This window comes from Mixophyes fleayi, chromosome 4 (assembly GCF_038048845.1).
Source record: "Mixophyes fleayi isolate aMixFle1 chromosome 4, aMixFle1.hap1, whole genome shotgun sequence".
NCBI classification, from domain to species: domain Eukaryota; kingdom Metazoa; phylum Chordata; class Amphibia; order Anura; family Limnodynastidae; genus Mixophyes; species Mixophyes fleayi.
Window position 1 is genome coordinate 24,119,004 of NC_134405.1, and position 144,179 is coordinate 24,263,182.

The 144,179-nt window shown below is 39.4% G+C and overlaps 2 protein-coding genes across 5 annotated transcripts; both read right to left on the reverse strand.

Annotated features, from left to right (window-relative positions):
• Positions 1-38,097: 38,097 nt before the first annotated feature.
• Positions 38,098-83,772, reverse strand: LOC142151117 (sialic acid-binding Ig-like lectin 12). Of its 3 annotated transcripts, none has more exons than XM_075206448.1 (10): positions 83,254-83,772; positions 66,199-66,594; positions 65,293-65,643; positions 55,961-56,314; positions 54,621-54,725; positions 44,794-44,892; positions 40,245-40,272; positions 40,064-40,125; positions 39,934-39,980; positions 38,098-38,291 (listed from the first exon to the last, which is right to left on the reverse strand). In XM_075206448.1, the coding sequence occupies exons 1-10, from the start codon at positions 83,294-83,296 to the stop codon at positions 38,163-38,165; spliced, it is 1,614 nt and encodes a 537-aa protein (XP_075062549.1). In that variant the 5' UTR covers positions 83,297-83,772; the 3' UTR covers positions 38,098-38,162. The 3 variants fall into 3 exon arrangements, with proteins under 3 accessions (XP_075062549.1, XP_075062550.1, XP_075062551.1); XM_075206449.1 differs by lacking the exon at positions 83,254-83,772 and adding an exon at positions 82,562-82,661; XM_075206450.1 differs by lacking the exon at positions 83,254-83,772 and adding an exon at positions 69,295-69,315.
• A 15,144-nt stretch (positions 83,773-98,916) lies between these two features.
• LOC142151116 (sialic acid-binding Ig-like lectin 12) lies at positions 98,917-136,610 on the reverse strand. Of its 2 annotated transcripts, XM_075206447.1 has the most exons (8): positions 136,533-136,610; positions 116,393-116,788; positions 115,288-115,632; positions 107,064-107,162; positions 103,093-103,120; positions 101,974-102,029; positions 101,844-101,890; positions 98,917-99,416 (listed from the first exon to the last, which is right to left on the reverse strand). In XM_075206447.1, the coding sequence occupies exons 1-8, from the start codon at positions 136,573-136,575 to the stop codon at positions 99,285-99,287; spliced, it is 1,146 nt and encodes a 381-aa protein (XP_075062548.1). In that variant the 5' UTR covers positions 136,576-136,610; the 3' UTR covers positions 98,917-99,284. The 2 variants fall into 2 exon arrangements, 1 of the variants encoding a protein (XP_075062548.1); XR_012691147.1 differs by lacking the exon at positions 103,093-103,120 and having other exon boundaries at positions 99,375-99,416.
• Between the last annotated feature and the right edge of the window lie 7,569 nt (positions 136,611-144,179).

Sequence of the window (144,179 nt, forward strand, 5' to 3'; positions counted from 1 at the left end):
AGAAAGTTCTTCTAGTTCCTAAAGGGAAATCCTCTCCTTGTTGAAAGAAAAAATGATCCCGCTCAAATAGCGTGTGCACGCTGCGGGATATCTTCGTGTTGAGATTAAATGTATGGATATCAAAATGCCTCCAATAATGGACAGGTACCCAGCAGAATATAGGTGGTGATGATCCAAATGTAGTCCTCCTAATCCCCAACGTAGTCTCTCTCTTTCTCATAAAGTTGAGGCTAAACAGGGGAAGCGGTAGTGCCGCTACGGATGAGCGCATACACGCTACAGGCTGGTCTCCGATGTGGATGTCTGTATATGGTAATGTAAGATGCTAGCATGCTAGTAAGTTGAATAAAACTGAGTTGAGGGACAGTCTCCAACGCGTTTCGCCCGGTGGCAATGGCCAGTGGGCTTCCTCAGGGATAGTAATTGCATTATAGACAGCCAGACATCCCTGCTTCATGTGAGTAACGGCTACCAATTTCATTTTTGCTTGCATTTTTCATCATCACCAACATTTTTATTTTACAACTCTGGACATTATATTTCCTTACATTCCCTTTTTGCGGTTCATACCAATTGTCATTTCATATTTTAGTAGCTTGCAAGTGCACTCTAACCATATTTTCAATCACACTGAGTTTATAGTGTTTTTTACCATTATCATTGTTTTCGGCAGTGTCAATTGATGCATGTTAATTGTTTAACACATCTAAGCTGTCTCGTTCCGGCCGGAGCGTATTGTGGACCTATCCATATTAAATTGATATATCTTTCCTTTACAAGCGCCCAGAACCTGACTATTTTTATACGTATCTAACATTGTTGGGAGTTTAGGGGTCCCCCACACACTCTCAGGTTCGCATTTGGCTGCTTCATATATTTGGAGGAAGCGCAGCCTATCCCTCTTTTTCAACCATACTGGCTCTGCACCACCAAGTTTATTGTGTGAGCAAAACAGGGAATGTGAGGGAATTCACCCAGCTGTGATGCTCTCACAATATTGTTTGCGTTATCAGAAATGACATATCCTGACGAAAGTCCAAGCGGGATACGCCATGTTGCAATGACATCCCTTAGTTTTTCTAACAGATTGTCAGCCGTATGCCTCTAAGTGAAGCTGGTGATACACAGAGTAGCCTGACTCTGACAAGTGTGACATACTTGAGTACATGCTGCCGCTGTTCCTGCTGGTGAAGAAGAATCACCAACCCAGTGGGCTGTTACAGTCATATAATCTTTAGTTTGTCCGCTTCTGCTTGTCTTCATATCTGTGGTTAAGTGTACAGTGGGTAGAATGGCATTTTGTAGCCTAATAATTACATTTTTACGAACCTTCTGGTAGAGTTGAGGAATAGCTTTTCTAGTGAAATGGTGTTGTGAATTTTGTAATGGGGACACCAGACCTCAAGTAACTGTCTAAAACCAGCTGCATTAATAGTGGATATTGGTTGCAGATCTAATATGACCATAGTCACCATGGAGTCTGTGATTTGTTTTGCGACTGGGTGACAGCTTTCATGCTTGTTTCCTCTTGCAAAGGATTGTTTATCAGTCAATTGTTGTAAACTACTAGTAGTCTAATTCTTGGTCTGCTTCTGGGAGGAAGATTCACCTCTAGCAGCAGTAGCTTCGGGACTAACGCTCAAGAATTCTTCTGAGGAATCCAGGACAGTGGAGGAGTCATCTAGCCTTACCAACTTGGATGGAGAACTAAGTCCGATCGCTCCTGAGGATATAGATGAGGATGGTGTTGTGGGTGTAGATTGCAGGTGCTGGGATCTAGGTGAGAAAAGGGACCTAGCTGATGATGGACTGCTTGTTGTTATTTTTTTAGCATAAGTTTCTGATTTTTCCAACAGTTTGCAATGAGCTCGCTTCAAATGGCGCAACATGGATGAGGTTCCTAGATGGTTAAGGTGCCTACCTCTACTGACTGTGGCTTTACAAATGCTACAAATGGCTAGTCAACAGTTGTCAGGATTTGGGTAAAAATAATTATATACCTAAGAGGTGGATTTTTTGGTCTTATACCCAGGGATGGTAATGGCCTTCTTCTTATCACGTGCAAGAACTGCTTCCACCGGTGCAGGACTTACACAAACAACATCATCCTCATCAACATCCTCATTAGCGCCCTCGTTGGCTAATGGAGCAGTGGAGCTCTCCTTTTTGTGTATAACCTATATAACACAGCACAATTTGACTGCAAATTCAGAAGACCAAGCCTGCCAGCCCTAGGATTTGTATTTCAGCAATGACAGTAGCAATGGAGCAATGGAGCTCTCCTGAATGTCACTGTAGACTTTGAAGAACACTGCTACCCCCTCCTCTATTTATTCTACCTATGATGCTGCTTAAGTGCTCTACAGACTGTGCTACCCCTTCTGTGTCCCTCTGTGAGATGGTGCTGGATCGCCGGGGACGGTGGTACTTATAGAATCCAAAACTCGCGAGATCCGAAGATGTAAAGATGACGTTTTGCCATGTTTTCAATTCGGAGAGCCAGCTCGGTACTTGGATCTGCTAAGTTCGAGTGTGTGTTCGTTTCTCGGGGTACCGAGCCTGAGCATGTCTAGTAATTATGTGCTTTTCGTAACTATCTGTGTATAGTATATTAGTGCAAGTGTCTATTTTAAGTAAAAAATAATAATATTATTAATAATAAGAATAATAATGATTATAATTATTATTATTAATAATACTTTAAGATAGAAATGTTAACACAAGCCTGGAGAAAGAATGATGGATGATGGACATCAGAAGTTCTAAACACAGAGCATAAATGGAAAGTGAAAAGGCTCAATTGTGAAAGTTGGTCTCATAGTCTGTGTAGAAGGAATTCATTTGGTCACCCCAATATAAATCCAAAGTGCTTTAGGTATTACCTACTGGTAATACCTAAAGTAATACCTAGGTATTACCTACTGGTAATACCTAAAAAAATTGGATTGAAAGATTATCTATAAGTATTTATATAATTGTCCACTTCTGGTCAACCCTTTCTATTTCATTAAGACATGTACAATGGAATGAAACCATTATAATTATTTAATAAGCTTGGATGTTGTGCAGGTTAGTATGGGCTGTAGGAGTGGAAGGGCAAAGCGCTCCTGCTGAGCCATAGCTTGCCTTTGCTTCTCCAAAAAGGGCACACCACAGTGTAGATAGCAAAAGTCCACATTAGTGTTGTGCCTTCTCTAACTTTGGGTTTGGGTCAGTATGGGGTACGCTGAGTATCCTGTACTCTTCCGCATCCATCCTGGTAAAAATTCTGTTGTCTAGACCATCGTCTCTACAAAATGTCCCTGCTGTCTCCCATTACTGTGGGCACGCATACCTGCTAGTTTGGGATACCTTACTCACAGCTGGACAACGCTGAGCTCTATCATCGCTTCCCTCATAGTGCCTATACTGTGGTGACTACGGAGGAGTCTCTGTCTAGCCCTGACTGACACAGCATAGCTTTTGTTATACCGACACATACAATGTTCACTGTGGTTAGAACACCTACGTTATATGATAACTGTCATCCTATATGCAGCTGCTGCAAGTGAATGATGTGCCTAATGGCCATTTTTATTCCTCCGTCACTTCCACCATCCTGACTACTGAATAAACTGTTGGGACAGGAAAACAGTCCCTCTCTTTCTCTCATAATGGCCTAATTTACCGCCCGTCATACAGTCACTTGTTGTACTGATGACTATACTTCAACAGGGGAGAATCAACCTCAACTGCTCCTCTAAGTCTCCCTAGTCCCTTCTGATTCATTCTGAGGTGATCTGTCTAATACCTCTCCTGTGATGGTCTTACCCTAACATTGTTTACGGAGGCCAAGACATGGTGCCATCAGCATTGGGCTCAATATTGTGCTATAAAAATACCTCCTTCATTTTAGTCACTCCTTTTGACACCATTAATAAACATTTTGTAATTATCTGCCTTAGTGCTCTGCATTGTCATTTATATCCCATATTTCCTGCTGAATTGTCCTCCAAATGATATTCTGGTTTACCATATTTCTGAACTGTTATGGGTATTGTGAGTACTGTCTGCCTTGCTATATTTACAACTTTCATGTGTTCAATATTCATTATACATAGTGGTTTTCTGCATAAACTGCCACCTAGTGCATCTGGATATCAGTGCATTTACATCTTGATGCTTTCTTATATTCCTGACTAAAGGCAAACATTTTTGATATTTTTGGTGCTGTAATTGATATCTCTTTCTGATTCTTTCATCTGGTGCACTTGTAACCTGCAACTTAGAAAGATTTGCCAGATCTTCCTCAGTACCTAATTCTAACTCTAATTCTACTGACCTCTAACATTCTTTAAAAAACCTGCTTGGTCATAGGCAAACCGAGGGGATGGGGGGCGGGGGTGGGGGGTTCCTAGTGCCTGGAAACCCCCCTCCAAGCCGGGGGCACTGTATAATTTTGGTTTCTGGACCCTGCCCCGCTTGACACGGCTTGCTTGAAAAGGTAGATCTGCGTGCACCTAACAACAGTCCACACATTCATTGCCCATGTATATTATGGGGATAAGAAGAGTTGGAGAGCAACCAAGCAGTGTCTAAAATTATAGTCACGCCCCCATGCATGCTTGTCACGCCCACTGGCGGCATGGTGTGGAAACCCACCTCTACAAATACTGTGTTTGCCCCTGTTGGTGATGACCGAAACCACCATCTTCTGTAGTTGAAGAAGTACCCTGTCTGTAGCTAGTCCTTCTTGCCATTACCTGGTCAGAAATGAGGGTGATGGACAAGATTAGTGATGTACTAAAAAACAGATAACAGCGCTCCAGGTTCATATTCAATCAAAAGCAAAGAAGGCAGAAAAATCCCAATATTAATTTAATAAGGTTCACATAATCATTTTATAGAACACACTAAACAAACATATTAATAAAATAAAAACAGATAAAGAACTACTTCATCAAATACACAAATATCTCATAATAAAAATCAATGTGATCATACAGTCAAAAGAAACAGGAGCATCCTCCTGCACAGAATAAAAATCAATGTGATAACAATCAGATTCGTCTCTCATCCGCCAGGATTTACAGAAAATTAGAGAGAGGGTTAATGAAACAGAACACCAGGGGGTAAATGTATCAAAGTCCATTTTTTTCAACTGGCGGGAGATCGGCGAGTTGACAGCTAAAATTTAAAGCGGCGCTGGCTTGTAAAGGCAAGTTTGCCTTTTGCCTTTTGCCTTTACCCCAGATCTCTTCGCTTGAAGATATTACACATACTAGTTATCAGACATAACTAAAATGTTAATTCATTGATTCGATTAGCAACAGCTTGTTAACATAACATATGTTAGGTTTTTATTGTTTTGTTTTTAAGGTTTTCTTATGTAATAAAAATAGTCTAATAAAAAACTCAAGACTAAAAAACCCCAAAAAAACTAGTGGTTGACAGGGAGGGCAATGTGCTCTGAAAACCAGAATTGGAATGAGGAGAAGACAAGGAGATAATATTGGTTATTAGAATGCCGTTCTAAAGTCTACTTTCACATACAAATAAAAAGATGTATTTTGTAAATATAAGTGCATTTGTTAGGAAACTTTTGTACATTAGGCTTTACGTGCATCTGTGAATGCACTATAGTGTCAAACAATGTTCTTTAAGGGCACATCCTTGTAAAAGTTGGATTTGTGTCTTATCATTCCCGATTAAAAGAAAATGGTCCTGTAGCTTTACATATGCATGTCAACCCATTCACATCTGCCTCAAAGTCTTAAATAAAGCCCGAATTTAAGCTAAATCTCCAATTGTTGATGTTTGTGTGAAAGGGCAGAGAGGGAATAAAAAAGGAAGGAAGAGCAGCAAGCTAGATACAAACCGAAGAAAAGGAGAAGAAAGTGGAAATAATACAAGTAAAGAGTCAGCAACTCTGTAAAGATGATAGAGACTTGCCAACTCTCCCAGAATGTCCGGGAGACTCCCGAAATTCGGGTCGGTCTCACGGACTCCCTGGAGAGCAGGCAAGTCTCTATCATCCGACAATTACCTTCCCGAAATGAAGCGATTTGTGGTGAATCACTTCATTTTGGCCCCGACCCCCGCAACAAAATGGCATTCCTGTCGTGGGGGTGGGGCCAAAATGATGCTTTTGCCGTGCCCCACCCCCTCCTGCCCTCCAGTCACGCCCCTCTCCCGGAAAACACTTGCCAAAAGTTGGTAAGTATGTGATAGAGAGAGTCAAGGGAGAAAGACAAGTAAGCATAGAGTCAAAAAGGAGCTGGGCTGATCTCACACAATGTAAGGATCTGGGACGGCAGGATAAGAAAATCAGGACAGAACTCTCCTGCAGTATAACTATTGTGGTACTGCTAACGTGCTGCAGGAATTCGCTCTATGAGAAACAAATTGTTTTATTTGCTGATATTTAAAAGTTGCTGAAAACTTTGTCACATTGATGTTAACTGTGTAATGTAACCTTAAAGTTTGTACCTGTCCTTATCTATTACAGGTTTATGTTCACTGGTCTGTGTTCCACATTGCATCTTTAACATTTATTTGTGTATTAACCTACATTTATATAACACCTACTTATTATGTTGAGTTTCACAAAGAATGTCTAATGGTTCACATGAGTCCCTGCACCAGTGGAGCTTACAATCTTTATTCCCCACCACTGGAACACGCACAAACACACACTAAGGTTCATTTTTTTCATATGCCAAATAACCTACCAGTATGTTTTCTGAGTGTGAGAGAATACTGGGAAATTCTTTATGAGAATTAATGACCTGACTTGCCGGCTCACCTATAAGAAGTGGATTGTTGAATTCCATATTTGTGTTTCCCATTATGCTACTATTAAAGAACAAAGTTAAATAAAAGCATTTAGCCTAAAAACAACCTTAAAAATCTCTAACATTTTTTTTTCATAAATATACAGTGGTATATCCTGTGTGTATAAGCTCTACAGTAAGTAGATTGCCATTATAATGGAATCCAGATTCATTTTGAGGTACATGATTGAAATTCCATGTTTTTACTACTGAAGAGGGGCATAGTTTGCGGAGATTAGACAGAAAATAACTGGAAGAATTAAATAAATATAGGTTCCATTCCAGGGGGTAAATGTATCAAGCTGAGAGTTTTCCAGCGGGTTTGAAAAGCCAATCAGATTCTAGCTATCATTTATTTAGTACATTCTACAAAATGATAGCTAGAATCTGATTGGTTGCTATAGGCAACATCTCCACTTTTCAAACCCGCCGGAAAAATCTCAGCTTGATAAATTTACCCCCAGGTGTGATTTTTCCACTGATGCACTCTCAGAAAAGGGCTTTACATAAAACTGAAATGCTTGTAACTGCTCTGAGATGAGACAATGAAGAAATAGATAATCAATTATTTAATGTTTATAATCGAAAGAAGACCGAATAGGCAACTTTAGGGTTCATCTGCCAGAATTATTTGGATTATATGTTCCTTTTGTGAAATCATATTTTTTTTATAACTGTAAATGTTATTTCCCCTAAGAATTGAATTTAAAACAGTTAAACAATTATGTATAAAATACTTATGGAAATTATTTAATTCAAAGCTGTACGAGCTATATATTTTATAGCAAAAAGGGAATCTTTGAGATCTCCACCTTGGAGTACAAACTATACTAATAGTACTATTGGCTCCATTTAAAAGTTGCCAGCAATTGTCAGAAATCAACATAGATCTGCTTGATTAATAAATATGCACCTAGTTCTCTGATATCTCTATATTCTACTGTCTGTTTCAGCTACTTCAATGGATAATTCAAACACACAAATATATCTGCAAATATTAACTATTGCCCTGATTAATGGCTGCATCGTTTTTTTCATCGTCCTTGTCCTTTTTTTCATCTGCGTGAATAAAAAAAAAGGTGAGAACAAGGAACTTTAAAACGCTCAAAGACCATTAGTCTGTGACCCATAAAATGCACCGGTTTCATTCATTAATGTCTTGTCATATATTTATCATAGTGAGTTCAATTCCCGACCATGGCCTTATCTGTGTGGAGTTTGTATGTTCTCCCCGTGTTTGCGTGGGTTTCCTCCGGGTGCTCCGGTTTCCTCCCACACTCCAAAAACATACTAGTAGGTTAATTGGCTGCTATCAAAAATGACCCTAGTCTCTCTCCCCCTCTCTCTCTGTCTGTCTGTGTGTATATTAGGGAATTTAGACTGTAAGCTCCAATGGGCAGGGACTGATGTGAGTGAGTTCTCTGTACAGCGCTGCGGAATCAGTGGCGCTATATAAATAAATGGTGATGATGATGATAGGTGTTCATTGGTATTATTTACGTATCCTGTCTTTTCAAGTAAAGAAGCAGTAGCAACGTACTTCCTCTTGGTAGTGTACAATATACATTAGCTCTACATATATGTAAAGTAATATATAATGCATAAAAATATCTAAACATTTATGCAGCAATCATATTTGCAAATCCAAAGCTATTGGTTTACAAAAAATGTTTCACCACACTTTTGTGGACGTGGCTTAGTGGTTAGGAGCACCAATCCAGGTATTGACACTAAGACAACTTATATTTCAGAAGTCACAATTTAAAAGTTTGATTTAAACACTTTAATTTGTAGCCCAACATACAAGTGCTTTATATATAATAGTTTTAATAAATTGATATAACTATTAACTATGAATAACTTTTAGAGCTATTATTATGATATTTCTCTGCCTAACTATGTTTTTTTTCTATATGCAGATCACAATCAGACCAATGGGTATGTATGCCTGTCTATATATATCTATCTATCTATCTGTGGCTGAATCAATTACAAATAACTTATTTGTGGCTGGATCATATAGAAATTATTTATTGTGGAAATGTATTTCAATTAGTGTTACAGGCACCAATGTATATAATTGCAAATGCACTTATCGTGTTACATTGGGATGTGTTTTGTATGAAAATGTCTTGTTTGGGGATGTAACTTTTCTTTGGGAATTCCCAAGTTAGCAATAGAATGGAGGGGATGTGTTTTTGAAACTGTCTACAGACCGGTAAATTCATGCTAATTATCCCTGTTCATCACTTAGTGAGCAACACGTTTGTTTAGCCTGTATACGCAACAGGGGGCCGCTGCCTTCCTGTCTGGTGTGGCTGCATCTTTGAAAATGCAAGCAGCAAGTTTTAATATATAACGGAGTAATGTAAATATTGTTAACTTCGCATTGCATGCAAATCTATGTTTTGGAAAACATATTGTATCCTGATGCTAAAAATAACTTAGACGTGTTAGGGCCGGGGAGGATCAGGGGGCGGCGTTACCCTGTGCCAGGAGTTATGTCAGAACTGTAAAAAAAGTGGACTGTTTGATCATATAATACCATACCATACATTTGTACTTTTCTGGATGTCACTAGTACCTTCAGCTAGTGACTGAGAACTGTCCTTGTTAGGACAACGTAAGCTAATAAAACATCATTTTGCTTCAAGAACCTGCTTTGACGACTACTTACCCTGCTGTAAATTCCTGTGACCTACAGATTAGACCCAAATCTAATCTGTTCTCTGGTTGTTCTAAGGTGGACCCAAAATTCCAGTACCAACACTTTGCCTGCTACTTGCAGCTCTGGCCAGGGTGATAGGCCAGGGGGGAACCATCCACAGAAACCCTGATCTGAAGGCAAGAGGTCAGGTATACCAGACCAGGTGTACCAGCAAGGGGGTACCCTAGCAGACAGTTATCCAGAAGGAAGCGGTTCTAAGTGCCTAGCAGGAGTAGGAGCCCAGTGGTGGCAACAGGCTCCTCCTATTACGACAGGAGGGGCGGAATTGTTATAAAGAAAGGGGATGGTGGCAAAGTAAGCTCAGCCAGTCCCCAGCGACAACAGACAGAGTGGCATAGGCAGTCCAATCTGTCACTCTATCTATCTATCTATCTATCTATCTATCTATCTATCTATCTATCTATCTATTTATCTAACTCTCTATCTATAGACCTATCTATCTATCTAAAATATTTACCTTCAATATTCTTTATGTTCCTCAGAGAGACTGCTGTCAAAACCTTAGACACTTTGGAATACAAAAATGCAGGTAACAAACTTACAACTCTTTGTCTTGACCCCCCATAGAAATAATCTGTACAGTCAGCATTTCAAGACAATCAAAGATGTTAATAGCTGAGCAGCTATCCTTCATGCTGAACAACTAATGTTAGAGTAATTTTAAAAAAGTGTAGGGGGTAAATGTATCATACTCCGGTTTCTTCAACACGCGGAAGTTCGGCGAGATGACAGCTAAAATTTAAAGCGGCGCTGCCTTGTAAAGGGAAACTTGCCTTTACAAGGCAGCGCCGCTTTAAATTTTAGCTGTCATCTCGCCGAACTCCCGCGAGTTGAAGAAACCGGAGTATGATACATTTACCCCTAGGTGTTCTTCTGTTAGGTTTGATCTTATAGCTAGCTCATAATGCATACATTTTCCTATTCACATTGTTATCATGTATAATGTATTGTAGTTGCAAATGTACTAAACAAAAAAGTTCATATACAAAAGTTTTGTTTATCTTTTTTGTGTGTAAAATGCTTTAACTGCATTACATTATTTTAACTTTAAAAATGAGCTTTGCATCTTAGGAACAACACTAATACTTATATGTTATGAAGGGGTTAGATGACATTTTAAAATGTCATATCTGATGGTTTCACACCTTAGACTGATATTTGCAAAAAATATTTTTAAGACAGCAGAGTATTTGATGATGGAATTCTCAGTGATATCGTTATGTGATATAAGCAGGGTCTTCCTCCTCATAGGTAGCCCTGGGAGCTTGCATGAATTACTTATTCCGTGTAATGCATTACTAATAAATGCATGATAACCTGGATTTAATAATCACTGCTATTGTTGTTTCTAATCAATCTAAATTTTAATTGTATCTATAATTAATGCAAACATTTTAGTCTCGAATGATTTCTAAATAGCATATTTAGATAATAAAACTGAAAATAAACATGTAAAAAATACCCTAGTCTCTGCAACTATAACTCCTTTAGAATTTAATTTAAAGTACAGGTTTGGTATTCCTACAAAATTATGTAAATCAGTTTCCATTTATTTTTCTTGAATTATTAGCACAGTATGTACAAGTTATCTCAGATAGCATTATGAAACAGTTTTGTCTGTTTTTCTATAGCTAGAACAACTTAAAATGTGCTTGGGTAGATAAAGAAATTAAAAAATTATGTTCAGCAAAATAGACACAGTACTAATCCACGCAAATGCTTCTCGTCATAACGGTGTAAACTCTCATTTGACCCTGCGCAACCAAATCCTCTGAAAATTTTGTCACACACATAGAAGACCAGATGGTGTTCACCCCCCAACTTAATTAGTGAAAACCAGATCAGGTACAAGCACTGGTGCTTATATCTCTTGGGTGGGGGTCACACCTTTTAAAACTTATTTATCAATCGTTACACTAAAACTCGAGTCATCAACATCAAGTTTATGATGCTGACTGCTGTCCCTACTGCATCATGATACACTTAAAACATGTTACATAATTTAATAATTCATACATTTAACATACTATACCACAAGATGTATGCAACTCAGAATAAACATCTAATTGTGTTGTTTTTTGATCGCATTTTATGTCTATGTTTTGGATGCCTCAGGCTCAGTGTAACTGAGCTACGCTTGTGCAAGTCCGAAACCATTCTCTGTATTTTCACAATTATACGTATGACGTTTGAAGAAAATAAATAAATACTATGCACAGACAGTGTTCTGTATCTCATAGCAGTTAGTAAATATCACTCTCTCTTTTTCTCTCTCTTTCTGACTTTACAACATTGATTAACTATACTACCTTGTAATATTTCAGATACTGAAAACCAAAAAACGTTTGAAAAACAAGAAATGGTAATTTCATTTGTTTTTACTATTTTTTCCAGTGTATTGCAAAGAAATATACTTAAGCATTTCATATGTCTTATTCCAGCTCCTATCCTATGAGACTTCAATTTCTGCAATTCTTTGTCTATTAACACTTAGTAAAACATTTTTCCTTATTCTACTTTTATTAAAATTATAACTTCACAGTGATGACATGTATCCAGAAACATTTGTTCATATACTTTATTTGAACAATACCAACTGCTTCTCTCCTTCATTCCTATTTTATACCTTTATTGACATCATCCAGACATTACTAGAAATTACTTAATTAAACAAAAAATAGCATACCAGCTTATAAATTAATAAAAATAGTAATTAAAAATCAAAGCTTTGACTCATGTATAATACAGAACTTTCACCCCCTGTTGTGAGTTATAAGGGTTATAATGGTATTAAAGTAACCTCAGACTTCTACGATCTGTGTAAAAGCACTTGGCGTGCATCCTTGTAATTTTATATGGTAACGGAATAACTTGGCGACTTCTAATATCCTTATATGCATTATTCATTATTATTATCCCTTTTTATTATTATTAGTATTATTAATTGTACACTATGGTTGAAAAAGAGGGATAGGCTGCGCTTCCTCCAAATATATGAAGCAGCCAAATGCGAACCTGAGAGTGTATGGGGGACCCCTAAACTCCCAACAATGTTAGATACATTTTCTTTTTGCGGTTCATATCAATTGTCATTTCATATTTTAGTAGCTTGCAAGTGCACTCTAACCATATTAGCAATCACACTGAGTTTGTAGTGGTTTTTTTTTACCATTATCAATGTTTTCGGCAGTGTCAATTGATGCATGTTAATTGTTTAACACATCTAAGCTGTCTCGTTCCGGCCGGAGCGTATTGTGGACCTATCCATATTAAATTGATATATCTTTCCTTTACAAGCGCCCAGAACCTGACTATTTTTAATTGTACACTATTACTGAATAGGATGGTAGTTTGTAAATGAAGTTTAATATATGGGATAGTGTACCCTTACTGTAAATTATATGTCTGACAATACAGTCACGAGGCCACAGGCCAAGTCATGGAAATCTGTGGTGTCTTTTAATATTTACAGCAGGGGTGCATTATTCCATATCATGTACAAGCTTTTCTAAGGAAAACCTAAGCAATGTCAACAGAACTTACACAGATATTTTACAATATGATACATATATTAGCATAATTTGTGCATTAAACTGATATTACTTTATTGTCTATATTTTACTGTTCTGAGCATTTTCTTAGCTCTATGCTAAGGACATGTTTAACACTTGTACTACTTTCAAGAAGTCAGGCCATGTACTATTACCTACATAATTAGTATAATGTACTAACTACACAAAAATTTCCTAAAAGTTTTTCTTTTATTGCAAAGCCGTAACTTAAATTTTTAGCACCTGGGATGTGAAACAAAAATGCTGTCCCAACTAGCCCTCAATTTTAACCAAACAAACCTAAAATGTTCATAAATTGTGCCCCCCCTTTAGCGTTACATCCTGGGTGGTCGCCCCTAGTGCACAGCCCTAGTTGAGGCCATGTTTTTTTGTGCCCTAAGTTTGGCTTTTTGAATGCTCTTAAGCCCTCTCCTCTGGCATGCTAAGTGACAGTGCCAGCACTTTTACTGGTCATTTTGATTGACAGTCCCAGCACTTTTACCAGTCATGCTGATAGTCCTAGCACGTTTACTGCTCATTTTGATTGACAATCTCAGTATTTTTAACTTACTTTTAACTGTAATAAAATCCACTAGGGAAGGATTCCTATAGGATTTCTATGTTGAAGATGGTTGCCAGATTCCATAGGGAATTATTATTTAGATATAGGTAAAAAGTAGTATTTTCCTCTAAATTAAGCATCCTGGAATATGTAAATAGTCATTGTAGCATGCATAGGATAATTTGCTTAGCTTTCCTTCACATCAAATTCAGAATTCCCTGTAGAATTCAGAAGCACTAATGCATTAGAATTCTTTCACATAGTGCAATTTGCTGCAGGAAGGCTTGAGAACATGCTTCAAATGCTTCATTAAAAGTGAGAACAAAGTAGATTTTGGCTACATTTTCAACTTATGTTATTTTTCATCAACAATGGGGGTGAGCACTAAGGGTTAAATTTTGTGATATGTCCTTGCGATATAGACAACTTGGCATTTGTGTTAATGTAATCTGACCAACAGCATACGTTTAATGTATAAATGAATTAAACAGATTATTGCTCTTCTGCACTGTATTGCTTCTAATTCCCATTCTATGAAAGTGGAGCTGTGGGGCAGTGAGAGAGGAATATATAAAGTTTAGGGTGAATTGAAACGGGAATAGATGGGAGGAGAGGGATAGGGATAGTGGATAGCTGGAAGTTGCAGTAGTGTAGCCTGGCAATTATATGAGAATGAGTGTTAGTAGCACTTTGAATGAGAAAAGGATGTATTCTAGCAATATTTCAAGACGGAGAAGAAGGTGACACCAATGCATTGAGACTGAGGACATTGTCAGACTAGGATGGTCAGAAGATGTAATGAGATGGGGAGAACTCAGAGAAAGAGAGATTGTTTTGGGTGTCATCAGATTAGAGGCAGTATTTTATGCTAAATTAGTGAATTAGTTCACCAAGAGAAGAAGGGTATAGTGACAAAAGCAAAGGGCCAAAAACACACCCTTGTGGGACCCCCAAAAGATACAAAGTGAAGGAGCAGTTTGATAGGTAGGAAGTGAACAAAGAAAGGACATGTTCTGAAGGTCAATGGAGTGAAAGGTGTGCGGAAGAAGTGGATGATTGAGGTCCAGGAGGATGATTGTGGAGAAATGACCCTTAGATTTTGCTGTAAGTTGATTGTTAATCACTTTTGTGAGGACAGTCTCATTGAAATGTTAGGGATATTGCCAGATGCAGAGAGTTGAAAAGGGAGAGAGAGAAGAGAAAGTGAGATAGTCAGTTGTACACAAGTTTCTCCAGTAGTTTGAAGGGATAGGGAGAGATTGAAAGGGTAGTACATGGTAAGAGAGGCTGGGTCAAAACAATATGCCAGTGGAGACAGAGAGGTTGAAGAGTTGAGATAGAAATGCAGTATGGAATAACAGTTTCTAGGGTGAGACAATGAAATGAGTGGAAAAGCGTTATCTTGGTTACAGAGAAGAATCGACTGATGGTACATTGGGGTGTACAGGAGAAAGTGGGTGTGGTGTGCAGGGTCTGTAATATGGAGAATTTTTGTACAATGGTGTTAACTTTATCTGCTCCATATGTCCATATATTCCCATAGAAATGAGCGCAAACTTCGGTTGCCTTCTAGGACCAAAATGACAATGGTGTTCTGTATCTGTTTTACTCTTAGACATCTATTTATTATAAAGCATTGACAAACAAGATGTTCAAACGATGCTTACCACGGCGATAGAAAATCTATTATCTGCGCTATTTACCAATAAAATGTGACCTGGCAGTTTTGTGCACTTAGTGCGTTTGTGCATGCAGACCCGGCTTTTTGCCAGCTCACACATGCGCAGTAGAGCTGGAAACCATGACTTGGGCTTTCAGTTTCACTTTCATCACTAATAAAAAAATTTAATAATTATTGAACAAATATTTTAAAATGTATCCACGCAAAGAAAATTAATTATTTAAATAAATAAAGCTTCTTCTCAGTATATAGAAATGGCAATAGTGCTAAGAGGACTGCGATTGTGCTTGTACCACTGCTGTCCATGTGGTATAGGCTTCCCCGTGCTTTGCATGGAGAAACATTCGCCAGATGTAACCTGATAAAACTTTTGATGCATTGGGAGAAGCCCCAACTACAGCAAAACATCCGTGTTTGATGAAGAAAGGGGTTTTCGCCCAATAATAAATAGACCCCTTAGGGTGAACTTTGTTTACGTATCCTATGTGTTTCATCTGTCACTTTGCTGCTTCCTCAGGGAAATTGTGATACAAAATACCAGCTGTGATGGCAGAAGTAGAGATAGCCACCATATCTGTATGCAGTATAAATTAATGACATACTCTTTAAAAAATGCTATAGACATTTGGAGATTTTTCATAAGTAAATCATTTGTTTTAGTTGTAAGATATTTGTCTAGGTAATGATCTGTACCAATGTTAGCAGTAGCGGGCTAAAGGATAAGTCCTGTGGTGTTGGTCTGTTCTTGGATAATTTCAGGGACACTCTCTTTGGCATTTGGCATAGGTTAAGAGAAAGTAAGATACATTATTGTGACACCTACGTCACCACCTTATCTGTCTGTGCGTCTTGGAGTGCGGCTGAGGTTGATTTATCCATAGGAAAGAGCTGCTGGGAATTTAGTGTTATAGGAAGTAAGATAGGTGTCTGTAATGACGAGGAGGTTTGAGAATTTAATAAAACAAAAAAATCATTGATGTTGGTTGTCTTGCTTGCATTTCAGAGTGCAAAGGAAAAAGTAGGGGAGTTTAGTGGAGAGATGTGGATAAGATTGGAGGGATTGGAAGTAAAAGGTAGATGGGAAGTTTTAGGGATGGAAAAAGATATGTGGGAAGATAAAGGGGATGGCACAGGATCCAGGATGGATTGAGTGAGCTGAAAGAAGGAGCAGAGTAAGAAAGTTAACATGATAGAGTGATTTGTGGCTGTGAGGTTTGTTTCTGAATGTGTGAGACATAATGATGGGGGAGGGAGAACTAGGATGCTGTGGAGATAATGACGCTTTGAGAGAAGTGTAGTGAAAGTGAGTAGGTGAAATATATTAATGTAAATTGAATGGGTGCATGGTGGGGCGATGCAAGAGATGAAAGTTCCTTTGTCATCCCCTGACTGGGGTCATGGTGAAGTCATCCTCTTTGACACTTGAAGTTGGGCTCAGTGACTCCAGCAGTCAAACAAAGATGGCAGGAACAATCATAGTTGAGGTCAGTAGCTCCATTTCCTGATCAGATCTGAGTCCAGTATATCCTCAGAAACAAAATTGTTTTTATGTGATTACACTCCTCAGCAGTACTGTGTCATCTGCCACTAGTTTCCACCAATTTTAGAACCATGCTATTTGTAAAAATAAGATTATATGGGAGGGCATCATTTTAAACCAATATGAAGCTATGTCTAACTTCCGGTAACATTCCACCTATATTTACTGATAGAACTTCTTTGTTCTTTTCAAAATAATACAGTGGCCATTAGTTATGCTTTTTAAAAAAACACCCAAGTCAATACAATACATGTTGATGGATTTTTATAATCATTATTTGTTTAAAGTATCTAATATGAACACTTAGAGAATCCAGACATTTTAACCAGGACTCTTCCTTGTCATTGCTTTAACAGGGAGAACATTTGGTGTATGCCATGGTGAACCATAAGCCACCACCTCCACCAACCAAACCAGAAACACCAACAGCTCCTGACACAGAGATTGTCTACGCTGCTGTGAGAAAATAATGAGCATTTATCTGTTATATTCTTTGTATATTAGTTAATATAGAGGACGTAATCAGTTTCAATAAGATTTTCTGTTTTCTGTTTTTAATTTTTCTGGCTTAAAGTTCTGATTTCACTTCCTTACAAAGTCAACTGGTCGTACACTTACCTGGAAGCATAACAAGTCCTATGACCACTATGACCATGCTACGTTCAGGTCTTTGTCATTGTATATTTTCAACTTTAACCTGTTTATTTACAGATTTAATTATAGACATTCATTAGGCAATCCTGATGAGATATAACTTAAACCACAGTATTAGTGGTCAAGAGCATTGATGAGAAGAACTATTGCAGTCTGAATTATTAAACAATTTACAATATTAGGCCAATAGTTTGTTTTTTGGTAACTCAATTCTAAAATGAATAGGTAATAAAGGTATTTTTTAAGAAAGATAAGAAATTATTATTTTCGTCAAAAGTTATTACTTTATGTTTTTCAATAATAAATGTTTAAAGGACAAATGTGTTCTGAACTTAATTTCTTTCTCTGATATTTGTAGATACTTGAACTTTGCTGAAATGTATATATTAACCTCTAATTAAATCCCAATTAAATTTTTCAATTTAAATCATTAGATATAAAATATACTGGTCAGTGTTACCCTTAGAATCCACCTCATTTCTGTCAAAAGTAAAGTATTACCTTGTGACTCCACTACACACAGTTGAAACTCCTCCCACATCGTCAGAACAGTATTCTGATGGGATCCTATATAGGCCAAAAAGCTGCTGCATGCATTTGTGCTGCTGTGACATCAAATGCCCTGCCCCTTTTACGAATCAACCAATCTGCAAATTGCATCCATGCATAGCAAGTCTGCCAAGTTGTCATTCCAACTCTGCTTAGAGAGACACCTTGTTATTTAATTGTTCAGGCTTTATTGCATGATACTTAAAAAAACTGTTGCATATTTTGGTTAACCCAACTACAATGTTTCTTATGTTTTAATTGCTACTATTACTTTATGCAGCTTCTATTCTCTTATATAACAATTTCTTAATTAAATATAGTTATTTTTTATATTCTATACTTAATATTTTTTCACACTTTTGTATAATTTGATTTTGTATAATTATATGATTTGTATAATTTGCATACAATCAGATACAGAGGAAAGTTACCAGAGGAGAATGGGGTTAAAAAAAATACAGTATATATACCCATAATATGCTATAACAAGAAAGGATATACATTTTGTTAATCTAACTGTTTGGTGCCACCGCGTACTAGAAAAATCGAATCGAAAAATATATTTAATTTAATTTAATTAATAAATGCTGGCATCATTCTCAAATATAAATTTACAAAAATTCCCAAGCCAGCATTATTGATGGAAGTATGTACATACAAAAACAGATGTCAACCTTTTTATTTTAAAGTTCAATCAAGAGGTAAAGAAGATTAGTTAACACAAAGTTGTTTTCATGTATTTTCATGTATTAGCTGTAATGCCTATTTGGTCATAAAACAAATATCTTTATTTGTCATGCTGTTAAAAAAACCCTTAAGATAAATATAAATATCACATGGAATCTAATATTTTATAAGTTATCTATTAAATATTGCAAAAAGAAATTATTATACATAGTGCATTGTATATAATATGTATTTCGAGTTTTGAGTCTGTTAATCAGGCCTACCCACTCCTTTCCCCTTCTCCATGCTAAACTGATGTTAGGATCCAATAGGGCCGCCATCTTCTTTTGGTATATGTATCTCACTGATGGGGGGACCCCTCGAAGACCCCCTCCCAGCTCCTCTGAGTGAGTGACATCAGGCAGGTGCTTGACCTAACCCAGTAGGATATTATCTAGCAAACCGCCCATTGTATGTCGAAGTGCCTAAAGCACAAGGATATGATGTTTAAATTGCTCCACAGGCTTTATCTGACTTCAGCCAAGCTCCACAAGATCTGGCCTGATCTATCCAAGATTTGTTGGCGCAACTGCGGAGCAACAGGTGACATTTTTCATATATTTTGGGAGTGCCCTAAAGTCCGACCTCTATGGTCTACAGTGTTTGCCTTGATAGAGACTCTCACTCAGAATGTTATTGCTTCCGCTCCAGATGTTGTTCTCCTACCCCCCAGATCTCCTCGGGTGACTGCTATGACATAGGCCATGTACTTGGGTCATAATTGCAGAGGCATTGAGAACGCCATCTATACCCTCTCTCTCTAAGGTCATCTCCAAGGTTCAGTTTAGTTGTGAGATGGAAACACTGGGAGCACCATACATCTCCTCAGCTTCCTCTCCACACATGAAATGGTTCTCATGGCTGGAACACAGATCTAAGCACCCTGCTACACATGACCCCAGGCCTTACAAGGAGCACTTTACAAGGACAACTACCTCTTTGCACTGTATTGTATGTTTTGAGATGTGTGTACTGTACCCCATTCCCTCACACTGTGCAACCGCCCTCCATAACCCACCTGCTATTTTTTTCTTTCATATTCTCCTTTTTGCTTTCTGTACCATACATTGAAAAATTCCTAATAAAAACTATTGTTAAAAAAAGAATTAAGTCTACAAAGATCAACCTTTTATAACTGATGTTAATATAAATGAAGTAAATAAAATAAATATATTGACACAAGATTCAGTATAAACTCAAGGGTAAGTAAATAATTTTATCAGCCCGTTTCCTTCTCCTTTTAGTGTCACTTATTTACATGTTATTTTTTGCCAATTTTAGAAAACATGAATTCCGGTCCTTGCAAAAGAAAACAAGATGTGATCTGGCACAAAACAGAAAAAATACAGAAATGTGAGTGAGGGATCATATTTCAAGCATTATCACAAATGATTTGTATGTGTCTATAAGATAGATCAACCAAAAGATAGATAGATAGATAGATAGATAGATAGATAGATAGATAGATAGATAGATAGATAAAGAGAGAGATTATATATATATATATATATATATATATATATATATATATATAGATAGATAGATAGATAGATAGATAGGTAGATATGGGATAGATACATATGAGATAGATAGATAGATATGGGATAGATACATATGAGATAGATAGATAGATAGATAGATGGATAAAGAGGGGGATTAGATATATCTATATATATATATAGATAGATAGATAGATAGATAGATATGGGATAGATACATATGAGATAGATAGATAGATAGATATGGGATAGATACATATGAGATAGATAGATAGATAGATAGATAGATAAAAACAGGGATTAGACAGATAGAGAGACAGATCGATAGATAGATAGATAGATAGATAGATAGATAGATGTGAGACAGATAAATAGATAGATAGATAGATAGATATGAGATAGATAGATAGATAGATAGATAGATAGATAGATAGATATGAGACAGATAAATAGATAGATAGATAGATATGAGATAGATAGATAGATAGATAGATAGATAGATAGATATGGGATGGATACATATGAGATAGATAGACAGATAGATAGATAGATAGATAGATAGATAGATAGATAGATAGACATTATAATGTATGTGCTGTAACTAGTGCACCCAAACTCCAGTGGAGGACAATATTTAAAACAACATTTAGGAGGTGTGGGAAGATATAATTTTTATTTATAATTCCAGTTTCTGTAGCTCCAGGTGCAGCTGGTCGGAGGCACAGTGGGGAATGGATATGTCTGCACTCATTTTTAATGCCATTATGGAATCTTTATCTGAAATTCAATGATGGTGTGTAACACATACTCAGGACCAGCAGAAGTCATAGCACTGTTTCTCTGGAATATTCTGATACCTGAGAATACAATATCAAAAGACAAATGTGAAAGTGCCACAAATACCTTTTTGCATCTTTGATGAACATGGTGCCAATGCATTGGCACCTGATTTGTGAAGTGCAGAAGCATGTGGTAAGATGTTGTGGAATAGTAATGATCCATTAATGCAGGGGTTGACAATCTAGGATCCAGCCAAATATTTTGATTTCCACATGAAAAATAACCACAGTTATGAGGCATACTATATCATTTGGCACTCAAAATAAAACATACATTTTTGGAACAGAAACAACAAAATGTCGATTTAATTAACACAGTAAAGTTACTTTATTTTAGAGATGGTCACTGACCCCCGTGTTTTGGTTTTGGATTCGGTTTTGGATCTGGATTACCGTCGTGTTTTGGTTTTGGTTTTGCAAAACCGCCATTGCGTGTTTTGGTTTTGGTTTTGGTTTTGTTTGGTTTTGTTTTGCTATTTTTTTGGAAAATCCATGTTTTTGGGCCTAAATTAACCCAATTTAGTGCTCCAACTGTTTTAGAGACAAGTAATCTAATTGTTGAGGTAATAAATCATCCAAAAAAACAGTTTAATTCTTTGTTGGTAGGCCTATTCTACACACAAAACAGATTGTCTTCCTCTCCATCTATGCATATTGGCAATGCAGCCATCGTCTTTGAATGTATATTACACCCTACACTTATAGTTAAATATGTAAAGAAATGGAAAAAGCCAGTTTGGTTTCTGTCTCTCTAGGCCCCCCTCCACTTGTATAAAATACCAAAAAATTCAGCCATTATAGACTGTACAATATTAATTGACATGGAGAAAGCCAGTTTGGTTTCTGTGTCTCTAGGCCCCCCTCCACTTGTATAAAATACCAAAAAATTCAGCCATTATAGACTGTACAATATTAATTGACATGGAGAAAGCCAGTTTGGTTTCTGTCTCTCTAGGCCCCCCTCCACTTGTATAAAATACTAAAAAATTCAGCCATTATAGACTGTACAATATAAATTGAAATGGACAAAGGCAGTTTGGTATCTGTCTGCATCAGATCCTCTCTCCACTAGGAGTAAAATAGAAAACTATTCAGCCGTTATATAATCTAGAATATAAATAGAAATTGAGAAAGGCAATTTGGTATCTGTCTGCATCATAATCATCAACATCATCATTAGCGCCCTCGTCGCCTACACAAATCTCCCCCTCATCCTCTTCTAATTCCAAAGTGGCATCCTCAATTTGGGTATCACCGGCTACACTCGGGCTATTAAGGCACACATCAGCAGAATGCTCACGATTAGACATCCCACTGTTGGATGGACTCTCCACAGGGATTGTTGTCATTTGTGAATCAGAGCAAATATTCTCCTGTAATGCCTCACTGTTATCTTGCAGCTCGGCTTTGACGCGTAACAGTAGTTGTGCACCAATTGTAGGCTGGGTAACTTTTTGGGATCTGCCACTAATAGCCAAAGGTGAAGGCCTCATTCTCTCTTTGCCACTGCGTGTGTAGAATGGCATGCTTGCAATTTTTTTTTTATCGTCACTTAACTTTTGCTCAGTTACACTTCTTTTTCGCTTCAATACAGTAAATTTTTTTTTGTTTTTTGTTTTTTACACTAATTTGAAAACACTCTGTTGATTGACATCGCCTTGGCCAGATGACGTACTGGGAACACTAACATCAGGACTGGTGACAGAACCTGGTTGCTCATTCAGATCATATGTGGACTGCTTTGAATCCATTCTGAGCGCAAACCACTGGGGAGTGCTAAAAATTATTTAGTAGATACTGCTGACAGTTATGACTTTTGACAGCCAGAAATATTAATGCACAATTAGGGAGGACACCCCAAAAGCACTGAGGAGTGCTAAAAATTATTTAGTAGATACTGCTGACAGATATGACTTTTGACAGCCAGAAATATTAATGCACAATTAGGGAGGACACCCCAAAAGCACTGAGGAGTGCTAAAAATTATTTGGTAGATACTGCTGACAGATATGACTTTTGACAGCCAGAAATATTAATGCACAATTAGGGAGGACACCCCAAAAGCACTGAGGAGTGCTAAAAATTATTTAGTAGATACTGCTGACAGATATGACTTTTGACAGCCAGAAATATTAATGCACAATTAGGGAGGACACCCCAAAAGCACTGAGGAGTGCTAAAAATTATTTGGTAGATACTGCTGACAGATATGACTTTTGACAGCCAGAAATATTAATGCACAATTAGGGAGGACACCCCAAAAGCACTGAGGAGTGCTAAAAATTATTTAGTAGATACTGCTGACAGATATGACTTTTGACAGCCAGAAATATTTATGCACAATTATGGGGGACACCCCAAAAGCGCTGGGGAGTGCCAAATATGAAGAAAAAATAATAAACCTCTATCCTCCTCTCTGCACTAGCGATTTTGGTTAGAGCAATTGCAAGAACAATATTGTATTCTCTGTCCCTGCTCTAATTAGCCTATGACTACACCCTGCTCTCTCCCTCTGTCAAATGGCGATGGATTGCTGTGGAGGCGTGTATTTATAAAGTTGAAGTATCGCGAGAACCGAGCCCCGAGATCCGACGACGTCACAATGACGTTCGGCCTCGATTTGGATTCGGAATGGGCGGGAGAGTACCGAGCTGCTCAGCTCGGTACTCGGATACCCAAAGTTCGGGTGGGTTCGGTTCTCGGAGAACCGGACCCGCCCATCTCTACTTTATTTGCAGTGTGATATATTATTAACAAGCATCCAATAGATACTTATTTTAACAAATATCTAACACATTTTATATTTTTTTCAGGAGCCTTAGCAAATGAAAAACATTCCACATATGCCCTACAGATCTTATCAGGTGAAACATATAAACTATTCAGAATTTTAGATGTAGTATATACAAGAGCGATCCAGATGGGGAGGTGCACTGTTAGGGGAGGGGATTAATAGGGCGGTAGATGGAGAGATGGATTCTTTAGGATTGGTGCTATTGTGTGTAGGGAAATGTGTGTGTGGAATGTGCCAAGGAAGACATAGTGAAGATGTGTGTTAGAAGTGGGATTTCGGTGGTGGAGAGGGAGTGCAGTAGTTGGGTAGGTTGTAGGGTGAGCTGATAAGATAAGTACAGATACTTATTCCTCGGTTTATGGTTAGAATGAACTGAGGGTACATTGGGGAGTGTAGGAGAATTAGTGTAGGGTGTTCTGGATTGGGCTGAGGAAAGATTTTGCTGAATGGTGTCTTTGTTGACTTTAGGTAGGTATCAAAATCAAGGGCGGATGGAAGAGGTGGGCCGATTATGTTTACACCAACATAGTTTTGATAATATACACAAGACTAGCTTCAATTAATAAACAATTACACAAAATAATGTGTCAATATTTAAAAATATTATTGAGAATAAATCAGAACATCAAATGTTAATTAATAATACATTATCTTAATAACCCCCTAGGTTTATAACTTCTAAAACCTTCTCTGTATCTTTGATGTATTTCTGACAGCCTGGCTCTACAGATTACATCATTATTCAGACAGAGCAGATTCTCTCAGAGTTAATTAAATGGTTGATCATGTTTAGTTAAATGTTTATGAAGAAATCATATTGGATGTTTCCTAAAATTCAGTAAGTGACTGCCGGAGATATTGAAGTCTATCGATCAATCACTAGACTTTAATAAGCTTTGCAGGTGTGTGGATTGGGGAGGTAATCTCATTATGTCTTCAGTTAACCCTTTTGTTTAAAAGAGGACTTCATAAACATGGATCATGTCAGTCCAGCTTGCCCATAGGAAAGATCATTAGGTTATGGTTATGAAAGATAGTACGCAAACACCCACAAACTACTTTGGATGAAGACCGAGCAGGGATCTGGGTTACTTCTGTTCACAATGTCCACTGTCATATGAGATGGTTTCCCAAGCCGTGAGACACAGAACTATTTATTGATATTAAAGTGAACTAAAAACTCAGGGCCTGATTCATTTAGAAAAGTTAAGCAAAAGTAAAGTAAGTCAAAACCATATTGCATTGGAGGGGGAGGTAAATTTAAAATCTGATGGCAGATTTATATTTGGGGTAGGGCATGTCTTAGATGAACTTTAAATTTCAGTGTACAAATAAGTTATCAAGTATTTGTGTGCTACATGAAGAAACAGCCAATATTTAACTTATGTGCAAAATAATAAACTAATTTGCACCTCTTGTATTGTTACATGGTTTTGTCTAGAAAACTGGAGTAAGAAAACTTACTCAATTTTTTGTTCACTTTCCTTAATGAATCAGGCCCTCAGATTCTATCTACTGCGTCCTATTGTGGACTGTTTGAGTAAGTGTACTACTTAAAGGGTTGGTGACTCACCTGGCTATTGTTAAGTATGTGTATACATAGTGTTGTTACTGTTTTACAATAAAAGATATTATTGTATCTTTCCTATCTACCTTACCTGTATGATCTGTGAACCTAGGTATTGGGGTTTATAGAGTAAGCAACGTCTGTAGTACCCTGTACATGCATGTAATACATGTAGTTGCATGTAATTTCTTACATTCACTTCTTTACCTGCATATGCTCTGATATATATATATATATATATATATATATATATATATATATATATATATGTCAAACTGTTAAAGACCTCCCTGGAGTTTATTGTCCTTTTCTTCTGAGTGTGTGTTTATTGCAAGTGTATGTTAAGATTTAAAATACAGCTACTGTACATTTACACAGGACTTTAATATGAGGTGAACATTATACCTATTACAAGCTTACAAAATTCCAATAGTCTTCTGTGAATATCTGCTTCCTTCTGCCTCATGTACCTGAATTGTGCACTGCCTGAACACTCCCTCTTCAATTGTTTACAATGCATTCATCCTAAAACTACTTTTTCATAATGTTATCACTTTTATTTTTGATGCTACTTGTAAACTCACTTTTCAGCCCGTTATAACCTCACTTCACTCTCCCAGGTGCACACTTTCTGTTAATCACCATTGTTGTTCCAGGTTGAATGAGGTTCTTTCACTTTCAAAGAGTTAATGACTCATGAATGCAAGATTTATTGTGAAAGTTACCGTTATTCTTACAATAAACATAACATAATAACATAAAAGAAAAAGTAAATCAATTACTTAGCTGCCAGAATGTTCAAGTAACAGTCAATTTCCAGGACCCCTCTTTCACACGAAAGATGGAAAAACAATAGGCACCTTTCTTCATCAAGTACCAGTCATGAGGCAAGGGTCTCTCTGACAGCATTCCAGTTTTATACTCAGAGAACAAGGGGGTCTTGGAATAAACTTACATATAAGGGTATGAATATATTTTCAGACTCTCTATTGGTACATTACTGATAAAAAAGATTTAGACATCTAGATCAAGACATTTTTTTTGCACAAGTGCAGAAGCATCTGAAACACCTCCCTAGCATAATATGTGGAGATGTCTCGGCCCAGCCTATGATCAGATAAGCATTTTACAATACACACAGAAAAGTATGACTACAACAAAATGGAGCTCAGTGGTCATTTTGATAGGCCTGTCACAATGGTTTACTTTCTAGTGACCACTTACTTCCTTTATCACCCCTGCTTAGCAAGATACATTTTTCGACACCCATCTCCACTCTCCTGTACTGCCTGATTCAGCTAACCCCATCCAATCCATTCAATATTATCTCTCTCACGCCTGCTTTCCTTCTGCCTCAACATGTCTCTCTATCACCCATACAACAAAATCCATATGCGGACAGCAGCAACTAAACACTCTTGACCTGATCTTCTTCAAAGCCTTATTTGTACGACTGCTCTCACCTATTAGTATTCTGTCTACATCACGTTGTCTATGGCAATCCAAATCCCAACTCAACTCCAACTCCTTAGAGAGAGCCAATGTAAAAAAAACATTTTCCCATGATGGTCATGACTTAACCATCTACTTCAAAGACAAAATTGACACATCCATCAAAAAAATCTCCTCTCGCTACATCTAGCACACCGCATCTACCTTTTCCTCTACTCAGTCTCAGACCTTCCTCTACTGTTACTGAGGACAAGGTCTTTACTCTCCTCTCTTCCCCCTCTACCCTTAACCCTCTTTCCACCTAACTCCTTCCTCTCCAATGCTTTTCAACATCTAGATCACTAATTTAACCTGTCCCTCTCCACTGACACTTTCCATTCTATACATAAACATTCTCTTTTACCTTCTCTTTTTTGCCATGATCTTTCTCTAGACTCTAAGCTCCTACAAGCAGACCCCTCTCTGCTCTGTGTCTCATGTCTTTGTGTTAGCTTAGGCAGTGATCCAGGAAGTGGGAAAATAAATTGAATGACCGAGATCTATGGGAAAAGATGAGGATCCAGCCCTGAAGCTTGACACATGATAATCGGGAAAGCCAGGAAGGGTAAGCACGCCTTGGAGGCTGGACAACAGGACAGCAAACAAGTTGTCATTGGGTTCAGCTCATTCACTCTCTATGGTCTGGAAGAACTGAGATTGAGGACTTGCCTAGGCTATAGCTTCCACTGGACTGACTGCAGTGTGGAGCCCTGTGAATTGGCAGCCAGCACCAATAAGTCTTCACCATTCATCTATGCACACCATGTGGATCTGTGTGTACACCAAAAGTAAAGTGACAGTGAAGCAAGCCGCTGCCTCAACAACAGTGCTGGAAGAGAAGCCTCATTGAGCAAGGGTCTAGTTTGGGGCATCCCAAGGTTGGCTACCAATAAACCGGTATTTTCATGCATTTTTTTCCCTTGTATGTGAAGTGTTAATTTCTCTTGTGATATGTGTTAATTCTAATTCTGAACTATTTCAAGACCCTAATCTAATGTTTTTGGGTTTTCTATTCAAGTGTCCAAGTTGCATTGTCTAAAGAATTGGACCAATAGTGTCTTTCGAACCAGCTATACAATTAGATAAATGTGAATGTAAACACTATAAAGTGCTCCTTGAAACCCATGTGGTTCATATCAGACACTGCTGACCACTCATCCATATATCAATTACCAATTGCAAAAAGACAACAGGTCTTTACTCACACAAGGCTCCTGCAGCTGAAGTGTTAAGTATCATTGTCCCAACTGCCAGTATGAAAACTTGTAGTTTGATTTCTGCTATGGACTTTAATCTTTTAATCTTCCCATTCTGCCTTCACCAAAGCTGCTGTGATTATAGGTGTCAGGGTGTAAAGGATATTGCAATAATATGGCAAGAGCATTAACAAAAACGAACTTTTCTACTGTATATCGGCTACATGCCTTTCCATTCTAAGGTGAATTGGACCAATAGTGTCATTTGAACCAGCTATACAATTAGTTATATGTAAGTGTTAACACAATAAAGTGCTCCTTGGAACCCACGTAGTTCTTATCAGACACTGCTGTAACAGCCCTACAAAAGATTACCATGGAATTGTCTTGTATTAGAATGTTGACACTGTAGAACAAAATGGCATTAAACATTCTGCTGACCAGGGCCATCTTTTCCATTGGGCACGATGGGCAGGTGCCTGGGGGCCCCATGGGCAAGGGGGACGCATAGGCAGGGCTCTTAATTAGAATAAATAATCCTGCAAAAGAAAAATCCTGCAAAAAAAACCTTCAAGGGTCACTGAGTAAGTATATCTATCTATCTCTATATATCTGTATCTGTATCTGTATCTGTATCTGTATCTGTATCTGATACATCTATATATATATATATATATGTGTATAAGATACAGATATATATATATATATATATATATATATATATATATATATATATATCTATCTATAAATATATATATATATATATATATATATATATATATGTATATAGATATAGATATATATAGATATATAGATGATGCAGGGGCCCCGGTGCACTGCTTTGCCCGGGGGCCCATAATGTTGTTAAGATGGCCCTGCTGCTGACTAGTGCTAATTGGAAAGGAATGTGCTATATTCCTGATAATTTACAAGAGACATTTGAATATACTGAGCACACAAAAACAGAAATAGAAAAATTGCATCAATATGAGTCATGGACTAAATTTAATGGTAAAGTGATATTGTTTTTGATTTTTTTTTCCTTATGCATATTCATGTTTATCAAGTACAGTTTTATTTCCATAGTGTAGTTAAATGACTGAACATTCTGTACCACCTCATTTTATGCAAAGCAAGGAAGGATGTTGAAATTATGTATTTTGTTTCAACGTATATCAAGAAGTATTTTAAGAACAGGAATAAAGTGACAAATTTATTGGATGACCTTATGAATATTAATGATAATGTGAGTCAGATGGGAATGTGGAAGTATGTCTTGATAGACAGACCTTCATGAGTTAAAGGGGAAATCTGTAAGTGTGATGAGAAAACTTATACCTGCAACTTTGAGAAATTATGTAGGGGCCTGATTCATTAAGAATCTTAACTTAAGAAACTTCTTATTTAAGTCTCCTGGACAAAACCATGTTACAATGCAAGGGGTGCAAATTAGTATTCTGTTTTGCACATAAGTTAAATACTGACTGTTTTTTCATGTAGGACAAAAATATCAACTTTAAATTTCAGTGTACAAATAAGCTATCAAGTATTTGTCTGCTACATGAAAAAGCAGTCAGTATTTAACTTATGTGCAAAACAGAATACTAATTTGCACCCCTTGCATTGTAACATGGTTTTGTCCAGGAGACTTAAATAAGAAGTTTCTTAAGTTAAGATCCTTAATGAATCAGGTCCTAGATGTCTAAGGGACTATGCTTAATCAGATACTTTATTTTGGATTGACAATGGAGACCAATGTAATGACGTCATATTCACAAATGAAAAATCTGAGTCTTTGGAGGTTGTAGTGAAAGGGTGTAATGGGCATGCTGAATAAAGATTCATCATTAAGACCCCCCAAGTATTGTGGTTCTTAATTACTATGTGGTCAAATACCAGTAGAATGCATATTATACATGCCGGGTCTTATTCATCAAGGCAGGCATTCTGAGTGCTACGCATTTGTTCAAAAATGCACATAAATCAGCTCTGTGTACTACCGAATTCAACAAGTAACAGATCTGAAGATACGTGCGCTGATGAATTTGAGTGTAGGTCCGCTCTGCCCTACTACACAAGACACTGAAGGATACGTCCAATGTCTATGTGGAATATACATTCGCTCAGAAAAAGTAAAACTAATGATATAATGTTACCTGTTAATAATATAAGCATTAAGGACAAAACAGTTAAAAATGGGAAACGATATATATAGTTTTCCCCCATGAAATATATTTATCAGAATGTTGTTATTTTTTACTGAACGTAAAATACATTTTACAGATCCTCCTGATTGCAAACACATGTTATAGCATGCATATGAGATGTCAACACTAGTACTCAGGACTTGAACTAGCCCTGTAGATGAAGCAAGAGATACGGCAGAAAAACAAGTAACTATGAGGTGCCCAAAGCTTAATTCGGACGTGGCTGCTTGCACTCATCATCATCATCACCATCATCATCATCATCATCATCATTTATTTATTTATATAGTGCCAACATATTCCGTAGTGCTTTGCAATTGGGGACAAACACAGTAAACTAATAAACAAATTGGGTAAAACAGACAAAGAGGTGAGAAGGCCCTGCTCGCAAGCTTGCAATCTATGGGACAATGGGAGTTTTATACATGAGGTTAAGTCTACATTTTGCATTTCGGTCCAGCCAGACTGCAAAGGTAAAAGTGATTCATAAGCTAAATGACCCACTAGTTTGGCATGCCCTTACTGTACATTGACTACGGGCGAACGCCTCATCCCCGTCCCTTTCACTCCCAGAAATCGTAGGCTGTAGTAAGTGTGCTTTGCGTACGTAGGTGCAGTGAACATGGCTGCCTTCACTGGCGTATGTCTTGGTTCTGGGCAAAATTGACAGATACAGGCCTTGATGAATCAGGCCCACTGTGTTTTTCCTTGAGTAATACTTGTAATAGAATCTCTCAGTGACATGAATATCTGCATGTAAGAATATCAAAGTGGACTCTTGTGAAGCTAAGAGTGAGAAAGACCAACTTTCATCAATGGGTGAATCTACTGAGTCAATCAATTACTTCTTTAAAGTTTAATGCAGGCTCAGAAAGAGAGTAGATCTGAACAAATAGAATTGGTGCCTATGTTGTGGCAGTAGTCCTACTTGTTTCTGGAAGCTTGGAGATTTTGATCATAGATACAAAGAAAGTAAAGGGCTACAAATGCTTTTTCGAGAACAGTAAACATATCAGAACATCATCTCTTTGGTGGTCCAGACTATGTATGTGATTAAGGTTAGCCAGGAGAATTCCAGGAGAACTGCGAAATGGGGGAAATGTATAAAACTTTGAATTAACTCTGAATGATGGGCAGAAGCTTAACTTATCATAACCAAGCTTTTGCAGCTATTGGCCTATAAGCATTGGGAAAGCTCTCTGTCCTCTAGTAGTATTGGAACATCTTTATTGTTGTTAGTTGATGGGTTCTTGGCTTCAATGAAGTTGGACATTGAGCCAGCATCAACAAGAGCAGCCACTCTGATAATTTAGCTAGTGAGCCAAATCTTTCTTCTTATTTAGTTTGAATGTATATAGAGACTGACGTTTGAGGCCAAAAAGCTCTGCAGTGACAAGTGCCCAACAATCTAAAAAGTAAATCATTTCACATAATACATCAAGCAGTTACACACATCAGTCAGTCATGCACATATGTGTGCAACACGGGTGTTTAGTGGTTAGCACTTCTGCCTCACAGCACTGGGGTTATGAGTTTGATTCCCGACCATGGTCTTATCTGTGTGGAGTTTGTATGTTCTCCCTGTGTTTGCGTGGGTTTTTTCCGGGTGCTCAGGTTTCCTCCCACACTCCAAAAGCATACTGGTAGGTTAATTGGCTGCTATTAAATTGCACTTAGTATCTCTCGGTCTGTGTGTGTGTGTGTGTGTAAGTTAGGTGATTTAGAATGTAAGCTCTAATGGGGCAGGGACTGATGTGAGTGAGTTCTATGTACAGCACTGCGGAATTAGTAGCGCTATATAAATTAATAGATGATAATACCAAAATGTTAAAGGACAAGAATTGCTCTTAGGAATAAGGCCACCTTGTGGCTCTCCAGGTTATGTAAAACTACAACCCCCAGCATGCTCTGCCAGGAAATAGTAAACCAATAGCCAGCAGGTTAGGCTGTCACTTGCGTTTTCACAACACAGAGCCACAGGTTTGCCAAGCCTGAAATAGGCTCTTCCAATGAGCATAGTATACAGTGTTTGTTTATCAATGTAGATGGGCTACAGATTACTCCATGTCTTAAAGTATGGGAATACATAAAATATTTTATGGAGAGACCAGGAAATATCTGTGTTTTTACCCCCACATCATATGGACACATGAAAAAAGTCATTTAAACTAGTAAATATTTCATAATAGGCAAATTAATAATCCAGCTCCAGCGCTCTTTGTACTGGGTCAAAAGTGCTGTGTGCAAAACGGATGCTGGGTGCACTGTTATAAAATACACTTTAGAGGACGATTCATTAATTTATTTCAGGATGATTTTAACAAGGAATTAGTTAAACATATTAATAAGTTGAGCTACTATTGCGCTACAAAAAGTAAAAACACGTGACAATACTGTCGCTAGTAATAATGACAAAGATATATTAGTTGTGGTGTTGGAAAAGTAACACTATTGCACTGAATCTCTTCATCAATTGTTGCAGAGATACTTACATTGCAAATCTTTCCCTTATCATTCAGTTACAGTATTGATTACAGTCATTCAATCCAGATCTTATATTAAACAGTATGCATGTTGGAGTTATGGCTTTGCTAGCTGTATGTACGGTAGAAAGTCAGCGATTCTGGAAGCATGATTGATTAAGGTGGTAAGTAAGTCTGGCATGAGGCTTGGGGCCTGATTTATTAAGGATCTTAACTTGAGAAACTTCTTATTTCAGTCTCTTGGACAAAATCATGTTACAATGCAAGGGGTGCAAATTATTATATAAGTTAAATACTGACTGTTTTTTCATGTAGCACACAAATGCTTGATAGGTTATTTGTACACTGAAATTTAAAGTTGATAATTGTGTGCTACATGAAAAAACAGTCAGTATTTAACTTATGTGCAAAACAAAATACTAATTTGCACCCCTTGCATTGTAACATGGTTTTGTCCAGGAGACTGAAATAAGAAGTTTCTCAAGTTAAGATCCTTAGTGAATCAGGCCCTTGATTCTTTACAATGTGATCTGTGGCTCAAATATATATATAATAAAGAGTGCATTGTATGAGATATATGCTAATAGTTATCATTCAAAACTGAAGTTTACTGTTATAAGAATAAAGTGCATAATGTGATAAGAAAGAATTTCGATAAGCGGTCATGTGACGCAGGTGCTGGGATACATACCTGTGACTATAACTGACCTGGCTTCATACTATCTAACATTTAGAATTCCAAAAGCAGGAAAAAATATGTACCCAACACTGTTTAGTCCAAACTCCGCCCATGAATGAGCAAATTATGTAATACTCCACCCACTTTTTAGTTCAGCACCACCCCTTTACAGTCCATGAATGGGATGTTCCTCCATAACCTGTACCATTGGGAGCTATGCGGCTTCCCTGTGATCACTGTATGGTCATTGTCTGCTATACTGACCCAGCTATACATTGTGACTTTTCTGATCATTGTTCATTGCTGCTGACTTGTATATTTACCTGGATTCTGTGGGTGACTCTATTACCAAAATGGACTGTATCTCAGATTCCAGATCTGTTATTGCTGTAGCGGCTCCTGTCTGTCTGCCTCTGGATACTCATTCTTTGGTGTTCCTGGCACTGTGCTCTGACTGAAGATCGTCTTCAAACTCATGTCTTTAAATTGCCTCTGCTGCCCTGTCTGCTAGAGATCTTGGGCCCGATTCATTAAGGATCTTAACTTGAGAAACTTCTTATTTCAGTCTCCTGGACAAAACCATGTTACAATGCAAGGGGTGCAAATTAGTTTTCTGTTTTGCACATAAGTTAAATACCGCCTGTTTTTTCATGTAGCACACAAATACTTGATAGCTTATTTGTACACTGAAATTTAAAGTTGATATTGTGTGCTACATGAAAAAACAGGCAGTATTTAACTTATGTGCAAAACAGAATACTAATTTGCACCCCTTGCATTGTAACATGGTTTTGTCCAGGAGACTGAAATAAGAAGTTTCTCAAGTTAAGATCCTTAATGAATCAGGCCCCTTGTTTTCAGCCATTAGTCAAAGTGGATTTATTTTTATTAATTTTACTAATTGTTGCATCAACACCACAAGAGTTTGGATGAGTTTTAATTAATGGATTACTTACTTGGTGCCTGTGTATTTTTCTGCAGTTATTTCTTTGTGGCACTACCGGTTAGAGCAGGCCATTGATGCCAATGCATTCTGGCAATATAGATATGCTTGATTAAATAACATATCTTGAGCGCTCAAAACCCAAAAGTGAATATACACTATCAAACAACTGAAAAAATAAATCAAAATATCTGTTCCTTGTCGCATACCCAATCAAGGGTGCAAAAAAGAAACCAAATATATACAAAACCAGGTGCGCCAAGGAAACCAACCATGGTAAATAAGTGTATTAAAATAAAAGAAGGCGGACTTCGTCTAAAATGCAAATAGTATTTTATTGTAACCAATACAAATAATAATAATAATACATAAAACTCGAATAAGCCACCAACAGTGGAGTAATATAAAAACTACCTCTAAAAGAGGATATCTTTGTATAGAATATTGTGCATGTCTGCAAATGCATAAATAACAATACATCATCACCATCACCATTTATTTATATAGCGCCACTAATTCCGCAGCGCTGTACAGAGAACTCACTCACATCAGTCCCTGTCCCATTGGGGCTTACAGTCTACATTCCCTAGCACACACACAGACAGACTAGGGTCAATTTTGTTAGCAGCCAATTAACCTACCAGTATGTTTTTGGAGTGTGGGAGGAAACCGGAGCACCCGGAGGAAACCCACGCAAACACGGGGAGAATATACAAACTCCTCACAGATAAGTCCATGGAAGGGAATTGAACTCATGACCCCAGTGCTGTAAGGCAGAAGTGCTAACCACTATGCCATTTAAATGATAAACATTTATAATAGGGTCTTCAATCTGGAGACTGACTTACAGATGTTCTTGTAAGAAACAAAGTGTGTGGCCAGTACAGATTTTAAACAAATAATCAAAAATCCTGAATATGCGTGGATAAACCAAGGATAACAATAGCAGTGAAAATCAGTCAGCAGACGATCATAAAGAGTGTAAATAGAGCAGTCTGACCCAGAAACAGCGGCACCTTCAGAAAAAGTTCTTCTATATAATGAATAAAGTGGTGTGTATCATCCATGCACCCTCTTATATTCATAAATTTTCTGGTGCAGGGAGAGGGCATCCAGGCTGTTAGGGAAAAGGGTTCCCCTCTAAAGTTTCAGCAATGAAGGAGATGTTGATTGCCCCAATCTGTTGTGCTTGTTTGTACGGGTAAAGGAGGACTGATTTGCTCATTTGAAAAAGGAATTGTTAACCGATAGTATAATCTGTCCAGTTTGTAGCGTTAAAGAGATCTGCTAGTTCAGGCATGCACTAATCCTTGTCCAAGAATGCGTTTCGTCTGCTCAAGGGCTGACTTTTTTCAAAGACATATAGATAGGCAGGCACTTGTACTTATAGAAATGCCACGGTGACCTGAATCATGTAACGCAACAAACTAAGATACTGATTTCATTTTAGTATGTGGCCAACTGGGACGAGCCCCCAGTGCTATCAACACAAGTCCGATTCAACTTGTATGTTCACCCAAGCTCTGAACAGTCTGTGACTCCATGCAAGAGGTTTCCCTGCTCAAATGTGACCAGCCCAGCTTGTCATAGCCTGGTGCTGATCGTGGCTTTTGCAGGGAGACCCCACACTGTTTGTACCCCTGCATTAGCTGTAAGCATACCAGACTATGGACATTGATGCTCATTTCAATTTGCAGAAAGATGCTATAATGTTTTGTGTTTTTGTTGTTTAGACCTTTTTATTTTTACATAAGAATCTTATATACATGCAATTCAAAATACCAGGCAAGGATGCAATTTTGTTTCCCGACATATACATGTATGTTTGAAATATACATGTCTGTTTTGAGACTACCAGGCATAATACATTTCTAGTACCAGTCTTGAGGAGGTTCACCAAGACATCAACTCAAGATAGCTGAAATCTATCTTGGTGCCAGCTCTCGGCAAAAGATGTTGGAGACTGGAAAACAAAACAAAAAAACTATTTGTGAAACTGACCTGGAGGAAAATGGGGACACTGATGGAGATTCCTCAAATCAGCAATACATGAGGCACAGGCAGAATCCACCAGGGGAGACTAAGGAGTCAAACCGAGGGGTACAAACTTGCCGAACAAAAAGCAAAGTACAATAATCAAGGAGACAGTCCAGGCGATGGTAAATCATGTCCACATACATAAGCTGTGGGTCGGACTGGGGAGCAAACGGGTGGTAATCGTTAATACAATTACCCCAATTACGACATCCAGTTGACCTACAAATAAAAAACGAAGGTGTTAAAAAATGATGTAAATATTAACAGACTTACCTGCAAACCGACTGTGCAGATCACCGATAGAGCAGCATGTGATTTAGAATGAAGATCTGTCTGGCACTACAGTTTACTGTCATCGCGACTTCTATTAATGTTAATTTAAAGTGGCAATGTCCAGTAAAGTGTTTAAACACTTAACCTACGTGGTTCCAACATTGCCGCTTTAAATTAAGATTAATAGAAGTCGTAATGACAGTAAACTGTAGTGCCAGACAGATCTTCATTCGAAATCACTTGCGGTCATCATGCTGCTCCATCGGTGATCTACACAGTCGGTTTGTAGGTAAGTCTATTAATATTTACATTGGTTTTTAACACTTTCGGTTTTTTATTTGTAGGTCAAGTGGGTGTTGGGTTTTTCGCAATCGAAAAACCATACCCAGCCTGTAGTAAAACAATAAGCTGAATAAGGTACATAGGCAGTGGTCAGTCCTGGCAGCAAACAATAAGAAAGGACGGGTCACTGGCAAAAGTCAACACCAGAATCAGAAGTAGACAAGGCACAGGGTCATTGGAGTGAAAACCCTATAACTGGCAGTGACCTCTTGTTCCTGCTACTATATAAAGGGACAGGAGGTAATCAGGAGGCAGCTGGAGACAAACATCTGGGCAATGGCAGAGGGCAAATTTTTAGGAATAATTGGACACTTGAACTGTCTAAGCTTTTATATTTTCTCTTTAATCTTGCTGAGTGATCCTCTAGTTTTGTCATTGAATCAATATTTAAATGATGATTCTTAACTAGAAGGAATAAGTAATTCTTAGATATTTTTCCAGGGATGAAATAGGATATTTGCCTTTAGCAGAAACTGAACTGAGAAACATAGCAATCAATGGTTAACCACAGCCTAACATTTTGTGTGAAAGCCGGAGGAACTGATAGTGAACATTCCACAAATATAGAACTGAAAGTGTGCAAGACTTTCCTCTGCTAGTGATTCTAGTGCCTCCCCCCACAAGTAACATGTTGTAATCTGTCATCAAGCATTATGTGCTTAGAGGACCCACTACAATGTAATGCATATATTGGTGACATAGTAGTAACCTTGTTATTTTGATGGATTGAATGCATCCGCAACCTGCTCTGATCAGTGTATTGATCAACAGAAATGTTTAGCCCATATGAACCAACAAAAGTCACAAGAAATACCGGAGAACTCTCTAAGCTCTACTTCCAACGGACGAAAGTTCATAATAGTTTAATGCATTTAAAAATTGCATGTTGTTATGTTTATGGCATAGTTTTTTATAATGATCAGTGAGTACTTTCCTTGCCTGGCTTGTTGAAATGGCTTTTTATTGTACATTTGACACTTGCATCAATGAGTAATTACATATATACATTTTAATGAACAGTACGCCTGACATCTGCGTAGAGAACTTGGGAGTCACTGTTGTCCTCTTCTTTCCGATTGGCTGCACCCTGCTGGAGAGATTTCACATTCAAATGTGCATAGACAACCCCTTCAGAATCCTGCAAGAAGAAAGAAACTGAGTGAGAATGGTTTGTATTATTTTGTTTCTGCACAACTATTGACTTTGTACTTACTGTTGCGTTTGTTCTATGCAGAGAATAATGTGCACATTGTCATTACTCTCATGCCAGCACCTTACACAATTAAATAAGTATTAGGTTGTTGGTGACAGTATCTAGTTTCTTTGCAACATCCAAGAACCATCCTAAGTCCTAACCACTGCATAACGCTCTTTAACACTTCTGCCCAGGATTAGGTATCACTGCTCAATGAGAAGGGAAAAGTTGGAACAAAGCAAATATTGGAAAGGGCACGAGCCCTAAACTAGTGTAGATGAGAACTTGGGGCCTGAGTCACTAAGGAGAGTAAAGCAAAAAAAGGAGTAAATATGATCCTGGACAAAACCATGTACAATGCAAGGGGTGCACATTTTTTATTATTTTGCATGTAAGGAAAATATTGACTGTTTTCTCATGTAACACACAAATGCTTGATAGCTTTATTTTTACATTGAAATTTAAAGTTGATCTAGGACATGCCTTATCCCAACTATAAATCTGTCCCCACATTTTAAATTTACCTCCCACTCCAATGCAACATTGCAAAGTGTAAAGTTACTCATGCTTTTAGCTCTGCTCTCCTTAACGACTCAGGCCCTTGGTGGTTAGAATAGAGCAGACTCCCTATTCTGATAGTTATTGTAAATCAGACTCCTTAATCTGATGGCTAGTATTCAGCAGTCTCCCCCACTCATCCTGAGCTGAGCAGGCCTCCACCCCCTTGTGCACTTGGCAAGCAATCACCATTCCTTGCACTACTGCTTGCTCTATGGATAACTAGTTTCTGGGAAATGTTTGGCAGAGGGAAGGAGCCCCTGGGATCTGCCAATAACATCTAGCAATGAGTAAGCCGGTGATAGCATATAGGCAGCATTGGTTTGATCATGTGATGTAACAAAGCTTTTTGTCTCATATAACATTACAAGCAGTACAGAAGCCGGCTGTGCACTCATGTCACCTCACCACCACTCCCAATCACCTGGTTATACCACAATTTTCCCCTACTATCTCCACCAAAGCAGTAGGTGGATGCCCAGGAAAAATTGCTGTGGATATCTGTGTATTCATTGAGGACAAAAATGTTATATATGGACAAGATGGTGACTCCAACATGCCAACTCTTGTCTTGGCCTCACGTGAGAATCCTGGTGAACATTCCTGGTAGCAGCTAAAGACTTAGTTACAAAGCAGATCCTCACAGTGCCCTCAGTTTTAAAGAACTAGAGCATTATTAGCTCTTCTAATGGGGAAGAAAGGTGAAGACAAACAGAATAAAATAAACCCAAAAACATGTACTGAAAGTTTTATGGTCACATAAGTAGAACACAGTGCACATATTTAGTAGCTGTATTACAAATCTGGCAGTGTTTTTGGAGAACCTTTCACTATACTATGTGACAAAAAGGACGGAACCAGAATGCAGAGCAATATGCTCCAATTTCTCTCCCATTTTCACTAAATAACACATAAGGTATAATAAACTATTTATGCCAATATGTTATTAGAATAAAGTGATATGTGTCCTGAAAAAATCAACTGTATATTCTTACTGAACTCTGCTTTATATGTTAGAAATTCTCACCTCTTGACCAGTTGCATTATCATTGTGTTCCACATTTTGTACATCTGCTGAGTGAAAAGAAAGAGGAGAACATTACAACGAGGCTGCAAGGATTACTGTCTCTTTATAGCTGTTGTATATTCACACGTACTTTTCATAGAGTTACTCTGGAGTTTTGGAGCAAGTTCAGTGGTATTATAATGCACATCTTTCCTGGAAAGAGACAGAGAAAATAAACTGTAATGTAAATATATGAAATTAAGATGGAGAAAGACAGATAAGCATTGTAGAGAGTAGCAGAAAGAATAATCATGCATTTTTAATATACTCACAATCCTCTTTCTTTCCGGCAAATAACACCTGAAAACCAATGTACAATTATTAGACATCATTATAGCTAGATGCAGAACAATTCAGTATCCAAAAGTAAAGCCTGGGTAAAGCAGAGGTAATCTACATAAGACAGAGACAGTACAAAAGCAGTAACAAGTGAACAGTAGAGACCAATAACAAACATAATACAACTGGACCCAACATCTCCACAGTGGCATAATGTTGATAGTACTCTGTTGGCACAAGACCACAGGCAGCATGGTGGCTAAGTGGTTAGCAATTCTGCCTCACAGTGCTGGGGTCATGAGTTCAATTCCCGACCATGACCTTATCTGTGTGGAGTTTGTATGTTCTCCCTGTGTTTGCGTAGGTTTTTTCCGGGTGCTCTGGTTTCCTCCCACACTCCAAAAACATACTAGTAGGTTAATTGGCTGCTATCAAAATTGACCCTAGTCTCTCTGTGTGTGTGTGTTAGAGAATTTAGACTGTAAGCCCTAATGGGGCAGGGACTGATGTGAATGAGTTCTCTGTACAGCGCTGCGGAATCAGTGGCGCTATATAAAAAAATGGTGATGATGATGATGATGATGACAACACCTTACTATCACATTAGCAAAATTACAAGCAAATAAATATTACATCACTACATACAATGCACATCATAACCTCGTGATTGCCCACCACCACAAGTAGTGTGCTGTGCCATAGATTGTAAGCTAGCGAGCAGGACCTTCTTACCTCTACATATGTATGTATTACCCAGTATTGTTTTATTACTGTTTGCTTCCAACTGTAAAGTGCTATGGAATCTGCTGGCGCTATATAAATAAATGTTGATGATGATGATGATGATGTACATTCAGTATCGGGAGATTGGTAGATCTAGGTGGTTATCGTAACTATTACGCAAATGACAACACAGAACTGATATACATGGTGTGATTACTGCACTAGTACAACACACTAAGGATCAGCACTCATAATCATACTATACTGTTCTCAGGGTATTAACAGATAATGAAAATGTACTGGCCTCCTATAAGGCTGCAGCAGTAGGCCAGCCATCCGACCACTGAGTCAGGATGTTAAACGGGTCCCCAGTAATGTAAATAACAGTTCCTATGAACAGGCCATTGGTTCATGATCCTTACATATGCCAGAACCACCAATCTCCCGATACTGAACGCACATCATCCAGTACAGCAGACTTATGCCACTGCCAGAAGGCCACATGTTCTCTGCTCCAGATCACTTGCTCCCAGTGACTCACTAATTAAGTAGTAAAATATTTACTAATTTGCTGGGTCACATCACAATCAATCACATCTCCAGACTCCACCCAGTATGCAGATTGACTCTGCTATCAAATATCAGTGTTGGAGATTGACAGGTAAAATAATCATATCATATTGATATACAGTAGCCAGCTGTGTAGGACTACAAGCAATACACTACCTAAGATAGATCAGGATGGGATCTAGAAAGGCAGCCCATGAAAAGGTACTACAGTGTGATTGGCTGCTTTGTATAATTTAGAAACGTAGAAACATAGAAGTTGATGGCAGATAAGAACCACTTGGCCCATCTAGTCTGCCCATTTATTAACCTACCTCAAACCCTACTTGAACCTTAGTTCCTTGTAAGGATATCCTTATGTATTTCCCATGTTTAAATTGCTCTACTGTATTAGCCTCTTTGTCTTCTGATGTGAGGATTTTGAACTTATCCACTACCCCTTTAAACAAATTTTCCTCAAATTTCCTCTGAAACTAAGTTTCAGTGCATGTCCTCGTGTTCTGATCACTTATAACTTAGACTTTAGTCATCTGCACATGCCCTTGTGTTTCTAACTCCCATTGTTGTATAGATTGTAAGCTTTCGAGCAGGGTTCTCTTACCTCTCTGTCTGTATGTATTACCCAGTATTGTCTTATTAATGTTTGTTCCCAATTGTAAAGCGCTACGGACTTTGCTGGCGCTATATAAATAAATGTTGATGATGATGATGAGGATGATGCTGATCTGTAAACCCCTTATCCTTATATAAGCCAAACCTATTTTTAAGATCTTTCCATATATCATATTGCTGAGTCACCCTGCAGGGGTGGGAGAGACTCGTAGCTCCCTTCTGTCTGTGTCTCCCTGCAGGAGGAAGAAGAGGCTCATAGCTCCCTTTTATCTATGTCACTGTATCACCCTGTGTGGGGAGGAACAAACTCATAGCTCCCTTCTGTCAATGTCAGTCTGTCACCCTACAGTGGGAGGGACAGGCTCGTAGCTCCCTTCTGCCTGTGTCACTGTGTCACCCTGCAGGGGGAGGGACAGGCTCATAGGTCCCTTCTGCCTGTGTCACTGTGTCACCCTGCAGTGGGAGGAACAGGCTCATAGCTCCCTTCTGTCTATGTCAGTCTGTCACCCTACAGTGGGAGGGACAGGCTCGTAGCTCCCTTCTGCCTGTGTCACTGTGTCACCCTGCAGGGGGAGAGACAGGCTCATAGGTCCCTTCTGTCTGTATCACTGGTGGAAGGACAAATTCAACAATCACAAGTTCTTTTTTCCTCCTTTAATTTATTTTACTTCCCATTTTAGCATAACATAGTAACATAGTTGATGAGATTGAAAAAAGACACTAATCCATCAAGTTCAATCTATTTTAAAACTCCTACGATCCCTCTCTTATATTTGAAATTGATCCAGATGAAGCAACCGACAATCTGCTTAAATTGGGTGGAGGAAATATCCCTCCTGGCCCAATATTGCAGTCCTATTTCTCCCTGGATCCACTACTATCCTTCATTTTAATTAACGGTCATAACCCCGAACACCGTTTTCCACTAAAAACTTGTCCTACCCTTTCTAAAAATATCAATTGAAACTGCCATTGCAACCTACCCTGGCAGTGAATTCCATATCATGACTGCCCTTACTTTAAAGAACCCCTTCCTTTGCTGGTTGTGAAACATCCTCTCCTCTAACTTTAGGATGTAACCGTGTGTTACATGTACAGTCTTTGGGGTGAAAAGTCCCCATGAAATTTATCTGCATTGACCCTTAATGTAATTGTGCATAGTGATCATTTATCCTCCTAGATGCCTCTTTTCTAAAGTAAACATGTCTAAACTGGCTAACCTTTTCTCAAAATGTAATGACTCCATACCCTTTATAAATTTTGCTGCCGTTCTCTGAATCCTTTCTAGCTCCAAAGTGTCTTTTTTTTTATACAGTGGTGCCTAGAATTGTACTTTGTATTCAAAATGAGGTCTAACAAATGATTTATATGGTGGCAAAATTGCATTGTCTTCCCTTGAATCTATGCCCCCGTTTTATGCATGCCAATACTTTATTGGCCTTTGCAGCTGCTGCTTGACATTGATCACTATTGCTAAGTCTACAGTCTACAAGCACTCCCAGATCCCCCTAAATTTATCCCATCATGAAGGTCATTATAAATATATTAAAAAGGAGTGGCCCTAGCATGAAACCTTGAGGTACACCACTTAAAACTTATGACCAATTAGAAAATGTTCCATTCATCACAACTCTCTGTTCCCTATTGGGCAATCAGTTTTCAACCTAAGTTCAAATGTTGTTTCCTAGATCCAGTTCCCTTATTTTTATCTACTGTGCTGCCCTGGTCTATGTGCAGACTAACTTCCTCGTAGAAACTAATTAGATTAGTTTGACATGATTTATCCCTTACAAATCCATGCTCATTCCCACTAATAATCTTATTGTGCACCAAGTAATCCTAAATACTATTCCTTAATATACTTTCCAGTAGTTTCCCAACTATTGATGTCAGGCTTACAGGTCTATAATTCCCTGGTTGTAATCTCTTTCCCTTTTTAAACAACGGCACCACATCTGTTATTCGCCAATCCCTTGGTACTGAGCTTGATGAAATTGAATCTATGAAAATTAAAAATAGCGGTCTAGCTATTTCTGAGTTTAGCTCTCTAAGAACCCTTGGGTGTATGCCATCTGAACCTGTAGCTTTATTTATCTTAATTTTATTCAGTCACCATTGGACTGCCTTATTCAGTCAAGTATTAATTAATGGTACAGTTCCATTTCCGTTTTTATGTATTATTCCTACCATTTGTTCCTCTATAGTAAATACTAAAGAAAAGAAAGTGTTTGATACTTCCTGCATTTTCCTTATTATCATTAATCAATCAATCCACCCATCTCACATATTAGGGGTCCTATATTGTCTCTTTTAATCCTTTTGCCATTTATCTAGTTAAACATGCAAAAAGGAAATCAGATTGGCTAAATTAGACAATCAAAAAGAAATTGCAAATTACATTTTCTCATTTAGCCAACCTAATTTCCTTTTTGTATGTTTTATTACATTCCTTTTCAATACGGAAGGACTCTCCAGTCCTTTCAGACTTAAGCAATTTAAATGTACACCACTTCCTTTCCATTTCTTGGCTTCCCTTTTTATTTGGCCACATTAATTTAGACTTCATTCTTTTACATTTGTTTCCCATAGGAATGAACTTATAAGTGTATGTTTCCAGCACAATTTTAAAGATACACTCACCTTTCTTCTTTAGGACAATGAATATAACACACAGAATGATCACAATGAGCAGGACAACAACTGATGCAATGATCCATGTCATCTGACTTGTATTCTGAGCTGTAAAACAATCAAATAATCATTAAATCCAGATGAACACTACAAACAGACACTGCTTTTTCCTATTGATAATAACCAAGCGCTGTCTATTTCCTGAAAAGGGTGTAATACAGTGGGGTGCTGCCTAATAGGGATGAGAGTGGTTTCTCTGCCACTCAAAAAAATTGAATATAGAATTGCTACTCCCTGGCGCTCCACCACTAAATAGTGTAATAAATCCAAATATAGCAATAGTGATATATAGTAATATCTCTTTATAACATAGCATATAGCTAAACAACTCTGGCCAGAGTGAAATCACGTAATGGATACAGAGATCAATAAATAAAGTGCACATGTATAAAAACATAAAGTCAAGTCCAAGATATAGACTTTACATAAATTGCAAAATATTTCTGAGATAGCGTCTGCAGATAAAGTCTGTCAAAGAATGTACGGAATGTCCCATACACTTTCTTTAAATGGCTCCAACAATGAGATTCCAAAGACTCCAAGGAGGACTTACGGTTAGTGGTGAGAGGGTACAGTCATTCTCTTTAGTGTTTCCACATAGTTCCGTATACCCCTTCCAGCTGGAAGGGAGAGATGTGTGTTGGTGAACTAAAGAGCTGTAGCCATAAGTGTCTGATAGATATATAAGTGAAGAACTCGCAAGGAGATATTCGGCATAAGAGGTATCAGCAGTAAATGTCTGAATAGTAGATAACCAACGCGTTTCACCTCAACATAACCGAGGCTTCCTCAGTGATAGTAGTGATTTTTCCTACCTCGTTTGAAACCGCAAGCACAGTTGCTGTGCTTGAAGAGCAGTTGAGGATACAAAGATTGCTGCCTGAACAGCAGATAAAGGACCAAATCACTTGTGCGGGAGAGGTGGGGGTCGCACAGAGAGTGCTCACCATGGGTGTACCTGACAAGCAGAGAAGAGCTGGTGTATTCATCAGCGGGAGGGAAACAGAGCTCAAAAGAAGAAACGGTGTGACCAAGTAACTATATCCATCTGCCATCTGACACACTGCACCACCCCTACACACACTGTACAGATACAGAAATTATTTCGGCATGGGGCCAAGGATGTAAGAATGCGTTCGGCATGGCTGGAGGGGACCAAGCTCAGGTTTGAACCACCCGCCGGCTCATAATCTTAGGGCAGCCCATCCCCTTGCCAGCCAACCAGTCTGCCCACTAGGAAGGAGTCTAGGCACACACAGAAGGAGCAACACTGGCTGAGACCTCCCTGTCAGAAGATCAGAACCAGCCAGTAAAACAATTCTGAGCTGCAGAGCTGACATCTACTGGCCATTTCCAGATGACTAACTGTAGCAAAAACATATTGGATATCAGTGCAATGGCACACACATACAGTGTTCTCCCTAGAAAATTTTGACAACTGGGTGGCATTAAGAATACTTTGTAATAATATTGAAAAATGTTGGAGGTTATTGCCCACACCTGCCAGGAATGGGCAGGGGCAAGACAATGTAATGTGTTATACAAGCGCTCAATACTGTTTAATGGCTTATGATACATAGGGTATATATAGGTACTAAATCTAAGGGAAAAATATGTACTTCAGTAGAGTATTGTTTGAGGGATATAAGATGAAGGGTAGTTATAAATGGAACATATTCAGACTGGTTGAAGTGTATTAATGACCATGTAGATTGCCTAGAAAGTGAGATGTCCATATGTGTTGATAACTGTTATGAGCCGCGGCGGTGCCCAGCCGCCGTGACTCTCCTACCTCCGTCCCGGCCGTCGCTATGGAGACCAGGACGTCACTTCCGGGGGCTTGCCTGCCATTGCCGTGCCAACGGATAGACGCTCCTCTCTCCAGCACCGCGTCCCGGCATTGCAGGGCAGCCGGGCGCGTGCGCAACAGCGGGGCAAGCCTGCGGGCTAATTTGGCCAGTTGATGTAATTAGAGAGCTGGGGTCTCATTGGTCTGCTTCAGTATTTAGGGCAATGAGGTCTGCTGCCTCATTGCCGGTTATAGCTTCTGTCCCACAGTCTGCTGACCTGCTTGTTCCTGTTCCTGTTCCTGTCTATTGTATTCTGCTGACCTCTCGTGTATGACCCTTGGCTTTGGATTTGGACTTCGCTTGTGTATCCCGTGACCCTGACCTTTGGCCTGTCTACTGTTTCTCGTGTTTGCCTGTGACCCTTGACCCCGGCCTGTTAAACTGGACTTGCTACCTGCTGCCGGCCCTTGACCTCTGCGTGGACCTCAGTCCACCTGCTGGGTTCTCCCCAGCCGGTACACACCTCACGACCTTCTGTCAGTCTGCAGCCCAGTCTGTCCCCACCATCAGGGGCTCCAGTGAACACCTGATTGGCAGAGTAGACTCCGGGTTGTGTTGTGCCGGCTGGAGGGGTTCCTAACATTATAACCGGCCCACTCACGGAGACGAGGTTGGATTGGATGCAAGTGGATCCACACCGTCTCCGGCAAAAGCCCTAGCAGCCCATGTTGAGTCCTTGTATCAGATGATCCAGGGATTGGCTGAGCGTCTGTCTGTTCAAGAAGAAGCCGCAAAAACTTCACAACCCACTTCAAGTTCCACCTGTGAACCTAAGATGAATTTGCCGGATCGCTTCTCTGGAAATAGATCCCTGTTTCAGAATTTCAGGGAGAGCTGCAAGCTCTATTTCCGGTTGAGACCCCGCTCCTCCAGGTCAGAGCATCAAAGAGTCGGGGTTATCATTTCCCTCCTACAAGGTGACCCCCAGTCCTGGGCCTTTTCTTTGCCACAGACCAGTCCTGCCATGCAGTCCGTAGACGCTTTCTTTGAGGCATTGGGTCTACTATATGATGACCCGAATCGAGTGGCCTCCGCGGAAGCTCATCTACGGGCCTTGAAACAAGGCCGGCGGTCGGCAGAAGAATACTGCGCTGAATTCCGTAGATGGTCACCTGATAGTGGATGGAATGATCCCGCCTCACGTAGTCAGTTCCGTCTCGGCCTATCGGAACAGATCAAAGACTCTTTGGTGCAATACCCATCTCCTACATCTCTGGAGGATCTGATGCACCTCTCCATTAAAATTGACAGGAGGTTTAATGAGCGGAAAACCGAAAAGGAGACATCATCGCCTCCATCCGCCTTCGTTCCTGTTTCCACGGATGGTGAGGAACCGATGCAATTAGGGGCATATTGTCTTTCCCCTGAGGAAAGAGTCAGGAGACAATCACAAGGCCTATATCTCTATTGTGGCACAAAAGGCCACTTCTCCCGTTCCTGCCCAAATAAGCCGGGAAAAGAGCATGCCTAGGGAACGAGGGGAGAGTTCACCTAGGTCTGCAGATTGTTTCCCCGAAAAATGCTGTTTTGATTCCTGCACAGCTCACCTTCAGTGCTCGTTCTGTGAAACTATCGGCCTTCATTGACAGTGAAGCTGCTGGCAACTTCCTCGACCTCGAGTTTGCCCGATCTGCTGGGATTCGGCGGATTAAACTCCAATCTGCCATTACGGTATGTGGCTTAGACGGTAGTCCGTTGCCAGGCGGCAAGATTACTTGGGAGACCCCACCACTACAGTTGAACATTGGCGCTCTCCATTCGGAATCCATAGTCTTCCATCTTATCGAATGTCCGTCGGTTCCTTTAATTCTGGGCCAACCCTGCTATCCCGCCATAACCATGGATGTCATGGATTGGGTAAAAGGAGAAATTGTCCAGTGGAGCCCTCATTGTACACAGTCTTGTTTGACACTACCTCTGCGTGTGATTCACTCTATTCCGGAGCAGCTCCCTTCACAGTATCATGACTACCGGGATGTTTTCTCCAAAAATGCTGCTGACACTCTACCACCGCACCGGGATTTTGACTGTGCCATTGAGCTCATTCCGGGCTCTAAATTACCCAAGGGACGCTTGTACTCTCTCTCTAGTCCGGAGACCAAATCCATGCAAGAGTATATTGACGAAAACTTGGAGAAAGGCTTCATCAGGCCATCCAAGTCCACAGTAGGAGCAGGGTGCTTCTTTGTGTCCAAGAAGGACGGCGGACTCAGACCCTGTATCGATTATCGAGGGCTGAACCTTTTTACGGTTAAGAACTTTTTGATCAACTAAGAGGGGCAACTATCTTTACAAAAATTGATCTTCGTGGTGCCTATAATCTCATACGTATTAGAGCAGGTGATGAGTGGAAGACGGCATTCAACACGCTCTCGGGCCACTACGAATATCTGGTCATGCCGTTTGGCCTTAGTAATGCTCCTGCTGTATTCCAGGATTTGATTAATGAGGTGTTACGTGAGTTCCTAGGACACTTTCTTGTTGTCTACTTAGATGACATCCTCATATATTTAAAATCATTGTCTGTGCACCAAGGTCATGTCAGACAAGTCCTACAGAAATTGCGGGAACATCACCTCTACGCTAAACTCGAGAAATGCGAGTTCGAGGTCCAGAGGGTATCCTTCTTGGGCTATATAATCTCCTCAGAAGGTTTCTCCATGGACCCAACCAAGGTCCAGGCAATCTTGGATTGGGTACAACCAAATAACCTCAAGGCGGTCCAGAGATGTCTGGGATTCGCCAATTATTACAGGAGATTTATTGGCCGTTTCGCTGATATCGTGGCTCCTATCTTCACCTTGACCCGCAAAGGAGGTGATCCAGCTGTTTGGTCACAACAGTCAATAACTGCATTCGAAACCCTGAAGAAAGCTTTTGTGTCCGCTCAGATCCTCAGACACCCGGATCCTAAGGTACCGTTTATTCTTGAGGTAGATGCCTCTGACGTCGGTGCTGGGGCCATCTTGTCACAAAAGGATCCCCAGATTTACCGCTTACATCCATGTGCCTTTTTTTCCCGTCAGTTCTCCTTAGCGGAAACCAACTATGACGTGGGAATCCGAGAATTGCTGGCAATTAAATGGGCCTTTGAGGAATGGTGACACTGGTTGGAAGGCGCTGCACACCAGATCTCCGTCATAACGGATCATAAGAATCTGCAGTATATACAGTCAGCCAAACGTCTGAACCCCCGACAGGCTCGTTGGTCGCTGTTCTTCACTCAGTTTAACTTTATTATCACCTATCGTCCTGGTTCTAAAAATATTCAAGCGGACGCCCTGTCCAGAAGTTTCCTGGCACATCATGCTCCGGTCACTAGCCCAGAACCTATTGTTCCTGTATCTATAATCCATGCCGGATTAACTCAAGATTTGAGCTGTACCTTACAAAGGTTCCAGAGGTTGGCTCCTGATAATACTCCGGTAGGATGCTTGTTTGTTCCTGTTCATCTAAGAAAGGCAGTCCTTACTGAAGCACACAATAGTCAGTCTGCTGGACACCCTGGAGTGTTCAAAACATTGGAAATCCTTTCCCGTACTGTATGGTGGCATTACTGTCTGTCGACGTCAAGAGTCACGTCTTGTCTTGTGAAGTTTGTGCCAGGAACAAAGTTCCCAGGACTCGCCCGGTAGGTCAGTTGGTTCCGTTGGCCGCTCCTGCAAAGCCTTGGACACATTTGTCCATGGACTTTATCATTGATTTACCACCTTCTGCGGGACACAATACCATTTGGGTCGTGGTGGACCGCTTCAGCAAAATGGCACATTTCATTCCACTAACCCGGCTTCCTACTGTCACGGGCACTAGCAGTCTTTACCCAGGTATCACCAGATGATGGACTTACCAGAGCAGTATAGGTGGTAATATGATACTCTGGTAGCGGGGTGATCACGGAACAGGAGACAGCAGATGGTAAGAGAATGCCCGTGGAAAGTCTATGACTAGCAGCACTGGTAATATATAGATAATTGACACGAGGAACTGGATGGACAAGGAAACGTGAGGGTAGTCAGTGGTCTGCGGATAGCAAGTTGTACCACTGCTATAGTGAGGAGGAATGTCCAGAAATAACGAGGAGGTGATGAGAGTCAGCGGTCTGCGTATAGCAAGTGGTACCGCTGTCTAGGTGAGGGAATGGAATCCAGGTGAAGGTATCCGGGAAGTCAGTGGTCTGCGTTAGCAAGTTGTACCACTGCTATGTGAAAGGATACTGGAAACAGGTGACTCAGGAAACAGGGAACAGTGGTCTGCCTCTAGCAAGTTGTACCACTGAATATATATATGTGAGGAAGAGCACGGGGAGATAAATGCAATGCAGAGTATACACGGGCACACTGAACTTGATCCCACGAAGATATGCACAAATAGTAATAACTGAACAGCACTGCACAATAATACAAAGTCACAAGAACTATCCAGGCAAAAGGTAACACAGTCAAATGATGGCAATAGTCTCAGCGGATAGGCAACTCCAGAGGAGAACAACTCAGTCCAGCAAGGTATGCAATACACCAGCACAGTCAATGAGAAGTATGCATACCGTGGTTCAGGAGAGCAGGCTGTCAGACAGAAGTGCAGGGATACCTGAACGGCTGGAGGCCGGCAGGATACGAATTCCCAGGAGGGTAGAAGCGGTAATCAAGTAGGTGCAGCGCACAGGTAGGTAGACCAGCAGGGATGGAAACAATACTCAGGAAGCAGTAGTATATCGAACTGGACACCTGGAGAATGCTGAAGAGTAGAGATGGTCTAGACGAGATGGAAGCAGCGGAGCGTTGATCCAATGCAGACAGGCGAGTTGACACAAGCGGAGACACTGTAGAAGCACGGAGAGCGGATCAGCTGGCTGCAGACACGAGGAGTACTGGAGGGTTGCGATGAGCAGGGTACTGCAGATACACGGAGGCAGCGGATAGGAATCAGCTGGAGCAGTCACGATGAAACACGGGAGAGTTGAGGTGAGCAGGATACTGTAGATACACGGAGGCAGCGGATAGGAATCAGCTGGTGCAGTCACGATGAAACACAGGAGAGTTGAAGTGGACTGGAAACTGTAGTAGCACAGAGGCAGCGGATAGGAATCAGCTGGCACAGTCACGATGAAACACAGGAGAGTTGAAGTGGACTGGAAACTGTAGTAGCACAGAGGCAGCGGATAGGAATCAGCTGGTGCAGTCACGATGAAACACAGGAGAGTTGAAGTGGACTGGAAACTGTAATAGCACAGAGGCAGCGGATAGGAATCAGCTGGCACAGTCACGATGAAACACAAGAGAGTTGAAGTGGACTGGAAACTGTAGTTGCACAGAGGCAGCGGATAGGAATCAGCTGGCACAGTCACGATGAAACACAAGAGAGTTGAAGTGGTCTGGAAACCACAAACGAACAACAGGAATCAGCAGGAGCTGAACACACGAGGAAACACAGGAACACCTTCAGAGGCTCATGGGGAATGAGACTCCAAAATCAGGCAACGAGGTATTGACCTCAGGTGCTTTAAATAGGGAGTGTTGCCTGATCAGCCAATTAACTAAAAGGAACATGAACTGAAGGTTTGAAAGGGCTGCACATGCGCAGACCCTCAGGATGGTGGACGGCCACGGTTCCTAAACACACGAGAAGTAGCACTCACACTCCGGTGAGTGACACCTACTGCTCGAGATCTAGCCATTCTCTTCATACAACATATTTTCCGTCTCCATGGACTCCTTTTGATATCGTTTCTGATCGTGGATCACAATTCATTGCACAATTCTGGAAATCCTTCTGTACCCTACTCGGAATTAAAATCAGCTTGTCATCCGCATACCACCCTCAGTCAAACGGGCAAACCGAAAGGGTTAACCAGGCCTTAGAGCAATTTTTAAGATGCTACACATCAGTATTCCATGATAACTGGTCCTCCTTGTTGCCCTGGGTGGAATTTGCTTGTAATAACTCGTGCCATTCATCCACCAAAGTCTCTCCGTTTTTTTGCAATTTTGGCTTTCACCCCAGATCCAACTCCTTATACTCACTCAAATCTGCTGGTATCCAGGAGATCCGCTCCACTGTCAGGGACCTCAGACTTATCTGGACGAAGGTACACTCATCTTTGAGACGAGCTTCATTTGCTGCAAAAAAAAATTCTGACAGCCACCGTACCATCTGCTCTCTCAAGGTGGGTCAGAAGGTATGGCTCTCTACAAAAAATATCAGGCTCAGACAGCCTTGCAAAAAGTTGGGCCCTAAGTTTATTGGGCCATTCTCCATTATCAAGAAGGTTAATTCCGTAGCATTCAGGTTAAAAATTCCGGTTTTGTTAAGGATCCCCAACACATTTCATTGTTCATTGTTGAAGCCGGTAGTATATCCTAGCCAAACCCAGTCTTCAAGTGTGCTTGGGGGAAATTCAAGCAAACCACTAAGATATGTGGTCCGAAGGATCCTGGATTCTAAAAAAAAGTCCTGTAACTTGGAACCTGTCTGAACATTGTAGACTCAGGATGCAAGTAATACAGGAAACTTAACACCCAGTTTAGGAAAACAAAAAATTGATGTAAATTTTCTTTAAGTTTAAATTGTGTTAGCTCCATGGTTAAAGGATATATTACAACCTAATGGTAATTATTATATGTGATTTATTAGTCTTTGCGGAGCATCTAGGATCAGGGGGCGCTCTTACCCACCTGCTAACAAGTGTGTCAAAATGTATATAAAAATGGCCCTGTTTGACCATGTAATGTATTATTCCATCTGTACCTATCTGAATATCACTAGTACCTCAAACTAGTGTATATAACTGTCCTTTTTAGGACTTCCTTAGCTAATAAACATCACTGCTTAAGGAACCTGTCTTGATGCCTACTTACCTGCTGTACTTCCTGTGACCACAAATTAGACCAATCTAACCCGTTATCCTGGCTTTTCTGAGGTTTGGACCCTGCATCCAGTATCAATGCTCTGCCAGCTACCCTGCAGCTCTGGCCAGTGTGATAGTCCAGGGGGAACCATCCACAGCAGCCCTAATCTGAAGGCAAGAGGTCAGGGGTACCAGCCCAGGTGTAGCTGCAAGGGGGTATACTAGCACCAACAGCTATCTAGAAGGACGAGGTTCTAGGTGCCGCTAAGAAGCCTAGTGGTGGCAGCAGCCAAAGCCCCTCCTACTGCAGTTAGAGGGTGCAATTGGAATAAAGAAAAGAGGACGGTGGCAAGGCAAGCCCAGTCAGTCCCCAGCAACACAACAGACAGGTTGGCATAAGAGGTCCATCCTGTCACACTAATTAATATGTATAAATATGTGCAAAGACAATACAAGCATTTGTCTATTGAGTGTTTTGTACCAAGGACAAGGAGCCATCAATTGTAAATAGAAAGTAAGAAATATAGTTTCACCATGAGGTGGGTAAGTTGTAAAATTTGTTATCACATTGATGTGGTGATTACAAATTCATTAACAGATTTTTAAAAAAGGATTGGATGCCTACTTGGCAAGAAATAGTATCTAAATAGAATTTAGGAAAGGTTATTCTTGATAGACCTGTGTCTTTTGTTAACCTAACTATGTATCAATCTTAGGGCATATGACTAAACAAAAAAAAAACAAGCTCTATATGTATCACTAAAATCTGTAGATTGTAAGGAAAATTGTATCATTTATGTCATCAAATTTTATGTCTCTAGTCAACAATTTATTCTAGCGAAATTCCATTTAAATATTTTACCTATTTTAATTGTTAAAATGATCTGTGAGGACAAAATTAAGGCATCGGAGAATGTCTAAATGATTCACAGGTCAATATTTTTAACAAGGGCACTACTTTCCCTAGGACTAGCTATTCCGCCCCTCTTTGGTCTTTGAACCCTCTCACTGGCTGGTGAACCTTAATTTGACTAGAATTCTGTTGTTTTCATCAATTGTGATGCAGATTTGAGCAAGATCACCTGATGAATGGTCTTTATTCAACTCCGCGTCAGACTGGTTAGCTTCAGGAATGGAATGCTTGGAAGATGTGGGTCCAGTGGCAACCGTGGTTGCAGTCCTCGGTGCTACAGCATTGTTGGAATAAGAGAGAAAGATGAGGAGATAAGTAGATGATCTTTGAGTATATTAATTACATAGATACGAGTAGTTAGCTGTGTACAGATGGGGTTGAATTTATTGCAGAGAACAGAGTAATATGGCTAAGGATTATTTGGAGAATCTGTTTTATCTAAATTTATCTATTCATGTAAACTATTATGGAGAATTTATTTTATCTAAATGAATCCGAAATCAATCTGTGATAGTTTAATTGTGAATAGCTTGGGATATTCAAGTCAGTTGAAAAAAATATTATGTACCATGGATTGCTTCTCGCTGCAAAATCTCTTTTTATAGTAAAATACAGACTTGTATATTACATAAAGAACGTAATACTGAGTGATATTTGTGCACAGACGGAACCAAGCATGCTCCAGTGTTTGCGTGGGTTTCCGCCGGGTGCTCTGGTTTCCTCCCACACTCCAAAAACATACAAGTAGTTTAATTGGCTGCTGTCAAATTGACCTAGTCTCTCTCTGTCTGTCCGTGTGTGTATATTAGGCAGGGCCGTCTCTTCCATTGGGCACGATGGGCAGGTGCCCGGGGGCCCTGCAGGCAAGGGGGGCCCATCAGAATCCTAAAAAAAAAAAAACATTTTTTTTTTTAAAATACTTACCTTGCGGTCACATCAGCAGTGATCCGGCTCCCTCCCTGGTCCCCTCTTCCATGCTATGCTCGCAGTGAATGCAACCACAGCACGGAAGAGGGCAGAAGAGACTCAGCGGCGCGGAAAAAAAAAGAGGATCGGACTTAAGGTAAGTTAAGGGGGCCCCTATATATATATATATATATATATATATATATATATATATATTCTTTTTATTTTTTTTAGGGGCCCGGTACACTGCATTGCCCGGGGGCCCATAAAGTTGTTAAGGTGGCCCTGATATTAGGGAATTTAGACTGTAAGCTCCAGTGGGGCAGGGACTGATGTAAGTGAGTTCTCTGTACAGCGCAGCGAGATTAGTGGCGCTATATAAATAGCTGCTGCTGCTGCTGATGATGATTTTCCAGTGAATGATCTCAATGGCTAAGGAGAAGTGGAGAATTTGTGCTGGATCAATGATTAATTTAGCTCTAAATAACTCAGCTTAGTCTTGTTCTTTGCAAAACACATCTTGTGCAATAGCCATGGTTGCTGCAATAAACTCAACTCCATGTGTATTATTTATGTAACTCTATCAGTAGATAATAATTTTACTTTTTTTTAATGTTGTATGACTCCAGTGTTGGATCACCGAGCTGACAATGTTAGGACCAACACAGAATTTGAACACCACAAAGCAGTAATATGTAGCGTAGTCTGTTTCTCCAACCCCCTTTATATGGAGGTCAGCCGGTCCTCTTAATTCCGTTCTTCCTTTGTAATTGGAATGTACCAAGTCTTTGGAGGGGTGATAGGCATAAATATTACTTGGGCTGCCAACTCTCCAGTAAGTTCCAATCCACATAGGGTCTCTGTCCGGTGGGATGGAGTACGAGCAGTTGATGGTGACAGAATCTTCTAATTCAACTAAGAGTTCGGACTGATGGGTTTTGAATTCAGAAAAAATGTCTGAAAATACATGAAATAATTACACAAATTATAATTGTACTTATGAACATTCCCAGTTTTGATATCAGAATAGCTTCTTAAAGTGTTGGGAGGTGGTGGGAGGGCAACTACAGCATTGAATACTGCTTATAAGATGCTGTTTTAAATAGTGTGCAATATGATGTAGCACATGCCCTTGTGTTTCAAATTTCCATTGTCCCATAGATTGTAAGCTTGTGAGCAGGGCCCCCTTACCTGTCTGTCTGTATTACCCAGTATTGTTTATCAATGTTTGTTCCCAATTGTAAAGCGCTGCAGAATTTGCTGACTCTATATAAATAAATGTTGATGACGATGATGATAGTGTGCACTAAACATTTATTGACGTAGATGAGAGGATAAGAAAGGCTGGTTGCCTAAATGGTCCGCCCGGTACACACCACTTGGAAAATGCCTTTGTAGGCTTGAAGTGCTTCAAATTTTGGTGGGGAGATGCACAAATCTAAAGGATCACACTGTCTCAAAGGGTAGACGTCACATCAGTTCAAATTCCGACCACTTTAGAACCAACCATATCATTCAATAGCATTTTTCAGTTTTCTTTTAATATTACTCCATTTAGACTCATGTATCGCTTAAATTAATCATGAGAGCGAAGGGAACATTAGGGGCTAGATTTACTAAACTGGTCTTTTTCTATACTTTTAATGAGACACATTTTGCACCTTCTAGTTGCAATTTGGCAGAGAAGCGCATTTCTAGGCGGACTTCTCAAAGTGAAAAAAAAAGTCTTCAAACACACAACAGTGTAATAAACACAGTCCTGGGGGTATATTTACTAAACTGCGGGTTTGAAAAAGTGGAGATGTTGCCTATAGCAACCAATCAGACTCTAGCTGTCGTTTTGTAGGATGTACTAAATAAATGAGAACTAGAATCTGATTGGTGCTATAGGCAACATCTCCACTTTTTCAAACCCGCAGTTTAGTAAATATACCCCCAGGACTATGCATGCTCACTAAGGGGCCTATTTATCATCCATCGTTTTTTTGTGTTGAAACTTTTCAATCCTTATCTACTTGATAAGGTTTGAAAGTTTCCAGCAATGTATCAAGAAAGTTCTGAGGGACTGCAGTGCTGATAACCTGCTGCCACTGTGAAGTGACTCACCTCCTTATCGCAGCCTCTTCTCATCTGAAGAAAGCTGCGTTGATCTTCTCCTCTTTTTTTTGTTAGTGCGCATGCGCTGACCGAAAACCTTGGGCATGCGCACTAACATCCTGGACTGCAAGAAGGTGAGTCATGTGACAGGGAGGGATCACATGATCCCCCCACATGCGCTGTCCAGCTCTGCTATTCGGATGGATAGAACCAACACCTATGAAAGTGTTGGGTATATTTGTCAAAAAAAACCTTACCCTTTTTCAATTCTGTGTTCAGTGGCTTCTTAGATGGGTGAGGTACGTGACGCCGATGCTGTTAAATCCAACGCAGAGGACACATACAAAAGGAAATTGATTTGAGAAGACAATGACAAGAATATACATAGACTTATCTGATTAGTGACTTTCCATATATCCAATCGTAGCAGGACACTGACAGTAGCGTCTTCCGAATGCACAGGTGTCCGGCAGTATTGTCTGACGTCAGTGCGGGCTCAATGAATTTTTATTTAAAGCGGCAATGTCGGGACCCCTCTCTTAACAGTTAACCTGCGTGGTCACCTGTGCATTCGGAAGAAGCTGCTGTCAGTCTTCTGGTACGATCGGATATCTGGACAGTTGCTGATCAGGTAAGTCTGTGTATATTCTTGTCGTTGTTTTCTCAAATCGGTTTCCTTTTGTAGGTGTCCTCAGCATCAGATTTACCAGCATTGGTGAAGAGACTACCACCGTCTCAGACACTTACTGGTGTGACTCCCTGGTCATGTTACCTAGATATTGGGGTTCTTATAGAGGATATAACCATAGTACCCCAATGATAGTTTTATAAACATGATTAGGAAACCAGCTTCCCTGCATTCTATTAGTGTATGTTTCACTTTGCTACAGAACAAGTTATGGGTGCAGTAATGATATCAGACTTCTGCCACCAAAATACTGGGTCCTCCAAATATGTAAATAGGGAATTATAGAATTATTGTTTAGCTCAGTGTTGGCTAATCTGTGACACTCCAGGTATTGTGAAACTACAAGACCTAGCATAACTTTCCAGCAATAAGCTGCTATATATTGGCAAAGCATGCTGGGACTTGTAGTTTTACAACACCTGGAATGTAACAGGTTAGCCAACACTGGTCTAGCTCCTATATATCTTGCTCTGCATGGAAAACCTAAGCATTCCTCACTGGACAGGATGCTCACATCAATAAGCATCTAAAAAACTGCTAAGCACAACATACAAAGTGGGAACGTCTATCATTCTTCAGATAACTGCGCTGTCCACATTCATTTAGTATAAGAAAACTTCTGTAATTATTATTATTTTTATTTTGAATTATTGGTAACAAACACAGTAATAAAACAAGACAAATAGATAATAGCTCTATGCTCGCAAGCAATAGGATGACTCAAATCTGCATTAGAGCCCCTGAAAAATATTATATTGATCACAGCTATTTTCAACAATTAGGGATACTGACTTAGCTGCAAAAAAATTCAGAACACACGAGTGATATGAAGCTTTCCCTGTGTATGATCATCTTTTTTTATGGGGTACAATATGTAAGGGTTAAACAGAAATGTGCTTTATGTGTGACTATATACCTTCAATGTATACTATTGTTTCTACTTGGATGATGTAACAATTGCTGGTATGTTGTGCTAAGGGAATGATACATGCACAATTGTAATATTACCTTATATGGTCATGGTCATGGTCAAGGGAGACATCTTAAAGATAATATCTATATAAGTATGACAAAGAAAGTCCAGCCTCACATTGGGATCACAAGAAAACTGATGTCCAGAACTCTTCTCTCTAAAGAAATCAGGGGATAAATATATCAAGCTGAGAGTTTTCTGGCAGGTTTGAAAAACCAATCAGATTCTAGCTATCATTTATTTAGTACATTCTACAAAATGATAGCTAGAATCTGATTGGTTGCTATAGGCAACATCTCCACTTTTCAAACCAGCCGGAAAACTCTCAGCTTGATACATTTACCCCCAGGTGTCTGAAATGAGACAATGCGGCTCCCTGACTGATCACTGTTTGTAACTATTTAATCATTTGTTTTTATTGCTAGTAAGTTTCTTATAGTCACTTAATAATGAACTGGTATTATTTGAACATATGTTCCACTGGGAACAACATTGGCAGAATATCAGTGGTTTATTTTAATTGTAAATTAACACTGGGTAAACATGATTAATGAATTAAAATATGATGTTCAAAGTTAAAAGGGAAAATAGATTGAATTCCTTCATGGTGGACAAATGGAATGTGGAATTTATGTATGAGGGAAATTGTTAAAAATGGTATACCAGTGGGTTAAGTTGACCCTCATCAGGCAGCATGTAACATAGATCTGTCCAGGCCTGGCGCTCCCATTAGGCAAGGTTAGGCAGTTGCCTAGGGTGCCTGGCTCTGGAGGGTGCCACAGAATGAAAATTACTTTAAAACTGTGTGGCGACCGCTGACCATACCTTTCACGGCCCCCGCACAGCTTCAGATAAATCCACGGGGAGGGGGAATGGGCTATTGATAACCACCACCGCCTCTCTGCTCCGTCTCCTCCCCTCCACTCACTGACTGTCGGGCCGTGACATCATCATCACGGCCCGACAGTGTCAGTGAGTGGAGGGGAGGAGACGGAGCAGAGAGGAGGCAAGTTAAGGTAAGAAAAGACGTGGGGAGGGGGGTGGCTCCGATTTTGACAGTGTGCCAGGTGGGGGTGCCGATTTTGAAAATGTGCCGGGGGGGGGTGGTGCCGATTTTGAAAGTGTGCCCAGGGTGCCAAGGACCCTAGCACCAGCCCTGGATCTATCAGGGTATGTAAGCTACATAGCTGCTCATGTGTTACACATCTGTGCAAAATTTATGGTAGGTCAAGACAGTAAATGTGAAAGATTGAAGAATGAGAATCTTGCTTTGAACGATCAGCCAGCTTTACTCAGAATTTGCATGACGGACCAGCAAAAGCAGAATGGTGAATTAGAGCAAGAATCCTCCAAATATGTGGTAGATGATGTAATCAACAAACATGGAGGGAGAACACTGATTCAGATATATGCCTGGGAGGGTTTAACCCTTATTGGTACAGATTCCTCTGATGAAGAGATTAATTACACAGAAGATATCGCAGTACAATTATTACCTACAATGACTAAGCTGCAGAAAAGAGATTATAAGCAAGATGGAAGTGGGACATTTCTACTGCAGTCAGTAGAAAGATGGATTTAGGAAACCAGGTCATATACTGTAACAGGAAATAAACACAGACAAAGACATAATGAGGATTTGATAAGCTGAATGCTAAGATTATGGGAAACAGGAGCTCACGGTGTAATGTTAACTAACACTGAAAGTGTTGGATTGGGATAATTAAGTGGGGATCACCATGTCACATTATATATGCAGAGAGCAGAGTGAAAATGCATTTTCAGCGTTACATTTAGGGAGAGATACAATTGCACAAGTGTATGATCACCCGTCTGACCTGGTACCTAAAACACCATGATCTGATATAGGAGCAGGGATTCAGAGGTTGCATGAATTAGCATGTTTGACTGGAATAGAGAGACGTGGGTCAACCACTGCTGTTATTGGCTTCTTTGTAAATGTGGTGTGGACAGGACCTGATATGACAAAAGTAAATCTTTGTATGAATTGTTGCAAACAGCTGCTGTTCATTTAAAAATCTACTATTGCAAAGTTGTCTGTTAAACAAACTGTGGAAACAACTATATTTGATCTAGGTACAATGTTGAGTCAGTTTGCAGACTTAGGGCTGGATTTACTAAGCTGCGGGTTTGAAAAAGTGGGGATGTTGCAACCAATCAGATTCTAGCTTTCATTTATTTAGTACCTTCTACAAAATGATAGCTAGAATCTGATTGGTTGCTATAGGCAACATCCCCACTTTTTCAAACCCGCAGCTTAGTAAATCTAGCCCTTAGACAGTGTTAGTAAGCACAGACAATGGCCTGTTACAAGAGGGATGGGAGGACTAGGGAAACAGTATAAGCCCCCCACCACACATTCATAATACAAAGTGACTAGAACATAAATGTTTTTTGATTTGTTAAATATAGTAGTACCTAATGAAAAAATAGATTGTATACCCACTGCAGATTTGTTTAAACAGTGGAAAGCCTTACAAGGAAAACAGAAGGGCACTGACCCCATGCACATAGCAAAGAGTGAAGTGGAGGAGAAGCACAGCTTTCTCCTCTAGTAACACCCACAGCAACACCATTTTTTAACACATATGCAGAAATACAAAATACACTTAAGCAGTGCAAGGCACAGGGGGATAGAGGCAGTGTGTGGAGGGGGCCACACCCTTTATGAAAGAAAGGTGGGTCTCAGGATCCACAAGTACATTTTAACATCTGTATTATGAGTCCAAGGGATTGATGCCACTATGTAATAGTGCCGATATACTGGCAATCAAATGTGAGCCCTCTAAGATGTAAAGATTTCCTGGACACAGGGCAGAGGTCTCACTATTTCATGTTTCGCATCTCGGTACTTCACAAAACACATGGGTAGCTGTAGAAGGCTTAGGAGATATGCAGATGAGGGTGGCCCATCTTCAATGCAGACTCAAAATAGGAAAAGGGCCAATTTTCCCTGTTAAAGTGCTGGTATCTGACCCACCAGATTGTCATGAATTACCCTAAGAGTTAGGTTATCAGAACCTGTTGTAGACAAGAGCTTTACCTTTAGCACAATGGAACCAGATATGTTCGTCGGTACTTGGTTGTTCCCAGGACTTAATCTTGAGTAGTGATCAAGTAGTAGTAGTCAAACACCAGGAAAAAGTGTCGGTCAAGGCAACAATATACATAGTCAGGGGTCATAAGCAATAAGGACAATCCAGGCAGCAATCAGGGGTGGTCACAGGCAGAGGTCAAAACCAAGTATCAGGCAGGGGCAGAATATTCTCAGGAACAGGAGTATGGAGACGCAAGCGTGTGAATGCTATAACCAGCAATGGTTTCAGTGAACTCGACAAGTTTTTAAAGCAGTGGTAGCCAATTAGGTCAGGTGTCAGATTAAGCTGGAAATGAGTGTAGTTATGTGATCACACCCAGGCTGACATCAGCAAGGCAGCAGCAAAACCAAACACAGAAAGGACCTGCTGTTCCACACAGATAACAGAATTGGAATGAATATTTTGAGAGGGCAGTCCATAGTAATTATGTTTTTGGCTGTTTCGGTAAGATCCTTCATGGTGCAGTGATTGTTAACAGAACAATTAGGAAGAGGACGCCCATGCACACATTGAGGGGTTGGGATAGAGTAAGTAGCAATGCTTTGTACAGTATAAATCAATGTGATTGGTGATTGGACTCCCTTCCGATGTTTGTTACAGCCTCCTACACCTAGGCCCCCACATGCATTCACATTACATGTCAAACACCAACGTAAGGCGGATAAACCTAGTTTTCCAGTGTTCATTAGAGAATGTGTGAAATTGTGTGAAAGACAAATTTATGAGGCTGAGGCGGATCAAATAGAACAACTAAGACTACCTACTGGTGTTTTAGAGTGTAAACATGGAGAAGCCATGTATTTTCTTCCCACCAGCAGTGTCGGGGTTCATTGAACATGGGCTCATAGACTGCAACAAGGTAAATTAGGAGAATAATCTGTACAGCTCTTTTTCCATAGTTATTGTGTACTAGAAAAAAGCGATAAGGTGGGGACTTTGGTTATCATACCAGATGCCACATACATAGTCACACAACAGGATTATGAGGTACCAGGTGCCAAAGTTTGGATATTGTCTGCTGGCACCCCGACAAAACACAAGAAAGGGGAAATAGTGACTGCAGTGCTAGGACAAACCTTTTATGTTTTGATTGATGGTGAATCTAACCCTGTATATATATCTTCCTGCTTCTAGCAGGGGCAAACGCAGGATTTGTAGAGGGGGGTTTCCACACCACGCCTCCAGTTGGTCTGACCAGCATGCATGGGGGGCGTGGCTATAATATTAGACAGTGCTTGGTTGCTCTCTAACTCTTCCTATCCCTATAGTATACATGGGCAATGCTGCGTACACTACTGCTAGGTGCACGCAACTCTCCCTTTTCAAGCAGAGCCGTGTGAAGCGGGGACAGGGTCCAGCCACCCCAATTATACAGTGCCCCAGGCACTAGGAACCCCCCCCCCCTCGGTTTGCCTATGTCTAGGTTGTATCCCAGAGAAGGACAGAGCACAGAAGATGAATCTTTACAGTGCCAAGCCTAACAAGAAGCTATGGCCTCTGTTATACCTACCTGTTCTAATTGCTTTAATATTTTTAATTATTAAACTTCAGATACTTGTATGAATAATCCCAAGAATGATACTTTGATAAGAGGAAAAATAGAACTGAGACAATTGGACCTAGGGTGGGATAATCCATTTATCCACATGCGTCATTGGCTGATTGAAGACACCAACCTGACCGATTGCTGGATCTGCCTACCTTCACCATTATCTGCAGGAACTTTACACAGCTACATCAGTAAAAACAACAGGACTATCATTATGGTATTTAGTTCACATTAAAAGCAAGAGTGGATTGTGAGGGTTAGACAGAAATATGCTTTTCATGTGACTATATACCTTCAATGTATACTATTGTTTCTACTTGAATGATGTATCCATGCTGTGATAAGCGAATCATATATGTACATTTGTATTATTACCTTATATGGTCATGGTCAAGGGAGACGAAACAAAGAAAGACCAGAATCACACTAGAATCACAAGAAAACTCATGTCCAGAACTCTTCGCTCTAAAGAAATCAAGTGTCTGAGTTGAGACAATGGGGTTCCGTTGACTGATCACTGTTTGTAGCTAAGAATAAATTATTTAATCACTTAATTGTTTTTTTTTTATTGATGGAAAGTTTCTTATAGTCACTTAATAAATCACTTGTATTATTTGAACGTATGTTCAACTGGGAACAAAAATGTGCTGCTATATGAACCAATTCCCAGTAAATTTCATACTTGCTTACTTTAAAAACCTCCTGGAGAGGAGGTTAAGTGAAAAATCACATCATTGAGATCCACATCCTGTGAAATTCACTAGGAAATTGGTGGGATCTGGGAGAAAGGCCAGAGTGTCCCGAAGGACTATCCAAAATTCTAGAGTCTGGGCAAATATGATGCATCTACATTGTTAATTATAGAAAACATACAGGGGGGTATTCAATTGTTAGCGAGTTGGTTTTTTTTACCGCGTTAAGTCATTTTAACGCTGTTTTTTATCATTTTCGAGCGGTTTAACTTTATCAACAATTCCATTCCACTTTTAACACTACATTTTTTTTTCATGGAACGGTCCTCTCGTGCTCCAGTAGAAGGTCTATTGAAAGTATAGGGTGTGTGAGAGGCCTCCACGTTAAAAGTTATTCAATTGTTTTTTAACGCGGCGGGTAAAACTGAAAAATATGTTGTTTTATCTCGCACCTCCTTGGGGTGTGTTAAAAATAAAAATCCTCTGAAAAGTATTTGAAATTATGCAATAATGTGGGGGAAAAAAGTTAAACATATGTTTATCACTAATGCCTAACTTTTGTAGGTTGATTTACTTGTGAAAAAGTAATGAAATAAAATAAACTATAAAAAATAAATAAATCACAAAATGTATATATTTTTGTGTTTTTGGCACAAATATCATTGTAGTAATGTGTTTTGACATTGGATAGATTATTGTATGGTAAAAAATAGTTCTGATTGGTTGCTATAGGCAACATCCCCACTTTTTCAAACCCGCAGCTTAGTAAATCTAGCCCTAAGTCTTCATTAATTTCTAGAAATAAAAATGTTCTTACCTGCAACTACGACCTCTGTGCCATGTGCAGATCCAGTGACTGAACCTCTTCTTGTCCTCACCTCACAGCAGTACCGCTTACTGTCAGATGGTGTCACATTTCTTACATGTAATGAGAGGTCCTCAGGGAAATTCACCACTGGCCATTGTCCAAACTTATCTAACTTGTTCTCCTTTGTCCAAGTCCCAATTATTCCCTTATTTTCAGAACACAGATCACTCGTTCCCATCTTCCAGGTGACCTTCATTATAGTATCAGAAAAGGTAGGATTATAATGAACATAACATGGTATAGTTACATCTTCTCCCTTTGTAACAGGGACAACATCCAGCTGTTCTATAGAGAACTGATCTACAGAGAGAAGATAAAAATGTTACATAGACAGACATAGTCTGAGTCTGTCCCTCCTCCTGCAGGGTGACACAGTAATACAGACAGTTGGGAGCTATCAGACTGTCCCTCCCCCTGCAAGGTGACACAGTGACACAGAAAGAAGGGAGCTATCAGTCTGTCCCTCCCCCTGCAGGGTGACACAGTGACACAGACAGAAGGGAGCTATGAGTCTGTCCCTCCCCCTGCAAGGTGACACAGTGACACAGAAAGAAGGGAGTTATGAGTCTACCCCTCCCCCAGCAGGGTGACACAGTGACACAGACAGAAGGGAGCTATGAGTCTGTCCCTCCCCCTGCAGAGTGACACAGTGACACAGACAGAAGGGAGCTATGAGGCTGTCCCTCCCCCTGCAGGGTGACACAGTGACACAGACAGTTGGGAGCTATGAGTCTGTCCCTCCCCCTGCAGGGTGACACAGTGACATAGACAGTTGGGAGCTATGAGTCTGTCCCTCCCCTTGCAGGGTGACACAGTGACACAGACAGAAGGGAGCTAGGACTGTTGTGTTTTTACCTTTGAAGTGAATAAATGTCCCATGACGATTTTGCCACTGTTCTTTTCTTTCCTTATTTTCTAGCACGACCCGACAGCAGAACACGGGACCATCCGTTTTCCTCAGGTTCTGGATTCTGATATTTGCTGTTCTCTGTTCCTCTGGGTTTCCCTCCATGAACAGCCGTCCTCTGTATAAATAATGTGTTATTTTCTCTGTGTGATTATAAATAAATGGACTGTTTCCGCAGGGGCTGGTTTCTCCCTGTCTCCAGTACACTTTCACCACTGTGGAGCTGTCCCAGTCCTTAGGATAACTGAAGGTACATGGAAGAGTCACATTTCCCCCTTTTTCCACCGTTATCATTTCTTGTTGTTCTGTGCAATATGCTTTATCTGGGTCACAATTGGTTCCTCCTGAAGGGACAAATATCATTAATATCTCTTTTTATTAAATCGGTGAAATTTCCCATCTCATTCATCATACTTTACAATTCTATTTTATTTTGCTGTTTTTTAGCATTGCTATATCTTCTACTTATTACTATCCTTTTCAGGACCAGGGGATTATTTACCCTCATAACAATATCACAGTCGCCGTTTTGCTGTGTTCGTAAAGCAGATAATACTTTTTTAAAATCTCTTTGCACCCTAGTGTACTTTTGGGACTGGCAGTGCTTTTTATTGGTAGGATATAAACATATTTGTATTTTGAAAACATTACAAAGGCTAAAACAATCAAAAAACCTTGTCGATTGTACTTCCCTTACAGGTATATTTATGATTATTTTTTTTAAAATATTTACAATAATAATAATAATAATAATAAAAATAATAGCAAAAAAAAGACTTTAACATTAACTAATGTTCTCTATGTTGCTCTAATGTTAAATAGCGAATACAAGAAATTTTGCGACTGAAGATCCACATTTTTGCAGGTTGAAGCACCAGTCCACAAGGGGAAGAACACCCTACACTCACCCTCCCCCCTGTTTCTGTCCTGTGTTGGCTGCATTGTGTACCCTGCGGGGGTAAATGTATCATACTCCGGTTTCTTCAACTCGCGGGAGTTCGGCGAGATGACAGCTAAAATTTAAAGTGGCGCTGCCTTGTAAAGGCAAGTTTCCCTTTACAAGGCAGCGCCGCTTTAAATTTTAGCTTTCATCTCGCCGAACTCCTGCAAGTTGAAGAAACCGGAGTATGATACATTTACCCCATTTACCCCTGGGTCTCACAGGTGGAGCCAGCACATGTCACATAGAGGGTGGAGGCTTCAGATTACATCAGTTCGCGTAAGAGAAGTGAGGGCAGCAGTAGACTTGACAGGTGGAAAGTACTTTGTAGTTCCTTATGCAACACTGAGGGCCGCAGATCCCCTGATGTTCACTGTATCATGTAATAGTTATCAGATCATCCAACTGATCATCAATTGATGCAGTAAAACTCTGTCCTTCAGTAGGCTGCAATCCTATGGTCAGTTAAATTATATATGGTGGAACTGAGACTGCTGTTACCTCTCAGCAAATTGTCAGCCAGCCCATTGCCCATAGGAAATGACCTCTGCATAATGATTTTGATGAATGGAGAGAAGGTAGCAATTGCAGTGTGGGGGTGCCACAGTGTTGGATGGGTTGCTTTGTAATTATGGTTGATAGTTTTGGAGACTGTTGTGTAATATGCGGTGACTGTCAAATAATAGAGTGGCTACTATATAATGTATGGACTGACAATTGTGGAGGAGCAACTTTGTAATATGAAGAGGCTGACAATTTTGAAGGGGCTAATGAATAATATGAGGTGGCTGACGTAGTTTTGGAGATGCTGCCATAAAATGCGTCGGGTAACACTGATTCGGAGAGGGTTCTGTGAAATTTCGGATGGCAGACAGCTATGGATGGCTGCTGAATAATATGAAGTTGTTGATGCAGTTTTGAATGGAACATCTTAATTTAAAATGGGATGTGTTTAAATTTTGTAGAAATTCACAGTTATGCTATACAAGTTAACCAGTGCATGATACTCATGCATTCTAGTCAAATCAAGCTACTTAAGGTGTTAAAAAGGTTCTTGCATTTGGGCCTAGCCCAGGCCTCCTCAGGGGAAGAGCGTTACTTCCCGACGTAAGCGCCCTTTTTTAACGTGGTTTTGTCCACATGTCACCACCTCATCATTCTTCTCCCTCACCTCATCCTTCATTTTCATCGCCACATCTATCCAGATGTCTTTCCAGACACAGAGATCTCTCTCAGCGGTCCTGAGTATCACACTCCTCTCACTCTGTCACCCCCGGCAACCACCAACCACTCCCCACTGTCACCCCCGGCAACCACCAACCACTCCCAACTGTCACTTCTCCTTCAAGAAATATATATATTTTTTTTTCAAATCTTTATAAACACTTTTAACTATTAACAAATTAAATTAACAAATTAAAAACATCTTAGCATACCAAATTTCAGCCCTTTCTGAATTCTTTTTTCCACACACACTAAGAATTTAGTAGGTCAGTGTATAACTCCGCCCAGCAGGTGGCGCTGCAGCTTGGTTTTATTTTTTCCACACACACACACACACACACACACACACACACACAGACAGACAGACTAACACACGCCACTAAGCATTTATATTATAGATATATGCAGATAATATAGATATACAAAAGTGGGATAATATTTATATGTCAGATGTGATTGATAAGAAGTTGAGTCCCAAATACAAGTTTGCCCACTGTCATTGATAACTGACTTCGATAAGTTACAATTTTCACAAATGTAATAAAAAGAATTTAATAAATGTTGAAAAATAGCTTTAAAATATTACAAAATAATAGCATGATAGAAATTAATTATTATTCTGCTGACAAGAGTGGTAATTACAAATAAAATGGATTATAAACGAGAAAGTTTGAAACGCCTTTGAGAATGCAGAATTTATACCTTAGGAAATACCCATCAGTATAAAATAAAAATAATCTATAATTGCAACAATGTTAACAGCTAAATTATTGAATAAATGAAAAGTGTTTTTCTTAACAGTGACTGTTTATGGGTACCAGTATTTTGTTTACGGTGAACCTAAAACTTATTAAGATATATAATCACTATTATTACTTACAACGTACTGCACAATATGGGATTCTAAAGATTCTAATGCTGAGGTACTCTTAACGTCCACACTAAGATATGAATGAAATATATCTTTATAAATAGAGATGTGCGTAGACCCCTGTGTTGTAGTTTTGGCTTTGATTTTGTTTCTAAAATCATCTTCATGTTTTGGTTTTGGTATTGGACAAAAAAACCTCATGTGATTTGTTTTTCATTTTGGATACAGATTTCATTAAAAATTGCAAAAAAACAAGTAAAGTCATGTAATTTTAAGCTGTTTTCTTCCTACAATACAATACAGTATCTATATCATTAACAGTCATTTACAGTATATTTTCTAATGACCACCTCACAGCTGTCAAATTTTATGACAACATTGGCCAAGGGCTGCAGCAAGCTGGCTGGCTAAAAGTAGTGACATAGATGCTGAACAAACACATGGCAGTTTAAAAGATACGATCCCTAAAAAACATTGTGACACAGCAGTGGCAGAGAGGATGACAAATTGATAAAGTTAAGGACAACTTTAAACATACAGGCAGAGCACACACTGATAGAATAGTGGTTTTAGAAAAGAAGATAGACCAAGGTGGGCCTCACCCAGAAGTAAAATGGGGGGGAGGGACCACAGACTTGTTATTCACATCATTAGACAATATATGTGACACATTATAGAGAGATAGATCAGCTGCAGTAATAAAAGCTCATTAGACAGATTACAGTAACATCAATAAACATTGTAGATAAGTTAAATGGTGGGAGAAACACCATGGACGCAATGGACCTGAGTCTTTAAGAAGAGCAAAGCATAAAAAAGGAGTAATTTTGCACCTTGGAAAAACCATATTGCATTGGAAGGTGAGGTTAATTTAAAATGTGGGGACAGATTTATAGTTGGGGTAGGACAGGTCCTAGATCAACTTTAAATTGCAGTGTAAAAATAAAACTATCAAGTATTTGTGTGCTGCAAGAAAAAACAGCCAGTATTTAACGTATGTGCAAAATAATAAACTATTTGCACCCCTTGTATTGTAACATGGTTTGACCAGGATCAAATTTACTCCTTTTTTTCCCCTTGCTCTCCTTAATGACTCAGGACTAATATTTTCAACGTTAGATTGTGTGATACATTGTAAAAGCTCATTATATGGATTCTCAATGTTAGACAGCATGTTTGACACATGGTAGAGAGGCAGTAATAAAAATATAATTTGACGGATGGCGGCATCAATATGTTTTTTAGGCAAGATAGACCATGGTGAACAAAGCCCATAATGTAAAACAGTGCAATATGGAATTGTCATTGGGACCTCCCACCCACCCTTATGTCATATATTAAAAAGGACAACAATATTACATCAGGACATTCAGCGCTTGAAGGTTCTCTTGAAGGTTAGTTGTTATTCAATAGGCAGTATACCCTTTTATCAGGATTTTGGCTGCATTTAGGATCATAGAGTGCTATATCTGTGGTTATTTTTTTTTTTTTTTATATAATAAAAAGCCCATGCATAGTTTAACAAACCAAGCACTTCAGCAACAAGGAATGCCGCTTTTGTGGCTGAAGTGCTTGATTTGTTTACGCACCCACCCAAAAATATTTTGGCTGTTGATTGTTGAACTGTAGAATACATAGGGATTTTAACAAAGTGCTAATTGACTGTAGGCTAACAATGGTCATCTTCCTCAATGTTGACAATGTCATCATTATTATCCTCATGTCAATATCATCATCGTGCACTACTAGTTCATCCCCATTGGAATTCAGCATTAAGTTGGGTACACATTACAGAAATTTTCTCCTGATGGGATTGTGTTAACGATTTCACCACTGACTCAAAGTCCTGATTAGCATGCCGCTTCCTGTGTACACGCTATTGACGTTTTACTCGCTTTACCGTCAGATTTGTGCTCTTAATCTGTCATAACCATTGGTTGAAAAGATTGTAATTCACTCCATAGAGATCTGCCTACACTGCTGTTTATGAGTACATACACAATGCAGAATTGGAATGACATTGTTCCATTGTTGAACAAGATTTTTATTCTGGTTTAAAATTAAATCAGCCCGAATGGTCGTTTATCGTGTGATTGGCCCGATAATCGGGGTGAAAAACCTGTAGGGTGTACCCAGCCTTAGAGATTCTGTTTGCAATTGCAGCAACAAATGTTATCCTGATACAATTTGTAGTTCACTTTGACAAAAACCATTTTTTTTCAATGAAATTGTGGAAGGAGGATGCTCTATAATTACAGTGTCAGAATCTGAAATATCAGACCCTCATATAGCCCTCATGGACAACCTTATACTCTCTTCAGGATTCTGTGAATGTCCAATTTGTTCTTCAGCCTTAGTGTCCTTTTTTATACACTTATGTGCCTATTTTGGAGATGAATTAGCGATTTCCATTTTTGTACACAAATCACCAGTAACTTTTCCTTTACTTCTTCCATCAAAAGCTGATGTTTTCTTTGGGCTTGACAAACAGTATTTGCATTTGGAGTATGCTTTCTTACACCTTCATCTGCCAGTACTGGAATGCTCCTGATCTGTAGACTGATCCATGATTGACAAGTCGAGTAAAGCTACGTACAGTTGGAGCTACTTGCAGTTGTTGACACACTTGGTGAACACCCAATGAGATAGGGAAGAGAGGGACTGTTGCCTTGCAATTCATTAGACACTGTGCTCCACAATATCCTTTAAATATATACAATTGGTTCTTTAAAAGAAGATCATTTGTATATTTTGGGAGGGGGGGGGTGCTGCTCAGAGTATAATTTTTGTTTTGCTTAATAGCACAGATGTTAGTGATTTTGCCCCTCATACAATTGCTGTCACAGTCAAACACTTGGATTTTTAAAGCAAGAAATAATTTGTTTTGTCCACTACTAATTACTTTACCAATATACTATAACTGCCAGTAGTTACTGATTGTCTACTCGTCACTGTCCCGTAACTTGCTCAGCACACAATTCCAGCAGATTGATCTGTAAATAAACTGTAGTTTCCTGCAATAAAATTACTTCTATTTCAATATACATTGCTTCTTTCACCCGTTTCAACCCACTTTATGAGCACAGAATTGCAGCAAACGACCTCCTTTCATGCCATCAATTCTATATTGGCCATTGAGAACAGGGGGGAGGGATATATATATATATATATAGAAGATATCGATCTAAAAATCACAAGATCCAGCATTTTCCTGGAAATGACGTGATATAAGTATCAATTAAATACTTTTTTACAACATTCATAATCCCTAGCAAAATATTTGGATAAAAGTAAAGTTGTGATAAGTAAAGGACAAAGTGAATAAACTTTAAAAACAAAAAAGTAACTAAGGGGTCCTCCTAGTTAGAGTGAAGAACAACAATGTATTTTACAATAAATTAATTAACGTCTCAACATTTGATAATATATAGTATATTCCCTTGGTTCCATTATGAGCAAAATTCCTATCAAATATTAAGAGAAAAAAGTTAATTGTCACAAACAATCCAAAAAATAAGAAATTACAATGTATTTGGATATATAAGGGGTCATGCAGTGTTGGTAGCCACACAAGGAGAAAATTACTTCTTAAAAACGATCATGGAAAAATAGTGTATGTCAGGCGATACGCATCTAAAGATTAGTCCACCTCTACATTAGCAGCAAATGCACCTGATTTATGACAAGTCATCATCGTCAGTGAGTATTTGAACCTGCGATATAGGTGTAACGATACTGGTGGTATTATCTGAAGCCCAATAGCCGAGTAGATATCCAGCGAGTAGTCAGACGTTTGCCAGGTCGGTATAGAAGAGGGTAGTCAGACGTTTGCCTGGTCGTTACACAAGCGTGTAGTCAGATGTTTGCCAGGTCAGTACACAAGCGGGTAGTCACAGATGCATGGAAAGGTAGCAAATAGCAGGAGCTGAGCAAGTAGAATACTCAAGCACATGTCTGATCCAAGAAGTGCTTATTATAGGCCCAAACAGGAAACAGGATCCTAGATGGTTTCTCCTTGATGACATTCTGGCCATCAAGGATAAGGGCAAATCTAAGGACAAGTTACAAATACAGAGACCTCTAGTGGTGGGAGGTGAAAATATCAGAGTAATTCCTTACAATAGCAGGTGCAAGAGATACGGCTCCTGACAGGTGTATATGCGTGTTTCATCAGATCTGCATGAAATGCATTTGTGTAAATAAGCTTTTACTGTGCTCGGCCTAGATTAGAAGGGTTGGGTACTAAATATGGACTTACAAAAATTTGACACTACTTACCACGACATGATGATCATGAAGGTATGATGGGCGACAAGCTCATATTACTGTTACAACTCTGTCTGTTGTTTGTACCTAGCAGCAGTGCCTCATACAACCAGAGGTGCTGCTGTTCTGTTCCTGAACTCTTCTACGTGCCTGTAAGGAGTTAATCTCCTTGCATTATGCCTGATTAGAACTGCACCTGTTGCACTGCTTTAAGTACCTGCCTCTGGCTGTGCACTGTGTAGTTCATCCAGTTTGTTCCTGGCTGCTGCTAACCTGCTCCTGTGCTATTTGGAATATACCTGCTGGACTGAACTTCTGTGTATGACCCCTGCCTGTACCTTGGACCTTGCCTGAGACCCCGAATCGTTTGCCTGTACCTTGGACCACGCTGTTTTGCCTGTTGCCCTGACCTTTTGGACAGACTTCTTTAACGGAGACCTGAAACAATTTTCTTTAGTCATTCAAGCTTGTAGGAAGCAATTTGAAGAATTTCCAGTATATTTCTCTGACCAATTTAACCAAGTTGGTTAGATTATCATGAATTTCAGAGGCGAGCCACAGACTTGGGCTTTTTCCCGTCTTAAATTTGATGATCCCATTACCCACAACACCATGGACTTTGTAAATGCAGTCTGTCAGAAATATTTTCCACCTCCAGTAAAGTCACCTGATCGGGATCTCTCTATGCCACCTCAGTCTCAACAAGCATCAACCTTGGTGACTGGCTTTTTGGGCATACCGCCATCTTCTAATAGAATAAAAGGTCTTATCCCGACCCTTGGCTGGGACTCAGACTCTGAAAGTGAGTTTGTTGAAGATACAAGAGACTTAGTGGACGAACTTGCCAATTCTTCTTTTGCTTTTGAAGAATCTTCTCTGTGCTCCTTTGGAGAAGAGCCCAATTGGATCTTCAGGAAGATCCCATAAAAAGAAAAAGAAGAGGAGGAAGACCTGAAGGGAGCTTGTATGGAGCGTCTGGAATCCGCTCCTTAAAGGGGGCTATGTTACAACTCTGTCTGTTGTTTGTACCTAGCAGCAGTTCTTCATACCACCAGAGTTGCTGCTGTTCTGTTGCTGAACTCTTCTACGTGCCTGAAGGAGTTAATCTCCTTGCATTATGCCTGATTGCACTGTTGCACTGCTTTAAGTACCTGCCTCCAGCTGTGCTCTGTGCAGTTCATCCCGTTTGTTCCTGGCTGCTGCTAACCTGCTCCTGTGCTATTTGGTATATACCTGCTGGACTGAACTTCTGTGTATGACCCCTGCCTGTACCTTGGACCTTGCCTGCTTGCCTGAGACCCTGAATTGTTTGCCTGTACCTTGGACCACGCTGTTTTGCCTGTTGCCTTGACCTTTTGGACAGACTTCTGGACCTCGCTAATTTGCTTGATCTCTGCCTGGCTTTTTGGATTTGTTTGTCTGATCACTGCCTTATCCCTGGACTCTGTCTGCTTTCCTGGACTGCCTTGTGCCTTCTGGACTGGGGTAAAACTTATAATACCTGTTCCTGCCATTTTTACTATACAGTCTCCTTAGGAACCTGTTCTTATCAATGGAACTGAGTAATCTTTGTTTGTGTATTTACCTGAATAAAGACACTTTGCTTTACACTTCTGTTGCTCTTCGTGAATACACTGGGATTCATAACAATTACCAACAGTTTGAAAAAGTGAAGTGCAGCAATTTACACAGATGAAGATCCTGGCACACAGAATGACTTCACTTTGAATGACAACAGTATTATTAGGGGGGCAATGGAAGTGCGGGACAGCTCTACAGTGTACAAGGCTTACTAAAAAGCATTGTACAGCCGGCGCCTACTTCCATTGCCCTCTTAGCACCAGCAATAATACTGTTGTCATTCAAAGTGAAGTCATTCTGTGTGCCAGGATCTTCATCTGTGGAAATTGCTGTACTTCACTTTTTCAAACTGTTGGTAATATGAGCAAGTTGCCCATCACATCTTTTCGATCGTCATGTCATGGTAAGTAGTGTCGGATTTTTGTAAGTCAATATTATGACTACCACCAGATTAGAATGCCACTTACATTCCCACTCCGCCTCTCCAGGAGCAGAAGGGTGTATGTACCAGAATCGGGCAAGTCTGCATGCACAAATATGCGTGCGTTCACTTTCTGAACATGCACAAAATGGTTTTGCGATTGATACTCTACGCAAACTGGCATACATCCCACTCTGCATCAGCCCCATATCGTCTATAGTATCCTTTTTCAAGCTCTCTCCATATTCTCCATTAATCCAATTTTTTTACAGGCATTCCTGTGGCCTTCCAGGCATTTTTGGATTGCCATATGTCACTGCTTCATGTGGGCTGGTTGCACCTTTACACTGGTGGAGCATCAGACCTTATGTGAGTGACTCTCTACATTCCAAATAGCATGCCACACTGCCACACTCTAATCACACCTCCAAGACACTCAAAGTACCTATAGTGGGCTTACCATAAGCCAAGGGTTCTACTAACATGCCGGGATCTATCTTGGAGACCCACCACTATAACAAACCACCACTCTCTACCCACAGCTGTCCTACAGTTGTTGGTTTGTCTTGGCTATTTTGCCGTGTTTCCTCCACCATCACCATCTGCTGTCCTATCACTGGCTCTGGGCATCCCCACTCCTGTGACCTACATAGCTGTCCCTGCTAACCACTGGTCCAATGCTATCCCACTTTTGCCTTCACCCTGAACAATCTGGTTCCTTTGCCTTCCTGTGGCACTACTGAAGATTTTCCAGTACACCAGGGACTAGGCCTCAAGGCCCCCCAAGTAATGATACCTCTCCACCCCACTTCACTACTGGGGGCCTGATTTATTAAGGAATGTAAATGCCCATACATGCCATATTTTACACACAAAAAATAAAATACTTACCTTGCGGTCACATCAGTGGTGATCCGGCTCCCTCCCTGGTCCCCTCTTCCGTGCTGTGCTCACAGTGAATGAGGGCAGAAGAGACTCAGCGGCGTGGAAAAAAGAAGAGGATCGGACTTAAGGTAAGTTAAGGGGGCCCATATATATATATATATATATATATATATATATATATATAATATATGTAAAAAAAAAGTGATTATATATATAACGTTTTTTTTTACATACATATATATATTTTTTACACACACACACACACACTATTTATATACCCTATTTGCTGGCGTATAAGACTACTTTTTTGCCCTGAAAAACATGCCTCCAAGTGGGGGGGTCGTCTTATACACTGGGTCCAGTATCGCGCGGTATCCAGTGCAGCCGTGGCGGGTCATCAGCGTGGCTGCGGCGAGCATCAGCTGCGATACAGGGGTGCCAGCCTTTTCGGCGTGACCGGCCCGTTCTGCTGACAGGGAGGGCAGACAGGGAGCAGGGACCAATCCAATCAGGGTTTGTATACAGCCAACGGCCAACCACAGTACTGCACCATTGTACAGTACAATACAGCATAGAAAATGTCCAGCAGTCAAACCCCTATCAACCCTATCATGGCACCAGCAAAAAGAAAGAAATATGATGCAAGTTTTAAACTTAAAGTTGTAAACCTTGCCATGGAACATAATAATTATGCTGCTGCAAGACAATATGGAGTAACAGAAAAGATGGTTCGGGACTGGAAATCAAATGAAAAAGCATTAAAGATTATGCATACTTGCCAACTCTCCCGGATTGTCCGGGAGACTCCCGCATTTTGCGAGAGTCTCCCGGACGAGTGTGGCAATCTCCCTGATAGGAAGGGGGAAAAATTTAGTTTAAACGCCGCGATTCACCCGGAATCGCGGCGTTTAGCCCCGCCCCCACTGTAAAATGACGCGATTTGCGTCATTCCGTCACGGGGGCGGGGCCAAAATGATGCGATTTCGCAGCCCCGCCCCCTGCACGCCCACGTCCCAGCCGGCATCTCCCGGAAAAAGAAAAAAAAATGTTGGCAAGTATGAGATTATGCCAAGGGGTAAGTGTGCACTTGCTCTCTCCCTCTATTTGTTATCTTCCTTCTATCATTGACTAGTGAATTACGTTTAATAAACTTGCACTGTTTTATGTTTACTGTACATGTTTGATAACATACAGCCTTGTGACAGTTTTCCTGCATGTCATAGGCATTCGAATATAAATTAACATGTTGAAATCAAATCTGATGTTCTTTTACGTTTTATTTGGTGTGTGGAATGTGTGCGGAAGAGGGGGTAGTCTTATACGGCGAGTATATAACAAACTCTATATTTTGAGTGGAAATGTTGGGGGTCGTCTTATACGCCCAGTCATCTTATATGCCGGCAAATACGGTATATATATATATATATATATATATATATATATATATATATTTTTTTTTTTTTAGGGGCCCGGTACACCGCATTGCCCGGGGGCCCATAAAGTTGTTAAGGTGGCCCTGTATTCAATTGTGAACATTTATAAAACTTTATTGGAGAATCGTACCAAGGTTTATAATGCGCATCTAAGAGAAGTTTTAGAAAGAGTTTAAATTAGGGTGTGATCGCACAAACTGAATTAGATGTTTTAAATATTAAAAGACTTAGGGCTATATTTACTAAGCTGCGGGTTTGAAAAAGTGGGATGATGCCTATAGCAACCAATCAGATTCTAGCTCTCATCCACTCTCATCCACTCTAGCTCTCATTCACCCTCATTACATCCTCCTAGTCCCGGTTACAGGACTTTTTTCAGGCTGCACCCACTTTATGGAATTCTCTCCCTCACACAATAAGACTCTCCTCTGGTCTACAAACTTTCAAGCGTTTTCTGAAAACCTACCTATTCAAACAAGCTTATAATATTCCTCAACCACCCTCTTAACCTCACCGCCTTTACCCTGTTACCGCCTGTTACACAATTTCACACAAGATAACTACCCCCTGACCAACATTGTTGTGTGACAGGATCATTTAGCTTATGAGTCACTTTTACCTTTGCAGTCTGGCTGGGCCAAAATGCAAAATGTAGACTTAACCTCATGTGTCAATCTCCCATTATCCCATAGAGCAGGAGGGTGTATGTACCAGAATCGGGCAAGTCTGCTGACTGATGATAGCTGTCATTTTGTAGAATGTACTAAACAAATAAAAGCTAGAATCTGATTGGCTGCTATAGGCAACATCCCCACTTTTTCAAACCCGCAGCTTAGTAAATCTAGCCCTTAGGCTCCAGCTTTTCCCCAGCTTTCCAAAATTCATAGGAAATTAAGAATCTCTGGGGATGCTGCTCATCCCACAAACACAATCTTTTACATTAAGCCCCGATTTGGAGTTGCAATGGGAATCACAGTAGTTCATGGTTTGGCAAATCTCAGAATGAGATTTTCTGAGAAATTGTTTATTTGGTCCTATATTTTTTTTTAATTGGAAGCTCTATATTAATGATTTGATTTTTAATTGGACTGCCTGTAGGACAGTGCTGGAGAATGTTATCAATTATTTAAATTCCAATCACTCTAGCATTGTTTTTACCCATAGCTAAACTTTAAGAGTGTTTTTAGATTTTCTAATTAAATATTACTGTCAGGAACTCTTTCAACTGAAGCAGAATTAGACCCAAGTTGCTAATCACCTCTACCTCTGGGACGAAGTAACACAATACCATGGTGAAACAGGTTTAAAAGAATAAAAGTTCACTCTTCAACTTAAATAATACTCCTCTCTTAATATCATACATGCCCACTTTTAAGACTTCTCCCCCGGGAGATCCGGGGGGAGAAGTCATGTGACATGGGACAGGAGAGGAGGGCGTGGGGACATTTATTTCACTTCAGCATGGCCCCGCCCCCACTCCAAAATGCACGGCATTGAAAGAAGGGGGAGGAGCTTAATGATGTAATTAAGCCCCACCCCATCCATTCACTGTCGTTAATTTCGCCAAATTCCGGGAATTCCGGGAGAGTAGGCAGGTATGAATAATACATAAATATTAAATTACTGGGGAAATATAGCTCTGTGACACCATGAAGCTATAAGAAATCAAGTAAATGATTATATGTGTCTTCAGGCCACACAACCATCAAATATAAATAAAATGAGTAGAGTGTTATACTGGACGTGCATGCAGAGAGGGAAGGCACATATAACAGCTGCTTTATAATAGCAATGTTATCTGTGCTAATGGCTGTATGTTGTAGTTAGTAACTGGGACAGCATATTTTCTAAAAAAAAATCTTAACAGGTCAAATTTAACATAATCCTATATAAATACATCAACTGTTGTTTTGTCCTGTATTTACAATTGTGGGCTGGATTATTCCTTAAACTAAGCAGGAAATATATGTACAATAATTCGACAATCCTACGGATACCATAATTTTTCTATTAACATAAATTTGCTTATTTAGTTACTAAAGCTCACAGTATACACAATAGGGGCTAATGCAGATTTGAAAGCAAAACATTGCAATGGCTTACATTACAATTGGCTGCTATCAAACTGACCCTAGTCTCTCTCTCTCTGTATGTGTGTGTCTATGTTAGGGAATTTAGACTGTAAGCCCCAATGGGGCAGGGACTGATGTGAGTGAGTTCTCTGCACAGCGCTGCGGAATTAGTGGTGCTATATATATATATATATATATATATATATATATCTATCTATCTGATGATGATGATGATACGCAGAGCCATACAAATCTCAAAATGCATCCAACTCTGAATCAGTAGCATATGTACAAGTCATTGCCAGCAGTCAGTATTTACATCTGCCCTACACCAGGTACATAATCTAATATCATCATCATCAACATTTATTTATATAGCGACCACTAATTCCGCAGCGCTGTACAGAGAACTCACTCACATCAGTCCCTGCCCCATTGGAGCTTACAGTCTAAATTCCCTAACACACACACAGACACAGAGAGAGAGAGAGAGAGAGAGAGAGATTAGGGTAAATTTTTGATACCAGCCAATTAACCTACCAGTATGTTTTTGGAGTGTGGGAGGAAACCGGAGCACCCGGAGGAAACCCACGCAAACATGGGGAGAACATACAAACTCCACACAGAGAAGGCCACGGACGGGAATTGAACTCATGACCCCACTAATATGCGTATATACATGTTTCTGCAGGTCAGCATGAGCCACATTTGCGCGAAAATGCCTTTAGTGTTCGTGGTCTGCATGTGCACTCCTATTCCCTACCCAACCTGTCTTTCTAGGTGCAGACAGGTGTAAGTGCCAGAGTCACGCAGGTCTGCTTAGGACCATATGCTTGTGCCCAGCTCCTGGGCATGCGGAGAGCGATTTCACGCATTATACGCTGCGCAAACCGGTATACTCCCCTCTCTGCATCAGCACCAATAATGTTCAAGGTTAAATAATATAATATTACAGGACAAATTATCAAAAGTAAATATTTATCAATTTGGTGCTATATAACTTTATGACTAAGCTATATAAATTTACAGCTAGAAAAGCACTAGCGTTCAAAGAGCCCATATGACACCAACCTATTAAAGTAATTCTATCATTTTCAAATAAGCATTGCCCAAGCGATTGTATTGTGTTTCTAACGCACAAAGTGATTTATTTTAGCAGATGTAAATAGTCAACAATTCAATACATTATTATATTATGATACAGTACAGTACAGCCAATACCAAAAGTTACATACATACATACCGCGCTCTTATCGCATTGCGCTCGCTGCGCAACCACGGGACCCAATGGACAGTATATCTGCTTAGAATACTGTGTCAGAAGTGACTGGGGCTGGTGGGGGATGCAGCTATTATATATACAGTCAGTGTTTCATTGTGAACAATAGAGATGACGTAGCTTGCTTCTATAGGTCCAGACGTTGGGTGGGTTCAGGGTAAACAGATCATAGGCTGATTCAATCTAAGGAATCCAAAGGAGGGGGTCGTCTCTCCAGGGGGACTGCTCCTTTCATAGCCAGCATCATACAAAGGTTTATTCTCTAATATCAATAACTAAAGTATGCAATGTGCGATCTCTTCGCCGAATGCACCGGACAGCTGCTGATGAATAGGGCTTTAATATGACACCAGGCATGGTACCTTTCCTATAACCTGAACCTTGAATATCACTGAAATGTACATATAATCACTATATATTTATTATATTATGATACAGTACAGTACAGCCAATACCAAAAGTTACATACATACATACCGCGCTCTTATCGCATTGCGCTCGCTGCGTAACCACGGGACCCAATGGACAGTATATCTGCTTAGAATACTGTGTCAGAAGTGACTGGGGCTGGTGGGGGATGCAGCTATTATATATACAGTCAGTGTTTCATTGTGAACAATAGAGATGACGTAGCTTGCTTCATAGGTCCAGACGTTGGGTGGGTTCAGGGTAAACAGATCATAGGCTGATTCAATCTAAGGAATCCAAAGGAGGGGGTCGTCTCTCCAGGGGGACTGCTCCTTTCATAGCCAGCATCATACAAATGTTTATTCTCTAATATCAATAACTAAAGTATGCAATGTGCGATCTCTTCGCCGACTGCACCTGGACAGCTGCTGATGAATAGGGCTTTAATATGACACCAGGCATGGTACCTTTCCTATAACCTGAACCTTGAATATCACTGAAGTGTACATATAATCACTATATATATATATTAATATATATATAGACTAATAATAAACCAAATACTATCTGCTCCTAAATTACAGTGTAACGGAACCAATATGAATGTGAATTATATAAATAACTAAATGTTGTAATGCGAGTGTGTGCATACGGATCGCATTTGCATGGCTAAACAATATTAAACCAATATACTTTCGTTCATTCAATTATATGACTTCAACAACCCAACATGCCATTGATATTTCATCTATATATTACGTCAACATGTTAACAATACCAAACTCGCTCAGATGTGGTGTAGTTATCCAATTAAAAATTTCAAAGATACATGGGAAAAACATAAGGTTATGGTTAAGACATAGCTAGTAAAAAAATCCTCCACATCCCATAAAAATACATAGAGCAATCACTTCTCTTGAAGAATACTTACTGGATATTTATTCAACAGGCTACAGATATTTAATGAAATAAGATGATAAACATTCCATATAATAATCAGGACATCAAATTCCATAGAAGCGTAGACAAAGAATTATATGACTGTGTACACACTGCCTAGTTATAGTCGCATTAAACATTCTCACTTATCAGCATGTCCAGCAGCCAATGATATTCTAGACCGATGGAAAAAATAAGATCATTGGCTGTAAATCTAGTTCTGGATTAACGTATTGGCGCAGACTTGGCATATAGGATACCACTGGTACATACCAACCCCCAGTACACCCAACTGGTCTCAAAACCGCTCCCCAATCATCTATTTTTATATAATTGTATATTAATAGCATAAAAACATTTTCTCGATGCACATTGTTGGTTTTCCTAAGATATTCCATGATGAGATCAATTCAGAGACAGAGCATTTATCCCACTTATCCCATTACCCATTACATAATTATCTCTGAATCAATTTGGTAGTAACTAATCAAAGTCTAAATTACATTAAAATACTCAGGATAAACTGAAATGATTTGGGATGTTGTTGAATAACTAATATGATATATGAAAGATATGTTGATTCCAACTGAACAGAGCTTACCCCTATATAGCTGTACTGGAATAGAAAGTAGAAGATTCCATGTAAATAATTAACAGAATGATTTACATAAAATGTAAACTAACCTTGGATAGAGAATAACAGCAGAAGGAGCCTGGTGACATCCATGTTTGGGTAAATGAAGCTACTGACAGATTCTTGTGCCTGCCGTTTCCCCAGTGGTTACAGGAAAAAAACAACTATTTACTGGACATCAGCAATTGTGGTTAAAACTTCTTCTAACTGGTTCTTCTTTTTAAGGTTGCAAATGTGCATACAATGACAAACAACAGGCTGGTAGCACAGAGTGCCTTTAACTGTGCAGCACTCCCATAGATGAATAGGGGAGACATTTATTAGAGTGCAGTTTCACCAAACCGCTATTCGTTATAAACTGGATAACTTACTAAAGGCAAAGCCACACATCAAACCACATTGTTTCAATCCAACAGATCTGATTCTGCAATTCCAGTTTGGAGACATGGAAAACATACAAATGGTGCAATGTGTAAAGCTGCGGTTTGCAAAAACACACGTGAAACCGACATTAAAAAATATTATTTTTTTAGATGTGGTTCTGATAAGCGAGTTTGGTCACATGACATGCTCTTTGAGTATGTAATAGCACTCTTGTATGGCTGTGTTTCAGTTTTATTCACCATGATTACAGACACCAATACAGTGTTATGTAGAGATCACACCCACTTTCAGTATGATGTCAGTCAGAATTTAATAAGCACATGGTCACTCGTACGATTCCGTACAGGAACTGGATGTTAACATCGATTGACATAAACAACTCGCTTATCCCAGCAAAACATCTTATAAATAAAAAAAATGAATACACACAATTAAGTGGAGTAAAGTGCTTCCGGCTGAAAAACATAGGAGTATGTTAGTTTTAATAGGACAGATAGAACAAATATGCTAACTATTGCTGCTTAATTTTTTTTTACTTTGTTTAAATGTACTTGTACAAGCAGCCTGTTGGGGTGGCACGCACCTGACCTGTCAAGCCACACCGCCAGACACAGTGCACACTGCCAGACACAGTGCACACAGCCAAACACAGTGCACACCGCCAGACACAGTGCACACCGCCAGACACAGTGCACCCTGCCAGACACAGTGCACACCGCCAGACACAGTGCATATCGCCTGATACAATGCACACCGCCAGACATAGTGCACACTGCCAGACACAGTGCACCCTGCCAGACACAGTGCACACCGCCAGACACAGTGCATATCGCCTGATACAGTGCACACCGCCAGACATAGTGCACACTGCCAGACACAGTGCACACCGCCAGACACAGTGCATATCACCTGATACAGTGCACACCGCCAGACATAGTGCACACTGCCAGACACAGTGCACACCGCCAGACACAGTGCACACCGCCATACACAGTGTACCCTGCCAGACACAGTGCACCGCCAGACACAGTGCACACAGCCAGACACAGTGCACACTGCCAGACACAGTGCACACAGCCAAACACAGTGCACACCGCCAGACACAGTGTACCCTGCCAGACACAGTGCGCACCGCCAGACACAGTGCACATCGCCATACACAGTGTACCCTGCCAGACACAGTGCACCGCCATACACAGTGCACACCGCCAGACACAGTGCACACTGCCAGACACAGTGCACACAGCCAAACACAGTGCACACCGCCAGACACAGTGTACCCTGCCAGACACAGTGCGCACCGCCAGACACAGTGCACATCGCCAGACACAGTGCACACTGCCAGACACAGTGCACACCGCCAGACACAGTGCACCCTGCCAGACACAGTGCGCACCGCCAGACACAGTGCACACCGCCAGACACAGTGCACACCGCCAGACAGCATGCACACCGCCAGACACAGTGCACACCGCCAGACACAGTGCACATCGCCAGACACAGTGCACACTGCCAGACACAGTGCACACCGCCAGACACAGTGCGCACTGCCAGACACAGTGCACATCGCCAGACACAGTGCACACTGCCAGACACAGTGCACACCGCCAGACACAGTGCACCCTGCCAGACACAGTGCGCACCACCAGACACCGTGCACACCACCAGACACCGTGCACACCGCCATACACAGTGCACACCGCCAGACACAGTGCACACTGCCAGACACAGTGCACACCGCTAGACAGCATGCACACCGCCAGACACAGTGCACACCGCCAGACACAGTGCACACCGCCAGACAGCATGCACACCGCCAGACACAGTGCACACCGCCAGACACCGTGCACACCACCAGACACCGTGCACACCGCCATACACAGTGCACACCGCCAGACACAGTGCACACTGCCAGACACAGTGCACACCGCTAGACAGCATGCACACCGCCAGACACAGTGCACACCGCCAGACACCGTGCACACCGCCAGACACAGTGCACACCGCCAGACACCGTGCACACCGCCATACACTGTGCACACCGCCAGACACTGCTCATCGGTGGTAGTCATCAGAATGATTCATATGACTACGACGACGAGAACACCGACGTAAAAATTCCGATTTGCATAATGACTATAAAAAGCAAATGCAGGCTTACCAGAAAACTGACAAGAGAAATCGGCGACCTGCTTTTGTTACATTCCGAACTGTGGCAAAGACGGCAGATTTCTATGCACGCCAGTTCCCATAGTGACTTGAACTTTTCTACATTTAAAACGGCAATGCGAACAGCTAAACACTACTAGGTAATTTAACATGGTAGACAGTTTCACATTCCACCTGGCTGTTTTCATTGCTCTTTTAAATACAGAAAAGTTCAAGTCGCTATGGCAACTGATGTGCATAGAAAGTGCCGTCTATGCCACAGTTTGTGACTCTGAAATGCAGAATGCCCAGCTTCAACCTAAACAGCCTTAATAGGCTGAAATTGGACAGCCTGACTGTTTGACAGCTGGCAAGGCGCGGCGGCAGGGGAGCCTGATGCGTCCCGGTTGTTGCCCAGGCAACCGGGATGCAGGAACCGGAATTGACACCCCGGTCGTCATGAAGACGGCCGGGACGTCACGAGCAGAGTACAGAAAGCTGCAGTGGCCACGGGCAACACTGCGGCTGCTGACACCCATCAATAATAAACATACAGGGGTAAATTATCCATTTAGATTTTTATTTTTATCCTCAGACCTCTGACCGGCCTCTCCCTCCTGTCAGAGCTGATGTTCTTCTGTCCCTCCCAGCTATTTCCTCCTGGGCTCCATTTTCTTCGTACACTAACAGGCTTCTTCTGCTGACAACTTGACAGGGTTCTCCCCTGGCAGACTCACAAGTTTCTCCACTGTCAGGGACCATCTGCCTCACTTCAACTGCCAGTTTAAAGTCATTCCTCTCACACCTAATTGTCACTTTTCCCTCACTCCCTTGGGTCTGTGATGTCACTGTGAGCAAAGCTTTATCAATCCCTGACATTAGTGCACATATACGGGCCATCATGTCCGCCGGCACTACACAGGCTTAAATGTTTTGATCAAAATATGAACCAATACCTCAAGTTTTCATATTGCTAGATACACACATATATGCAGCGTTAAGGATAAGCACTGACAACAACTGTCTTTTTTGTTTTGTATGCATATATAGGCATTTTTATTGCCATGCAGCTGGTACCATTTACAATATGGGATATACTGAGCGCCAGCTTATTTCTTCTCTGGTTTTGTTTCAAAATATTGCTTTATGTTGCCTTAGCAGATGCAAATCAAAGCCTATTCAAGGCTCATTTGAGTGTGGCTTCCAAGCCAGCCTTTACTAGGTGTAAGCCCCTATATCTGGGTGGTCTTGCTCCATCTCAGTTAGAATTTTGACCCTAGAGGACTATCTACAGCTTAGTGACACAGTCTAAACTTTTAATTTTTTTCAAGCTTAGTTCAGCCTTCAGTTCTTCTTCTTCTTCTTTTTTCTCCAAGGTTACCTACTTTCCTATATAAAAGATTAATTTGAATAGATCTTGATTCAAAGTTGGTACCAGAAGAAATCCCTACATCTGCATACAAAAAGATATAAAATACAGATAGGTAAACTAAAAAAAGTGCATTGCAAACTATAGACACAAATCTACTGTGCATCTTTCCTTCCCTCTCTCTCTCACTCACCCTCTCTTCTCCTCAGTGTACAGTTTTTCCTGTGTAAAAGGGAAGTGTTCTATATATTGTTTGTTCACTTTTAGTGATGTGTCATTGTCTTAGAAATAAGAGTGATCTCAGTGACTGTCACCAAAGTTATTCAACCTCCTGCGTGCTTTCGAATCACAATTTTTCTGTTCCTTTTTGACTAAGCAAATTGCTTCATCGCGTCTTAAGTCAGCCAAATCCAAAATGGTGCCAAATAGAGATGTATGGAATATATGGTACTCTATTTACACCAGTTCATCTGAATTGAGACAAACATTTGCCAATAATGGAATGTTCTCCAGTTTGTCAGCGTTAATCAGCGAATAGTGGCTCAGTTTTAAAATTCAAATGATTTTACAGTGGGTAAATGGCTGTGCAACCTTCCACAAACCAAGCAATGCCACTAAAATGAACCTTGTCCTCCCCCTTTATCTCATTTTAATAGTCTCACTCTGCAAAACAAAATCTCGTTTAGGCACAAGGTCGTAAAACTAGGCACAGTCATTAAAGAATGCTCTCTCTCAACTAAACTACTTCAATTGGCTGATGTAATAACCACTGACACATTTAGGAAACCAATTCATTTTTGCAGAAGATTAGACATAAATAAAGGCGTTGTAAATGACATCCTAGGTCAGTGATGGGCAACAGCTTCTTCCTGATTTAAAGTCAGATTTGCTTGTTATAGCTTGTAACACATGTTTAAATTGCCAGCTGATATGTTACTATGGATAGGTCTCTTCCTCTGATTAAATGTATTATATTAATGTATATTAAAGTAATTCTATCGTTTTCAAATAAGCATTGCCCAAGCGATTGTATTGTGTTTCTAACGCACAAAGTGATTTATTTTAGCAGATGTAAAAAGTTAACAGTTCAATACATGATTGTAATATAATACAGTACAGTTCAGCCAATACCAAAAGATACATACATACCGCTGCTATCGCATGCGCTCACTGCGCTAACCACGGGCACCCCTGGACAGTGATTCACCTTTGAATACTGTGATCTGTGATCAGTGAAGTCTGAGGCTGGTGGGGGTGCAGCTATGATATATATACAGTCAGTGTTACACAGTGAACAATAGAGATGACGTAGCTTGCTTCTATAGGTCCAGACAAAGGTGGTTCCAGGGTAAACAGGTCATAGGCTGATTCAATCTAAGGAATCCAAAGGTGGGGGTCGTCTCTCCAGGGGATGTGAGCATTTCATAGCCAGCATCATACAAAGGTTTATTCCCTAATATCAATAACTAAAGTATCCAATGTGCGATCTCTTCGCCGACTGCACCGGATAGCTGCTGATGAATAGGGTTTTAATATGATACTAGACATGCCACCTTTCCTATTATCTGAACCATATATAACACTAAAGTGTACATATAATCATAATATATAAACTAATAATAAACCAAATACTGTCTGCTCATAAATTACTGTGTAATGGATCCAATATGAATATGAATTACATAAATAACTAAATGTTGTCATGCGAGTCTGTGCGTGCATATTTTACCGTGCGATCGCCGTATGCCATGTCTAGTGTGGCATACTGAGTGCAATCGGCCAATAAAACAATATTAACCAATATACTTTCGTTCATCCAATTATACAACTTCGACATGTATTACTGTGATTAAGGGAAATGTGTGGAACATTTGAAGGTTAAAGGTCTATCCATGCGGTCCCTTAGGTGTATCGTCATCATCATCATCGTCAGCTATTTATATAGCGCCATAAATTTTGAAGCGCTGTACAGAGAACTCACTCACATCAGTCCCTGCCCCATTGGAGCTTACAGTCTAAATTTCCTAATGCACACACAGACTAAGGTCAATTTAATAGCAATCAATTAACCTACTAGTATGTTTTTTGGAGTGTGGGAGGAAACCGGATCATCCCCACACAAACACTTGGAGAGCATACAAACTCAACACAGATAAGGCCACGGTCAGGAATCAAACTCATGACCCCAGTGCTCTGCGGCAGAAGTGCTAAACAGTAAGCTACCCTGTTGCTTGTCACTGTCCTAAGTCAACATATCTCTAGAGGCAGGAGCGCAATTAGAAATTTAGGTTCCCCATAGCAAAATTTGGAAGAGGCCCCCAAGGATTCTAAGGAGGTACACCCCACCCTCCTATCGCTTTCCTTACCTGGCCTACTGCTCTCTCTTCTTGTCCTCTGTATTCCAGGCACACCGCTTTGCTCTCTCTGCTCAGAGAAGAAGAGAACATCAGAGTTTCCATGCACGTCATTCTCATGCTTCAATTTTCTTCTAGTGTTGACCAATCACACGGTACAAAGCTCATTGAGCTCAGATGCAGTTTAATATCTTTTATGAAATCTAAAGTCTATCGTCGCAGAATTTTTCTTTGCTCATAATATCTTTGCTCCTGCAATGTGACATCTATTGTGGTACAGTCATTTACAGGAGTTATCAGTTGTTGAATCATTTTCACATAATGTCAAGTAGAAAAGAAAATATAACTTCATATCCGGAGATGGTTTTGTTTTTGCTTCAAGCACAGATGAATGTCATCATTTTTATAGAGTAATCATTTTACTTTTGTGTGAGCTGATTTTTTTTTTTTAATTAAATTCATAAAGTTTAATGTTTTATGGTACTGGGTAACATGGACCACTCTTTTTTGTTAGGGAAATGTATTTAGACTGCCAAACATCACCACAAAACTCTGGCCATCTTCACGTCCCAACCACCGGTTGTATTATCCAGAGGTTTAGAGGGTCCAAACTCAAATTGCTGCCAATGGGTGGGGATTTCAAAACACCGAAACCAACATTCCGTTGGTATGTGGTTTTCAATTACCTGATCAAATAAAGGTTTTGGAAAAGGGAAAAAAAAGTGTTGCATAAAAATAAACCCACGATCAAAGTCAGAAAAAACACTTGTAAAACTATATATACACATAGAGATGGACAGCACAGCCCAATCAGAATCAAATCTTAAGACAAAAAAAAACAGAAAAAAACATCCACCAGGTAGGCACTTCATCTCCAGAATAGGGAGTTTGAGTGAGAGAGCAAGTAACTTTGGATAACTTTTGGATGGATAAATATTTTAGAATTTTCATAGCAGCCCTTCTATCATAGAAGACAAACACACTTGGTTAACTGGCAAACTTGCAGGATATCAATGTAGACCTTAATATTTGTGTGGGGAACTGTGATATTGAATCTCTGTATAGGAGTATAAACTATAACACCAGTATAAAATATAGTGAATGCTTTCTAAACATGGACAAAGATAATGAGCTGAACAGTTTGCTGTTGAAACTTTTAGAATTCATGCTGCCAAAAAAGTCTTTGTATTTTATGAAAATACTTCCTACAGATGAGAGGAATGGTACGACTTTCGCTCCACCTGCACCAATCTATATCTTGGCTGGTGTGAGCAAGAATATGTATTCAGAGAAAAGAATGAACTATATGCTGACCGTATTTTATTATAAATAAGATACATTGTTGACATATTAATCATTTGGGAAGGCAGTAGAGAACTCTTTGATGTAACCAAACTAAACAGTAACCAACTCAGTCTAAAGCTATTCAGTGAGATCAGTCAATACAAGATCATTTCTTGTATTTAACTATGCAAATATCTGAAGAAATAAAGTTAACACAGACCTATACCAGAAAATAACCACTAAGAACAGCATACTGCACTCTAAGGGCTCTCACTTTTCTTCCACCAAAAAGGTGAACCAAAAGGAGATGTTTTGTGAACCAAAAGGAATTGTAAAATCTCTGAACTCAAAGATAGAATCTCCCTACTATTTTCTTGACATAAACTAGTGAAATAAAATAAATCAATAAAGTTCATAGGAAAGGTTTGTAATGGATGGAATAAAATTTGCAACATTCTAAAGAAATACTGATATATTCTCCAATAAGATATTGATCTTTCCAAAGTCTTAGGAGAAAGAGTGTAAGAGAATGAGTATATTTGGGAGGAAATCTCAAAATTTGAAAGATAAGCTTGTACTAAAAAGCAAACCAACCATTGAGATAATACAAATAGGTACTAGAGAAGGAGACATAAAGAAAGAACTACTCAAAAGAGAATCAACGATGATCTGTCTGCTGAATAGTGTTAACCCATTCTGTCTCAGTTTAGCTCTTCTTTAGTTTTATTTTCGTTGGGATAAAACATGTGTCATAAGTAACAAATGCCTACGTTGATATTTTATTATTTAACCATACCTGGTGAATATTTCATTATATAGGGTATAATATATAGTTAGGATCTCAAATAGATGACTTAAAAAAAATAATTAGATAATGTAATGGGCAAAAGGCAAATTGGTGTTCTTATTTAAAATTTTGCATGGTGGTGTGTCATACATAAACTATAAATTCAAAAACCAAATCGCAGCAGACCAGTATTTTTATACAGCGTGTATTGTATGGGCAGTTTGAATGATTTTTTTGTCCTGGCACCCTCTACATGGTATAACATAGTTGAATAGTTCAGCCTGAAGATTTATTTGTAATTTTATAATGTAGCAAAAATTAAACCATTACTGGATAATATGATCCCGCATCATCCGGCCTTCTTCCATAGTTGCAGGTTCAGAGTCATTATCAAAGTATTTCTCAGCCAAAATTTTCACCTCCTCTATAGGCAACCCATTATGAATGACAACATTATGCCAAATGGCAAACAGAGAAATCCGATGTCACCCAGCTGTTGATGAGTACATGAAGGCTCCTGCAGATTGGTCTAGAAAAAGAAATCTAAATTTGAGCCAAATGTTCGTTCTCCGACTGATCTGTTAGAGGCAGGTGCCCAACTGTAATTAATTATATTTAGTTGTTACTAAGAGACTGAGAGACTGCATTTAACAGAGGAATGAGGAGCCATGGTCGCAGAGGGTAAGCGCTGTCTCCTGCACATTTAAAAATAAATACCAGTGTGCAGTCTCATCATATCAAAATTTACATGATGTACAGCTTTTTTTATGTGTCACACAATTTGATGAATTTAGAGTTATAATAAAATCTAGCATGGTGGTCAATATTTGTATCTGACCATAAAAAAGCTGTGCTGAAGGATGAAAGGGGAATGTTTGATTTCCCTAATATCCACTCATCAGAGTAAATTGTGAACTATCACTGCAAGCGGACCTTATTTCTTCTCCAATAGAACTGAGCAGTCAATTCTTCTTATATATATAGTCCACCCAGGACATTAATATCAATATTTTACTATTGCAGTTGGGTGGCTATCTTCCTAATTGTATTGTTTATTTTTTATTATATATTCATTCAATGCTGATATTTGATATTACTTTATATGAGTCATTATATCTATATTTTAAAATATTTTTTTCATATGTCAATGCTATATTAGTCAATAAAGATTGTCTGACACACCAACACTTCATTCAATACTTTATTTTCTTTTTTCAGCGACATTTCAGTAGAATGTCTTTTGGAAGCAGCTAGTATAGTCAGACAAAGATATATATCAATTGGATATTATTTTGGACTGTATCATTTCCACCAGAGCGCCCTTTGCTCTTTACATATTTTTGCTAACTGAACTGAAAATTATAGAGTAAACATACATTATTCCAGTATTTGTGTGCAGCATGCAAAAACATACACTGAGCTAGGGGCTGGTCAGACCATATCAGGGAGACCGCGAGTGCATAATGTGATACCCGGTCCCATCAGGCACAGTAAACAACAATACAATATAATAATAAACAGTATGATTCACACAAGAATACCGTAAATGTTTTCAACATTCACAGTTATTACACAATTTGTATATATATAAGGATTTCCTCTTTACTCCTTTTTCCCCTTGTGAATGTACTCTTTGAAATAGGAGAAGCACGTAGTACATAATATGTAATAAATTTTTGAAGCACAAACAGTTTTTTTTTTAGCAGCTATTGCGATCCACAAGTTTCTTGTAAGAGTTTTCTATCATCTCTCCCACCAACAATGTGCAGGACACCAGTGGCTGCTGATGACACACAGGGATGCGATGTCTTTGCAGGCTACCTAGGGGAAAAGGGAGTAAAGAAGAAATCCTTTCCTCTTAAAGTGTTTTGTACACAATTGACAGATATATTGGACTTTGACTTATTTTTAGTTATTGTATACTCATTTGGCTTCAGGTCTCTCTTTCCTTATGCTTTGGAATACTGAGAGCGCTTAGTCCATTCCTCGTTTGGTTTTAGATTTTGGTCTGCCACATTCTGTTGCAACTGTTAGGATTGTGTGCGGGCTGCACCCATTGGTGCTCCATTGTATGTGTATATACTGATCATTTGTTACTTTAGGCATCATGGTCAGAATTCCTCGAAACACTCACTGGTTATAAAAGAACTGTGCTGTTAACATTCCTGTTAATTCCATGTTTTTCTGATGTATATTGCTCAATCTGAGTTTATAGTATTTAAGCTTGCATTTCTTAAATTGTGTTAAGGGTATCATTAGTGTTTATACATTTAGATAAACATAGAATGTTGTTATGTTCACTAAAATATTGTACATGTACCATACAGTATATGTTTTATTCAATGCATGTCGGTAATTTGTTGTTTCGATGAACATTGAGGGGCGCCAAAACTTTATGCAGTGCAGTACAAAGGCACAGATAATGTACAGTACTATACATTATACAGCCTACACACTTGTGGGAGAAGGGACACATGGTGGGGCAGGAAAAGCTCGAGGTTTTACCTGAACAATTCTTTCAGTTTTATTATAAAATGTATAGAATTAAAAAATGAAAATTTAGTGATATTTGTAAACTCTTCAGTGGTTTCTGTATTTTCCGTCTTCTGGAGAAACCATTATTCATGTTCTGTGTTGTACAGGACAAGAATAATGACACACAAGAAAATGTTGTGCTCATATAGCCACAAGCACTGTGTGCTGGATGGTATCTCACTTTAGGAAACTTACTGTATGAAGAGCTTACATTCTAGTGGGATAACGGGCAAACATATGTGTGGCATAAATAATGCTGCATAGTAGTGTGTATAAAATGATGGTTCCAAAGTATTGCTTCCAAAGTGTCTGCCAAACCGCACTAAAAAACCTCAAATATTTTGGACCTGTTTTGATAACAGAGATTACTCACTTCAGATGACACCCCTTGAAGCACTTTAGATATTCAGAGGAGAGCAAGTAATTACTAGAGGTATCTGTTATGGTTCTTCACTGTATTTTAATTAGATTGCATTTTCAGTGCCCCCCACTCCACAGGGTGGCTGGGAATAGAGCTGTATCATATATGCAAACTAAGCATACTTGTCTCTCGGAGTGAACTCGGCATCAAGGCTGGGCATGCAGTTGAACACCACTTGAGGATACAGGGAGGCTTCCTCTGGTACAACTAATTCAAAGTCACATAAAGTCATTGATAGGGGTCACAGACAAATCAACTATAGGTGATAGTTGAGCCGAGCGGGCTACAGATTTTATGAGCATCTAACCAAGTTCATTATGTGTGTGTCCATGAAGCAATGGGGGCCATTGTTCTTGTAATCTCTGTGGTAGTTGTTGCCAAGGATCTTGTTATTCCTAAGGATTGTAGAAAAATAAGTCCTTGATCTGGGGCCTTATTCATTAAGAAACTTAAATTGAGAAGTTTCTTATTTAAGTCTCTTGGACAAAACCATGTTACAATGCAAGGGGTGAAAATAAGTTTTCTGTTTTGCACATAAGTTAAATACTGACTGTTTTCTCATATAGTACACAAATACTTGATAGCTTATTTGTACGCTGAAATTTAAAGTTGATATTTGTGTTCTACATGAAAAAACAGACAGTATTTAACTTATGTGCAAAACAGAAAACTAATTTTCACCCCTTGCATTGTAACATGGTTTTGTCCAGGAGACTTAAATAAGAAACTTCTTAATTTTAGTTCCTTAATGAATCAGGCCCCTGGTGTCTCGATCTTGTGGGATTGGCCTTCATGGACTACAAGTAGGTGGAACGGGAACCCCCACCGGTTTCGAATATTATGATCTCGCAGTAGCATTGTGATCGCAAAAAGCTCACGTCTCTTTTGTAGTGTAGAAGGAGCAAGATCCTTGTAGATCTCGAAATCAGTCCCATCAAATGTATGCGAAGTGGCTGCAAGGGTGGCTGAGACATATTGTTCCTTAAATTTATAATAGTGAAATCGAACAATGACATCTCTTGGTGGTTGATTTGGTGGGGGTTTAGGTCTCAAGGCTCTATGGGCACGATCTTTTTGGACATCTGTTACAGTGGCATATGGGAGGTAGTGCCGGAATAGTTCCTCCAAGTATTTGGGTAGCAAGTCACTATCAATTGTTTCAGGAATGTTTCAAATTCAAATATTGTTTCCCCTAGTCTTGTTTTCGATATCTTTCAAATGGTCCTTGAATGACTCCATAACCATGCGGAGTTCAGATAGTTCTGTTGAAACAAATTCCTAAACGTGGTAAACTCGTCTACCTTCTGTTCTAGATCTGCTGTTCTTGTGCCTATAGCCGATAATTCTTGGTGAAGTTCAGTCAACAGCTTTTTGATTCCTTCTTCAATAACAGTTCGGGCTTCAGATTGAATAGTAGATTTGATAATGTCTCTCAGCTCTGTAGTTATAAAGGCTCTGCTGGATGGGCTTGCATCATCATGGTCCAAATCAAACTGATTCGCCGGTGATGATGTAGGCGGGTGAGAAGTGACCTTTTTTTTTACATTGAGTAAAGATAGAGGCCATTTCCTTAGGCGTATGTTGTTGATTTTTTTGTGAGACCACTCCGTTTTGGTCTGAAAATGATTCAGTTCACTGAGGTCAAGTAAACATAAAAAACAGCAGAGCTGAAATGATGGTTAGTGTACTGTCTATCTCCTGAGGCTAATGAAGGCCGCTATAGAGTTAGTGAGCTATCGATTCCCCTGTGTCCCAATAAGTTAGCAACCAAATGGTCTGTTAGGTTTCACATGGATTATCAGCCACATCAAGGGTGAGGAGCATTTTCTTAAGTCGTTTATTTGTTCTCCATAATTTAATGCACAATGATTAAGTCAATGACATACACTCTACTATATTACTGACCTTTCGGATTAAGACAGAGTTATATAATGCACAGTCATTATTCCTTGTAGCAGTGTGTATATCATTGACATAACCATTTTTTCCCAGCATTTCATTCGTATGTGGTCAAACCTATTGCAATTTTCATTTCTTAAGATGATTTACTCACATGTCTATTTAAGTAGCTCTATTTTCAAAGTCAATGTGGATGGGTTTGGCAAATTTCCAAAATTAAATGTGGTTTCGATATCATTGTAATATGATTTGTTAAAAAATTTAATTGCAGGAACACATTTTGGACAAAACTTTGACTAAGCTTATATATTTCATACTTATGAAATAGCTGAAATCATGGGCTTAGAGCTCGGTCATTTTCTTCAACAATGACTTTCATACATTTTGATTGAGAATTTTGTTTGCCTGAGTGAAATTTTCCTATTCTTTCTATGGTCATAACTTGTTTACCAGATTGGACAATTCTTCACTCTTTCAAGCACCTTCTGTGAACCGATATATTGATTAAACAACTTCCATTTCTCCATTGTTGTTAGAGAGGCATGTTTTGGTAGAAGTAGCTGATGGGGAGTGCTGGACCTCTGTTACCATTTGGAGGATCTTGGTGTACCTCTTGGAAAGTTACCTCTCAATTTAAAAACACATAAATGTATGACTCATTGTTTAGAGTTGCAATCACCCAATTAGCAGAAGCACCTTGATGGGGTGGGTGGCTTATCATGCATTTGCAAATGTGTGTAACTGAGAATTCTGCCTTTGTATGTGCAAGTAGAATAGCAGTTCTTTTACTGGCTCACAGCAGTGTAGCTGGGGGATTTTTCTCTGTATTTTTTTCTTTAAGGATAACCCCATACTTTCAAGCAACTGCTCTGAACCTATAAATTGATTAAGCAACTTCCATTTCTATCTATCTATCTATCTATCTATCTATCTATCTATCTATCTGTCTGTCTGTCTGTCTGTCTGTCTGTCTGTCTATCTATCTACATATAGATTTAGCAATAGATATCCCAAAGAGATTTTTCAGGCTAACTCAGTTAGTTCTGTCAGAAACCATGTATAAAGCTGATATTCTAGGTACAATTGTGCACATTAAATTTCTTACATTTCATATTTATCCTTAAATCTTTTTGAGTGATCCTCCAGGTTTCTCACTGAATCAATATATCAATGATGGATAATTTGCAAATAGCAATAAATCATTCTTAGAAATGGGAGTTGTCAGCATCAGAAGTTAAACTGCTAAACACAACAATGGTTAACCACAAGCTGAAATTTTGTCCAGGTATTGAAGGAAATGAAAGGAGTAAACATCCCACAAATAGAGAACTTGTAGTGTGCAAGAGTGAGCCCATCATGGTTAATTCTTCCTGTCTCTAGGCATTTTCAGATGTGGCCAGTACTACACGCGAATTATACCGAATAGCTATGCTAAAGTAGAGTGCTAACCACAATCGTTAGCCTTACTGCCTCCTAGCACAAAGGTCGTGGGTTCAATTATTACCATGGCTCTATCTGTGTGAGTTTTATATGTTCTCCCTGTGTTTGCATGTCCAAAAACATACTAGTAAAGTGTATGTGCTGTAGAGAATTTAGACTGTAAGCTCAAATCTATTTCCATTAATTAATTATTGACCAATTAATAATGAATTAATGGAATAGATATTGACTATAAATTTGCCTAATAGCATTTACTGATAAGTCCCTGGTAAAATAAATTAATTTATTTTTTGTAATTATTGAAATAATGTTCTTTAAATTTCCCCCCCAAAAAATGCTATTGACTTTGTGAAGACAAAGTGAAGTTTTTAAAAACAAAATACCTTTAGCTAGTAATGACATAAGGGTCATGTTAACCTTTGGGTACACAAATGGTGCCTTAAGCTATACCCTGTCCCCTAGCAAAACTTACTCTTAGATTCAATCCAGGCCTGATTAGCATATACCTAAGTGCACACTCTTATAACATACATTTTTCGCATCCCATTCTTTAGGTCAAGGCCTTTCTAGGACAGTGTAATACAGATTAAGGTCCAACACGACTGCCCTGCTTACGTGTGGTCCATCACCCTAGGTCACTTAACTGATTGTTTCTCTTTTTGTAATTTGTGGAGGAAATGTCAATTATGTTTCACGTTTTTCAATTCCAATTATTATTACAACAGTGCCAATGGCTTCCCACTGAAAATCTGCGATAACATGACCTCCGCACCGGTGGCATAAAATCAGCTGTGTAATGTTCCGAAAAATTTCTGGAGCTTTGAAGAGCACATTTCTTGGGCATAAGAGATGTGCTAAAATGTGAAGAAATGCAAATAGAAACATGCAGACATTTTTTATGACCCCCACATACCCACATAGGGTGCAATTATGTAAAAATAGGTGACTCATACTTTTGTACTTTTGTGTGTCTACACTGTCCCTCCCTATGAGTGTAAATGTACTGTTCCATCCATGCAAATATACTGCTTATATATAGGGACTTTGTTCTGTTGTGTTAAATGGTTCAAAGCTTAAAACAAACAAACAAACAAAAATTGAGTATTTATTGAGTATTTAAGAACAGTATCGGGATGGGGTATAAAGTTACCGAAAATATGGGTGCTTGGGAATACACAACGTTTATAAGCATCTTAAAAAGGACATATCTTCAATAATAATAATAATATTCTCAAAATAAGATTAAAATAAGATCTGCACATTGTTTAAGTTATCCAAGAACAGTACAACCATATAAAATAGGGGAGAATTTTGGGTGCTGGACTTGCCTAATGATAGGAGTTAAGGAGGGTAGTTCTGCTTTTCTTGTCTGTTTCCTAAATTTGTTTGCCGGTTTCTTATTGTACCATTGACACATTTGTATTAATGAACAGTTAAATATATAAATATACAGATCCTGATCAAAGGTTGGGTCTGATAGCTGCGTATAGAACCTGGGAGTCACTCTCTGGATTGTTCTTTTTGTTCTGGTTGGCAGAACCCTGTTGGAGTGATGTCACATTTAAATGTGCATAGACGACCCCCCCGGAATCCTGCAACAGAAAAAAACAGGGAGTTAATACTATTAACTCTCTGTGCAACTGTTTAGTTCACACTTTCTGTTACACAATTTATCTGCACAGTAGAGCGCGTACAGTTGTCATTACTAGCTCAGACGTAAGTACAACATCTTACCCAACGAAACAAGTGTTAGAATGTCACAATGTGACATTGTTCCTGTGCAACTTCCAAGAGCCATCAGAAATGATTCCTAACCTTTAGATACCCCGTATACATAATATTTAACTATTCAATGTGCTAAAGTGATTACCACCACAATTTCACCCATGGATAGACATTGCTGCTCAAACCTTAAAACAGATTGTGAGGGATTTGGAAGATGAGTCAGGTAAGGGTTTGAGAGACATAGAGCAGTTTGGGAAGTGCATCGGAAAAATTGAGGTGTGTGGCTACACAAAATATTTGTTGTGGTTTTAATAGAGTGTTTACTTCTGTATTTTGTCCTTCAGTGTTGAGGAGACCCCACCAATCTGGCGACTAACATTGAGCAGGCCTCCCAAACTAGCTGCTAGACAATCTAGTAGCTAGAGTAGACAGATTACTGTGGCTAGGGTTGTTTGCAAATATGGCCTAATGCTGTCTTAGTTGCTTAGTCAGCCTGTAAAGGAAATTTTTCGTTGTGAATTAAAAGCCTGTCACAATTTATCCTCCTTAGTGATGTGAATGTATATGGTTTTAACTGCATTTCAGTGATACAAATGTGAGCATAAGTTCTTTCAAAAAATGAGAACACCTGATGTTGTATTTAATGTTTTGATCAAAATATGAACCAATATCACATACCTTTCTTGTTCTGTATATTTACAGATTTACAGTGGTAAGGATAATCACTGACAATTGTATACTATTTTTATATCCATTTAATCAGAGATCGAAGTGGAAATGTAGAAGTGGCGGTATGGAAAATATAATGGAAATGTAAGTGAATGGAATTTAATAGTTTTACAATGAAGCTAGTAGGAGAAGTGGCGGTATGGCATACCAATGTATACACCCCCACTTCTTCCACTGTATATAATACAATATTAACGCTGTCCAAGTACCATAATTAAAAGGTATGACTGAGCACCGGTTCACTCTTTTTCTGTTCCCCCCTCCCATTCTATTGTTCAAAAGTCCCCACCCTCAATTTGGTGGTTAGTGTAGAGAATATCTCCCAATATAGTTACTAGAGTAGAACAGACCCCCTTATACTAATGACTAAAATAGAACAGATCCCTCATTCTAGTGACTAGAGTAGAACAGACCCCTTATACTAGTGACTAGAGTAGAACAGACCCCTTATACTAGTGACTAGAGTAGAACAGACCCCTTATACTAGTGACTAGAGTAGAACAAACCCCTTATACTAGTGACTAGAGTAGAACAGACCCCATATACTAGTGACTAGAGTAGAACCAAGCCCTTATACTAGTGACTAGAGTAGAATAGACCCCTTATACTAGAGGCTAGAGTAGAACAGACCCATTATACTAGTAACTAGAGTAGAACAGACCCCTTGTTCTAGTGACTAGAATAGAACAGACCCATTATACTAGTGACTAGAGTAGAACAGACCCATTATACTAGTAACTAGAGTTGAACAGACCCCTTATACTAATGACTAGAATAGAACAGATCCCTTATACTAGGGCTAGTGTTGAACAGACCCCCCAGTCTTGTGCCTAGTGTTCAGCAGCACTCCCCCACCAATTTAGTGGCTAGTGTTGAGAAGGCCATTGACTAGGCAGGCAACAATGAGTGGTCATTGTTCTCCGCTGGGTTGCGTTACCATTGCTTGGGGTAATTTGCTGCTGGGAGCTGTTTGCTAAATATTATTGACAGTCCCCCAAAGCTCCTACCCATTATCAATGAGCAAGTCTGTTTCCAGAACAAGACAGTGAAAATATTTAGAAGTTGCAGAAGAATCTGAGGGATATATTTAGGGGGCAATTAACTACAATATGTGACAGTAACAAATGGCAGAAATAATTTTGTTCAATATGCTCCATTTTTGTATATAATACAAATGTTATAAAATAAATAGTCCTATATAATATGAAAATAAACTGTAACGCGCCCTTAAAAACTTGTAGGATTCTCCCTGATAGATGAAACAATTAAAGAGTCCAGTAAAATCGGGTGCATGGAATGAATGTGAAAATGGGTCTTTTAAAATTGTGAATCACTTAATGAAACTTGCAAAATAGTGTCTAACGAATCCATCAAGTATAACTTGGCAAATAATTGCAATGCACAAGGAAATGACGTTCATGAGGCTTACATGTAAAATTGCTGAATTATCACAGTTTAGTTAAAGTTCATTGTAATATTATTAAATTGTGACACTATAAAAAAAATACTTTTAGTATGATTGCATAGTCTTATCGTATTCTGCTTTATATGTTAGTAATTCTCACCTCTTGACCAGATAACATATCATTGTGTTCCACATTTGGCACGTTCACTGGGTGAAAAGAAAAATACCAACATTATTACATTGCCGCAGTGATTACTGTCTCTTTATAGCAGTCATATATTCACACATACTGTTCATAGAGTTACTGTGGAGTTTAGGAGAAATGCCGGCGGCCTTATAATTCTTCCTGGAAAGAAACAGAGACAAAAATGTAAATGTAAATATATGGAATTAATTAAATTTGTTATATATGCAGAAGGTGTAAACCATCAAATCCCTAACTTTAAGAGCTGATGGTGCATCTAAATCAACAGTCTCCTATTATTCTGTTGGCACTGCAATGCACATTGTAAATGATTCAAGACAACACGCTATGAAGACAGTGAGAAGAAAAATCATACAAACTCATCAACAGTAAACAATCAAAATTATTATGCAGCTGAGGAAGGGGGAGGAGCCTCCCCACCTCCCCCGAAATGTCACAATGTTCTGTCTAACACAACGAAGAAGAAATATAGAAACTCAGGTGAGTGTTGTTAAAAGGTAAAACAACTAGTTGTCTGATCCGGTAGTGTGGTTCCAAATAAAATAAAAGGAATTTTTTTACAAACAAAAGTAAGTTCAAAGGTACCGCCAATACAGTGAGCAGGACAGCATCAATGAGACAGCTCCCACACAGTCCGAAGTGTGGGATTTTATACAGTATAATATAATTAATTACAGTAAGGTTACAGGTCATTGGTCAATAGGTCGAGACCTCTTAATAACTTGACATTCAATAGGTCAAACAGTCTTTCTTTGTATTACATGTTAGAGTTGGTCTTTTATGTCTACACACATATACATCTTTGGGCTCCCGCCACTGGGTCTTACTAAAACATACTCTTAGCTTACGTTTGTTACCTAAGTGAAAACTAAACTAACACATAGATAAACATTTAACTCAATATTTCCTATGCATGTCGTTCCATTTGCTAGGTATATATACACAACTCCTATATGCAAATAAAATATAATTAGATGTATGTAATTTCGATTGCAGGCAATAACATTATGAAGAGAAATTGATTTTTTTCTTAATGACTTTATATCCCTAAATTATTTGTCTATAATATTACACTTCTGGCTGTATTTATGGTGTTTTGCTTTCAATCCTTTACAAAATATGTGGCGTTAAGACATAGAGAGACCGGTGTGTATTACAGAAAGTAGTGATATAAGAGATAATTGTGCACTATAGAAATACTCACATTCCTGTTTCTTTCCTGCAAATAATACCTGGAAACAAATTATTAGTTATTATTAGTTTAATATCAAGTTATTTAGAACATTATTTCATTAGACTGAGGATATTTCTTATTATGAAAGTTCCTTAACTACTAACTACAACTGTTACATATCAAATTACTGCCTCCTCTCAAATTTACAACATACTCTTTTTTAATGACATAACTCAAATATATATTGACAAAGTTTGAAGACCTCCATCCCAATGAAAAATAAAGTCCCTTGTTTCCCATCTATTGATATTTATATCTAAACATGAAAATGTCTGATTCATACAGTATTTATATCACGTATTTGCCTAAAGAACTGGCTTAATCTGATACCTTGGACATAATGCAATTCTTCTGTATTTTAAATGATCTCCTTCTTATATCATCATCATCATCATCACCACCATTTATTTATATAGTGCCACTAATTCCGCAGCGCTTTATGATATATAGTACATAAGTAATGTAATATTATACTTATATAAATAGCTGTGAAATATATTCTTATCTTTGTCAACCTCTGACATCACTGGGCAACAAAGACAACAACATCTTTCTCTATGATGGACAGATTAGGACATACCCCACTCCATGCTGGAGAGTGACAATGATTTACATGTTTTTATACACTGTGTTTAAAATACACCTACAGCATCACCAGGATGGTCACACCAGACACAGAATCAGTCCTGTTTTGGTGTCTTTTGGCCTGTGCAGAAGCTTGGTGGCCTTGTGCTTTTAAATGGTCACAGCAATGACCTCTAATATCCATATATTTTACAGAAGAGTGTGCATTGTTCTATATATTCCTCACACAATCAAACAGCAAAATAACACAATGACACAAGCAAACATAGAGAAATAGGGAAGCAATACAGTTGCTTGTGTATCCAAAATGAGAACAGATCTGGAGAATAACACCAATTGCAATATATTATAAGTCAGATAGAGCAGCATAAACTCAAATCAAGCAGATCAAAGTCTCAATGAAGGTCAACTTTGCCAATTAGGTAACGTTAGAAAGTCAGGTTTATACCTGCAGCCACCCCTTAGAATACCTGTACTTCGTAGGTGTGGAATCTACATGAATCAAAAATAAAAGGGGGCACCAAATAGTGCACTGTAAATCAAGGGGCATGGTGTATGGTGTTACAACCTCTTAATCTAATCCATACCTGAACTGTACTTTTTAGCCATGTTGTTATTAGGAAGTATCAGTTATGTAATTATAACATCTCCTTGGAAAAGTACTTCAGGGGTTAAATGCCACCTCCACATGGAACACTCAGGAGTTGAGTGAATTAAGCTATCATTGTTACTTCTGTTTGCTCCCTATTGTCCACTAGTGAGCTCTACAGCCAGCCAGGAGCTGGACCCAGCAGGGGTCACCTAGGGAAGACACCTGGGGAGGTAGGGGAGGGGGCTGGATAGTGTAAGCAGCCCCCCAATCGTGACCTTTTGCAACCCCTCTGGACAGGCAATTTCCAAGGTGGGATTAGGAGGTGGTAAAAGAGACTACCCTGGGAGCTGGACACATGTGTGACTAACTTTTGGCCAAGAGGTGATGCGCTGTGGAACATATCTCACTATTTTTATTTGAACTGATTTCCTCACTTGTTGGAGCTGCTATAGTTATGGGGTCGTGCAGTATTTAATTCTGTTCTGCAGAATAAATAATCTTTCTATTTTTCCTCTAATACAGTGTCTGAGTGATTTTGGAACCACATATCTTCACATGCACTATTGTGTATTCATAAAAAAAATGAAAAAATAAAATAAAAAGTACGTTAAAGTACAAAAACAGTGCTGTCTGGGTGACCGAGTCTGCATTGGAGTGAAACTCCCATAGAGGCACCCACGATACCACTCTCAGCAATAATATTAGGAAGTAGAGTGGTGGATATTTGCCTTATTATGGAGATTCTTCAAGCCTTGGTCTAAACACATCAAACCATTACTAAAGTGTTTCAGGAGTTCACAGGGGGGAGGCTTGATGTGTATTTAGCCAATTATTTAACAGACGAGCAGCCAATAGGAAAACAGAGGGTGATACTATTGTATTTGATTGACATCTGTCATCATAACACAGTATTACTCAGAGTCCGATACAGTAAAGTACAAATATTATATAGAGTAGTTCATTCACTTTTGGATACATCAATAATATTTTTATCACAAATTACAACTTTCACCTATATATAAGATTGACAGTCCACATATTATTTAAGATATGGCCATTTTAAAACAGAAGTGATAACATTTGTGATGGGTCGTAGCAGAAATACATCCAAAAAAGTACATGGATAGATATCACTTACTTTTAATTTAGAAACATATTAGATTTAACTAAAAGACTAATAGAGCATTATCAAAACTCTTTGAGTCAATAGATTATGACTACAAACTTGATGGGTAGTCCCCAATTAATATAATTAAAAGCTAAATTGTGAATGTTTTTAGTGACATTTAGTTCATATAATTTGTATTATATCTAGAAAATTAAAAAAGAATAAATGTATTCAAAATTATTTAAAAACAAAATAAGAAAAATACATATCCAAATAATATTATACACATACATCGGATGATTATTCAATGCACACACCTGACAAAAAACACTTGTACATAATAAAAATAAATAAAAATAAAAAAAGTATTTTGCATTCTAGTGGGTAGCAAGAGGAAAAACTAGATAATTAGTTAAAATAAAGGATTAATATAAAATCCTTTATTAAGATAAATTTGGCTGAATGTATTTAAACTGATTATGCATTAAGTTTCATGTTGTGAAACTTGTCTGACTGTAAATTTAAAACAATCTTAAATTTTAACTTAATATTTTATTTCCCTACCATGTTCTAGTACTCTTAGCTTAAGGGTTCTCTTTTTCTTACCTACATAATTTGTTCCACATTTACAATCAATTAAATTAATAATAAAAGATGTTTGACAATTAATTAATTAAGCCTCATATTGATCTAGTTAACGTGTTATTATGAATATTAAAATGTTCATTTACTTTATTGCAGAGTTTACAAACTAAGCAATAATTACAAGAGTAAGAGCCCACAATATTAGTCAAACATATATTCTGAGTAGTAAAATGTATTAAAATCATTTTTTAGAGTTTCCACCTTTCTAAAAGCAGAGAAATGTGTTCTCAGAATATAATGCAATTTTAAAAGATGGCAATCAAAATAAAATGTTTAAAATTTCTTGGTGGACTTATTAAAATGTGCCATTTGTTGGCCTCTTTTCTAAACGTATTGTATGCCAACACATTTCTCCAAACTCTTTTCTAAAATATCTATTGGATAAACTCTTTCTTTAAAATTAGCCAAGTACAGAATAGCTTGTTCTAGCTTGTTAAAAAAAACTAAATATATACTCAAGCTTGAATAAAAATTTAGAAAGAAAACATATTTTTAATTAATAAAACTCATCAAAGTCAACCTGTACAGCTTCAGATAGCAATAATGTAATTTATGTACCTTTGGTGCACTTTTATCTGGGAGCAAAGGGGATATTTTTATATGTATGCTATCCTTATCCCGACCTCCCGTACAGAAGTTAACAAAACAGATGACATAATGTCCCCATTGCAGTTCCACATCGCTGCAAATAAAACTGTTTCGAACAATTAAATACTTATGATTAAATATATATTTAATACGTTCTAAAGTAAAAGAGCATCTGTAATTTTCAATCGTTGGGTCTGGTAATATAAAATATCCTACTGTATTATATCATATCATAAAAAATAACACTGCAGGGCAAAGGGAGACTCAAAAATCCCTTCTGTGTGTGCCGCAGTGCAAGAGGGAGGGCAGGATTACGACTCCCTTCTCTCTATGCCATTGTGACAAAGTGGAAGGACATACTCAACAATGTCAAAATGTTATTCGTTCCTTCTTTACTTTCTTCCCCTTATTGCACTGACTCACCTTTTTTCTTCAGGACAATGAATATAACACACAGAATGATCACAAGGAGCAGGACAACAGCTGAAGCAATGATCAATGTTGTCTGGCTTGTATCCTCAGCTGCAAAACAATAAAAATAATCAGTACAGCTGTATGAACAGATACTGTATGTATATAGATGGAAAGAGTGATAAAATGCGGCCATCCCCTCAAGCTAACTATACACCCTTACTGATTCCAAGAAATATGTTTCCAGCTACCTAGGATAGATATTACGGGCCTGATGTATGCCCATTCCTGTAGCGTAGCTTTGCATTTTTCATGCTCACGAAATGAATGTACACGAATGCGGCTATTCAGAACAGCAAGTTTTAGCACTGACAATTCAAGAGGAGTGACAAGGGAGGAAAGGGGTGTCATAATGAAGGCAATGTACAGTAAGTCCGTGTTCAAGCAATTACGTATGGATTAAAACCGGGACATAGTTGCAGAGATGGCTAAATTGCGAGTGTTCACAGGCAGGTGTAAGTTGTGGATTATGATGATTTTAGTGAACACCTGAACTAACAAACTGCTCATAATTAGAGGTTTGCAAATGATTTACAGATGTATATTGAGACTTTAGCTGCAGCTTGGCCAGAGGTTAGGATTTGTTGAGCGTATTAGATAAAAAAATAAATACATTTTTGTACGCATGTAGGGAAGTTGTTTCTTCGGTATTAACAAAGCTATTCAAGTTTAAATTATGTTTTATTGTAATTGTGTTCATAATACATATACAATACATATAAAATAAAACGTTTTTGTACATATTAGCAAGTCGGACGTTAATGTCTAAGTAGTGAGTCTGTTGTCAAGTGGACGCTTCTGCTACTCATTCAGATCTGGATACATCTTAAACTCTGAACGCGGCCTACATTCGCATACACGTGCATGCAACATTTTCAATCGCAAGTTACGCTTACACTTGTGTTCCCCTCTTTATCAAGCCGTATATCTACATCCCCTCTCCAAATCCCAAAAAACCCTATGTCATACTATCTGAAACTGTATTTCAGTATGAATACATTACATGAAATACATTGTAATACCCCAGTGAGTATTGTTAATAGTTATGAGGGTCATGTCTCCAAAAACACATTAAGAAACTGGAATCTATTAATAGAATACAAAAGATATCAGGAAAGAGGTAAAACGCCTAACATGTAATCTTTAAAGGAGGGATGGGACAGGGGACATGTGATAGAAATATACAAATATACAATCATTGTATTAAGGCTATTAAAGGACTTCTGCAAAGCAGCATATTTCAACAAGTGGAGATTATTAAAGCAAAAGCCATGGTGATCCCAACATGGTAACATAAAACGTTATAAAAGAGCATATAAACCATTACAACTAAAGGAACTGAATGTTCATCATTGAAATACATATATGTAGTAAAATATGTAACAAGTAAATCAGGTTAGCAAAGACTGTAGCTGAAAAACGCATTGCTAAGATGGCAAGTGAATGCCAAAAAGTACATAAACAGCAAGAAACATAAAACTAATAGTTTTCCACTAAATGATAAAGTAGAAAAAAACTGTAGAAGACAATGAGAGAGCTGATGTTTTAAGTTTGTTTTTCTGTTCATACCAAGTAATAGGGTGTGTAACAACACACTATGCACTCCATTAAATTTTACTTGTCTAATACAAGCAAACAGGTAGATATGTCTAAAGAGGATTGAGTTTCAGCACTTGTCTCCATCCACTGATGTGGGTTAAAGAAAAAAGTAAAACTAAGTTCCTTTAGTTGATAGACCACTATTGCTTAGATGTTTTCTCATATCCAGGTCATTACCACAAGACTGCTGGAAAGCAGATGTGGTCTTTAAAATGGGAACAACATCAGAGACAGAAAATTAGAACATTATGAACCAGAGCATGACTTCTGACATGTAAATTATTTTAAGGGATTCTGAGTAACGGAATTCTGAAAAACATTGCAAAAAATAATTTGACTAGTGTCAGCATGGTGACATTTCATCAGCAAATATGACTAATTATTATGTGGATGTAAGTTTCAAACTGGATCTTGACAGTGCAAATGATGAAATATATTTGAATTTTGCAAAAAAAAACATTCAAAACTTTTCCATAATAGTATGGTGCTCTAGTTTTCCACCAGTATCCTTAAAAACCTATAGAACCACAGTCCAATGTTCACCTACAGAATCCCTTATGTCCCACAGATCACTATGTGCTCACCGGGACTCACTTGCTTCCAGGTGTTGAGTATAAAGGTATAAGTTCTTTGCTGTTCTGAAGCAACCACAGATATATAGGAGACTAACTCTCAAAACAAACAGCAATCTACAAAGTGTTAAAAGTAGAATACACTTGTGGCAGTGGTATACAATTCTAGAATTAACAGTAATTCTACAAGATGGGAAAGCGGAATACACTTGTGACAAAGGTATTCAATGTATAAACAGGGCAGGCAACTAAGAACATGGTAACCTAAACTAGCCAAAGTCGGGATGGCAGCTTAAAGGAAGCATAGTATCAAGCAGAGGTTAACACCTTCTGTAGTCAGGAAAAATGGTAATAACGAGCGGCAGACATGTAAATTAGAACTAACAGTGGTCAGGGCTGGCGAAAAGAGTAGTCAGTAACTACCAGTGGATGGGGCAGGCTGCAGTCAAATAGAATGGTAAAACACAAGCACTGGAACATTAAACAGAGCACAGATGCCTAGTAAGCAAAGAACCATCATTGGCAGTGGTGCACGCAGGGGGGGTTTCTGAGTCTCTAGAAACCCCTCCCTGCGCTAACTAAGTGGCCACTGTCCTATACAGTAGCCGCGGCGCTGTCAAAGAAGCGTCCGCGGCGGTGCTGTATTGTATACAGCACCGCCGCAGACGCTTCTTAGACAGCGCCGCGGCTGCTGTATAGGACAGCACTGGCGAAACGGAGCTGCTGAGCTCTCTCTGGGTTGTTTTTTTTTTTTGGGTCGGCGGGGGGAAACCCCGACAATCCTCCGTGCGCCGCTGATTGGGTATATAATATCTGCTGCAAGACTACCAATGCACCCCAAAAAGTTATCTGCAGTCTTAAACCTGCGGATAAAACCTACCCAAAAATTCCTCGACTTTTCCAATTATCATTGTCAATTTATCAGTAACTATTAATGCAGCGTAGCTCCAATGACAGCCCTGACAAAGAAGGAATCAAACCACAGCAAGTGGTATTTGAATTCCATTTCAGCCTTCCTACAACTTAAGAAAGCTATTTCAGCTGCTCCAGTCTTGCAACATCCTAAGGCTTCTTGTTCTTTCTTTCTGAAGTAGATGCTTCCTTGGCAGGTGTTAAGAATAATTCTGGCATAACTCAGCCTTGTGGGGTCTTTTTCCAAATGCTTGTTTCACTAGTCATTTGGCAATCAGGTACCCCTCACATTAAACTCAATATACCAATATGCTTTTGTGGAAGAGTATGTGTATGTTCTAAAAAGAAGCTCTCCTTCATCTACAGAATTTAGAAAAAAGTAAGGCATTTAGCACTCAATGATTACGCCAACTGAGTATTAAATTAAACTTGCTCTGGAAGAATGGAGACACCTTCTGAGTGGGGCATCTCAACCCATCACCATTTGCACTGGCCACAAAAATTGACTCTATCTTTAAACTATCCAAAGATTGAAGTATCCCACTGAGTACTCTTTTTATTCTTAAATATTAAAATAACTAGCAGCACTTGGGTAATCTTCACAAGTTTTCACAATGGAAAGTGTGAGCTCACCGACCGTGGAATGGAGTGAATAGCAGTGCCAGATTTCTTCCAAATGATATCCTAATTATTGTGCATTTTGACTGTAACACCCCCCCCCCCCCCGCACACACACACACCCCAATGAATAAAAGAAAACACACAGTGGACCTGATTCGTTAAGGCAAGTAAGGTAAATAAAGAGTAAATTTGCTTAGGGACAAACCATGTTACAATGCAAGGGGTGCAAATTAGTTTGCACATAAAGAAAATACTGGCTGTTTTTACAAACACTTGAGAGCTTTATTTTTACATTGAATTTTAAAGTTGATCTACCTCAACTATTAATCTGTCCAAACATTTTAAATTTACCTCCCCCTTTAATGCAACATGGTTTTGCCCAGGTGCAATGTTACTCCTTTTTTTGCTTTTCTCTCCTTAATGAATTAGGCCCATAGTATGCAGTGTACAAATGTATTCCTAATTGTAGGAGTTATGTAATATCCACACTCACCTTTCAATGATGAGATATGTGTCTTTTTAAACTTAAGATGATCATCTTAATATATTTGTGTAATATAATAAAAAGAAAAGCCACTAGTGCACACTGTGTGATTTTTACTCTGTACAAAGAGTTTAATTTATTATGTCCACCTAAAATGGTTGGGATTAAGCTTTTAATGAACAGATTTTCTTCCTTACAGTGCAAGAACAGCTAAGAATAAGTATTTTACTCCTGTTTTGTACTTGTTTTTAATTCACTTAAATAAATCTATTTGTAGAAAGTAATACACTAGGAAGAACATTCCTGTTGCTTTTAAAGAAAATTTAAATTCTCTCAGGAGTGGTATAGTGCATCACCAGGCCTCATATCGACGTTTGGGGGAGAGCCCGGTGATATTGGGCCCCAGCTGTGCTCCAATTGGGGCTTCACTCTGGATGAACTGGACTGATGCATGCTTAGAAGGTTGACCCAGTTCACCTCCAGGACCCCATAGCTCTCACACCCTCTGCAGTAACGCTAGTTCTGCCACTTCTTTCTCTCCTTTAACTGTTCATATTTAGATATAACTATGCAATAATTTAATAGGATCAATACCTTCACTTCCACGTCAAATTTATATTAAAAAAACAATTTTTATATACTTGATTGCTCATATAAATTCCTAATTTTATTTTATATTTAATTTTAGAATTTCAGACTTAGAATACTGTACTGCAGTTTGCGATATATATGTTCACATATTTTATGTATTTATTTGCACTAAATTACACTAAATAAGTTATTAGTTGAGCCTATTGTATTTACAGAGAGTTAGAATATTCATGCATATTTGTTATTAACAAAGAAATATAAGATAGACATATACTGAATATTCTTATTCGTTTAGTCCATGACTTGATCAAAATGGGATCAAGTTTTAATATTGTGCCAATAAGTTTGAAATTTACTATGATAGTTAATTACACCAAAGGGTTTCAGATACGAGTCTATTTATCAAGTGGTGATAAGACTTTACAAACTTCTGTTTTCACCCATGATAACATTTTTCGTTTTTTTCTTATATATCAATGTGTTAACGCTGGCAACAGCACTGCTATTAGGGACATTGAAATTGATCACTTTATCAAGCGCAGCAGGTTCAATTTTTCATTGCTTTAATTTTTATCTCTTCAGAAGTTAACGTCATCTGTTGATGGTGTTAACCATAAAATTGTACAGGAAACAGCCCTGACAGAGGAGAAACAGAGAAGCGGCAGCAGTTTACCTATATCTGGTTTCCCCTCTGTGTGCAGCCACCACCTTCCCTCCTTCCTGTATTCAGTGTAATGAAGCACTTACAGCGCTATGCAGGCTAATCATCTGTGGTTTGCGGTTAGCCACATGAATGAACGCTATGTAGGTCTTTAATTAGATCTGGAAACTGAGTTATAAATAAAACTGTTATTTAAAAATAAATACAAATTAAGAAACATCTGTGATTCTTCTTTCCTGCATTAGTCCATGTCACTCACTGGACCGTGAGTGCCTCTGCGCTGGTGCGTGGCTCCCTAGCCTTCCTGCCGGCACCTATCTTGAACCGCGGCCGTCCGCCATCCTGATGGACTGCGCATGCGCAGCACCCAAGAACTCTTGTGACTGTTGCTTTTAATCTAACTGGTTGATCAGGCAACTTTCCCTATTTAAGGCACCTGTGCTCATTACCTCATTGCCTGATCTTGAGTCTCATTCCCTGTGAGTCTCTGAAGGTGTCTCCTGTGTACTACTAGTGTCTTCAGTTCCTGTGGATTCCCTGTGCTACTCATCGCTGGTTTCCATACCCGCTACTATCTCCTGTGTACTACTAGTGTCTTCAGTTTCTGTGGATTCCCTGTGCTACTCATCGCTGGTTTCCATACCTGCTACAGTCTCCTGTTTCCTGCCTGTGTCCTCAGCTGGACTTTGATTACCGGATCTACTCACCTGTGGTTCCTACACTCGTCTCTGCCGTTCAGCGTCTCTGCAGTCCCTGCATCTTCCTGTGGACAGACTGTTCTACTGAATAGAGGTATGCCTATCTGTTATTGACTTTCTACGTTTACTCTGCATATCCGCTAGGACAAGTTTTCCCTCTCAGCAGCGGTATCCATACCCGCTATAGACTGTATTTTATTATTGTTACGCTGCATATCTGTTTGGAACTAACCGTACTACTCAGTCGTTATATGCATAATTGTGATTGACTATCCATTATTGGCCTGCATATCTGTGCTGAGCAAGTCTCTACCAAGCAGCGCCACACATACCGTTATAGACTTTGCTGGATACGCTGCATATCTGTTGGGATCAAGTTCCTCTGTGCTCTCAGTGTCTGCATCCTATTATCCTTTGTATGCCTCCACTCATCAACTTGCTGTACGCAGACCACTGACTTCCCCGCTACCTACCTGCACCTGGACAAGTCTTCTCACCATAGCAGTGGTACAACTTGCTGTACGCAGACCACTGACTTCCCTACTACCTCCACACATCTGCTCACGTCCATCCTGATCTGTGTGTTCAAATCTGCCTTTCCACAATTTCAGCTAGTCGCTGACTCATTGACCAAGATAGCTGCAAGTCACTGACTTTCCTATTATTTATTGGCATTCTCTCTCCATCTGCTGTGATATATGTTCCGCTAGTCACCCTGCTACCAGAGGACCATTGTGTTAACTTCACCACTCTGGTAAGCCCAGTCATCTGGTGAATTCCTGGGCAAGACTCCATCCCTTACCCCCTGCTCCTCTCACTAGCTCACTCCCTCCTTTACCCTCTGCTCCTCCCACTAGCTCACTTCCTTCCTTACCCCCTGCTCCTGTCTGTCTATCTTGTCTCTTCTTCTATTTTGCCTTCTTGTCTGCAACAGACAAGGTAGAGATTACCACTGTCTCACTGAACCTGTTTAAAAGCCCTAGTCATCTACCCTCCTGGGACCACTTGAAATGTGGACATATACTAATATTGATCTGAACAGATAAATAAACGCTTAAGGCACTAATGATAAAATAAGATCTCAGTGATGCACGATCTAGGTGAAACACATACATGTGTAGGGACACATCTCAAGGTTTTTAGAAGCTGCACCGAAGACACATGGCCACAACTATCTAATTGGGTGTTGTGATCATACAGTATGCACGGATGACTTCCCTAATATTTGCGGATGCTTTATATGAATTCCGCTCCTAAACATCATTTTATTTTATATTCAAAAAACCAGCTAGTTTTGATACTTTGGATCATATACTCAGCAGAGCACTTACTCCCTTCCTGAAATCGTAGGCTGTAGTAAGTGTCCTTTACGGTCTGGTTCTAGGCATGTGCAGTGTGATTTTGTGGATCATACGCACAAAAATGCCATTTATCTAACAAATTTAGGGCAATGTCCAAAGCCAATTAGAGAGTCTGTTGGAGCAGTGATGTCCCCATTGATCGGTATCTGTTTGGATAGTCATAATATTATCTTATTTTAATTGAGTGTGCCTGGACTGTGGAGAAAGTCTGCAGGCAAAGAACTGCCAATTACACTGTGGTGAGAAGTGTTAGTAAGTAGCTAGCCAATCAGAAGCAGCTAGCTAGCGCTTCAGATCATTATCATCATCATCGTGCATCATCACACCACACCTCCAGCACCTGCTTCCTAATAGGCTTATCTGTGGATGGATTCACATCTAATTGTGTCGCAATTACGTGAAGACGCACTTACTGTTCTTGACCTTTTGCATGGTGTTCACTGTTAGGGAAACCGACTTTGCAGATAGAAAAAATAAATCAAGCAGACATGTGGCATGAAATTGTCTCGGTCTATGACCATCTCAATCATTCTTTAACAGGTGCAAAATGTACAAACACATATATGAACTTAAGTAATTCTAACATTTATAGGTATTTAGAATATCGTTTACAGAAAACATGCATTTTAATTTAATTGCAAGTCTTCATTTACTTCTAGAATTAAAATTCACCTTACCTTCAACTAGTACCTCTGTGAGGTGTGTAGTTATACTGACTGCCGTTCTTAATTTTCTCTTCACCTCACAGCAGTACCGCTGACTGTCAGATGGGGTCACATTTCTTACATGTAATGAGAGGTCCTTAGGGAATTTCACTATCGACCATCGTTCAATGTGCTTTGATTTGTTATTATTTGTCCATGTGCTAAATATATTAATTTCAGAGCACAGATCACCTGTTCCAATCCTCCAGGTGACCTCTTGTATAGTATCAGCAGATTTATTATGAACATAGCACGGTATAGCTATATCTTCTCCCATTATGGCAGGGACAACATTTCGATGTTCCACAGAGACCTGATCTGCAGAGAGAAGAGACAGAAGGTAGCTAGGAGTCTGTGATTCTCCATGCAGGGTGTCATTAGGAGCGTAAAACTTAATGGTCAGGCCTGACAATGTTGGTGGCCTGAATGAATTTCCATTGAGCATATGCCTGTCCCTCCCATGCTCAGAATAGGACCCTCTTGGAACAGCATTGCACCACCGAGCCAAAAGTATCCACATGAAGTGTGTGCAGCTGCTACAGGGAACTGTGTGTAACACATAGGAATTTGAAAGACGACCTTCCCAGCTGCGGGCCCTGTAGGATCAGTACCTCCTGCATACACAGTAGCTCCACCTGTGAGTGGCATAGGGATATGCAGTGAGAAAAGTGTACTATGAGTCTGTCCATCCCCCTGCAGGATGACACAGTAACACAGGCAGAAGGGAGCTATGAGTCAGTCCCTCCCCCTGCAGGGTGACACAGTGACACAGACAGAAGGGAACTTTAAGTCTGCCCTCCTTCTGGAGGATGCAAACCTCCCAACATTTATACATGCTATAGCCAACCAACCCCCCTTCCCCCACAACCGGACTCAAAACATTAGCATTCAAGTGAAACTCAGCCTACTTGACAAAATTGGTATAAACTCCACTTCTCTATAGGTCCACAAATTGGGACTATCCTGCCAATATTGGGACGGTTGGAAGGCATAAGAGTGACAAAGCGACACTAGCAGTATTGAGCCATAGGCCTGTACCTCACCATGCACTGTGACACAAATAGAAGGGCTTTTTTACCTTTGAAGTGAATAAACGTTCCATGACTATTTTGCCACTGTTCTTTTTTTCCATTATTTCTTATCTCTACCCGACAGCAGAACATGGGACCATCTGATCTCCTCAGGTTCTGGATTCTGATAGTCGCTGTCCTCTGTTCCTTGGGGTTTCCCACCATGAAGATCCGTCCACTGTAGTCATTATGTGTCTGGTTTTCTGTGTGATTGTAAATAAATGGATTGTTTCCGCAGGGGCTGGTTTTTCCTTCTCTCCAGTACACTTTCACCTCTGAGGAGCTGTCTGACTTCTTTGGATAACTGAAGGTACATGGAAGAGTCACAGATCCCCCTACTTCCACCGTTATCGTGCCTTGTTGTTCTGTGCAATATTCGGAATCTGGGTCGCAACAGGTTCCTCCTAGAGAGGCAAAGATCATTACTTTCTGTTTCCTAAAAGTGGTGAAATTAAGCATGTCAAACAAGTTTTTATATATTTTTTTTTATTTTCTTTTTGTATCTCTTAATATCTCACACTTAATATAACATCCTTTGGGATTGGGAAAATAAGCATTTCTAATCATACCAGATTAACAGTTTTGCTTAACAAACAGTTAAGCCAATAATACTTTTGTAATAATTATGTGCACCCTAGCATACTTTATATTATAATTTGGGGAATTATACTGCTTTCTTTTAGTAGGATATTAATGTACATATATTACTGCAATAAAAGAGATGATTGGTGGGACACAATCTTCAGTTCAACAATTTATTTTAATATAAACATTTATATTTTAAATCCATTATGATAATATATATATTTTTTACCTTTTCATTTATTTGTGTTTTTAAGCACGGAAAATGTCTTTGGTCTTCCGTATTGTCAGCATTTATTCAGTATAACCTGGATCTAACAATTGATGACATATGACCTGAAGTCAGATTAATACTCCATGGGGCCCTAGGCTAAGCTCCAATTTGGCATCCCTTCTGCTGACCACAATGCTAGCATTGTAATTCCCACCTAAGCCAATGCACCTAACTACTCTGCTTTAATTTTGACCCATCATCTATGAACACAAGCTGCATTACACATGTTAATGCATTAAACACATTGTACAAAGCACATAACATTATGTTAAGTACACACGAACAATCATTAATGTACAAGCTGCCCCTAAGAGCATCATGAGAGCATCAACTGTTAAGCATTTTAATTGTGTCACTAGCAAATTTATTTAACTCAGGGATGAATTAAACCTGAGGAACATTTAAAGCTGAGGTGTGCGTTTGCTACTTTATTTGTCTCTTTCTAAGGGGTTAAAGTGAGCTGGCACACCCATTGCCCATTGAGTACACCCATTGCTGTGTCACAGTGGGAGGCCACATTATGAATTTCCCTGGCTGATGGTGTTCTGCCTCTAGTCTGCAAGACAAATTGCCAACTTCCCTCCACGTTTTTGGAGGTCCTCTGCAAATACTTTAGGTGCCAACACCTGCTCGAAGAGTTTTTTAATTGTACCCATAGTGGGGTTTGCATTCCAATACCCTTCGGCTTGGTTGCCGTGTCCTATTTTTGGTCCTGGAGGTTTGTGTGCCACCACCAGTTGGGTTAAGGTTTTTTTTTTCCGGAAAACATAGAGCAGTCGGCAGCCTATGCTTGGTGGGTGCACATTAGCTTTATTTATTTAATGGCTGAATCTGCCTCCCTTCGAAGAGTATGCTTTGGTTTCGGTACAGGCACTGTCCTTGGGGGTGAGTTTGGTGGTTGTGTTCCATCAGTTTAGAAGGGACGCAGGTTCCTTGGGATAAGAATAAGGCATGTACAAGTTTAAGGATAAGGGTATGCCTGGGTGAAATGGTTCCCCGTGAATTGATATTGAGAGGGCAAATGTTCCTCATTGTGATATCAGGAGCATTGGCACTAGCCAAACTACTTATTGTTTTCTCCTCAACCATACAATGGTTATATGTATTTTAATAAACTCCTTTATCTGCCAAGCTCTGAAACCTTTATTATTAGTAGATTGGTAAGAAGAGAGGTAAAGATGGGGACTGACTATTACCTGAGAACATCAATCATTTCTAATGTGTCACTAGCAAATTTATTTTATGGCCAGAATAATTCAGTTAAGTAGAATGATGGATAATTTAACTGCTGATATATGAATTTAGCTTCTAGGGATTATAATCATCATTATCATAGTTTATTTGTTAGGTGCCACAAAACTCTGCAGCACTGGACAGTCAGGGTTACCAATTATACCAATACAATCGCACATGAAATAAGTACAGACGAGGATGATGAAGGAGGTGCGGAAGTGGGACAAATGGTAGAGAGGGCCTTGCTCATGAAAGCTTAAAGTGTAGGGGATGAGAGCATTGCTGAGACAAACAAAGCGAGTGGTACTCAGAGTAGACATGGGACTGGAGATAGTAGAAATGCAGAGGATGTAGTATCAGGTGGGTTAGGATTAGAGATGGGCGGGTCCAGTTCCCCGAGAACCGAACCCACCCGAACTTTGGGTATCCGAGTACCGAGCGGAGCAGCTCGGTATTCTCCTGCCCGTTCCGAATCCAAATCGAGGCCGAACGTTATCATGACGTCGTCGGATCTTGTGGCTCGGTTCTCGCGATACTTCAACATTATAAACACACGCCTCCACAGCAATCCATCACCATTTGACAGAGGGAGAGAGCAGGGTGTAGTCACAGGCTGATTAGAGCAGGGACAGAGAATACAATATTCTTATTCCAATTGCGGTAACAAAAATCGCTAGAGAAGAGAGGAGGATAGAGGTATATTTTATTTTTGTAATATTTGGCACTCCCCAGTGCTTTTGGGGTGTCCCCATAACTGTGCATAAATATTTCTGGCTGTCAAAAGTCATATTTGTCAGCAGTATCTACCAAATAATTTTTAGCACTCAGTGCTTTTGGGGTGTCCCCCATAATTGTGCATAAATATTTCTGGCTGCCAAAAGTCATATCTGTCAGCAGTATCTACCAATTAATTTTTAGCACTCCCCAGTGCTTTTGGGGTGTCCTCCCTAATTGTGCATAAATATTTCTGGCTGTCAAAGTCATATCTGTCAGCAGTATCTACCAATTAATTTTTAGCACTCCCCAGTGCTTTTGGGGTGTCCTCCCTAATTGTGCATAAATATTTCTGGCTGTCAAAAGTCATATCTGTCAGCAGTATCTACCAAATAATTTTTAGCACTCAGTGCTTTTGGGGTGTCCCCCATAATTGTGCATAAATATTTATGGCTGTCAAAAGTCATATTTGTCAGCAGTATCTACCAAATATTTTTGAGCACTCCTCAGTGCTTTTGGGGTGTCCCCCATAATTGTGCATAAATATTTCTGTCTGCCAAAAGTCATATCTGTCAGCAGTATCTACCAATTAATTTTTAGCACTCCCCAGTGCTTTTGGGGTGTCCTCCCTAATTGTGCATAAATATTTCTGGCTGTCAAAGTCATATCTGTCAGCAGTATCTACCAATTAATTTTTAGCACTCCCCAGTGCTTTTGGGGTGTCCTCCCTAATTGTGCATACATATTTCTGGCTGTCAAAAGTCATATCTGTCAGCAGTATCTACCAAATAATTGTTAGCACTCCTCAGTGCTTTTGGGGTGTCCTCCCTAATTGTGCATAAATATTTCTGGCTGTCAAAAGTCATATCTGTCAGCAGTATCTACCAATTAATTTTTAGCACTCCCCAGTGCTTTTGGGGTGTCCCCCATAATTGTGCATAAATATTTCTGGCTGTCAAAAGTCATATCTGTCAGCAGTATCTACCAATTAATTTTTAGCACTCCCCAGTGCTTTTGGGGTGTCCTCCCTAATTGTGCATAAATATTTCTGGCTGTCAAAGTCATATCTGTCAGCAGTATCTACCAATTAATTTTTAGCACTCCCCAGTGCTTTGCGCTCAGAATGGATTCAAAGCAGTCCACATATGATCAGAATGAGCTACAAGGTTCTGTCACCAGTGCTTATGTTAGTGTTCCCAGTACGTCATCTGGCCCAGGCGATGTCAAACAACAGAGTGTTTCCAAATTAGTGCAAAAAACAAAAATAATTTTTTTTTTATTGTATTGAAGCGAAAAAGAAGTGTAACTGAGCAAAAGTTAAGTGACGATAAAAAAAAAATTGCAAGCATGCCATTCTACACACGCAGTGGCAAAGAGAGAATGAGGCCTTCACCTTTGGCTATTAGTGGCAGATCCCAAAAAGTTACCCAGCCTACAATTGGTGCACAACTACTGTTACGCGTCAAAGCCGAGCTGCAAGATAACAGTAAGGCATTAGAGGATAATGTTTGCTCTGTATCAGAAATGACACCAATCCCTGTGGAGAGTCCATCCAACAGTGGGATGTCTAATCGTGAGCATTCTGTTAGTGTACCCATAAAGAAGGGCCCTTTCAGCAGTTCTGCTGATGTGTACCTAAACAGCCCGAGTGTAGCCGGTGATACACCAAGTGAGGATGACACTTTGTCTTTGGAAGAGGATGTGGGGGAGATTTGGGTATCCGACGATGAGGATGTGGTTGATTGTGTAAGTCCTGCAGCAGTGTGGCACCAGTGGGAGCAGTTCTGGCATGTGAGGTTCTGGCACCAATATGCACTTTCCAAACACAAGCAGGGATGACGCAGGTGGCAGAGCACAACAGTTTGACATCTGGGCTGGTTTGAAGGATTTGTCAAAAAAATGTGTGACCTTGACCATAATTCCAACCAATCCTACTATTAACATGCAAAGGATGGTGGAGGGCCTATCAGGGATTAAACTGTATTTTTCATAATTTTCACTAATAATGTTTAGATGTAATATACACCCAAAGACGAGTGCTCAATTGCTAAGAGTCATTGATGGAGAGGAAGACAAGCAGGCTTGTCTGTAGAATTTGCATGCAAATTGTGCTGCGTTATATAGGTAACACCCAAAGAGAAGAGCTCCATTGCTCCATTGCTAATTGTAATTGCTGAAATAGAAATAATAGGGCTGACAGTCTTGGTCTAAATCTGCAGATACATTTTATTGTACCATAGCTCACTGCGAAACTGGAGAGGTGGCAGGGTTTAGTGATAATCTTCCTCAAACAATACTAATTCATCCCAATATCATAGAAGTCTGTGTAGTATGATGTAATTGCTGATAATGGCCTTCCAAAGACCACTAGTTGATTTTAGGGCAGAGCTGTCACGATTTTTGGGCAATTCTTTTACAGCAAAGCAAATATCAAAATGTTTAGCGGACTCATCTGCATCACCACTGGGTGTCTTGGGAAAGCAATTTCTTTTACAACAAGCAGTTGCCAGAGAAACTGAAGGAGAAGACGTCCCAACAAGATGTCGATAAGTCTGGGATCCTTGCAAAGAAAATTAAGTATTTAATCTGCAATTAAAATATAGTTAGCACATTTACTTTGTTTTATTGCACACTATAATTTTATGTAGCACCTTTTCAAAATCTATTATTAAGGCAATCACTTGACTCAAGCTAACCGTGTCTGCACTTTCTTCACAGGTAACTACTTCGCTGGACTAAAGTATATTCCCCTCAAATGCTAGTCTTCTTGCAGCTGCTGCATTCTCCTACATGCTGTTGCAGAAACCAGAAATTGACCCTAAATGTTTATGGACACAAACAGCATCTCCTGCATGTCATTTTTCAAAAGTTCTGTAACACCAAGTTGATAGTGTGTGCAAAACAGGAAATGTGATGGAATTCAACCCCGCTGTAATGCTTGACCAATATTGGGGTCGTAATCAGAAATGACATATCCTCAGGAGAGCAGGATTAGCCATCTTTCAATGACATCCCTTAGTTTTTGGAACAGTTTGTTAGCTGTATGCCTCTTACTGAAGCCGCTGATACACAGATTATCTTCTTCTCAAAAATGTGATGTACCTGGGTACATGCTGCTGCTGTCCATGCTGGGGAAAGCGAATGACCAACCCAGTGGGCTTTCACAGTCATATAATCTTTAGTTTGTCCAGTTACGCTTGTACACATATCTGTGGTTAAGTATACAGTGGGTAGAATACCATTTTGTCACCCAATAATGAAATTTTTAGGAACTTTCCGGTACAGGAAAGAATTAGCTTTTCTAGTAAAATGGTATAATGATGACATTTTTAACAGGGACAAAACACCTCAATTAAATGTCTTAAACCAACTGTATTAATAGTGGACATTGGACGCAAATCTAACACTAGCATAGTACCCAGGGCGTCTGTGATCCGCTTTGCGACTGGGTGACAGGTTTCATTTTTGCTTCCTCTTGCGGAGGATTGTTTAACTGCCAATTGTTGGGGGGGAAGATTGCAGGTGCTGGGATGTAGATGAGAGAAGGGAGGTAGATTATGCTGGAATGCTTGTTGTTATTTTTTTTAACTGAAGTTTCTGATTTTCCCAACAGTTTTCCAATAACTCGCTGAAAAATGACGAAACCTGGATGAGGATCCCAGATGGTTAAGGTCCCTACCTCTACTGAATGTGGCTTTAAAAATGCTACAAATGGATAGACAACTCTTGCCAGGATTCGTGTAAAAATAATTCCACACTTAAGAGGTGGATTTTTGGTCTTATGCCCAGGCATGACAATGGCCTTTTTGTTATCACTGGCAAGAACTGCTGCAATTTTTCTTTTCAAGTGTATGAAAATCATATTGTGACATAGGAGGTGTTCAAAATTGAATAAAAAATGACTGGAAATTAGTGTTACTGAGGTTAATAATAATGTAGTTACAAAATAATACCTAAATTATGTTATTTTAGCACCAATAAATTTAATTTTTTTTAACAAATTGCAAAACAAAACCAAAACCAAAACACGCAATGGCGGTTTTGCAAAACCAAAACCAAAACCAAAACACGACGGTAATCCAGATCCAAAACCGAATCCAAAACCAAAACACGGGGGTCAGTGACCATCTCTATTTAGGATATACTATAGTGAAGAGATAGATTTTGAGAGATTGAAGGATGGAAGGTTGTGGGAGAGTCTGGACATGTGGGGAAGGAAGTTCCATAACTGGGGAGAAGCAAGGGAGAAGTTGTGGAAGTAGGAGGGAGAAATGGTCACCAGATAGGAGGAGAGGCATAGTTCAAAGGCAGATCAAAGAGGGTGAGAGGGGGTGTATCTGATGATGAGATCAGAGTTGTAATGTAGGTGACAAGTGTCTGGAGGAAATGGAAAATCCTTGTAGGGATTTTTTGTGAATTATTCTACTACTTAGGAACTGCCCCACGTCTAGCATTCATAATTACGCAAAGAGTATGTGAGTGTGCTATTTCAGATTTACATAGTAACATAGTAACATAGTTGATGAGGTTGAAAAAAGACACCAGTCCATCAAGTTCAACCTATTTTGGATCTCCTGCGATCCTGCACTTATATTTGAAATTAATCCAGAGTAAGCAACAGCCAATCTGTTTCAATTTTGAAAATCCCCCCAGACTCAATATTGCAATCCAATTTTTACCCTATATCCACTACTATCCTTTATTTTAAATTAACGGTCGTATCCCTGGATACACCTTTCTGCTAAAAATTTGTCTAACCCTTTCTTAAACATATCTATTGACTCTGCCATCACAACCTTCCCTGGCAATGAATTCCATATCTTGACTGCCCTTACTGTAAAGAACCCCTTCCTTTGCTGGTTGTGAAATTTGCTCTCCTCTAACCTTAGGGGATGACCACGTGTCCTGTGTATGGTCCTTGGGGTAAAAAGTTCCCATGAAAGCTCTCCGTATTGGCCCCTAATGTATTTGTACATAGTAATCATATCTCCCCTTAGACGCCTCTTTTCTAAAGTAAACATGCCTAAACTGGTTAACCTTTCCTCATAACTTAATGACTCTATACCCTTTATCAATTTTGTCGCCCTTCTCTGAACCCTTTCTAGTTCCAAATTATCTTATTTGATTATTGTATTATTTTAAAGAAAGCTGTGTTTCTTTTTTATTTCTGTATGTCAATTTGTTAGGTGTTAGTCATTATCACAATGACATCGAATACCCATGATGAGACTGAGGGTGTCATTCACAACAGAGTGGTAATAGCGACAGCTCGAAAACAAGACGTCAAACAGTTCCGACGAATGAAGATCCCACTAGCCTACAATGACATCAGTTTCAAGGGCCCCAATATGATTCGTGCTGTTAAGCTGAAAATCTAAGGAGGCTTACAATGCTCTTTACAAAACTTTGAACATTGTACAGCCGGCGCCTGCTTAAATTAGCAGCTTAAAAGCACGAATCATAGTGGGGCCCTTGAAACTGACATCATTATAGGCTGCTGGGATCTTCATTCGTCAGAACTGTGTGACATCTCGTTTTCAAGCTGTTACCACGCTGTCGTGAATGACACCTTCGGTCTCATCATGTCGGGTATTCAATGTCGTCGTTTTCAGCATCGTCATAAGGTACCCAACCCAATTTGTTATCACCATTTTTATTCAATAAGAGTTTGCAGTAGTCATAGTGGGAGTTATAGGATTCAGGGATAATGAATTACAAGCATCATATAGAACAAGACAAGTATTAACATACAGTAATCCAGGCACTCACATGTACAAATGGGCAGTAACTAATCAGCTATTAGTATTTGTCAGTCTAATACTAGTTATACTAATGAATGATAATGTCTGATTTGGTACTATGAGTGATAGAACTATTATGCTGCTTGCACCACTGTCTTAGACAAGACCTACAGAATTAGAACACAAGAATTCCATCCAGCATATAGAACAACAGAAGCGGTACATATAAAGAGAATAAGGAGAGACACTAAGAATTAAATCCAGTAAGCCGAATAAGAGAAGAGAAGAGAAGAAGAGAAGAAAAGAAGAGAAGGTTACTATACTATGCTAGCGCCTAAATACATAGGGTTAGATTTACTAAGCTGCGGGTTTGAAAAAGTGGGGATGTTGCCTATAGCAACCAATCAGATTCTAGCTGTCATTTTGTAGAAGGTACTAAATAAATGAAAGCTAGAATCTGATTGGTTGCTATAGGCAACATCCCCACTTTTTCAAACCCGCAGCTTAGTAAATCTAGCCCATAGAATAAGAATTACACTCAGCAAACAGAAAAGGAAGTTCTACTTGACAGGTATCCATGAATACAGAGTAATAAAAGATACTAAGGGCTAGATTTACTAAGCTGCGGGTTTGAAAAAGTGGGGATGTTGCCTATAGCAACCAATCAGATTCTAGCTGTCATTTTTTAGAAGGTACTAAATAAATGAAAGCTAGAATCTGATTGGTTGCTATAGGCAACATCCCCACTTTTTCAAATCCGCAGCTTAGTAAATCTAGCCCTAAGAATGATACCTAACGAAGAGCAAGTGGCACTGTGCAGATGTGTAAATAGTACATACAGAAAACACTATAATACTGTACATCTAAAATACAAGAGAAATGATACTGTGAACACTAGCAGCACATAATTATGACATTGTCCATTAATAGTAAAATTAAGAGAACATGGTACAATAAGCATATAAGATTGTCGCTGCCAGGATGTAATTAAAGCTCCAAAACAACTTCTCCAATGGTTAAACCTTATAATAATGATCCTCAAGCGCTGATGAACCCAAAATATAAAAAAAAACAATAAAATAGTGTATGCCGTTCACAATTAAATAGTTTAAAAATATAAAAAGTAAATTGAACTCATCTATTTGAGGTGATGAATTTGCCCGTAGGATCAAGTAGTAGAAGCCAGTTTTAAATCAGTTAGAACTAAGTTGTTCTGGCTCACGTCATCATCAGAAATGTGGTGTGAAGTTGTTCTGTACATAGCGGGAAGTTATACTTGGTTGTTTCAAACCACTACCCCATTATTACTATAACTAAAACAACTATCAATGGCCCAGACTATTGTACACGTCTGAAAAAAGATAACCATATCAGGCACTACAGTTAATTAGATATAGAAAATATCTAAATATATATTCACTTCACACCGGTATGAATCCAACCATCGACATCAATGCTCCTAAAATGAGGTTACTGTAACCTTAAAAATACCAATAGACCAACAAAAAGGAAAGTAGGAAAGAGCATAAAATGTATGTGTAAGTGGATAAATAATATAAAACAGTTGCACTGTCAGTACAATTAATAAAATATTTATGAATAAGTTTTTATTCACAAGACTTAACCATATAATGATTAACATTACATTAATCAAATTAAATATAAGCAGCAATATATAAATCAATTATATTACATATTATAAACAAAAGAATAAAAGATCCATAGATTATGACTGAACAATATTGAGAAACAGCGTATCACTGCACCGTGACAGTTTATCACTCAGCCCTATAATATACTACTCATAGTTCCTTAGCAAATAAATCATGTAATCCATTGCCCACTCTCTTCTCAGACTGACTTTCAACATATGTGGATACATTTAGGGCCTGAGTCATTAAGGAGAACAAAGCAAAAAAATTGAGTAAATTTGCTCCTGGACAAACACAAACCACTTTACAATACAAGGGGCGCAAATTAGTTTATTATTTTGCACAAAGTTAAATACTGGCTTTTTTTTCATGTAGCAGACAAATACATGATAGCTTTATTATTTTATAGTGAAATTTAAAGTTGATCTAGGTCGGATATGCCCGACCCTAACTATAAATCTGTCCCTACATTTTAAATTTACCTCCTCCTCCAATACAACATGGTTTTGCCAAGGTGCAAATTTACTCCATTTTTATGCTTTGCTCTGCTTAATGACTCAGGACCTTAATGTGCCACATATCACGGTATGCCATTTAGTAGTATTAGGAGTGTCTAATATATACCTCCTTAGGATGGTTTGGCAGTTGACTCTGCATTGTATTTCAATGGTCCCAGCCTATCCCATTCATTAGTCACCCGCTACACTGGGTGGTCTATTTCAAATGGCCTGGGGTTTAATCCCTCATACCTAGCAAGCCACTCTGAGCGATCCAATGCAAACTGTAACAGTCATCCATAACGCACCTCACTTTAATACAGTAGTATTATTAGAACAATAATGAGAATATTGTCAGGCCCAATACTAATTCAGTCCCTGGCTTAACCATGGTCCAACTCTCACATGCTCTGAGATCTTCATTGTTTGCACACTGGTTGGGATTACACCTCTTTTTCTTCATTGCATGGCTACTCTGCTGCAGACACAGGGTTTCTCATAAAACCTGACACCACTGCTGGACTTGAACTGCCAACTCCTGGTTGCATCATTCCAGCCTCTGTGCAGTGAGCCACGGACTCATTGAATAAACTGCTGAAATCTTTTTTAAGCTTGAAGAGTGGTGCAGTTGCAGCAGGCTTGCATGGAGGGGTAAAGGAGGGGCAGGGGTAACACCCGTGGACAGATTTTGAAGTTACAGGAGAGAAGAGTGGAGGGCTGGCAGAAAGCTAGGTAGGTAAGGGATGATTGGTGTAGGAATGGATAGAAAAGGGGAACAAGGGGAGGTATGATGGCTGGGGCGAGTAAATGACAGTTTGACGAAGCTTCACAGGCCAGGCAGGCCTCAGGACATGTATTGAGTTGGTCATTGGGGCCAGCAAGGAACAGCAGTGAGCCAGGCCATGGTGATAATGCAGCTGGAGATGTGTTACATCACTGATCTGAACAACTGCAGAAGGAGATGAAGGTAACGGATCACAGGAGGTAATCTGGACGGTGAGCTATGTTTCAGCTCAGAGTTGGTGTTGCTGTAGTGGGAGCCACAGGCAGGAGACCAGACACTGCATGGACATCCCCAATTAGGATAGCTCTCCCAGACCTGTCTGTCAGACACTATGTCATGGGCAGAGTATGCGTCGAACAATGCATCCACTTCTGTCTCAGACAATACTTACACTGTGTCGTGGATTGGTCAATCAACACTATCAAGAGCAATGGTGAAGTCTCCACTATCCCAAATTTGTTATGAGGTCAAAGCAATTTCTACAGAGCTTGTAGAACTAATGTCAAGAAAAAACTAACACATAAATTATTTACTAAACTTATTAAAACAATGACAAAAAAAATATATAGAATTGCCTAAATGCAAACAAAACTTAATTCTTTAACTAAAATAAACACTAAAAAACCTAAATATTATCTTTAAAGCACACTGACTAGCTCTAACGTATTCCTTTCTACTGACTGCTTCACCTACGGATATTGTAAGATGGCCAAAATAAAACATGGGTAGAATCATCATTGTAGAAGTAGGTAAAAGCCCATTTTGTAGCACAGCTCTATATCCATGAGGCATTGCCAGCTATGTGTTCTACTGACAACGTGAAGGCCGGCAGTACTAAGAATTATCCAGTTGCTCTGCTGTTTTCCTCCTTATTTTCTACATCAATTTGAAGGAGGAATGGTCATTGATTTACCAAATGTAGTAGGGATTCCATGAAAATCAGAAGTACCTGCTAGTAACCCTTTATGAAGTCAAGGGTTTTTAAACATATGTTATAATAAATTTTCCTAATCAGCGTACATGATAGTCAACTCAGGGCATTTTGTAAGCACCAAATTAAGAGACACTGCAAAATTTCCCAAATTAATGTCCTAATCTTCAAAATATTAAAATAATACCCTGTTTAAAAGGAGAGTGTTGGTCTTCTTGGGTTCTGGCACCTGTTGTGGGACTGTCCGACAGTTCAGCGGTTTTCGGCAGATGTGTGGAGATGTATTTGTGACACTGTCCCAGGTGCTCCCCCTTACCCCTCTGATTTGTCTGTTTGGCGTCTATTTAGAGGATACCCTGAATAAAACGATTTACAAATATATATTTATACTCCTGACACTAGGAAGTGTCATATTAGCCCATACATGGCTTGCTGCTGATTCCCCTGACTTCCAAAAATGTCCAGCTCTCGTAAGTGATGGGCCTTGAGCGATACATCTACAAGGATAGAGGTACCTGTCATAAGTATTATCAGATATGGTTTCGCTGGTACATCTCCAAGTATGGAATACATTCTGGAGATGGGGAGGTTGATGTGTCTCCTGACTAGTATATCCACAGGCTTCTCTTTCTGGGTCCCTGGCTAGCATTGTCCAACACAGTGACCTGTTTATGTGTTATCCTGAGCTATATTATTATATGTACAGAAATTCTGTTTTATATGCTTTGTTAGTTTATCTGCTGACACAGCTATTTATGTTTCAAATCTCCGCACTAGAACAACTGCGATTATGTCAACCCCTTTCATTAATTGTCCTATAGTTAACAATTCTTCTAACTTGTTACTATATTTTTCCTTATGAACCTGGATAACTCATATGTCAATTGATTAATTAAATTAGCAAATGCTTGTTACTATAACATATGTCACTTTTTGTTTTTAATTTTGCTTGTGTAATAAAAATCTTCCAATAAAAAACACATGATTAAAATAAAAGGAGAGGAGAGTGCTGGTCATTATCTATGTTATTACGTTCTAGAATTTACCAAGTAACCGACTCATTACTTTTGGAGCAGTGAGCAACAATATTTTTGCTCTTGGATAGATAGATAGATAGATAGATAGATAGATCGATAGATAGATAGATAGATAGATAGATAGATAGATAGATAGATAGATATGAGATATATAGATAGATAGATATGAGATAGATAGATAGATAGATAGATAGATAGATAGATAGATAGATAGATAGATAGATAGATAGATATGAGATATATAGATAGATATGAGATAGATAGATAGATAGATATTAGATAGATAGATAGATATGAGATATATAGATAGATAGATATGAGATAGATAGATAGATAGATAGATAGATAGATAGATAGATAGATATGAGATATATAGATAGATATGAGATAGATAGATAGATAGATATTAGAAAGATAGATCGATAGATACATAGATAGATAGATAGATACATAGATACATAGATACATAGATAAATATGAGATAGATACATAGATAGATAGATAGAAAGATACATAGATAAATATGAGATAGATAGTCAGATATATAGATAGATAGATAGATAGATAGATAGATAGATAGATATGAGATATATAGATAGATAGATAGATATATATGAGATAGGTATGAGATAGATAGATAGATAGATAAATAGATAGATAGATAGATAGATAGATATGAGATAGATAGTGATAGATAGATAGATAGATAGATAGATAGATAAAAAGATAGATATGAGATAGATAGATAGATAGATAGATAGATAGATAGATAGATAGATAGATAGATATGAGATATAGATAGATAGATAGATAGATAGATAGATAGATAGATAGATATGAGATATATAGATAGATATGAGATAGATAGATAGATAGATATTAGATAGATAGATAGATAGATAGATAGATACATAGATACATAGATAAATATGAGATAGATACATAAATAGATAGATAGAAAGATACATAGATAAATATGAGATAGATAGACAGATATATAGATAGATAGATAGATAGATAGATAGATAGATAGATAGATAGATATGAGATATATAGATAGATAGAAAGATATATAGATAGATATGAGATAGGTATGAGATAGATAGATAGATAAATTGATAGATAGATAGATAGATAGATAGATAGATATGAGATAGATAGTGATAGATAGATAGATAGATAGATTGATAGATAGATAGATAGATAGATAGATAGATAGATAGAAAGATAGATATGAGATAGATAGATAGATAGATAGATAGATAAATAGATAGATAGATATGAGATATAGATAGATAGATAGATAGATAGATAGATAGATAGATAGATAGATATGAGATATATAGATAGATATGAGATAGATAGATAGATAGATATTAGATAGATAGATAGATACATAGATACATAGATACATAGATAAATATGAGATAGATACATAGATAGATAGAAAGATACATAGATAAATATGAGATAGATAGACAGATAGATAGATAGATAGATAGATAGATATGAGATATATAGATAGATAGATAGATAGATAGATATGAGATAGGTATGAGATAGATATGAGATAGATAGATAGATAGATAGATAGATATGAGATATATAGATAGATAGATATGAGATAGGTATGAGATAGATAGATAGATAAATAGATAGATAGATAGATAGATATGAGATAGATAGTGATAGATAGATAGATAGATAGATAGATAGATAGATAGATAAATATGAGATAGATAGATAAATATGAGATAGATAGATAGATAGATAGATAGATAGATAGAAAGATAGATAAATATGAGATTATGTCCAATTTAATGGAATTGATGATTTTAGATCGATCAGAGCTGATAGAGAAATGTAAGAAAGTATAGTTCAGCATCCTCTAATTTATTTTACAGTTTGTTTTCTCTCTTACAAAACCCATCTGTTATTTTAGACTTCTTACTTCCTTTATCTTTAAACATAGATAACATTTAATAAATGCAGAAGTATCTTCATTTATATAGTTTAAGTAATGCACACAAATGACTAAAACCGGATGTCTGAGAATAACACACCAGTGACTGTATGATTGCATTGTAAGGCGTTCATTACATTAAAATGGTGTCTGTTACAGTTTCCAGACCTTTTCTTGCCCAGCTCCTCAACATGTGAAAGTGCTTCTAGCTAAAAATGTTCCCTACTGTCACTACAGGACGGCCACTTAAATATTTCCAATGTTTCATTACTTCTCAGAATTTTTTTATCACTGAAGCCTGTACTTACTATAAATAATGTATAAGGTGTTATTGCAGGGAGGTGAACCGTGAGGACAGAAGGGACGGGGCACGTCGAATCACTTCACTTTGGTCTGCCCCTGCGATGCAATGATGCGGAAGCGTCATTTTGCTGCGGGAGGCGGTGCCAAAATGGCATGATTTACCGCAAATTGTGCCATGGAGGCTCCCATTCTGCCAACTTCACTAGGAAGTGGGTAGAATGCTGGAGAATGGCCTGCTCTACTGGGAGTCCGGGAGACCTACCTGAACTTCGGGAGTCTCTTGGGCATTCACTAACGGTATGGAATACCTTAAATATTCTTAATTAGAGACTAAAATTCTTTCTATATCCAGCATGTATAAGAAGGGAAATAATAAACTATTAGGGGCATATTCAATTGTTAGCGAGACGGGTGAAAATCCCGCGCTCGTTTTTTCCTGTTCGAGCGCTGGTTTTAAAAAAAAAAACCCGCTCAATTCAATTGTTAACATTGCATCCACCCCCTCGCGCTCTATTATTGGTCCTAGCGAGTTTGAAACGAGGAGTGGTTAAGGCAGTCATTTTAGTATAAAAAATTAATGCAAATTAATTCAATCAAGAAGGGCCCCAGCACTGCAAAGGAGATTGGGCCCCTACACTGCAATCAAGAAGGACCCCAGCACTGCACAAGAGAATGGGCCCCCACACTGCAATCAAGAAGGGCTACAGCACTGCAAGCAACAATGCCCCATCCCCTGGACAGCAGATTAAAAGATTTTTCAAGGAGGTAAATTTTTTGCCATTTACAAACATTTCTTGAACACTGGCCAAGCATGGACATTTGTAAGGTACAAATATTTGTGGCACAGTGGGAAAGCCGGACATTTCTTCGAAGGTACAAATAATTTTTGGGACTTTTGAGGATTTCGTCCATGGTGAGTATTTTTTTTTCAATAAAAATCTATGGTGTACATGAGGGTGTTTACTGTATTTCTTGGGGTTTTATTATTTTTAATAAAGATTTGTGGTTGGAATGAGGGTGTTGTGCTTTTATTTAACATTTTGCTTTGTGTAACTACAGATCACAGCCAGTCGTGGGTGTAAGAGAATGTTGGCACTTGTGGTTCTACAAGTGCAAACATGCCCTGGGTGCCATGGGTACGCTGGTGCTTGTAGTTAGACAAGTAGCAGCATGCCCACACTATTTAGGCCAACATGGCTGGCTGGGACATGTAGTTCCACAAATCAAAATAATTTTTTTTTATTTTTTTTTATACAAAATCCCCATTTATTACCCTACTACCCACAGCCCAGGGGTAGTAGGAAGAGCCCTAGTGCTATAGGCACTGGGCTGGGTGTCCCTAGGGGGGTGGCCCGCTTACATTTTTCAGCGGACCACAATCCCTAGGGAGTCCAGGCAAGCACTGAACAGTCTGTGGGTGTTTAGACATTATGGCCGTGGGACCCAAACTGCGTGTCCCCCCCCCCCCCCTGCTATAGTGCCTATCACCCCGGCTGGTTTGCCTAGGGCTGGTTCAATTAAAATAGGGGGAACCCTACGCCAAATTTTTCAAAGATTTTAACTCACACATCAATAGCCTGCCAGCACTAGGGTTAAGACTAAATAGAGTGGGGAGCAAACGATTTTGGTTTTAAAAAATAAATAAATAACATGCTACTTTTCACCGAGAGCTGACTGAGGTCAGGCACAACCGCCCCCCCCCCCCCCCCCCCCTTAAAAAAAATGATATAAAGTTTAAATACATGCACCACTAATGGTTTTTTCTAAACTTTCCAAAAATTATTAATTATTATTACACTTTTTTAAGTACTTTTCAGTTTTTAGGTTATTTTTATGAACTTTTACACCTATTTTTTCAGTTTTATGTATATTTTTCTTAACTTAATAAAAAAAAATTGTCTTTGAGCAGACCATGGAGGTGCGAGATAAAACAGCAGATTTGCCTGTTTCACCGACAGCGTTAAAAAAACTATTGAATAGCTTTTTCCGCTGATGGTTCGCATCCAGCCTATACTTTAACATTGACAAACGGTTGGAGCGCGATAACACCGTTTTGGTGGAAAAAAAAAAAAAGATTAGAATTGCGGGAGAAGTTTCCGCGCTCGAAAATAAGGAAAAAACCCAAAAAAATGACTTAACGCGCTCAAACTTCGAAACTCGCAAACAATTGAATATGCCCCTTAAAATACTAATCATCAAATTACATATTTATCAAATAATTTATCCACATAAATGTCCCAGCTAGAAAATCTCCAGCTTTCAGAGCACCCACCTGACACCACACTAAATGCCATTATTATTTATTCACACTTACTTGTAAAGATAAATGATGGCAATACCAAACATGGTCAATAAAACCTAATGGGCTCTTTGTTTTTCATTTATTACAAGAATTTTAGTTTAATTCAAGAAGATTTTCAGAGTTAAAGTGTTAGTGCAAAAGTGTATTTTAATTGTGTTTATATTGCTGTATATAATTCTGTATTGCTATAGTATGTAATGTATTATTACACTGTAATTGCTGTGGAGGCATGAAAATTGGATGCTCTATCTCCAAAAAGAAATAAATAAATTAGAATCAGTTCAGAGAGCGGCTACTAAAATGGGACATGGTCTAAAAACACAATATATTGGGAAATAATGAAAGAGATTAACACGTACAGTTTGGAAGAGGAAAGGAACAGACAAGATATTAAAATAACAGTATAATAAGGATAATAACACCCATAAAAAAAGACACAAAATATACAAACAAAGGGAATCGTGGACCAACAGGGCATAGTTCAAAATATTTCGAAATAGGAGGGACAGAGCCTGAAAAGTAAGTTATGGAAGGATATCATTACATAAAGAGTTATATATCCATGGATCCGTCTCCCAGCAGAGGTGGTGGAGAGTCCTCCAGTTAAAGAATTAAAATATACATGACACAAACATAATGTTATAGCTGAAACAAAATCATTCCACCCCGTAAACAATGGACATAATAGATGGACCAATCACTTTTTTTCTGCCGTGAAATTCTATGTTTCTCTGGAGAATGATTACTGGATATTAATTGAACAGACTACAGATACTAATAATCAGAACATCAGGAGTTAAATGTGTCAAGCTCCGATTTTTTGAGCGTGATTATATCGCTACAAATCGCCGGTGTTAACCCGTGATTTAAGTCCAAACGTCATCAAATGTATCATCGCCGTTATTACCCTAAACCCACTGCCCATGGGTGTAGGAAGAGCCCTAGTGCTTTCAGCACTGGATTGGGTGTCCCTAGAGGGTGGGTCCGCTCATTTTTTTCGGTGGACCCCACTCCCTAGGGAATTCAGCCCAGTGCTGAACAGCCTGGAGTTGGTTTGTCATTATGGCAGGGGGGGACCCCTGCCGCGTGTCCCCCTGCTATAGTGCAACCAACCCCGGCTGAATTGCCTAGTGTTGCTTCAGTGAAAATCGAAGGGGACCCTACGCAAATTTTATCACAAAACCAGCAGTAGTCTGGCAGCACTAGGGTTAATAGTGAATAGAGGGGGGACCCCACAGGTTTTTTTTTAACTTTCATCTTTATTTACAGTTTTGATAGCTGTCAGAGCTCCAGCAGTATGACAGGCAGTGAAGTGTTTACAAGGCAACACGCTGCTAGCAAGCAACGTGTTGTATCTAGCGTGTCTTAAAGCAAACTCAGGAGAGTTTGCTAAATCGCAACTTCATACATTTCAGACTTGTATAGCTAGAGTGACAAACAGTCGGGAGCTTGATCTCTATCGGTTTTGGAAATATCGATTTTGACTGAAACACATCTCTGGCGATTTTACATGAAGTCTCAGCTTCACAAATCAGTGAGTTTCAACTCTCCCGAGAAAATTGCTGGATTTGCAAAATCGGACCTTGATACACTTACCCCCAGATGTCATATATCATTTAGGCAGAAATAATTTGACCCCATGCTCAACGGCCAGTTTTGTTTATATAATATTTTCTCACTTATCTCTATGTCCAGCAGCCAATGATATTCCAGCCTGGTGGTAAAATAAAATCATTGGTTGATGAACTAGTTCCAGGATTACATAAAGTCTCAAGTTTTAACAAGAAAAATGCAAAAATATATATTATGTTCACACAATGTCTCAAAACCCTCCCTAGACATGTACTTTATATAATTGTGTATTGGTATCTGCAATTTATTTTCTAGATACAGAACATTAGTTACCACATGATATCTCAATAATAAATCAACTTACAGACAGAACACTAGTTATCCCAAACTGATTCCTCAGACAGCCCAGGATAGTGATCTCTGAAATAATATACTAGTAACTATTCAAAGTGTAAATGACATTACAAATGTCATTAGCATAGCTAAAACAATATATAAAAAAAGAGAGTGGATATTCAATTTAAAACAAATGAAGGAATGATTTACATAAAATGATCACTAACCTTGGACAGAGAAGAACAACAGAAGGAACTTGATAACTCCCATGTTTAGGTAAATGACGATACCGACTGGTTGTGGTGTCTGTTGTTTTACAATTATTAAAGAAAATGAAGATCAACCCATTTCCTCAACTTCTGCAATTGTGGTCAACAGTTTTTCCAACTAGTTCTTCTTTTTAAGGTTGCAAACGTGACTTTATATAAAAAAATATGTTCAGTCTTTAGCTGTTTCCCATATAAGTAATTAAAACAGTGCTGGTAGCACTGGGCACTTTTAGCTGCATTTGCATAGAAGATTATGTGAAATTGGATTTGGGGAATTCCCTCATTGTTGGAAACAGGGTTGAGGGTTTCAGCTCTTGCTTTGATGGGGAAAAATTTTATTATATTTTAGAATGAATGCAAGAAAAAAGTGATGGCTAGAAAGTGGCTTATATACTTCAAAAGGGATGTAGATGAAAGCTAACAGTCAAAATGTTCTACACAGTTATATGGTCAACAGTCATACTGTCTACATGTTCATAAGGTCTATACATTTAAAATGTTGACATGTAAAATGTGTACAGGGTTTTAAAGTTGACAGTCAAAATGTCGACATCATTTCCTATATTTAAAACACCAATACAGGAATTAGTGGCGCTATATAAATAAATGGTGATGATGATGATGATACTGGGGAAAAAACCCAAAACTAAATGTAAAAAAAGGAAAGCCCCCCTTTTTGACTGTTGACTTTACGAACTGCACACATTTCCCAATATTGCTTTATTGTGCACAAAATTCTTCTATTTAAGTCTAGACCAGGCCTGTCCAACCTGCGGCCCTCCAGGTGTTGTGAAACTACAAGTCCCAGCATGCTTTGCCAGTAGACAACCAGTTGATAGCAGGAAGGGCATGCTGGGACTTGTAGTTTCACAACACCTGGAGGGCCGCAGGTTCGACAGGCCTGATCTAGAATGACACATAGTAATTTATATATGGTTGGCTTTAGAGCGCGGGACAACATTTATTTTTTCTCACAAACACAGTGGTCTTAATGGTCTTTCCTGCACTTTTCCAAATGATTTTGTTCACTTGTACATTTCATTCATTTAAAGAAGCTCATCTTCTTCCTTTTCACAAATTCCAGCTTGTTTTTTGGGAGTTATTATTATTATTATTATTATTAATAATTTTTATTTATAGGGCACCACTAGGTATCCGTAGCGCCGTACAGAGACAGACAGTGTCACGGTACAGGGTGACACAGCACGGTACAGTTAACAAAAAGCACAGTAAACAAGGAAGCTCAAAGTACAGCTAGATGAGAGGTGAGAGCCCCAGCGGGGTAGAGAGAGTAGAAAGGAAGAGGCTAAGTAGCTGGAGAGCAGAGTATAAGTGGTGGAGAATAGGAGGAGAGATGGCCCTGCTCAAAGGAGCGTACAATCTAAGGGGCGGGTTGGACGGACAGAGACACAAGGGTTGGAGTTGGACCACTCCCTTCAGGTGCTGTATGCATTGAAACTAGAGATGAGCGCACTCGGATTTTGTGAATCCGAGCCCACCCGAACCTTTCCGATCCGAGTCAGATCCGAGACAGATCCGGGTATTGGCGCCAAATGAAAACTTGAAACCGAGGCTGTGAGTCATAATCCCGCTGTCGGATCTCGCGATACTCGGATCCTATAAATTCCCCGCTAGTCGCCGCCATCTTCACTCGGGCATTGATCAGGGTAGAGGGAGGGTGTGTTAGGTGGTCCTCTGTCCTGGTAGATCTCGTGCTGTGCTGTTTAGTTCTGTGCTGTGCTGTGCTGTGCTGTGCTGTGTTCTGCAGTATCAGTCCAGTGGTGCTTTGTGCTGTGCTCTGTCAATTTTGAGTTCAGTGGTGCTGCTGGGTCCTGTGCTGTGTCCTGTTCAGTCCAGTGGTCCAGTGGTCCTGTGTCCTGTGCTTCTAAGGGCATAGTTATTTCCCCATTATTTCCAAGTGTTTAAAAAATTAAAAAAAAGTTATAAAAAAAAATACAAAAAAAAAATAAAAAAAAAAAGGAATTACAACAAAATTTGCAAAACCAATCCTGCAGTATAAGCCCATTGGTACTGCAATATTACCAAGTTCACACATTCAACAGTAAAAGTCCAGTGGTGCTGTGTGCTGTGCTCTGTCAATTTTGAGTTCAGTGGTGCTGCTGGGTCCTGTGCTGTGTCCTGTTCAGTCCAGTGGTCCTGGGTCCTGTGCTTCTAAAGGCATAGTTATTTCCCCATTATTCCCAAGTGTTTAAAAAATTTAAAAAAAGTTATAAAAAAAAATACAAAAAATTAATTCAAAAATTTTTTTATTGCAACAAAATTTGAAAAAACCAATCCTGCAGTATAAGTCCATTGGTACTGTCTGCAATATTACCAGGTTCACACATTCTGCAGTATCTTGTGCTACATATAATGGAGACCAAAAATTTGGAGGATAAAGTAGGGAAAGATCCAGACCCACTTCCTTCTAATGCTGAAGCTGCTGCCACTAGTCATGACATAGACGATGAAATGCCATTAACGTCGTCTTCCAAGCCCGATGCCCAATCTCCTAGTACAGGGCATGTAAAATCCAAAAAGCCCAAGTTCTCAAAAAAAAGCAAAAAGAGAAACTTAAAATCATCTGAGGAGAAACGTAAAGCTGGCAATATGCCATTTACGACACGTAGGTGCAAGGAACGGCTTAGGCCCTGGCCCGTGTTCATGACTAGTGGTCCATCTTCACCCAAGGATCTTAGCCCTCCTCCTCCTCCCACCCTAAAAAAAATTGAAGAGAGTTATGCTGTCAGCAACAAAACAGCAAACAACTTTGTCTTCTAAAGAGAAATTATCACAAATCCCCAAGGCGAGTCCAAGGGTGTTGGTGGTTGTCAAGCCTGACCTTCCCATCACTGTACGGGAAGAGGTGGCTCGGGAGGAGCCTATTGATGATGTAGCTGCCGCTGTGGAGGAACTTGATGATGAGGATGGTGATGTGGTTATTGTAAATGAGGCACCAGGGGGGGAAACAGCTGATGTCCATGGGATGAAAAAGCCCATCGTCATGCCTGGTCAGAAGACCAAAAAATGCACCTCTTCGGTCTGGAGTTATTTTTATCCAAATCCGGACAACCAATGTATGGCCATATGTAACTTATGTAAAGCTCAAATAAGCAGGGGTAAGGATCTTGCCCACCTAGGGACATCCTCCCCTATACGTCACCTGAATAACCTTCATATTTCAGTGGTTAGTTCAGGAACTGGGGCTAGGACCGTCATCGGTACAGGGACACCTAAATCCCGTGGTCAAGTTGGATACACACGAGCAACACCATCCTCGTCAACTTCCTCCACGATCTCCATCAGATTGAGTCCTGCAGCCCAAGTCAGCAGCCAGAATAAGTCCTCTCCAATACGGGATTCATCCGAGGAATCCTGCAGCGGTACGCCTACTACTGCCACTGCTGCTGTTGCTGCTGTTTGTCGGTCATCTTCCCAGAGGGGAAGTCGTAAGACCGCTAAGTCTTTCACAAAACAATTGACCGTCCAACAGTCGTTTGCCATGACCACAAAATACGATAGTAGTCACCCTATTGCAAAGCGTATAACTGCGGCTGTAACTGCAATGTTGGTGTTAGACGTGCGCCCGGTGTCCGCCATCAGTCTAGTGGGATTTAGAGGGTTGATGGAGGTATTGTGTCCCCGGTACCAAATCCCGTTGAGATTCCACTTCACTAGGCAGGCGATACCAAAAATGTACAGAGAAGTACGATCAAGTGTCCTCAGTGCTCTGAAAAATGCGGTTGTACCCACTGTCCACTTAACCACGGACATGTGGACAAGTAGTTCTGGGCAAACGAAGGACTATATGACTGTGACAGCCCACTGGGTAGATGCATCGCCTTCCGCAGCAACAGCAACAGCTGCATCAGTAGCAGCATCTACAAAATGGCTGCTCGTGCAAAGGCAGGCAACATTGTGTATTACAGGCTTTAATAAGAGGCAGAACGCTGACAACATATTAGAGAAACTGAGGGAAATTATCTCCCAGTGGCTTACCCCACTTAGACTCTCATGGGGATTTGTGGTGTCAGACAATGCCAGTAACATTGTGCGGGCATTAAATATGGGCAATTTCCAGCACGTCCCATGTTTTGCCCACACCATTAATTTGGTGGTGCAGCATTACCTCAAGAGTGACAGGGGTGTGCAGGAGATGCTTGCGGTGGCGCGCAAAATTGCTGGACACTTTCGGCATTCAGCCAGTGCCTACCGCAGACTAGAGGCACATCAAAAAAGCATGAACCTGCCCTGCCATCACCTCAAACAAGAGGTTGTGATGCGCTGGAACTCCACCCTCTATATGCTGCAGAGGATGGAGGAGCAGCAAAAGGCCATTCAGGCCTACACAGCCACCTACGACATAGGCAAAGGAGTGGGGATGCGCCTGAGTCAAGCACAGTGGAGACTGATTTCCGTGTTGTGCAAGGTTCTCCAGCCGTTTGAACTTGCCACACGAGAAGTCAGTTCCGACACTGCCAGCTTGAGTCAGGTCATTCCCCTGATCAGGCTGTTGCAGAAGCAGCTGGAGAAAGTGAGGGAGGAGCTGGTAAAGCATTGCGATCCAACAAAGCATGTAGGATCCGAGGGTGGTCACTCTTTTAAAGTCAGAGGAATACATTCTGGCCACCGTGCTCGATCCTCGGTTTAAAGAGTATGTTGTGTCTCTGTTTCCGGCGGACACAAGTCTACAGCGGTGCAAAAACCTTCTGGTCAGGAGATCTGAAGAGGGCCGTGACATGCCAACAGCTCCACCCTTATTTTCTTCCACATCTATGGCTGCGAGGAAAAAGCTCAGTTTTCCTAAAAGAGCCGCTGGCGGGGATGCTGATAACATATGGTCCGGACTGAAGGACCTGCCAACCATTGCAGACATGTCTACTGTCGCTGCATTGGATGCTGTCACAATTGAAAAAATAGTGGGGGATTATTTTGCTGACATCATCCAAATAGCCATGTCAGACAGTCCATATTGTTACTGGCAGGAAAAAAAGGCAGTTTGGTAGCCCCTGTACAAACTGGCTCTATATTACCTGAGTTGTCCCCCCTCCAGTGTGTACTCGGAAAGAGTTTTTAGTGCAGCGGGGAACCTGGTCAGTGAGCGGCGAAGGAGGTTGCTTCCTCACAACGTTGAAAAAATGATGTTTATAAAAATGAATAATCAATTCCGCAATGAAGTACAGCACTGCCCTCCAGATAGTACAGAGGGACCTGTGGTTGTGGAGTCCAACGGGGACGAATTGATAATGTGCGAGGAGGAGGAAGTACACACTGTAGGGGGAGAGGAATCAGAGGTTGAGGATGAGGACGACATCTTTCCTCAGTAGAGCCTGTTTAGTTTGTACAGGGAGAGATGAATTGTTATTTTGGTGTGGGGGCCCAAACAAACTAATCATTTCAGCCACAGTTGTTTGGTAGGCCCTGTCGCTAAAATGATTGGTTTGTTAAAGTGTGCATGTCCTATTTCAATAACATAAGAGTGGGTGGGAGGGCCCAAGGACAATTCCATCTTGCAACTATTTTTTTGGCATTATGTGACCATTCAACAGTCGTTTGCCATGTTCAAAAAGTAAAAGAAAATGTCAACAAATTACAAAAATGTAATCAAAAGTTAAATGCCCTGTCATTATTTAAAACAAGAGGGTTTGACGTGCTAGAATTAGTGTAGTGTTAATATGTTATAAACACTACACTTGGAACTTGGAGGAGGTATTGTGGGCCAGGTATCAAATTTTTTTTTGGGAAATTCAGACCCGTGGAGGGTTTTTTATTAATTATATTGTGGTGACCACTCCTCTACGCAGTCCAGATACATTTATTGGTGCGATTCATGCAAGTTCAGGGTTTTAAAATTATAATGTGGTGACCCACTCCTCTACGCAGTCCAGGTACATTTTTTGGTGCGATTAAGACCAGTTGATGGTTTTCTTATTATATTGTGGTGACCCACTCCTCTACACAGTCCAGATACATTTATTGGTGTGATTCATACAAGTTCAGGGTTTTTAAATTATATTGTGGTGACCCACTCCTCTGCGCAGTCCAGGTACATTATTCGGTGCGATTCATACAAGTTGATGGTTTTCTTATTATATATATTGTGGTGACCCACTCCTCTATGCAGTCCAGGTACATTATTCGGTGCGATTCATACCAGTTGATGGTTTTCTTATTTTATATATTGTGGTGACCCACTTCTCTACGCAGTCCAGGTACATTATTGGTGCGAATCATACAAGTTCAGGGTTTTTCATTTATATTGTGTTGACCCACTCCTCTACGCAGTCCAGGTACATTATTCGGTGCAATTCATACCAGTTGATGGTTTTCTTATTATATATATTGTGGTGACCCACCTCTTCTACGCAGTCCAGGTACATTATTGGTGCGAATCATACAAGTTCAGGGTTTTTAATTTATATTGTGGTGTCCTACTCCTCTACGCAGTCCAGGTACATTATTCGGTGCGATTCATACCAGTTGATGGTTTTCTTATTATATATATTGTGGTCACCCACTCCTCTACGCAGTCCAGGTACATTATTGGTGCGAATCATACAAGTTCAGGGTTTTTAATTTATATTGTGGTGACCCACTCCTCTACGCAGTCCAGGTACATTATTCGGTGCGATTCATACCAGTTGATGCTTTTCCTATTATATATATTGTGGTGACCCACTCCTCTACGCAGTCCAGGTACATTATTGGTGCGAATCATACAAGTTCAGGGTTTTTAATTTATATTGTGGTGACCCACTCCTCTACGCAGTCCAGGTACATTATTCGGTGTGATTCATACCAGTTGATGGTTTTCTTATTATATATATTGTGGTGACCCACTCCTCTACGCAATCCAGGTACATTATTGGTGCGAATCATACAAGTTCAGGGTTTTTAATTTATATTGTGGTGAACCACTCCTCTACGCAGTCCAGGTACATTATTCGGTGCGATTCATACCTGTTGATGGTTTTCTTATTATATATATTGTGGTGACCCACTCCTCTACACAGTCCAGGTACATTATTGGTGCGAATCATACAAGTTCAGGGTTTTTAATTTATATTGTGGTGACCCACTCCTCAAGGCAGTACAGGTACATTTTTTGGTGCGATTAAGACCAGTTGATGGTTTTCTTATTATATTGTGGGGACCACTCCACTACGCAGTCCAGAAAGATACCTCGTTGCAACGTTTTGGACTAATAACTATATTGTGAGGTGTTCAGAATACACGGTAAATTAGTGGAAATGCTTGTTATTGAATGTTATTGAGGTTAATAATAGCGTAGGAGTGAAAATAAGCCCAAAAACTTGATTTTTGAACTTTTTATGCTTTTTTCAAAAAAAATCCGAATCCAAAACCTTAAATCCGAACCAAAACCTTTCGGCAGGTGTTTTGCGAAAACAAAACCGAACCCAAAACATCGCGGAAATCTGAATCCAAAATACAAAACACGAGACACCAAAAGTCGCCGGTGCATATCTCTAATTGAAACATGATGTCTAAGGGAAGGTTTTAATTGTAACACCCTTAGTACACTTGCTGCTAAACTGACTAGTGACTCACCTACAGGAGATGCCTTGACGTTGCCAGGTGGGCTTA

Bases quoted from the DNA above. Each gene is read 5' to 3' on its own strand.
- LOC142151117 (XM_075206448.1), bottom strand. From the start codon at position 83,296: ATGGATGTCACCAGGCTCCTTCTGCTGTTATTCTCTATCCAAG. The intron at 44,893-54,620 runs GTGATCTTGCTC...ATTGTTTTACAG, and splicing joins GAATAAAGACCATTCATCAG to CTCAGAATACAAGTCAGATG. The intron at 40,273-44,793 runs GTGAGTGTATCT...ATTGGTTTTCAG, and splicing joins CATTGTCCTAAAGAAGAAAG to GTGTTATTTGCCGGAAAGAA.
- LOC142151116 (XM_075206447.1), bottom strand. From the start codon at position 136,575: ATGGGAGTTATCAAGTTCCTTCTGTTGTTCTTCTCTGTCCAAG. The intron at 103,121-107,063 runs GTGAGTCAGTGC...ATTTGTTTCCAG, and splicing joins CATTGTCCTGAAGAAAAAAG to GTATTATTTGCAGGAAAGAA. The intron at 102,030-103,092 runs GTGAGTATTTCT...GTTTCTTTCCAG, and splicing joins TGCAGGAAAGAAACAGGAAT to GAAGAATTATAAGGCCGCCG.